The 144179-nt window shown below is 35.6% G+C and overlaps 5 protein-coding genes across 6 annotated transcripts; all 5 read left to right on the top strand.

The window, feature by feature from the left end:
- Positions 1 to 5838: 5838 nt before the first annotated feature.
- LOC123544676 (putative nuclease HARBI1) lies at positions 5839 to 20076 on the top strand. 2 transcript variants are annotated; one of them, XM_053543154.1, is made up of 4 exons: positions 5839 to 14364; positions 17089 to 17378; positions 17966 to 18142; positions 18370 to 20076. In XM_053543154.1, exons 2-4 carry the CDS (start codon positions 17283 to 17285, stop codon positions 18877 to 18879), a joined length of 783 nt encoding a protein of 260 aa, XP_053399129.1. In that variant the 5' UTR covers positions 5839 to 14364; positions 17089 to 17282; the 3' UTR covers positions 18880 to 20076. The 2 variants fall into 2 exon arrangements, with proteins under 2 accessions (XP_053399129.1, XP_053399128.1); XM_053543153.1 differs by having other exon boundaries at positions 5839 to 17378.
- A 42692-nt stretch (positions 20077 to 62768) lies between these two features.
- On the top strand, positions 62769 to 63614 carry LOC128557291 (piggyBac transposable element-derived protein 2-like). Its single transcript, XM_053544525.1, has one exon. It carries the CDS (start codon positions 62769 to 62771, stop codon positions 63612 to 63614), a length of 846 nt encoding a protein of 281 aa, XP_053400500.1.
- LOC128556963 (uncharacterized) lies at positions 63222 to 67374 on the top strand. Its single transcript, XM_053543152.1, has 2 exons — positions 63222 to 63359; positions 64237 to 67374. Exon 2 carries the CDS (start codon positions 64248 to 64250, stop codon positions 67371 to 67373), a length of 3126 nt encoding a protein of 1041 aa, XP_053399127.1. The 5' UTR covers positions 63222 to 63359; positions 64237 to 64247; the 3' UTR covers position 67374.
- A 115-nt stretch (positions 67375 to 67489) lies between these two features.
- Positions 67490 to 68470, top strand: LOC128557290 (uncharacterized). Its single transcript, XM_053544524.1, has one exon. The coding sequence runs from the start codon at positions 67490 to 67492 to the stop codon at positions 68468 to 68470; it is 981 nt and encodes a 326-aa protein (XP_053400499.1).
- Positions 68471 to 78872: 10402 nt separating this feature from the next.
- LOC123556803 (uncharacterized) lies at positions 78873 to 140195 on the top strand. Its single transcript, XM_053543151.1, has 19 exons — positions 78873 to 79008; positions 81943 to 82091; positions 88217 to 89225; positions 91130 to 91223; positions 91813 to 91931; positions 93433 to 93628; positions 94350 to 94483; positions 97515 to 97665; positions 100725 to 100889; positions 101229 to 101354; positions 103481 to 103560; positions 105925 to 106142; positions 110971 to 111102; positions 115012 to 115242; positions 116513 to 116640; positions 119185 to 119322; positions 122115 to 122360; positions 124786 to 125036; positions 133538 to 140195. The coding sequence occupies exons 2-19, from the start codon at positions 81951 to 81953 to the stop codon at positions 133795 to 133797; spliced, it is 3819 nt and encodes a 1272-aa protein (XP_053399126.1). The 5' UTR covers positions 78873 to 79008; positions 81943 to 81950; the 3' UTR covers positions 133798 to 140195.
- Positions 140196 to 144179: the final 3984 nt, after the last annotated feature.

The following is a 144179-nucleotide window of genomic DNA, read 5'->3' as shown; positions in this document are numbered from 1 at the left end:
ACAGGCTTCAGATTTGGACCACATGCATAGTTTTGTATTCTGAAATAAAATTTGACCTTGATTTTGACCTAGTGACCTACTTTTACATTTCTCAAGCTACAGCCTTCAAATTTGGACCACTTGCATAGTTTTGTGTACTGAAATGACCTTTGACCTTTACATTGACCTAGTGACCTACTTTCACATTTTTAAGGTACAGGCTTCAAATTTGGACCACATGCATAGTTTTGTATTCCGAAATAAAATTTGACCTTGATTTTGACCTAGTGACCTACTTTTACATTTCTCAAGCTACAGCCTTCAAATTTGGACCACATGCATAGTTTTTATGTACCGAAACAAACTTTGACCTTTACATTGACCTAGTGACCTACTTTCACATTTTTAAAGGTACAGGCTTCAAATTTGGACCACATGCATAGTTTTGTATTCCGAAGTAAAATTTGACCTGGATTTTGACCTAGTGACCTACTTTTACATTTCTCAAGCTACAGTCTTCAAATTTGGACCACTTGCATAGTTTTATGTACCGAAATGAACTTTGACCTTAAGATTGACCTAGTGACCTACTTTCACTTTTCTGTAGCTACAGGCTTCAAATTTTAACCACATGCATAGTTTTGTGTACTGAAACAAACTTTGACCTTGACATTGACCTAGTGACCTACTTTCACATTTTTGAATGTACAGGCTTCAAATTTGGACCACATGCATAAATTTGTGTTGTGTACGGAAATGAAATTTGACCTTGAGCTAGTCAATAAGTCTTGAAATTTGGAACACTCAAAAATGGCACATTGGTGGGCGCCAAGATCACTCTGTGATCTCTTGTTTTTTTTTACATTTAGTTACTTTAATAATAAAATGAAAATCAAAAAGGTGTCATACATCAAAAGCCAGTACTTCAGGCTATAGTTTACAGTGAACAGCCACAGCCTAAGACATACAGCATACATTCTTTGAAATGTAAGTGTGACTGTATTATTCAGTAACATAATAATACATGAAGCCAGTTTGGTAATATTCGAAGCTTTTTAGCTTATCTAATTTTTTTTTTTTAAAACTGATGAGTTATTGTCATCGCTTGATAGGCATCAACGTCTGCATCAGTGTCCGCATGCTTTAAAACTTGCAACACTTGTTCAACATCAGTAACTGACTATGTACAGCAAGAAACATAACTCCATCCTGCTTTTTACAAGAATCATGGCCCCTTTTGGAATAGGAAAATATCAGTTTTTAGCTCACCTGTCACAAAGTGACAAGGTGAGCTTTTGTGATCGCGCGGTGTCTGTCGTCCGTCCGTCAGTCCGTGCGTCCGTCCGTAAACTTTTGCTTGTGACCACTCTAGAGGTCACATTTTTCATTGGATCTTTATGAAAATTGGCCAGAATGTTCATCTTGATGATATCTAGGTCAAGTTCGAAACTGGGTCACGTGCGGTCAAAAACTAGGTCAGTAGGTCTAAAAATAGAAAAACCTTGTGACCACTCTAGAGGTCACATTTTTCATGGGATCTTCATGAAAGTTAATCAGAATGTTCATCTTGATGATATCTAGGTCAAGTTTGAAACTGGGTCACGTGCGGTCAAAAATTAGGTCAGAGGTCTAAAAATAGAAAAACCTTGTGACCACTCTAGAGGTCACATTTTTCATGGGATCTTTATGAAAGTTGGTCAGAATGTTCATCTTGATGATATCTAGGTCAAGTTCGAAACTGGGTCACGTGCCATCAAAAACTAGGTCAGTAGGTCTTAAAATAGAAAAACCTTGTGACCTCTCTGGAGGCCATATATTTCACAAGATCTTCATGAAAATTGGTCAGAACGTTCACCTTGATGATATCTAGGTCAAGTTCGAAACTCGGTCACATGCCGTCAAAAACTAGGTCAGTAGGTCAAATAATAGAAAAACCTTGTGACCTCTCTAAAGGCCATATTTTTCATGGGATCTGTATGAAAGTTGGTCAGAATGTTCATCTTGATGATATCTAGAACAAGTTCGAAACTGGGTCAGGTGCTATCAAAAACTAGGTCAGTAGGTCTAAAAATAGAAAAACCTTGTGACCTCTCTAGAGGCCATATATTTCATGACATCTTCATGAAAATTGGTCAGAACGTTCACCTTGATGATATCTAGGTCAGGTTCGAAAGTGGGTCACGTGCCTTCAAAAACTAAGTCAGTAGGTCAAATAATAGAAAAACCTTGTGAGCTCTCTAGAGGCCATATTTTTCATGGGATCTGTATGAAAGTTAATCTGAATGTTCATCTTGATGATATCTAGGTCAAGTTCGAAAGTGGGTCACGTGCCATCAAAAACTAGGTCAGTAGGTCAAATAATAGAAAAACCTTGTGACCTCTCTAGAGGCCATACTTGTGAATGGATCTCCATAAAAATTGGTCAGAATGTTCACCTTGATGATATCTGGGTCAAGTTTGAAACTGGGTCACGTGCCATAAAAAACTAGGTCAGTAGGTCAAATAATAAAAAACCTTGTGACATCTCTAGAGGCCATACTTTTCATGGGATCTGTATGAAAGTTGGTCTGAATGTTAATCTTGATGATATCTAGGTTAGGTTTGAAACTGAGTCAACTGTGGTCAAAAACTAGGTCAGTAGGTCTAAAATTATTGAAATCTTTTGACCTCTCTAGAGGCCATATTTTTCAATGGATCTTCATGAAAATTGATCTGAATGTTCACCTTGATGATATCTAGGTCAGTTTCGAAACTGGGTCATGTGCGGTCAAAAACTAGGCCAGTAGGTATAAAAATAGAAAAACCTTGTGACCTCTCTAGAGGCCATATTTTTCATGAGATCTTCATGAAAATTAGTGAGAATGTTCACCTTGATGATATCTAGGTAAAGTTCGAAACAGGGTCACGTACCTTCGAAAACTAGGTCAATAGGTCAAATAATAGAAAAACCTAGAGACCATATTTTTCAATGAATCTTCATGAAAATTGGTCAGAATTTTTATCTTGATAATATCTAGGTCAAGTTCAAAACTGGGTCACATGAGCTCAAAAACTAGGTCAGCATATCAAATAATAGAAAAAACGACGTCATACTCAAAACTGGGTCATGTGGGAAGAGGTGAGCGATTCAGGACCATCATGGTCCTCTTGTTTTAGTTTTTTTTTTAGTTAAATTTTGCATTTAGGTCAACTTTTCTCCTTAAAGGTCAAAGCTATTGCTTTAATTCTTGGTGAAGGTATTCGCTATTAAAGCTGACTCTGCAAAGCAAGTACCGTAATTTTAAATTGTTTTTGCAAGAATTATGGCCCTTTTTGAACTTAGAAAATCATGGGTAGACAATATTTCTATTATACAGAGACAATAAAATCAGATGAGTGTCTGCACCCACAAGGCTGTGCTCTTGTTTTGTATGCAGGTACATACCACATATTTTCTATGCCATTTCAGCAAAGTTCCTGGGCATTTTTATCTTCTTATATTTACTTATAAAACAATTTGTGGTTCTTGCATTGTGCTCAGGTGGAATATGTCAAATGATAGGCATGCTAAATCTGCAACTATACAGATTCTTTTGGTATTAACATTGTTACAGTCACTGTGTGATTTTTGAGCCATCCAAAATTTCCTGAGCAAGGGTTGGATGGAGGCACTTTGAGTTGCCCTTGTATTTTCGTCCAAATTTATGTTGTGCATATCTCAAAAAAAGTATTTTACAAAGTGTCATCAAGCTCCATTAAGTGAAATTGTGCACCTAGCTAGTATTTTAATTTGGATCTCTCACAGCTGACCAACATTTTATTTTAAGTCTGTGTCATATAACAGTAACTCAGAAAGTATTTGACATTAGAGATTATGAAACATTACAGGATTATTATTCAGCAGTTCTGTGCCTGCCCCCTTGGGTTTTGTTTGTGATTTTACTCAGCCAGACCAGAGTTATGGCCCTTCACTTAATAAAAAATATGCATAAAATGAATATAAAAGTTTGTGTCACACTTTATCTTAAAACGTATTTGACCACGGGTCAAAGAGGAAAAATATTATTCAGCATGGAAATTTGTGCACCTAAGGTTTCATTCAGGATTTCTTTTGGTCATACTAGTGTTATGGGCCTTGATTAAGTAAAAAAAATGCATAATTGCAAAAAAGTTTGTGTTGCCTGTATCTCAAGAAGTATTTGAATTAGAGTCAGAAAACATCAGGGGATTGTTATAATATGTGAACTTTTACATTTGGGTGTTCTGTTTGGGATTTCATTCAAAACTCAGGAGTTATGGTCTTTGACTTAGCGAAAAATACACATTAAAGTGATGAAACATTTAATTGTGCTGCATGTATCTAAGATATTTCACCCAGAGTCATGAAACTGTGATGTATAGGTGGACGGATAGCTCAGTGGTTTGCACACTGGCCTTCCAATTCTGAGGTCGGGGGTTTGATCTCCGTCAGCTACTCTGGAATTTTCAGAAACGCTTATCAGTGTTTCCCACCCAACTAGAGGTGTACTGGTCAGGAACCCAGGCAATCCTTGCATGTATCAGTGCTATACACTGGGCACGTCAAAGAACCAGGCTGTCTATTCGCAACGAGCTAAGCTAAGTTAGCCGGACAAGCCTGTATCTGATTTCAAATCTCTCTGTCGTGGGGGCTTTGTCTCACTCTGTCCCTCTGGTCAGATCGCTCTGTGTCTGTACTAGTAGAGGATGAATTATGCGCCCTGTGTGGCTGCATTTGAACTAGGTAAAGCGCCTTTGAACGTGAAATTGATCATGAAAAGGGCGCTATATAAACCTGGTATAATAATAATAATAATGTACAGTGACAGGAGGTGGGGGCACCTGTGTCCTTTATACACACATCTAGTTTTCAGTTTGGAACCACTCTTGTGTCTGCTTCTGGAAAATCCAATACTGGTGTCATATGAGAGGTCATGGTTGTGACCCCAGTGGGGCTCAAACCAGCGACCCCATGAATGAGCGGTTGACACCTTATCCACTAGACTACCGCTCCCCGTTTCAGTTTATTAATTATATAATAGGCAAGGAAAATTGCCATGTTATAACATGCAGCAGAGATGCTGTTACTGTGCTGTGGTAACTGAGGCCATCTCCTGTCATGTCCTGTATTTTGTGGTGTTTTCATTTTGTCAGATATACAATTAATGTCATTTGTCTTTGATAAAGCTTGCAAGACCGAAATTTAAGAAATAGAGTGACTGACAGATTTCATTTGTCCTATTTGATATTTGATAGACTCCCTATATACCGCTTTGCTATTTTAAAGTCTTTTTTTGTTGTTGTTTTCCCTTTATTATAGTGCCAAATAGAAAGATATTCATTCAGGTCTGGAGGAAAAAAAATGAGATGTGTAATATTCAGTTTAATTAAAGAAAATGCAGACATAAATTAGTTTTTTATGATTGTATTCTGTTGTATAGTAATACCATTTTACGTGAAAAAAATATTAAATTCACCAGAAACTTTAATTGAAATTTTACTGCAAAAGAACACTTTTGCCCATTTTGCAAATACATGTACAATCTCTCCGGATTTACATGAAAAAATCTTGCTTTTAAGTCTGATACTTTAAAATAGGCTGTTATATTTTTCAGTTTCAATTATGTTCTTAAATGTTTCATTTAAAATGAGTATAAAAGTGCTAGTATGCTTTAGTTGTATTTACTTTTTTGTACATACTACCTTGTTGCATGACACAATTTTACCAACTTCAACAGAAAATTTCCTGCAATAAAGGCGTAAGTCCACTTACGCCCATCTTGCATATAAAATTACTCCAGATTTACATGAAAAATCATGCAATAAGGGCTTAAGTCAAATGTTTTAAAATATACTGTTATTTTGTCAAATTTCATTCATGTTGTTTAATGTTTCATATAACATGTCTAATATTAAGTGAAAAACTTTGGTAAATTTGTATGTGACTGAACACAGAAGAAAACAAAGTAGTTTTTTTCTTCTCTTGTAAAGTTTTCAAAAATGTAGTTACGCCCTTATTCCGTTGAACCCTCGAGTTGACCCATTTAAACGAGCTATACATATTCAAATGTTTTTTTCTACCGCTTGGGTTGAAATGCTAAACGTCGTTTTCATGTTGAAATTTAATGACAGAATAACAGAAAAGCTTTCCAATAGTACTGGGGATTTTAATTTGTGAACTAGTCGGAATAATTTTAAGATTTTCCAATCAAGTGTTCATTTTGCATTGAATTTGTAACTGGTCTTCGTAATTCCTACGAAACTATAGTTTGTCTATCTAGTTATGCCCCCCTTCGAAGAAGGAGGGGTATATTGTTTTGCAGATGTTGGTTGGTCAGTCGGAATGTAGACCAATCCGTTTCCGGATGATAACTCAAGAACGCTTGGGCCTAGGATCATGAAAGTTGATATGGAGGTTGGTCATCACCAGCAGAATCTGATGACCCCTATTGATTTTGAGGTCAGTATGTCAAAGGTCAAGGTCACAGTTTCCCTGAACAGTAAAATGGTTTCCGGATGATAACTCAAGAACACTTGGGCCTAGGATCATAAAAGTTGATAGGGAGGTTGGTCATCACCAGCAGATGACCCCTATTGATTTTGAGGTCATTATGTCAAAGGTCAAGGTCACAGTGACCCTGAACAGTAAAACGGTTTCCGGATGATAACTCAAGAACGCTTGGGCCTAGGATCATGAAAGTTGATAGGGAGGTTGGTCATCACCAGCAGATGACCCCTATTGATTTTGAGGTCAGTATTTCAAAGGTCAAGGTCACAGTGACCCTGAACAGTAAAATGGTTTCCGGATGATAACTCAAGAACACTTGGGCCTAGGATCATGAAAGTTGATAGGGAGGTTGGTCATCACCAGCAGATGACCCCTATTGATTTTGAGATCATTATGTCAAAGGTCAAGGTCACAGTGACCCTGAACAGTAAAACGGTTTCCAGATGATAACTCAAGAACGCTTAGGCCTAGGGTCTTGAAAGTTGATAGGGAGGTTGGTCATCACCAGCAAATGACCCCTATTGATTTTGAGGTCAGTATATCAAAGGTCAAGGTCACAGTGACCTGGAACAGTAAAATGGTTTCCAGGCAATAACTCGAGAACGCTTCTGCCTAGTTTCAGGAAAATTGATAGGGAGGTTGGTCATCACCAGCAGATGACCCCTATTGATTTTGAGGTCATTAGGTCAAAGGTCAAGGTCATATTGGCCAGGAACAGTTAAACGGTTTCTGATTTCTTATCCAAAACAATAGGGCCTAGGGCTTTGGTATTTGGTATGTAGCAAAATCTAATGGTCCTCTACCAAGATTGTTCAGATTATTTCCCTAGGGTCAAATATGGCCCCACCCCGTTTATATAGACTTATATAGGAAAAAACTTTGAAAAACCTCTTTTCCAAAACCACAGGGCCTAGGGCTTTGATATTTTGTATATGACATCATCTAATGATCCTCTACTAAGATTGTTCAAAGTATTCCCTTAGGGTCAGATATGGCTCCGCCCTGGGGGTCACTTGGTTTACATAGACTTATATCTATAGGTAAAAACTTTGAAAATCTTCTTGTCCAAACCACAAAGACTATGGCTTTGATATTTTGTAATGTAGCACCATTTAGTGGTTCTCTACCAAGTTTGTTCAAATTATCCCTCTAGGGTCAAATATGGCCCCACCCCAGGGGTCATATGGTTCATATAGACTTATATAGGGAAAAACTTAAAATCTTCATGTCCATATCTTACATCATTCAAATTTGGACCACATGTATAGTTTTGAGTGGCAAGATGAACCTTGACATGAGTTGACCTTGATCTTGACCTAGTGACCTACTTTCACATTTTTGTAGCTACAGCCTTCAAATTTGGACCACATGCATAGGTTTATGTACCGAAATAAACTTTGACATTGACATTGTCCTAGTGACCTACTTTCACATTTTTGAAGGTACAGGCTTCAAATTTGGACCACATGCATAGTTTTTTGTTCCAAAACCTTGATTTTGACCTAGTGACCTACTTTCACATTTCTCAAGCTACAGCCTTCAAATTTGAATATTTTGACCTTGAGATAGTTGTTAAATTTAGAACATTCACAAATGGCTCAGTGGATGGCGCCAAGATCACTCTGTACTCTGTTGTTAGGTTAATAGGTTAAAGGTCAAGGTCAGGTTGAACCAGAATGGTAGAACTTTTGTTTACAGTGAGCATATAGTTTCTGTTTCTTGTGCAATTACTGAATGCATCAAGGGGGGCATTTCGTGTTCGACGAGCTCTTGTTTCTTTTTTAATTCTCGGTTTTTGCCTTCAACGTTGGATATTTTCTCCTCAACATTTCTTATTGCTTTCATTGCTGTTTCTAAAGTACATATATTGTGTTATATAATGATTGCTTTAAACCAATTAACTTTTCGTTTTGATCTTGTAAGAAGACATTTGTGCCTTTAAAAGTGGTTTAGCTGTGCAGATGGACTCAGATGTTAAGTGTTTTGTGAATGAAAAAGCTTTTGTTGCTTGATGACGTGGGTTTGATTTTGATGCCTGCAGTTTGATCTGTTTAACAGCTGATGTTTTCCTTCTTAATTTATTGGTCGTCCACTTATCCCAAACAGATTGCAGTTCTTTTTCTGGTAGATTGTTTGTCTTGAGTACACTATCAGGAAACCATTTTTTAGTCTTTTTTACATTGTTGACTGTATTAATTGTTATGACAATGTTTCTGATTTATTTTTCTAAATTTATCTAAAATGAACAAACTTTCAGAAAGGGACTTTGATGTCTCTTCATTATACACCCACAAACAAAGTTTTGGGGGAGGGGCGATGTATTTTGTGAAGAAGCTTTGAACCTTTCACGTTCCATCTAAATAACCATAATTCTGAAATATTTTGGTATTGGTTTCCGCATTAAAACAATGAGATGACTTAGTACTAGTGTTCAACTTGCATTTCAAATGTTTTTATTTCACACTTAACTATACTGCTAATAAAAATAATAATTTTAAAATCTTGGAGGCCTGGACTTTTGTAAAACAAGCTAGAAAAAAAATGTAAACAAGAGGGTCATAATGACCCTATATGGCTTACCTGTTATCATTGCACTTGGACAAGAAGGTCAAAAAATCATAATCAAGGTCAATCAAAAGAATTATGAGAAAATATAGTTGAAATTTTCTTAAAAGTAAAATTATTTTCAAATCAGGCCGGTAGTTTCATACAAGAAGTTTTCTGTATAGCCATATGAGAAAATGATTATAAATGTATACATGCTTTTATAATAAAATATAAAATAACAGCAAACATAATATAACTAATTACAGTTTTTGTACAAAGATATCCCGGTGTCATGACATTATGACGTCATGATGCCTTAACAAACTGGATATAATTTGGTTAAAACCATTAAAAGCACATGAAATAAATAGAAAATTTGTTTGTTTCAGTGTAAGATTGAAATATATTTCACTCCTGAACACTGTAATATACATTTATAATTCGCTCTTACACTGAAACAAAGGAATATCCAAGAATTAATGATATTCATACCTGTCTAAATGGGGCACTCGATTCGGCAGGACACACTCAGTTGCTGACAGGAATATACCAGAAGCAAGTCAAGTCAGGTATTCTTTTCTCTGCTTGAAGAGTGCCAAAACACATCCTTACATTTATATCACCATTGAATGATTCGAAAGGAAAGCATGACTAGCCCCAAAGGGGCCCCTACTTTTTGATGTGTGATGTAACTTGTAATATGAGTATTAGGTTGTGAATGTTCATACTCCTGAAGTTGAGGACATACACGGCTGAAACTTTTTTTTTGTAAATGCCTTAAGTAAACATTCAGCTCTTTGAAGGTCGTCTCAAGCTATACCTTCCCAAAGCAATATGTAAGTTGCTTCCACAAGACAACTGTAATGTATCAAACATACAGTTGAAAGGCAACTTTTCATACAAGGAAGGGAAAAGAATAAGAGCCAGTTACGTAGCTCAGATGCCTTTCAGTGTTGATATGTCTTGTGAACTGATCTTGGTCTTCGATGAATAAAGTAGGGTGGTTGGATCTTTTTCAGTACTCTGTCAACTTCCTTTATTTTGTCCCCAATATACCATGTCTTGTCGGAGTATTTTCCTTCAAACCACAGCTCCAGTAGTTTTTTTGCTACACCTAATAAAATTCCATGCATGTAATCAATAACAACATTTGATGTCATTGAAAAATAGGGGAGATGCATGAACACATTTTGCCCATAAAAACCTTTTTGTCAGATACCCATTTCTCAGGCAGCAGTTGCACTCAGTGCTTGAGCTTGTTCTTCTGTATGAAGAGGTTAAGGTTCATCTTTGAATGGATAGGCTCTGCAGTGTCCAACACCACTTGCTGTTGTTTCACCTTTCTCTAAACAATACAAGCATCCATATTCCCCATTATGTTGGGTCATATTCAAAACATATGCCTGCGCCTGTAAATCCATCATAGCAACAACAAGCATAGCTCTAGAAACAACATCTGTACCTACAATGTTGAATGCAAAACCATTTTCATACAGGTCTATCAGATCTTTAACAAGAGGTTTCAGGAACAATCCCATGTTTGGCTTCCAAACACCTTGCCATGTACCCAAAAGAACCATGTTTTTGTGCTGGAACCTTTCTTTTGGTGGATTGATGGGGAAAATTTCAACAGAAGTAAGGTACGTGTTCTTCTTCAAAAAAAAAACCCTCTGAAATACACACTTATTACCCAAGTTTCTGATTCAAAAATTTCAGCACAGATGTCCGCAGGTTTCTGCACAGTGTCTGCAGGTTTCCCAAAAAATTGTCTGCAGGTTTCACACAATTTTTTTATGTCCATAGGTTTCCGCAAACTAAATATTTCTACTCAATTTTTCCGCACGTTTATATCTGGATTTCCGCAATTATTTTCTTACAGAGGAAACATTTTTCCGCAGTCTCAACTCGATTTTTCCGCTAAAACTCTGTGGAAACGGAGTCAGAATACTCCGCAAAAAAGCTGCAGTGATTATTTCGTTTTCCACAGAAAAACTTGGCATTTTTTCAGCCGGGACGTAAGCTACAACAGAGATCTGAGCTGGCAAGGAATTGGTAAGCACTTTGAAGTTGCAACTTGAACAGTGCACAAGTGGCTGTTTGTATTCATTTGAATCAAATATCTTGAAACAAACAGGTCACAAGACCTTTTTGAGTACTTGAACAGATTGAAGCTGCATCTGAATTACTTGTTCCTGACAAAGGACAAGAACAACAAAGGGAAGAAAAATAACAAAAAAGAAAAAAAAAATTCTTACAATGTACAGATATGTCAAAATACACCTAAAAATTGGAGGTACCATCCATGTTGTACCACAGAAAAGTGGTCTCGGTTTTTTCCTAAGGCCAATAATAAAAAAGACAAGGTCAAATGATGTGTTAGATATAACAAATAGAACTAGAATAAGAATGTTATAAAAGGAAAACTGAAATGCACAACAATAGAAAAGACGGGAACAGGTACATCAGAGTGTGAACTTTGGTGGTAGCACTTTAGAATTGAAACTTGCACATACGCAGTCATTTAATTAATGATATCCTGTAATGTAATAAGTTTTATAAGCTTAGTACCGGATGTAGATGAACAATTAATTTTATCAACTAGTCACAAATATCCAACTCTTTGTTGCAACTATTCTAACTTGTAATAGTCTTTCCCTTGGTTTTACATTGTCACATTCACATCTTATATTTGGTTTTAAGCTCAATAATACATTAGCACTACTATGTCTCAGTGGTGGCCACAGCCCATTTGGTGATTCAAGAAGAGATGGCAAAAACACAACACATAATACTAGACAAGTTCCTTTATTAAATGATGATATTATAGTAAATAAATAATAATCATGAGTCTCTGTCTCTACATATGTATTTAGAAGTTAAATAGCATAAGATTTTAATGATATAACTGTCTGATAAAAAAGCACAAGTTGTAAATTAAACATTAGAAGTTCATCAATATAATTATATGTATGATTTTTTTCTTTATTAAACAAAATGCAGTAGGGAAGGATTTACACATCCTCTCTGCCCACAGACGGTCAAAACCCTGCAACTCGCTGAAACTGGATGACCAGTCTAACGCAACTGAATGGAATTTGAAGATAAGTTATGTGCCATGCCCTCCTTTTTAACTAAGTGAGTCCTCAAGGCACTAACAGAATGGTTGATTGTCTATTTTCAGACCTTTGAGGTGGTATTTTACACTAGCTTTTTTAGCTCGATTAAACGAAGTATATGGAGAGCTATCCTACTCACCTCAGCGTCAGTGTTGGTGCCTTTCCGTGTCCCCACCTTGGTTAAAGTTTTTTTTACACTTCCTCTTTTTTCTCCTTATTTCTGTAATTAATTGATGGATTTGCTTTAAATTTAAAATAGTTATTCCTGATCATCACCCACATCATATGGCATAATAGCCATAACTCTCACACCAACATTTCATGAATTCCCCCCCCCCCCCCCCACCCCCTTTTTACTTAGAATTTCAGAAAGATTTGATGCACTTTCACTCTATCTCAGTTATTCCAAAATGAATTTGATTCAAACTGAAAGTAGTTGTTCCACATCATATGACACAAGGCCCATAACTCTGGTACCAGTATTTAATGAATTATCCCCCCTTTTACTTAGAATTTCAGGTTAAAGTTTTGATGCATTTTCACTATATCTCAGTAATTACTGTATGGATTTGATTCAAACAGTTATTCATCATCATTACTCACATCATATGACACAAGGGCCGTAACTCTTGCACCAATATTTCATGAATTATCCCCCCTTTTTACTTAGAATTTCAGGTTAAAGTTTTCATACACTTTCACTCTATAAATGGATTTTATTCAAACTTAAAATAGTTGTTCCACCTTATCACCAACATCATATGACACAAGGTGCATAACTCTGACACCAATATTTCACGAATTATACCCCCTTTTACTTAGAATTATGTCTCCCACCACACAGTTATTACGAAATGCATTTGATTCAAACTTGAAGTAGTTGTTCCAGATCATCACCTACATCATATGACAAATGAATTTTATAGGTAGATAAAATTATTTATGTCATTGTTGTACATTTTGGGCGAATCGGTCCTATTCTGAATTATGTTAATTTATATACTACGGTAAAAGCCAATCAATGAATTCCTTTTATCACGTGATACCGTTGAACCAATCGAGAAACGGCATCTTCCTTCTTCGTCAGCATTCAAGAGTGAATAGCACGCTTCTTTCTTTAGTTTTATTTTGGCTAATTTCTGGTTTTATCTTAAGTGATTTGGTTGAATATCTATGGTAATCTAATACACAACATATTTGTTAACAGTTACACTCTGGTTTACTGCAGTACGGATGGGATATACTTGTAAATTTCAATGTTTTCCTGTACACGGCGTTGGACTGTAAACTTCGTTAAATAATTCAGAATGGCTGTTTACATCCAGATTTTTGGTCATTCTTTTGTGACATTTCCATTTAAAACTATGGTTGTCGTCATTGGTCAAATATTCTTGTTATCCTGGAGCTAACGTCGAAACACTACGGAATAAGTTGTCGGACATTGATAATTTTTCTACAGACGTTATGGTTCTCATGATTAGAACAAACGATTTCTCTTGAACAGAGGCAGACCTCAACACTGTTTATTTATGAATTGTGGATCTTGCGGACAGGTTGATATTTCTTAAATACGTCAAAAGAGTGCTAATCTGCTATATTTGCCAATGTCAACCTTCTGAAACAGGCCGCTACACCTCTTGGTGTAATCACCGGGTTGATGACTCAAATTATCTGTTATCAGCATGGATTCAAGAACATCCGCATACTCAGGTTACTTTTTGACGTATAAATGGAATTTGGTCGCAGTGGCCCAGTCCACTGACTTCTCAGCAGACGGTGTACACCTGTCAGATGGAGGCCAACGGCAGTTATATTCCAACATCCATGCTGCAATGGTTAACACATTAAACAGAGGACTGCAGATTTAGATGAACAAGATACATAACTTTTTTACTCATAGCATTCTATGCTTTAGATTTGAAAAGAGTATATCAATATTGTTCAGCAGTTAATGGTTGACTTTTGGCGTAAACTCTCCGGTGTCTACGGTAACTTCTTTGCGCATGTCCGGTTAGTACGGCAGCTAAAACGAACAACCCGAGACTATTGTCGGAAGTAAGATGGCGAACTTCAGAAGTTTTCACAGGCTGTATTTAATATTTATGGAGATACTTGATAGCGAATATGAAAACATGGGAACTATGATTAGAATGCAATGTTCTAATGCAGTAATAGCTAAACTTCTGTTGAAGCGAAGGCACATTCCAAGAATTACAGGTATATCAGCATAAGCATTGAATGTATAATTTTTCGGACAGTCATATTTTGGACAGTACATAGTTTTATGTTCGTTAGCAACATGCATGACTAAGACTCATAACTTGATTGTTAGTCATATTTTTTAATAAATAATGTAAAAACTGATTAGGGATATTAGCTGTTCAAGCTAAGCGTCATTTTCAGAAGCATTAGCAAGTAATCTGTGTATGCACTACGCGAGCCTTAATACTAGCCTCACTGTACCATTTCTCGACCCATTTTGCACCATTTACCAAGTAAATAAAGACTATTAAAGTATTTTCACATGTTTCACTGACATTGGCTAGAAGACAGACCCTTTTCAAAGCTGTGTATTCTTATTTTGCATGTTTATTCCACTTCATGAAGTTATACGGCATTTTTAAATACAGACAGTAATGGTAGATATTGACGAACTTCAGAGAACCAATTCTCGACCTTTGACCTTTTAGGCATCATGCCACTAAATCAAAACAAGTTTTGTCAACAGTGTTTTATTGTTTTCACTTGAAAAGTCCGTGGATAAATATTTATTCTCATCAAAACGAAAAGAAATAAACTAAACAATTAGCATAAAAATCTTGTATCCAGGTATGTAAAGCACCTCTACAGATACCGATAATCTAGTGTTATGTCAACGTTGGTCGAGAGATGGTACCGTTCGAGAATTGGTACAGTGAGGCTATAACCTATTCGATTTCAAAAGCTTTGTTTGTTATTGCCGATTTTCTCACTTTTTAGCTCACCTGAGCACGAAGTGCTCAAAGTGAGCTTTAGTGATCACCCTGTGTCCGGCGTCCGTCCGTCCGTCCGTCCGTCCGTCCGTCGTCAACAATTTGACTGTTAACACTCTAGAGGTCACATTTTTGACCCAATCTTAATGAAACTTGGTCAGAATGTTACCCTCAATAAGATCTTGGATGAGTTCGATATTGGGTCATCTGGGATCAAAAACTAGGTCATCAGGTCAAATCAAAGGAAAAGCTTGTTAACACTCTAGAGGTCACATTTTTGGCCCAATCTCAATGAAACTTGGTCAGAATGTTACCCTCAATAAAATCTTGGACGAGTTCGATATTGGGTCATCTGGGATCAAAAACTAGGTCATCAGGTCAAATCAAAGGAAAAGCTTGTTAACACTCTAGAGGTCGCATTTTTGGCCCAATCTTAATGAAACTTGGTCAGAATGTTACCCTCAATAAAATCTTGGACGAGTTCGATATTGGGTCATCTGGGGTCAAAAACTAGGTCATCAGGTCAAATCAAAGGAAAAGCTTGTTAACACTCTAGAGGTCACAATTTTGGCCCAATCTTAATGAAACTTGGTCAGGATGTTACCCTCAATAAAATCTTGGACGAGTTCGATATTGGGTCATCTGGGGTCAAAAACTAGGTCACCAGGTCAAATCAAAGAAAAAGCTTGTTTACACTTTAGAGGTCACATTTTTGGCCCAATCTTAATGAAACTTGGTCAGAATGTTACCCTTAATAAAATCTTGGACGAGTTCGATATTTGGTTATCTGGGTTCATAAACTAGGTCACCAGGTCAAATCAAAGGAAAAGCTTGTTAACACTGTAGAAGCCGCATTTATGACTGTATCTTCATGAAACTTGGTCAGTTTGTTAATATTGATGATCTTAAGGTCCAGTTTGAATTGCGGTCATGTAGGATAAAAAACTAGGTCACCAAGCCAAATCAAATGAAAAGCTAGTTTACACTGTAGAGGCCACATTTATGACCATATCTTAATGAAACTTGGTCAAAATGTTAATCTTGATGATCTATAACTCAAGTTCAAATCTGGGTTAGGTGGGGTCAAAAACTAGGTCACTAGGTCATATCAAAGGAAAAGCTTGTTAGCACTCTAGAGGCCACATTTATGACTATATCTTCATGAAACTTAGTCAGAATGTTAAACTTGATGATTTTTAGGGCAATTTTGAATCTGGGTCGGGTCAAAAACTAGGTCACCAGGTCAAATCAAAGGAAAAGCTAATTAACACTGTAGAGGCCACATTTATGACCATATCTTAATGAAACTTGGTCAGAATGTTAATCTTGATGATCTTTAGGTCAAGTTTAAATCTGGGTTAGATGGAGTCAAAAACTAGGTCACTAGGTCATATCAAAGGAAAAGCTTGTTAACACTCTAGAGGCCACATTTATGACTATATCTTCATGAAACTTAGTCAGAATGTTATACTTGATGGTCTTTAGGTCAAGTTCGAATCTTGGTCATGTCGGGTCAAAAACTAGGTCACGGGGGTCAAATAAAAGGAATAGCTAGTTAACACTTTAGAGGCCACATTTATGACCATATCTTAATGAAACTTGGTCAGAATGTTAATCTTGATGATCTATAGGTCAAGTTTAAATCTGGGTCAGGTGTGTTAAAAAACTAGGTCACTAGGTCAAATCAAAGGAAAAGCTTGTTAACACTCTAGAGGCCACATTTATGACTGTATCTTCATGAAACTTAATCAGAATGTTAATCTTGATAATCTTTAGGTCAAGTTTAAATCTGGGTCATGTGGGGGCAAAAACTAGGTCACCGGGTCAATCAAAGGAAAAGCTAGTTGACACTTTAGAGGCTACATATGACCATATCTTAATGAAACTTGGTCAGAATGTTGATCTTGATGATCTTTAGGTCAATAGGTCAGGTGAGCGATACAGGGCCTTCATGGCCCTCTTGTTTCAGGCTACCGTAATGTTGTACACACAATACCTGCAGACTACTTTCAATCACACATGCGTATCAGCCGGCATGTTTTCAACGTTCTGCTTGAATAGGTATCACCAGAAATTATAAGACGAAACAAAGGTGGACCCCTTCCTGTTACCCCTGATAAACAGCTTATAGTATTTCTTTGGTATCTGTGTAACCAAGCATCAATGAGAGAGGTCGCAGAGTTATTTGGATTGGCCATAAGTACAGTCTGGTTCATATTCAAGACTGTGGTGAATGCTGTTGTATCTTTACAGAAAAGGGTAAATTATTAATAATTCATTTAAGTTGTGTTGTCTTGATCAACACTGATCGGGCTGTAAAACCAAATAACATGACCATTTCTGAACTTCAGTAGATACTCATCCATATATATGTAGTAAATTATGTACCAAAAATGTCACCCCTACAAACCATGATTTTTTTTTAAATACAATATTTAATAAAAATGTAAATTCTCATTTTGAAAAAACATTTCCAATGAAAAAATGAAGTGTCTAGCCCTCTGGTGACCAGACGCCTAGCCTGCCTTCTAACCTTCCTCTGCATCCCTCAGTTTCTTGTAGATATTTTCTACACGTCTGGTAATTGATTTCTTAATGATCTAAGTGTTTTATACACAAAATAAGTTTTACTTACGATAAAAAGAATTACTAATAACTTAAACAAATAATTAGTTAAAATTATATTTGTTAATTCATTAAGAAATTGATTACGGGACAGCGTGAATATACCTCGAGGAGAGGCTAGAATGCAGGCTTACGCGTCCGGTTGCCAGACAGCTGGACACTACCATGAAAAACTACTGGAAGCTATTTAAAGAAGACACTCTGGTTGTTGTACTTTTCAGATCATCCGATGGCCAGATGAAAATAGACGTCGAGATATTGCTGCAGCTGTTCAACAGGCATCTGGATTTCCTGGCGTAGTTGGATTCTTAGACGGAACACACATCAGACTGTCTTCAGCAATAGGAGGGGATGCAGATTATTTCAATCGAAAGGGTTATCCATCTATTCAGTTACAGGTAATTAATGTACAATAGTAGTGTCTAGGCGGATTGTGTGGAACCAAAAATATGACTGAAATCTGAAACCTTTATAAGTAATGCAAACAACTAAGAATATACTGCAACAGTTAATACATGAACTATACATTAAGTATTGTTTGCGTCAATGCTACTTCTCGGTTTGTTTATCTATGTACATTCCTTAAATAAACAACATGACTAATACTATTTTCTCTTTTGTCTAGCTGACAGTAGACCATGATCTTGTAATAACAAGTGCTTATACTGGTTGGCCAGGCTGTACCCATGATGCTAGGGTTTTGAGAAATTCGCAGTTATACCAAAGAGCTGAAAATGGAGAGCAGTTTTCCAACGGGGAACATTTGTTCGCAGATAATGCGTATCCTTTAAGGAACTGGTTGATTTCTCCTTTCAAAAATTTTGGAAATTTAGATGCCCGACAAAGACGTTTCAATATGAAGCTTTCTTCTCAGAGACAGTGTGTTGAGCGTGCAATCGGACATCTTAAAGGTCGATTTAGAAGACTTAGAGAAATCCCACTCCACAACCCTGCACATATTTGCAAAGTTATAATCGCTGCGTGCATCTGCCATAACTTATGTGTATTATGTGATGATGACATCGAAAACTTTATTGAAAATGATGTCCAGGCAGATCCCAATAACTATGGTAATGTGTATCAAAATGGTTACCATGGAGTAGCACGACGGATGCATCTTTTGCAATTTGTATAATAAGAACAATGGTTGTACTACTTATATGCAGAAATTTAGTGTTTCTTAAAATATCAGGATCAATGTGATATGTTAGAGGGAAAAGAAATCAAGTCAAATGATATTCATTGTCTGAATTTCTGTTATGTAGTTCACATACATCTTTAAAGGTGGTTAATCAGATTTTTGTCAAATAGTGAATTTGTTCAAAACTTCGAATATTTACACTTATTAATGGGCTATGAGTGATTAATACATGTAGATTTTCACTGAAAGTATTGCTAAAATTAGATTTTCCTATCATTATCCTGGTTGCCGAACCAAAATAAGAGTATTAATTTGATAAACATACTTAGCTTGGGAATTGTATGAATTAAAGAACTATTGTATTATATCTGTTAAAGATTGACATTAACAATTACATATTTAGCTAAAATTCATTAGAAATGCAAGTTTGTAAAACTACAATAAGCTCCTTTTGTCTATCCTAGTTGCGTAACAGAGATTGATTGAAAATAAATGAATTTGGAAGCTACACAGTTTTAAAACTTACCATCTGGTTTAGGTTGATGTTACTTCTCATTGTCTATCAAATGCAAAGTAGAAATTATATTGAAATCAAAAGAAAAACTCCACTTTTACAATACCTTCATAGTAAAGAGGGGTAATTACAATATTTTATAAAAAACAATAAAATATACATTTCTATCAGGGATCTGACACTATTGAAAGAGTCATTTTATTCCTTCCATTCATCATTCATTTACCATTTATTTATCATTCTGCATTTTTCAATACCGATAATCTCAGTTTTATACAGGATATTTATTTATTGTATACTGCAATATCTACTGTCATAATTAATACCATATCAAATCCAAATGGATTATTGAAAACTTTTCTATATATTCTAAACTCATGTAACATTTATAATATGTTTTGAGTTTTAATAAAGACATGTTCTGTTCTGTTCTTAAATAAATCTCTGTTAGGATATATGAAAAGTGATAAATGTCATAAAATTTTGCTTAAATGTGATAGACCACCTTTAAAACATCCTTAGGAACACAATCTGTAAACTGACTGTTTGTCATACGATGTTGAACAAATTTGGAGTCACATAATTATTCAGAATTATTGCAGTATTATGCAGTAGTAAATGATATCTATGTTCATTGATTTAAACAAAATGATTAATTAAAATGATTTCAAAACCAAGCAAGCTGTTTTTGACATGTTTTTCAAAGATCTTCCTGTCTGTTGACATGGCAACCAGATTTATGCATAGAATAGTATTCTTTGAACAATTTTGAAAAGGGACCACCCAAGGAATATTCCTGTGAAGTTTGGTTGAAATTGGCCAAGTGGTCTAGGAAGAGATGTGATCACAATAGTTCACCCTGAGCAGATTGTGCTCAGGCCCCGTGTTCACAAAACATTTTCAGTCTCAGCTGAGTTTGAGTATGAAACTTAATTTCTCAATTACAGCTCAAACGTATGACTAAGACTACATTTTAAGATAATAAATATTTAAAAGTGATTATCCGGTACTGGTGGTTAGTCTCATTTGGAATTTTACCTTGAGGTTTTGGTAAAACTGATATCAAAATTTCATACTCAAACTCAGTTGAGATCCAAAAATGTTTTGTGAACACAGGGCCACTGGTGAGCTAAAAACAAATATTTACTTCCATGTGCCTTGATCATTGATTTAATTAATTTTCATGTGTGTAATCGATTATGATTACTTCTACAAGTGTATTTGGTTACAATTACCATGTACTCCACATTAACAAAAGTGTGCATTTAACCGACACGAAAACAAGTGGTATCTGGAAAAAGCTAAATGGACAAAACCCCACTAGTCCAGAAATGCAAACTGGTCAAAAGCCTACCTAATATACTAGCTCAATTGTGACAAAGGCATTTTTAGCTCATCTGATTTTTTGAAAAAAAATGATGAGTTATTGTCATCACTTGAGCGGTTGTCGGCGTCGGCGTCGGCGTTGCCTGGGTTAAGTTTTATGTTTAGGTCAGCTTTTCTCCTCAACTATCAAAGCTATTGCTTTGAAACTTGGAATACTTGTTCACCATCATAAGCTGACCCTGTATAGCAAGAAACATAACTCCATCTTGCTTTTTGCAAGATTTATGGCCCCTTTTGTACTTAGAAAATATCAGATTTCTTGGTTAAGTTTTATGTTTAGGTCAACTTTTCTCCTAAACTATCAAAGCTTTTGCTTTGAAACTTGGAATACTTGTTCACCATCATAAGCAGACCCTGTACATCAAGAAACATAACTCCATCTTGCTTTTTGCAAGAATTATTGCCCCTTTTGGACTTAGAAAATCAGTTTTCTTGGTTAAGTTTTATGTTTAGGTCAGCTTTTATCCTAAACTATCAAAGCTATTCCTTTAAAACTTGCAACACTTGTTCACCATCATAAGCTGACCCTGTACAGCAAGAAACATAACTCCATCCTGCTTTTTGCAAGATTTATGGCCCCTTTTGGACTTAGAAAATATCAGATTTCTTGGTTAAGTTTTATGTTTAGGTCAACTTTTTCTCTTAAACTATCAAAGCTATTACTTAAAAACTTGCAACTCTTGTTCACCATCATAAGCTGACCCTGTACAGCAAGCAACATAACTCCATCCTGCTTTTTGCAATAATTATTGCCCCTTTTGGACTTAGAAAAATCATTTTCTTGGTTGAATATTATGTTTAAGTCAACTTTTCTCATAAACTATCAAAGCTATTGCTTTAAAACTTGCAACAGTTTTTCACCATCATAAGTGGACACTGTACATCAAGAAACATAACTCTATCCTGCTTTTTGCAAGAGTGATGGCCCTTTTTAGACTTAGAAAATCATGGGTAGGACAATATTTCTATTATACAAAAAAAATCAGATGAGCGTCAGCACCCGCAAGGCGGTGCTCTTGTTTGATTGAAGAACCACTCTTGAGTTAGCTTCCTGGATCCAACCAGTACTTAGCAGGTTATGCTTACTGACTGCATTATCAAAGAAATAATGTTTTAAAAAATCTAAACTCCATACAGGTTAACAGGTAAACAGAAAATTTGTCAATTTTACCTCAAATTACGGGATTTTCATAGAAAACCACACAAGTTAGGGAGAAATAATACACAACAGTGCAAATGACAAACAATGTAGTATTTATTAAATCCTTGCGGAATAACTTGTACCATCTATAAAACTTAACAATAGAACATTTAAACAAATCTGCTAATTTTGCAGTAAACATTAAAACAATAAAAACACTGCTCAGATGAGTTAAGAAGAGGCATCAATATGACTAGTAATACCCCATGATGTGAAGTATTATTACTCCACAAAAGCAAAGTATTATGATTATATAATATCTAACTTAAAAATAAATTTTCATGTTTCGCTAACTGCAAACACTTAAACAGAATCAACATGTTCAATAACAAAGAAGCCCACCATGGTGGGCCAACATAACAACTTTAAAACAGTAGGGTCTTCTTGGCCCTATATCACCCGCCTTATAAAAAAATGAAAACATAATTATGAAAACCTTCTCAAAACATATTATCAAAACCAGTGTCTTAACAAGACTTTTACAAAACAATCAATCTATATGCTCGATTGTGTGGCTATTGGAATGGAAATTACTTTTTGTGCACACCATGAGTGGTGGGGGCATATAGATTTGCACTTGTCCGTGCGTCCGTCCGAAGTTCGTGACACGCCTAGCTCAAAAAGTATTTGTTATAAATTAATGAAACCTTGCACGAGTCTTTATCATGATATGAACTTGTGCACCTTCTATTTTTCATCTGGGTCCGCCCCCTAATTTTAGAGTTATGGCCCCTGAAATAGTCAAAAATGCACATTTTCACCTTGTGACACGCCTAGCTCAAAAAGTATTTGATATAGATTCATGAAACCTTGCACGAGTCTTATTCATGATATGAACTTGCGCACCTTTTATTTTTCATCTGGGTCCGCCCCCTATTTCTAGAGTCAGGCCCCTGAAATAGTCAAAAATGCACATTTTCACCTTGTGACATGCCTAGCTAAAAAAGTATTTGATATAAATTGATGAAACCTTGCATGAGTCTTTATCATGGTATGAACTTGAGCACCTTCTATTTTTCGTCTGGCTCCTCCCCCTATTTGTAGAGTTATAGCCCCTGAAATAGTCAAAAATGCAGATTTTCACCTTGTGACACGCATAGCTCAAGAAGTATTTGATACAGATGCATGAAACCTTGCATGAGTTTTAATCATGACATGAACTTGCGCACCATCTATTTTTCATCTGGGTCCGTCCCCTATTTCTAGAGGTTTGGCCCCTGAAATAGTCAAAAATGCACATTTTCACCTGGTGACATGCCTAGCTCAGAAAGTATTTGATATCAATTGATGAAACCTTGCATGAATCTTTATTATGATATGAACTTGCGCACCTCCTATTTTTCATCTGGGTCTGCCCCCTATTTCCAGAGTTATGGCCCCTGAAATAGTAAAAAAATGCATATTGTCACCTAATTATGTGTCTCACTCAAAAAGTATTTAATGTAAATTCATGAAACCTTGCTCGAGTCTTTATCATAATGTGACCTTGCACACTTGGCATTCTTCTTGAGAATTTTAGCGTTTATTAGTAATACAGAGTTATGGCCCTTGAAACAGCCAAAATAGTGGATTTTTTGTTTGTGATGCTCATAACTGAAAAAGTGTATGGTATAGAATAATGAATCCATTTCATAATTATTTTTTTTTGAGGCTATACCCAATTAAGACTGCAAACATTTGAATGATTTCCCCTTATTTGTGACAAATGTACCAGTGGGGGGCACACCCTGTGTCCTACAGACACATTCTAGTTAATCAGTATAATGACTACAATTGGCTCTGTTGAATGCATGGGTGTATGTATTCAAATTAAAGGAGGAAATAAAACTTCAGAAATGTAAAACATGAATAATTTTAATGATGTTTCCCTATACATCTAAGACATTTAACAATCTCTCCTTCATTACAAGTGTAGCCTATTAATTGCCTATTTTGGAAAACAATGCTTTATTCAGAAAAGAAAGTGATCAAATAATGATAAACAAGCTGCATCTTAAACACATGCAGCGCACAATTTTAAAACTATAGATCTATGCCCCCACTTAATTTAATTTTTGAATGCATATTTCTTCAATTTAGATTAACGTGAAAATGCAACCAAAGATCCATTATTATCTTTATGTCAGCACATTTCCCATTATTAATCACTCGCTCCTTTATTGAAGAACATTGCAAAGATGGTATTTCCATCGACAAAACTGAAGAAGCGCATTAGGAATACGATCCATCATGTTGTGTGAAAATCTTATTCTGCCACATCTTTCATTAACTACAGCTGCCCATTCCTGCCTACAACCAGTTATATCAATGTCAATAGTATGGACACGATACATATTTGAAATCATATAAAAGGTAAAGGTAAAGGTCTTGTTTATTATAGTGTCACCCCTATTGAAAGGGCCAGCCAGTTTGACTTATGAGACACCTTTTATTATGCGTACCAATTACCTCCCAACTTCTACCACTATGCCAGGCGGATAGAAATCGGTAACCATTCATTTAACTAGCTCGCGGCTCACGAACCGGCCATTTCGGAATGAGTCCCATGACAAACATCCCCCGGACGAACGCTCCCCATGGGGCTCGAACCTTCGACCTCCCGATCCCGAGGCGGACGCCTTAACCACTGGGCCACGGTGACCGGTTGAAATCATTTGGATCAAGTGCCTCACCATACTTAATGATGAAGGGTCTTACATTCTTTAGCCTTTCTGACAACACTATAAGTTCTTCTTTTGTAAAATGTACACCAATAATTTCAAAATGTATTAAATTTTTCAGCACAGGCTGTAAAAATCTGAAAACAGACCTTGCATTTTGACCATGACCTATTAAACATAAACTCTTCAGAAAATAGTGCTTCTCTAAATGGCAATTACTGATATCAATATAACAAACATTCAGTTTTAACGAAACAAGTTTTGTCATCTGTGTTAGCATAACTGAAAAATCTATGCCATTATTAATATTAGAAATATCAGCATATCTGTACAACTTCAAAAACCAACAAGATTTCACAACGTTTTTCCATCGTGTGCACACTTTTGCAATAGTGACCGCAACATCTTGAAGCGCTAGAAACATGAAAATGAACCCAAGAAGTTCATCTGGTAGACTGTCAAAGGAAAATATCACCTGAAAATTGGCATAGAAAAAATATATTGTATAAGCTTGTAATGGTTACAACTTTTTAAACATTAAAAAAAAAAAATCTTTTATTTGTTTCAAATAATCATGTTGATGTGTTATTTGACTTTAAATTATCAAAATTATAAAATTTAATTAACTTGTTTACATGGCTTTAAGTCTCAAAGCTAACTTTCCAACTAGACAACAATATTCATCTGGCATGACAGACTCAGTTTTATTTCTGTTTTTTGTTTTGATCCAACTCCCTCTGATATAAGTCAAGGAACCTATCCATCCTTGACATTTTTTGCTGATGTTGAGTTTCCATTGCAACCTTAAAATCTTTGTATTGATCATTTATCATATTTATGATGTCTAAGTCCGCCTTCCTTTTTACCGTTTTCTTTCCTTTACTTTTCACATCTTTTTCTTCATGGCAGTCTGTTTTCTCGTCTTCAAAGTTTTTTTCCTGGCTGTCCAGTACAGATAATTGCTGTTCTTTGCAAGTGTCCATGACTGCTGCAGGTTTTGTACTCGCTTTAGTGCCATAAATGGTACTAAAATTTTCCAAGTGCCGGAAATATTTTGAGGCACTTCCAGATGGAGCATCCAAAATTTCCTTATACTTTTTCTTCAAGGCTGAGTAGTTATTCAGTGCCTGCTGTGGAGTTACATTGCAACCAATTTTTGCAAGTTCATTTGCTATCTTTGCTATCTTTGTCCATATCTGTGAATGATTTCGACATTTTCCAAAGTCGTCATGAATATCATGCCTTAAGTTAACTAAAGCATCTTCTTCCTTTTCAGTCCAAATATGGAACGGAATTGTAGATGGAGTTGAATTTCCCCGTACGTGTTTTTGTTGGGAATCATCACCAGTTAGGGTTTAATGTCCCCTTCCATGTAATTCTTGGGAATTATCACCAGTTGCTGTTTGCTGGCGAACCTTTTTCTCATTCTCGTTCATTAATGCATCCATGATATCTTGCTTGACAGCAGGATCTGAAACGTCTAATAAGTAAAAATGAATGTTACAATTTTACTTTGCTATGATGACAGGGTTGGAGAAGTGTTTCCTTAGTTAACATATTAAATGAAAACAGTGTCAGATGTGCATGAATTAGTGTAGACAGCCAAAAGCATTAGAAACTATTCTACTAGCAGAGTTCAAGTCCTGGCTAGTCTCATTATTATCAACAGTTTCCTGCATAGTTTATACAACAACTCTGGTTAATTTTTTGGAAGTTTTATTCCGAAAAGTAGTTATTACTTCAATACAATTATTTTTCTGTAGCTAGCAAGGTTGTCAGCAACTTGAACCCAGAAAAATGGTTCAGTTCTGTTGCATTTTTACTTCATATTTCAAAGAGAATTGTTTATTCATAATAAAACTGTGCAAATATGTCTTTAAATGATGTCAATCCAAACACAGAACATCTTGTTACAATAAACCCGAAATTACCTGTGGTTGGTGACTGCAACAGTTGTGCAGTTGAAGGACTGCATGTCAGCAGTCTCTCTGTCCCATCCCGGGACTTCACATTCAAGTACACAACTTTGGAACTGAAAAGCAAGTAAGAGTTTTGACCTGAACATTTCTCTTCAAAAACAAGAGCTGTCAGTAAGACAGCGCGCTTGACTATTCTCAGTACTTGCCAATAAAACAAGTGCTTATCAGTAGAACAAATACTCAGAAGACAAAAAGAGGCAAAATTCCATCTCAGTACATGAAAAAGCTTCTTCTGTGTACAGGTTACAGTCACAATGATAAACAAATGTGCAAAGTTTCAAACCCATAATACCAACAGACTTTGAAAATTTATGAGGTAGTATGCAAACTTTAACATAAATTCTAAGTCGAAAAAGGGGCATAATTCAGTCAAAATGCTTGATAGAGTTACCTCCTCCTGTGTACAAGTTGGGGTCATGATGGTGAACAAGTGTGCTAAGTTTCAAAGCCATAGGGTCAATGGACTTAGAAAATATTTGAAGTGGTCTGCAACTTTTAATGTAAATTCTAAGTCGAAAAAGGGGCATAATTCAGTCAAAATGCTTGATAGAGTTACCTCCTCCTGTGTACAAGTTGGGGTCATGATGGTGAACAAGTGTGCTAAGTTTCAAAGCCATAGGGTCAATGGACTTAGAAAATATTTGGGGTGGTACATAAACTTTAACATAAAGCATTACGCTGACGCCGACACTCGGGCGAGTAGGATTGCTCTCCTTATTCTTCGAATAGTCGAGCTAAAAAACAGCTGCCAAAATATTTACAAGTTAATTGGGAAAATAAAAACATCTGAACCCATGCATCATGCAGTCACACCTACTGTCTGTTAAAAGCACTGCCACAGTGTTTTGACAATGTGTACATTCAGAGCCAAGAGTTATAAAAAATTGTTCAGTTGTAATTTTTATTCAAGTATTTCAAGGAATCATCGATTCAAGCTTTTGTTATATGCATGTCTTCGACACTGAACAATATCCGAAAGCCCTGCTATCCGATAGCTAGGCCAGTAAATGCATGTGCAAATTAAATCATTAATAAGCCTCAATAACGTGACATATTAACTTCGTTGTGCAAAATATGCATCTCTCACTTCATCCGTTTTTCTCATTACATTTAATAACATGTTTTAAAACATGCATCGCTGTATTTCCTTGTGTATATACTGACTTTGCGTTCTTATCCGCCATGACACTTTCAGGAGTGACTTGATCAAACTGCGGGTTCGTCTCGTGTAACCAGATGACGTCACTCGGGTTCGACTAGACTGACTTTTCGTCAAGTTTGGTTGAACTGTTGTGACTAGGGTCATCGCCAAAAGTCGACCAATGTAAAGGGCTTTCTTTATGATTAACGTTTGCCCAAATTTTATTCTATGTATCCTACTGGTTTGATTGCTAACAAGGTGAATAATTAATGGTCTATATAAAACTGTGCAATATGTTGCCATGCTAAAAACGTTACAGAATGATAACAGATCAAGATTTTTCATTGTTTTAGTCTTGTTATGGTGACATCTGCTGCATTAAATCAAACTATGTAAATATTGCCCTTTTCCAGTCAACACTTAGTTCACTTTTTTATTTTCCCATACATAGTCCCCAGGGTCAGTGCTTCGTTGTGAACAGATGCACATAAATGAATTTTATAGGTAGATAAAATTATTTATGTCATTGTTGTACATTTTGGGCGAACCGGTCCTATTCTGAATTATGTTAATTTATATACGCACATAAATGGTGCATAATTCTTGCACCAATATTTTCTGAATTATGCCCCATTTTTGCTTAGAATTCTACTCAAATAGTGTTTTGATTCACTTTATCTTTACCTCTCTTATTACTTGATATTTTTGACACAGACTCAAGCTATTGTGCAATATCCTCATCCACCATTGGAGTCATTAAAAACTCCTGACCAGTGACAGCTCCAGTTTCCTCAGATTTGCCCAGTTTAATTATACAGCATCGAAATAGTTGAGCTCGCTGTCTCCCATGACAGCTTTTGTTTATTTCTCTTCTTCATAACACTTGAAACACTTGTTTCATATAATATACTCAATAGATAAAGCACATTTTAAAATATTATTATGTTCTATTGCGAAATGATATAAACGTATTAAAAAGTTACATTGTGATAATGTATAACTGAAACCATGATTTTTTTAGTGTCTCACTAAATCCTAAATCCTTTTTTATGCCCCCAAAGGGAGGCATATAGTTTTTGAACCGTCTGTTGATCTTTCCGCAATTTTCGTGTCCGGTCCATATCTTTGTCATCGATGGATGGATTTTCAAATAACTTGGCATGAATGTGTACCACAGTAAGACGACATGTCGTGCGCAAGACCCAGGTCTGTAGCTCAAAGGTCAAGGTCACACTCAGACATTAAAGGATAGTGCATTGATGGGTGTGTCCGGTCCATATCTTTGTCATCGATGGATGGATTTTCAAATAACTTGGCATGAATGTGTACCACAGTAAGACTACGTGTCGCGTGCAAGACCCAGGTCCGTAGCTCAAAGGTCAAGGTCACACTCAGACGTTAAAGGATAGTGCATTGATGGGCGTGTCCGGTCCATATCTTTGTCATCCATGGATGAATTTTCAAATAATTTGGCATGAATGTGTACCACAGTAAGACGACGTGTTGCATGCAAGACCCAGGTCCGTAACTCAAAGGTCAAGGTCACACTTAGACGTTAAAGGATAGTGCATTGATGTGCGTGTCCAGTCCATATCTTTGTCATCCATGGATGGATTTTCAAATAACTTGGCATGAATGTGTACCACAGTAAGACTACGTGTCGCGTGCAAGACCCAGGTCCGTAGCTCATAGGTCAAGGTCACACTTAGACGTTAAAGGATAGTGCATTGATGGGCGTGTCCGGTCCATATCTTTGTCATCCATGGATGAATTTTCAAATAATTTGGCATGAATGTGTACCACAGTAAGACAACGTGTTGCACGCAAGACCCAGGTCCGTAACTCAAAGGTCAAGGTCACACTTAGACGTTAAAGGATAGTGCATTGATGTGCGTGTCCAGTCCATATCTTTGTCATCCATGGATGGATTTTCAAATAACTTGGCATGAATGTGTACCACAGTAAGACCACGTGTCGCGTGCAAGACCCAGGTCCGTAGCTCAAAGGTCAAGGTCACACTTAGACGTTAAAGGATAGTGCATTGATGGGCGTGTCCAGTCCATATCTTTGTCATCCATGGATGAATTTTCAAATAACTTGGCATGAATGTGTACCACAGTAAGACGACGTGTCGTGCGCAAGACCCAGGTCCATAGCTCAAAGGTCAAGGTCACACTTAGACGTTAAAGGTCATTTTTCATGATAGTGCATTGCTGAGCGTGTCCGGTCCATATCTTTGTCATTCATGGATGGATTTTAAAATAACTACGCATGAATGTGTGACACAGTAAGACGACGTGTCGCGCGCAAGACCCAGCTCCGTAGGTCAAAGGTCCTAAACTCTAACATCGGCCATAACTATTCATTCAAAGTGCCATTGGGGGCATGTGTCATCCTATGGAGACAGCTCCTGTTTTTCCCTTTTTGATTGTATTTTTAAAGGTGGTCAATCATACTTGTGACATGTTCTCTCCGAAAACAAGCGAAGAATCACAAATTTACCATTTTGAGCCGACCCCTATCATACCTGTCGATAAGCGCTTTCTCCACATCCTCGTGTTTTTTGGCTCCTAATTCCTCCTGCAGTTCTTTCCATCTATCTATTTGCGTGCCAGTGTTGATAGTCTGAGATCTTCTTGACTTTCCATAGGCAGCAAGATACCTTTTACTTGCCGATTCGATTCTACCTCTAGGTGGACCAGGCATTTTGTTTTGAAATATACGGTACCCAAAATGCATCGCAAAAGTTGCCCGGAAGTTGCAGAAAATTTTCCCGCGAAATTTAAAATAGCTATCTTGGTTGTGCAACCAAGTTAGGAAACCCCATAAGTAACAGGATAAAACAACGTTTTCAGAAGGGTTTCTTTCGGGGATTAATGCATCATTTACCTTAAAATTACTTTTTTAGATTTTAGATTTACTTTCCAACAGTTGTGACAATGAAAAAGTATGATTGACCACCTTTAAGACTTTTCCTTTTTTAGAAGAATTTAAAATTATATTTTGTTTTTCAGAGTTAATTAATTTATCAAGGATTTTTTTAAAGTTTCAACACATTCATCCACAGTTAATATTCCGTTGGATGTAATTTTGTCAGTTATTCTTCTGTCTTCTGAATATGATTGTTCCACATACATTTTGATTTTATGATATTTGGTTTGCTCTGATGTGCGTGTCTTTGTTGTTGTTTTAGATGTACTTTGTTTTAAAGTTTGTAATTCCTGTTTTAATTTAACGTTCTCTTCTTGAAGATTTGCGTATTGTTGTTGTAATTCGTATGGAGTCCAGATATACTGCTGGATAAGATCGTAGTACTTTTTGCAGTATAATGTAATCCATAATTGTATATCAGAGTCATCTGAGTATTTCTCTCAAAGTCACCGTGAGAGAATCAATCTCCTTTGAGAATTCTTGAATACTCCTGAAAAGAAATAAAAAAATTAATTTTGAAAATCATCTACCACTTTACAGAAAAATATATTCTGCAACTTATAAATAGATTGTTTACAATGATACTGTTTTATACAAGTGGCAGGTAAAAGTAAGAATTGATCCATTTGTAAAAACACTCTTTTTTCTTCAGTTAGTTAAAAGAAAGAAAAATGAGCACTTGCATTTTTAAGCTTTTTAAAAAAATTAATTCATGGAAAATATTGATTTCTCATTTTTTTTTTTAACCTAAATTTGTCAAGAGGAAAGATCAAAATTGCTGAAAATAGTCTAGCCTGTTCATTATGAATCCCTGATCATCAGTTTTGATATGACTAGTTATAACGCACAATAGTTAAAGTATCTCATTTTGAGCAAGGCAGTTGTGGCTTTGCAAGGATCTACATATATTTTCCTGTGTCCTGCCGTGGTATCTTACTATAATGCAGACTCATTATTGATAGAATAGATTGAAATGTGATATAACTTCAACGTAGTTTATATTGTGCGGTCATGTCTTTTTGCCCTACGTAGAGTAGAAAAATTACTTTTGTCGCTAAGGATCATAGTTACGATGTGTAAATCCATCTATATCAACACAGAATAATGTTTAGTGGAGAGCAGCTGCAGCTGTGAAATTCGTCATATTAAATTATGTTCTAATGAATGCATTGTTTTAGAAATAATTTATAGCAAAAGAGTGTTTGAACACTATGCACAATGGGTGGTTATACGTACCCGAGTGAAATTATTTGTATGACGTATTACCTCCCGAGTGTATAGTGTTAAAACACGGCTTTGCTATTAATTATTTTGATTCTAATATGCCCTTAATCTGAAACAGTAGATAAAATATAGCAGCGCTCTTTCTTGGTCGCAACAAAAACTTTGACGTCACCGCACATTAACGTGACGTTATTCTAGCGGAAGAGTGTTTTAACAGAGACAAGCATATTAGAATATTCTGTTTTTTTGGGGTTTTTTTTTCAAGGAACTCTAGCCCAAATCTTTCATAATGTGACCATGCAGTAAAACATAAAGAATATAAAAGATAATATTGAGAATGTTACCAGAATACACATTAAACACTTGTGTGTCTTTTTAGCTCACCTGAGCCAAAGGTTCATGGTGAGCTATTGTGACCCCTCAATGTCCGTCGTCAGTCGTGTGTTGTCCGTCCGTCAACATTTTCTAAAAAAATCTCCTTGAAAACCACTGGGCAGAATTACACCAAACTTCACAGGAATGATCCTTGGGCGGCCCCCTTACAAATTTTTAACAAAGAATTGAATTCCGTGCAGAACTCTGGTTGCCATGGCAACCGAAAGAAAAAACTTAAAAAATCTTCTTGTCCAAAACCACAGGGCCTAGAGCTTTGATATCTGGTGTGTAGCATCATCTAATGGTCCTCTACCAGAATTATTCAAATTATCCCCCTAGGGTCAAATATGGCCCCGCCCGGGGGTCACATGGTTTATATAGACTTATATAGGGAAAACTTTGAAAATCTTCTTGTACAAAACCACATGGCCTAGGGCTTTGATATTTGGTATGTAGCATCATCTAGTGGTCCTCTACCAAAATTGTTCAAACTATCCCCCTAGGGTCAAATATGGCCCGGCCCCGGGGGTCACATGATTTATATAGACTTATATAGGGAAAACTTTGAAAATCTTCTTGTACAAAACCCAGAGCCTAGGGTTTTGATATTTGGTATGTAACATCATCTAGTGGTCCTCTACCAAAATTGTTCAAATTATTTCCCTAGGGTCAAATATGGCCCCGCCCCGGGGGTCACATGGTTTATATAGACTTATATAGGGAAAACTTTGAAAATCTTCTTGTACAAAACCGCAACACTTAGACCTTTGATATTTAGTTTGTAGCATTGTCTTATGGTCCTCAACCAAATTTGTTCAAATTGTACCCCTGGGGTGAAAAGAGGCCCTGCCCTGGGGGTCCCAAGTTTTATATAGACTTATATAGGAAAAAACTTTAAAGATCTTCTTGTCTGAAACCATACAACCTATGCTTTTGATATTTGGCATGATGCATTGTCTAGTAGTCCTCTACCAAAATTGTTCAAATTATACCCCAGGGGTTAAAAGAGTCCCCGCCCTGGGGTCATTTAGTTACTATGTGAGTTATACAGGAAAAAATACTTAAAAAATCATTTGATCCCATTTCCAAGACTGTTTAATTATAATTACCTGATGACCCCAAGTAATATGATGTCACTTGACTGTGACCTTGACCTACTGACCTACTTTCTTGTTTTTTAAGATACAGCCTTGAAATTTTGATGACATACACAGTTTTGCACACAAATCGTAAAACTGAATTTCATTGACCATGAATATGACCTAATGACTTTCTTAATACTTTATCATCAGTTTGATCTTTGAAACATTTAGCTCATGATAATCAGGTGAGCGATCCAGGGTCATCATGACCCTCTTGTTTATATAATGGCAGATACAACACAAGCCAACAACAATTACAGCTTCTTTATAATAGAGCCCCACCGTGAGAAAACCAACATAGTGGCTTTGCAACCAGCATGGATCCAGACCAGCATGCACGTCCGTGCAGTCTGGTCAGGATCCATGCTGTTCGCTTTCAAAGCCTATTGCAATTAGACAAACCGTTAGCGAAAAGCATGGATCCTGACCAGACTGTGTGGATGCACAGGCTGGTCTGGATCCATGCTGGTCGCAAAGCCACTATGTTGATTTTCTCATGGTGTGGCTCATATTTTACTTTAGAAAGCCATTGAAGGAGAAGCTAATTTACATAAATAATATTATCAACATTTCTTGACTCAGTAAAAGATTGATATATGATAAGTCATAGTAAGCCTTATCAGAATTTGAGTAGCTTATTTTAGGTATAACTTTAAAGAATTTACTTTGTCTCATTATTTTTTATTGTACAATGTTTCTTTGTTGTTTAAAAACATTTCATGTTTTAGACTTTCTGGCTTGAAATATGCATTAATTTCTTCACTTACTATGTTTGGGCAGAAGTATGGTTTAATTTATGCTTTTAAAGTGATGGTATGTACAGACAGAATTACCTTGTTTAATTTGACAATTTGGCAGACAATTTAGTCCACTGTTTCCATTTCCTAAATATTCAATTCATTCTTTTTAAAACTGTCACCTTGGAAACCTACATTTTTCAAATTATTTTGATAGTTTCTTAAAATTTAAGTATACAATGGGGTAATTTTGTCCATCTTTGTCGAATTGAGTAGGTTGGCTTTTGTACAACTTATGTATAATGATAAGCAGAGAAACTGTGTTGCAGCTTTAATAGCTTCAATACAAGAGCCTGAAGAATTCTATCTGTAAATCAATCATTTTACTTTGAACATCCTGATGAATAATTTCATTATGACTGTGTGTTTGTATATTAATTCACACTTATTGCTGCTTGCCCACAGTTTGGGTGAACTTTTTTAGCATGTTCATTTCAACAAAGATTGAAATAGAATGATATTGTATATATGACACTGAAAAATGATGAAATGGATGAACATAAAAGTTTAGATATTTGTAAAAATGCAAGCAAATTGTAAATTTTCTGCATATTTTCAAAAGTGATGCACAATATTTTTAGCTTGACTTACTCTACTCACCCTGGCGTCTGTGTCTGCGTCACACCTTGGTTAAAGTTTTGCATGCAAGTACATACAGTCATTTAAAGGCATATAGCTTTGAAACTTTTTTTTTCTTTTTCTAGGTCAATTACCAACCTCACTGGGTCAAGTTCCATAACTCTGACATGTATTTTGAGCAAGCAAATTTTGCCCCTTTTTGGACTTAGAAAATCCTGGTTAAAGTTTTACATGCAAGTTACTATCTCCAAAACTAATGCAGATATTGAATTGAAACTTCACATGTGTCTTCGGGGTTATAAAACTAGTTGATAGCATCAAGTCCCATAATGCTGACCTGCATTTTGGCCAAATTATGCCCCCTTTTGGAAATCCTGGTTTAAGTTTTGCGTGCAAGTACATACAGCTATTACTTAAAGGCATATAGATTTGAAACTTATTTTTTCGTTTTCTAGATCAATTACCAGCCTCACTGGATCAAGTCCCTTAACTCAGACATGTACTCTGGGCAAATTATGCCCCCTTTTGGACTTAGAAAATTCTGGTTAAAGTTTTGCATGCAAGTTACTATCTGCAGAACAAATTTAATGCAGATATTAAGTTGTAACTTCACATGTGCCTTCTCTGACATGCATTTTGGTCAAATTATGTCCACTTTTGAACTTGAAACTCTATTGATATTTTAACATTTTGGGTAATATTTTCCTGCATCTGGGACAATATTTTGAATAGTCGAGCATTGGCCGTCTTACAGACAGCTCTTGTTGGTAATTTTTATGAATATCTTGCAAAAATCTTATGCCAATAAGTTTGTACCATTAGGCACCATGAGTGGTGGGGGCATATAGATTTGCTCTTGTCCGTCCGTCCAAAGTTTGTGACACGCCTAGCTCAAAAAGTATTTAATATAAATTGATGAAACCTTGCATGAGTCTTTATCATGATATGAACTTGCGCACCGTCTATTTTTTCGTCTGGCTCCGTCCCCTAATTCTAGACTTATGGCCCCTGAAATAGTCAAAAATGCACATTTTCACCTTGTGACATGCCTAGCGCAAAAAGTATTTGATATAGATTCATGAAACCTTGCACGAGTCTTAATCATGATATGAACTTGCGCATCTCCTATTTTTCATCTGGGTCCGCCCCCTATTTTTAGAGTTATGGCCCCTGAAATAGTCAAAAATGCACATTTTCACCTTGTGAAACGCCTAGCTCAAAAAGTATTTGATATAAATTGATGAAACCTTGCATGAGGCTTAATCATGGTATGAACTTGCGCAGCTCCTATTTTTCGTCTGGTTCCGCCCCCTATTTTTAGAGTTATGGCCCCTGAAATAGTCAAAAATGCACGTTTTCACCTTGTGACACGCCTAGCTCAAAAAGTACTTGATATAGATTCATGAAACCTTGCACGAGTCTTAATCATAATATGAACTTGTGCACCTCCTATTTTTCATCTCGGTCCACCCCCTATTTCTAGAGTTATGGCCCCTGAAATAGTCAAAAATGCACGTTTTCACCTTGTGACGCACCTAGCTCAAAAAGTATTTGATATAAATTGATGAAACCTTGCATGAATCTATATCATGATATGAACTTGCGCACCTCCTATTTTTCATCTGGGTCTGCCCCCTATTTCCAGAGTTATGGCCCCTGAAATAGTAAAAAAAATGCACATTTTCACCTAAATATGTGCCTCACTCAAAAAGTATTTAATGTAAATTCATGAAACCTTGCTTGAGTCTTTATCATAATGTGACCGTGCACACTTGCCATTCTTCTTGAGAATTTTAGCGATTATTACAGAGTTATGGCCCTTGAAATAGCCAAAATAGTGGATTTTTTGTTTGTGACGCTCATAGCTCAAAAAGTATATGGTGTAGAATAATGAATCCATTTCATAATTATTTTTTTTGAGGCTATACCCAATTAAGACTGCAAACATTTGATGATTTCCCCTTATTTGTGACAAATATACCAGTAGGGGGCACACCGTGTCCTACAGACACATTCTAGTTTACTTACAAGTTTGTAATATTATAGTTATTCTTATTTCTGTGAAAAAAGTCAGCACTGAGATTATTTTTAATTGTATAGTACCAGAATGTTTATTTCTCAGGCAATAGTTATTCACTGTATTTACTTGTTCATCTTGATTGTTCATGCGTAATTTTAGTTATTGTACAGTAGATGACTTGAGATGAAAATAAATTTTATTCATATAATTAGTTGTTTTAGTTATTTGAACAACAATGCCCAATACTGACATGAGTAAGCCACTCGGACTGAAAGATCCATCAGCTTGTCTGTAATCAGATCTAAGCTATATTAAAGAGCAGCCCCTGATGTTCACAAAACATTTTCAGTCTCAAACCGAGTTTGATTATGAAACTTGATTAGTCACTTAGATTTAAATAGCATGACAAAATGTTTAAAACTGAATTTTAAATTAATATCTATTTTCAATTGATGGTCAATCTCTGTTGGAATTTAACCTAGAAATTTCAGTAAAATTGATATTAAAATTTCAAACTCAAATTCGGCAGAGACCGAAAAATGTTTTGTGAACACGGGGCCAGTCGTCTAGCCTAAGGCAGTCTTATGTTGGCAGAGTCCCACTCAAAGGGTGATAACTATTAGAAAGATATTTTACAAAACTATATCATTATGAGGTATCGACCAGGCTGCCTTATTCTTTGATACGTATACATTGATGCTTTATTACCTAACCCTGAGTCAACATAAGACTGTCAAGATAACTCGCGCTTTAAGGTTCATTCTTTCGGAAAAAGAGTGGGTCTAAATAATTTAGATTTGCGGGTTTGTTACTGAACAAAGTTATAACAAGAGTGCCAGAATGTCACAATATACGCCCGTCACAGCAAATTTCTTTACACTAGCACCTGTATTTGCAAATGGAATTTTAATTTTCTAGTTGTTTACAATGTTTTTTTTTAGAAATTATTGTAATTCTTTTATTTTTTTCTAAGTCCACAAAAAAAATCCTTACCAAGTAGAGATACCTTAAAATACACCCAAAATTTGAAAGTAACATCAATGTTGTACCACAGAAAAGTGGTCTTGGTTTTTCCTAGGGTCAATTATAAAAAAGTTACAATGTAAGTTATTTATAGTAACAACTAAGGGAAGTTAATCTTTAAAGAGAGAGAGAGAGAAGAAAAAAAAAAAGAAAAAAATTACAAGTCCATACAAAAATCCTTACCAGGTAGAGATAGCTCAAAACACACCTCAGGATTGGATGTAACATGCATGTTGTACTACAGAAAAGTGGTCTCGATTTTTCCCTACGACTTGTAATGAAAAAGTTACAATATAAGCTATTTATAGTAACAGCAAAGGGAAGTAATTCAAAAGAAGGGACCAGTGCAAGACACTCCGTCTCATGATGGTGTACAATTGTGCCAAGTTACATCAAAATCCCTCCATGTATGAAGAAGAAATGCTCCGGAAAAAGTTTTCATTCTTGTATCCTTGATCTCTAAGCGTGACCTTGACCTAACCCCTAGGGACCTGGTTCTTGCGCATGACACTCCGTCTCATGATGGTGAACAATTGTGCCAAGCTACATCAAAGTCCTTTCATGCATGAAGAAGATATGCTCCGGACAAAGTTTTCATTCTTGTATCCTTTGACCTTTAAGTGTGACCTTGACCTTAGACCTAGGGACCTGGTTCTTGCGCATGACACTCCCTCTCATTATGGTGAACAACTGTGCCAAGCTACATCAAAATCCTTCCATGCATGAAGAAGATATGCTCCGGACAAAGTCATTATTGAATTTTTCATTCTTGTATCCTTTGACCTCCAAGTGTGACCTTGACCTTAGACCAAGGGATCTGGTTTTTGCGCATGACACTCCGTCTCATGATGATGAACAATTGTGCCAACTTTCATCAAAATCACTCCATGCATGAAGAAGATATGCTCCGGACAAAGTCATTCTTGAATTTGACCTTTAACCTCTAAGTGTGACCTTGACCTTAGACCTAGGGACCTGGTTCTTGCGCAAGACACTCCGTCTCATGATGGTGAACAACTGTGCCAAGTTTCATCAAAATCCCTCCATGCATGTAGAAGATATGCTCCGGACAAGGTCTGTGGACGCGCCCGCCCATCCGCCCGCCGGGGCATTCCCATAATACGTCCCGTTTTTCAAATGGGCGTATAAAAATTATATACCAATGGATTCGCCTTGGAACGAAATATACGACCAGATAGTCAAACTACGACTACGGCTCTCGTAAGTCGTACGATGACGAATTTGATAACAAAACTGGTTATGTTTTTTCAAAATCAAGGGCTGCTTCAAAATATGGCGGAGTCCATTTAAAATGTATTAATAGACAGACGAGACATGTATATAGTTCCTGCCACCCTTTAAATTACCTTAATTGTTTTTAAAAGGCTGGCGATTTACGTTAAAAAATATACTTTAGAATGCTTCAAACGATTGTTTTCATCGTCCTTTGTTGACATGACGGACTACTTTTTAGTTGCTATAAATATGAATATTGCACGGAGAAATTGTGTCCGATTCCCGCTAAATAAAATAAAGGATAATTCTTCACGCCGTTTACCTTAAGGGAGAGTTCTTTATCCCGATAATCATTCTCGACAGATGTTATAGATCCAATAACACTATTCCAATAGTACAGTCAAAAAGTATTTCAAGAATAATTAACAGTTTTTTGGGAGGCAAAATATTCTATAACCTCAGACATGAAGAGGAACTGCTCTGGACAAGGTTTTCATTCTTGTGTCCTTTGACCTCTCAGTGTGACCTTGACCTTAGACCTAGGGACCTGGTTCTCACGCAAGACACTCCCCCTCGTGGTGGTGAACATTTGTGCCAAGTTATATCAAAATCCCTCTATGTATGAAGAAGAAATGCTCCAGTCAAGACAAGGTTTTCATTCTTGTATCCTTTGACCTCTAAGTGTGACCTTGACCTTAGACCAAGAGACCTGGTTCTTGCACATGACACTCTGTCTCATAATGATAAACAATTGTGCTTATTTTCATCAAAATCCCTCCATGCATGAAGAAGATATGCTCCGGACAAAGTCATTCTTGAATTTGACATTTGACCTCTAAGTGTGACCTTGACCTTAGACCTAGGGACCTGGTTCTTGCGCATGACACTCCGTCTAATGATAGTGAACAACTGAGCCAAGTTTCATCAAAATCCCTCCAGATATGCTCCGGACAAAGTCTGTGGATGCTGCCTGCCCGCCCATCGGCCCGCCAGGGGCATTCCCATAATACGTCTTGTTTTTCAAACGGGCGTATAAAAAGACAATCAACAGTTTGACCATGGTCTACTGTTATAATTTGTAAAGTGCAAAACATTATTTCAAATATACTGATTTTAAGATATATCAAAATAGTGTATTTTGATTTTTATTTACAAAGTGATTTTTTCACATAATATACTCAAATTTTCAGTATACTTACAAATTAGTAACTACTACCGAAGAAATGGTCTCTTAGAATTTTGAAATTTTGTCCAATATGATTTTATGGAATAGTCAGTTTCTTTAATCAAAAATTAGCCACCGACAATGTTCCATTATAAATTATAATAACGAACAAGATATATAAACTATCTGAGAGATGCTTCCCTCCATATTGCATACTTCTTTAAAATGTAAAACAAGAGGGCCAAAATGGCCCTATATCGCTCACCTGTTATCATTAGCAATTGCACTTAAGGACAAGAAGGTCAAAAAATCATAATCAAGATCAATCAAAAGAATTATGAGAAAATATAGTTGAAATTTTCTTAAAAGTTACTTCAAATAATTTTTTTTTTCAAATTAGGCCAGTAGTTTCATGCCTGAAGGATTACATCAAGCAAAATTTTGACTGACGAAGCCCAAAGGACAGGAACAACAAAGGGAAGAAATTAACAAGAGGGCCAAAAATGGCCCTATATCACTCACCTGTTATCATTGCACTTAAGGACAAGAAGATCAAAAAATCATAATCAAGATTAATCAAAAGAATTATGAGAAAATATATTTGAATTTTTTTTTATCAAAGTTACTTCAAATAAAATTATTTTCAAATCAGGACAGTAGTTTCATGCCTGAAAGATTACATCAGAGGAGGTTAGGAGCAAAATTTTGACTGATGAAGCCCAAAGGCCAGGAACAACAAAAGAAAGAAATTAAAAATAAATCTAAGTCCTCAGAAAAAAATCTAAGTCCAAAGGACAGGAACAACAAAGGGAAGAATTTAACCAAAATTTAAAAAAAATTCTTACAAGGTACAGATATGTCAAAATACACATAAAATTGGAGGTACAATCCATGTTGTACCACAGAAAAGTGGTCTCGGTTTTTCCCTATGGCCAGAAATAAAAGTTTCTTAAATAAGCTATTTATAGTAACATAAAAGGGAAGTAATTAAAAAAAATTATTGTAAGTGAACAAAAGGATCTGCCAAATAACAACAAGTACTGCAATCGACGCAAATGCAGAGCAAATTACACACAAAACAGAGTCATATGACCTTTGACCCCTATGTGTGACCTTGACCTTAAAGTAAGCCATCCAAAACATGCGCTCTGCACATTGTTTCGATGAGGTGAACATTTGTGTCAGGTTTCTTTGAAATCTTTCAAGGGTTTCAAGAGTTACAGAGCGGAAGGGAAATTGCTAACCAACAGACATACTAACCAACAGACAGAATAAAAAGGAATCGAGGTCTTATGGTGATACAAGTTGTGTGCAAGTTTGGTTAAAATCAGATCATAAATGAAGCTGCTATTGTGCAGACAAGGTCAAAATAGCTAATTTTGGTCCTTTCAGGGGCCATAACTCTGGAACCCATAATGGAATCTGGTTCAAGAAATGAACCAAGACCTTATGGTGACATAAGTTTTGTGCAAGTTTGATTAAATTCAAATCATAAATGAAGCTGCTGTTGTGCAGACAAGGTCAAAATAGCTAGTTCGGGCCTTATCAAGGTCAAAAATGCTCATTTTGGCCCTTTCAGGGGTCATAACTCTGGAACACATAATGGGATCTGGTCGGTTCAAGAAAAGAACTGAGATCTTATGGTGACACAAGTTTTCTGCAAAGTAAATTAAATTCAAATCATAAATGACGCTGCTATTGTGCAGACAAATAGCCAAGTTTGGCCCTTCAGGTGCCAAAACTCTGGAACCCATAATTGGATCTGGCCTGTTCAAGAAAGGAACCAAGATCTTATGGTGATACAAGTTGTGTTCAAGTTTGGTTAAAATAAAGTCATAAATGAAACCACTATCGTGCAGACAACAAATTGTTGAGGCACAAAATTAGCAAATTCTGGCCCTTAAAGGGGCAATAACTCTAGAACCCATGATGAGATCCGGCCAGTTTTTGAAAGGAAATGAGATATCATGCCAGTACAAGTTTTGTACAAGTTTGATCAAAATTGCTTACAAAATGTGGCCTCTATCTTGTTCACAAGAAATTGTGGACGAACGGACGAAGGGTGATCACCAAAGCCCACTCTGTCACTACGTGACAGGTGAGCTAAAAAAATTGCAAGTCGATACATCAATAAATGAAAAAAGAATTAAATTTTAGTAGTCAGATATACACCTGATTTTATTTCTGTCCATTTTTAACCTCATGTGAGGACTGGTTCTCACCATGAGCATTTGAGCTTTTGTGTTTGCTAGTTGTCTGTCAGGTATCTGTCAAGACTGATCCCAGTGTATAATTATGGACTACCATGGTAGTTCATGGTCATGACCATGGTCAACCACGTTTTGACCATGTTTTGTTAAATGGCACTACAGTTTTTTATAGTCAATATTCACAATGTTTGACCATGGTCGTGGACCTTGGTCAACCATGGTTGACTGTGGTCCACAACCATGGCCCCCAACCATGGCTGACCATGTTCAACTTGATTATTGACTATCAAAAACCGTGGTGCCATTTAACACAAGAGCACCGCCTTGCGGGTGCTGACGCGCATCTGATTTTTTTGTATAATAGAAATACTGTCCTACCCATGATTTTCTAAGTCTAAAAAGGGCCATCATTCTTGCAAAAAGCAGGATAGAGTTATGTTTCTTGATGTATAGCGTCCGCCTATGATGGTGATAAACTGTTGCAAGTTTTAAAGCAATAGCTTTGATAGTTTATGAGAAAAGTTGACTTAAACATAATACTCCACCAAGAAAATGATTTTCTAAGTCCAAAAGGGGCAATTATTATTGCAAAATGCAGGATGGAGTTATGTTTCTTGATGTACAGGGTCAGCTTATGATGGTGAACAAGAGTTGCAAGTTTCAAAGCAATAGCTTCGATAGTTTAAGACAATAAGCTGACCTAAACATAAAACTTAACCAAGAAATCTGATATTTTCTAAGTCCAAAAGGGGCCATAAATCTTGCAAAAAGCAGGATGGAGTTACGTTTCATGCTGTACAGGGTCAGCTTATGATGGTGAACAAGTGTTGCAAGTTTTAAGGCAATAGCTTTGATAGTTTAGGAGAAAAGCTGACCTAAACATAAAACTTAACCAAGAAAACTGATTTTCTAAGTCCAAAAGGGGCAATAATTCTTGCAAAAAGCAGGATGGAGTTATGTTTCTTGATGTACAGGGTCAGCTTATGATGGTGAACAAGTGTTCCAAGATTCAAAGCAATAGCTTTAGTAGTTTAGGAGAAAAGCTGACCTAAACATAAAACTTAACCAGGCAACGCCAACGCAGATGCCGACGCCGACAACCGCTCAAGTGATGACAATAACTCATCATTTTTTTTCTTCAAAAATCAGATGAGCTAAAAATGTAGTCGACCACGGTCAACAATGGTCATACAACCATGGTAGTCCATGGTCATATGACCTTCATTTCATCTGTGTGTAACCACACAAGAAACAAAATGGAACACATACACATCAGACACCAACAACAAAATAGCATCATTTTCAACAACAGTTCAAAGACATGAAAACACAATACAAAACCCAAACATGTGTTTAGAATTAAATGACGAAATACCATAATTAGTTCAGATGGATTACTACAGCGTAGTAATTTGCAACTTACACGATACATTCCAACTGGAATACTTCAGCCCTTACGTGTATATCATGGACCAATCAACTGACCAACCCATGAAAGCTGCAAATGGCAGAACAAGAGGGTCATGATGACCCTGGATCGCTCACCTGAGTAATATGAGCTACATTATTTTATTATTATTTTATTATTTATTTTTAGAAGTTTTTTGAAGATTTTCCTATGTAAAATCAAGTGACCCCTGGGGCAGGGTCAATTTTGACCCCGGTGGTCATGATTTGAACAAATTTTGTAGAGGTCCAAGAGGCAATGCTACATGTCAAATATCTAAACTCTAGGCCTTCTGTTGTTTTTTTTAGAAAATTTTGAAGATTTTTCTATGTACAATCAAGTAACCCCATGGGGCGGGGTCAATTTGATCCCAGGGGTCATGATTTGAACAAATTTTGTACAAATCTACTAGGCAATGCTACATGTCAAATAACTAAGATCTAGGCCTTCTGGTTTATTTTTAGAAACTTTTTGATGATTTTCCTAAGTAAAATCAAGTGACCCCTGGGGCGGGGTCAATTTTGATCCCAGGGGTCATGATTTGAACAAATTTTGTAGAGGTCCACTAGGCAATGCTAAATATCAAACATCTAAGCTCTATGCCTTCAGGTTTATTTTTAGAAAATTATTGAAGATTTTCCTATGTAAAATCAAGTGACCCCTTGGGCGGGGGTCAATTTTGACCCCGGGGTCATGATTTGAACAAAATTTGTAGAGGTCCACTTGGCAATCTAACCTCTAGGGCTTCTGGTTTTGGAGAAAAGATTTTTAAATTTTTTCCTTTTGGTTGCCATGGCAACCAGAGTTCTGCATGGAATTCAGTTCTTTGAACAATTTTTAAAGAACACCATCCAAGGAACATCCTTGTGAATTTTCATCAAAATTGGCCTGTTGGTTTAGGAGGAGATGTTGTTTAAAGGAAAGTGTGGACGGACGGAAGGACGACGTACGGACGGTGAGCGATCACAATAGCTCACCCCGAGCAGCACTTTGTGCTCGGGGTGAGCTAAAAACAATAAGGGTCATCTACACTTTAAGTCCCATTCCTATCATCCTATGAAGTTTGAATGTTCTGGGTCAAATGGTTCTCAAGTTATTGACCGGAAATGGATCTCCTTGTTCTGTCCAGTTTGTACAATCTTCATACAGGCCCACTAGATGATGCTACATACCAAATATCAATGTACTTCTGTATCCAAAACCAGTGTTTGTCTTTTCTTTTGGCATGAGATGAGGCTCATGATAAAAATGCATATTTGCCATTTTTATGTGTCCAGGTCTGGTAGCCCTATTAAAGTTTGTTGCTAGTGGACCTATTTGCCTGAAGTTAGTTATTAACTAAATTAACTTATTTGATTTACATGATGAAACACGATTATAGATTTAAAGTCTTGATTTAATTTCAGATGCTAGAGGCGTAAATGTTGCTATTAGCAAAGTGTCTGTTTGCTATTAACAGCTTAAAAGGCACAGAAGAAATGGACATGCTACGCAAAATAACAATTCAGGGTTTTGCCAGGCCCTTTCAAAATACAAAAAGAGGGCCATGATGGCCCTATATCGCTCACCTGAGTAGAGTTGCTTGCTTGAACAAATGTCTTAGCTAAAGCTTTAAGTTCTAGGCCTTCTTGTTTATTTTTAGAATTGTTTTGAAGATTTTCATAATTATGTAAAATCAAGTGACCCCTGGGGCGGGGTCAATTTTGACCGTGGGGGTCATGATTTCAACAAATGTTGTAGAGGTCCACCAGGCCATGCTACATGTGAAATATCTAAGCTCTAGGCCTTCGTGATCAAATCAACAGACGCTTACTGAAGTATAAAAATTGGCGGTACGCCCGGCGCGTAATAAACCGAATCGAGTCCTTTTTTCAAATGAAAACTGTTGATTTCTTAAACTTCAAATCATAAATTCATTCCTTCCCAATGTAGAAAATACTAATAACATTAAACAAGAGCTGTCCGTAAGACAGCCAAGCTCGACTATTCGAAATATTGTCCCAGAAGCAGGAAAATATTACCAAACAAGAGGACCATGATGGTCCTGAATCGCTCACCTGTTCCCGCATGACACATTTTAGAGTACGACGTCGTTTTTTCTATTATTTGACAAAGTGACCTAGTTTTTGAGCTCATGTGACCCAGTTTTGAACTTGACCTAGATATCATCAAGATAAAAATTCTGACCAATTTTCATGAAGATCCATTGAAAAATATGGCCTCTAGAGAGGTCCAAATTTTAGACCTAATGACCTAGTTTTTGACTGCAGTTGACCCAGCTTCAAGCTTCACCTAGATATCATCAAGATGAACATTCAGACCAACTTTCATACAGATCCCATGAAAAGTATGGCCTCTAGAGAGGTCACAAGGTTTTTTTTATTATTTAACCTATTGACCTAGTTTTTGATGGCACGTGACCCAGTTTCAAACCTGACCTAGATATCATCAAGGTGAACATTCTGACCAATTTTCATGAAGATCCATTCAAGGGTATGGCCTCTAGAGAGGTCACAAGGTTTTTCTATTTTAAAACCTACTGACCTAGTTTTTGATCGCAGTTGACTCAGTTTCAAATCTGACCTATAATTCATCAAGATAAACATTCAGACCAACTTTCATACAGATCCCATAAAAATATTACCTCTAAAGAGGTCACAAGGTTTTTTCATTATCTGACCTACTGACCTACTTTTTGATGACATGTGATCCACTTTCGAACTTGACCTAGATATCATCAAGATGAACATTCTGACCAATTTTTGTGAAGATCCATTCACAAGTATGGCCTCTAGAGAGGTCACAAGGTTTTTCTATTTTTAGACCTACTGACCTAGTTTTTGAAGGCACGTGACCCAGTTTCAAACTTGATCTAGATATCATCAAGATGAACATTCTGACCAATTTTCATGAAGATCTTGTGAAATATATGGCCTCTAGAGAGGTCACAAGGTTTTTCTATTTTAAAACCTACTGACCTAGTTTTGACCGCATGTGACCCAGTTTCAAACTTGATCTAGATATCATCAAGGTGAACATTCAGACCAACTTTCATAAAGATCCCATGAAAAATATGGCCTTAAGAGAGGTCACAAGGTTTTTCTATTATTTGACCTACTGACCTAGTTTTTGAAGGCACGTGACCCAGTTTCAAACTTGAGCTAGATATCATCAAGGTGAACATTCTGAGCAATTTTCATGAAGATCTTATGAAATATATGGCCTCTAGAGAGGTGACAATGTTTTTCTATTTTTAGACCTACTGACCTAGTTTTTGACCGCACGTGACCCAGTTTCGAACTTGACCTAGATATCATCAAGATGAACATTCTGACCAAGTTTCATAAAGATCCCATGAAAAATTTGACCTCTAGAGTGGTCACGAGCAAAAGTTTACGCACGCATGCGCGCACGGACGACGGACGCTGCGCGATCACAAAAGCACTTTGTGACAGGTGAGCTAAAAAGGTTAAATATCAAAAGAGTTTGAAGTTCAAAAGGGAGCATAATTTGACAAAATGCATATCAGTTATGGGACTTGCTGCTATCAAAAAAAAAGAAAAAATAAGTTTCAAATCTATATGCCTTTTAGTAATAGCTGTATGTACTTGTACGCAAAACTTTAACCAGAATTTGCTAAGTCCAAAAGGGGGCATAATTTGGCCAAAATGAAGGTCAGAGTTATGGGACTTGCTGCTATCAACTAGTTTTATAACCCCTAAGACACATGTGAAGTTTCAAATCAATATCTGCATTAGTTTTGGAGATAGTAACTTGCATGTAAAACTTTAACCAAAATTTTCTAAGTCTAAAAGGGGGCATAATTTGCTCAAAATACATGTCAGAGTTATGGGACTTGACCCAGTGAGGTTGGTAACTGATCTAGAAAAAGAAAAAATAAGTTTCAAATCTATATGCCTTTTAGTAATAGCTGTATGTACTTGCACGCAAAACTTTAACCAGAATTTGCTAAGTCCAAAAGGGGGCATGATTTGGCCAAAATGAAGGTCAGAGTTATGGGACTTGCTGCTATCAACTAGTTTTATAACCCCTAAGACACATGTGAAGTTTCAAATCAATATCTGCATTAGTTTTGGAGATAGTAACTTGCATGTAAAACTTTAACCAAAATTTTCAGTTAGATAGTTTTTTCACAGGAAATATATTCTACACTGTAAATAGCGTTTCGGATACATGAGGTTAGGTGAAGCAATTCGGGCACAAGACAGCGACCTAAAAAGCCTTATTCATACCAAGGGACAGGTCCGGATCCAGAAATACCTTTATTTGATGTTTCACCAGCGAGACGCATAGCTCCGAGCGGGGATAGGAGTCAGGGTGCCCTCGGCCCATGCAGAAGTTTGAAATATAGGTATGTAATGGTTTTTGGTCTGAATTTTGAAAAAAATACTATTGCCAAAATAGTTGGGTGAAACTTTGATGAGTACAGGACACTCCGCGTCTAAAACATATGCATTATGTAATGCCGAAAATATGTTGGAATGTTGTAGGTATTATGGCACTAAGGCATTACTTATTATGTCCAAATACTAGTTCCAGATTATCTTCTTTATTTTTCTTCAGTGGAAAATCACACAGTTTAAAGTCACAATTAACAGTTTTCACACGGATATCCGTAGAATATAACAATTAGTAAAAAGCTTTAAATATCAAAATATCATATGTTCTAGTGGAAAACCACGATGTTTCTACTTGGAAATCCAAAGTTATTCTCTTTGAAACCTGCTGTCTTGAAAATATATTTGCTCTCAACATATAATATCTGACCAATTAAAATGACCCTTTTTGTGATTGTAATCAACAGTATAAACCAATCAAATTCAAGAAAGCGTATGGTACATGGTAATAAAATTACAAACATTTGAAATATTAAGAAGTTTTGACAGCAATCAACACCTTATCAGTTAGGAAGTCTTAACATTTAAATTATCAAGTCAGTCACAATGACCCTATCACATATAGATCTAGAAGCCTTTTAGCACATTCTGGACTATCAAAGATTAAAGTGCATAAATGTGTCAAAGTTGAGACAACAATAAAGTTTTGACAAGTGTTATGAAAACATAAAAAGAATTTTCGTTATTAAAAATTTTAGCAACATAAACTTATTGAATAATTTATCCTCATTGTAGTTTCTATGTTAAAAGGTATACATTTTTGTGCTATCTAATTTTTTAACGATTTTTCTGATTTTTCACTGCACAACAATTACTTTGGATGACATTTCAAGGTCTTGGGTTTATCTCAGATTTTTTTGAAAAATATGTTGAACCAATATCATTAATTGTTTAAATGTTCCGCTGCATAAGGTACATATTCATCCAGTGCTTTAATAAACAAGTACTGTCAAGAAGTCACGAAATCGCAACATCTATAAAAACACACCTACAACTGAAACTGAAAGTACTTTTTGCCTGACTGCCTAGCTGTGTTCCGCTTTGTGAACTTGTATTCGCATTTCTGTACAAGACTGATGATAGACACACGGATGTAGGTTTTCTTTTCACACAAGGTCTTAGAAACAAACATACCTTTTTTATATTAAATGATTAAGTAGAACATATTCTCAAATAAAGAGTGTTAGTAAACAGCAACTTCTGTGAATGACTGTGCTATTTACGATAAAATAGGATGAAAGAGACAAGTTAAGTAATTCATAATGACTGTCTGACACAAATAAAAGTTTATATTAATATCAATACACAATTATGCGTAGAAAGTTGTGCTACTAAAGGAACAAAACTCCAACACAATGTTACTTCCCCTTATCAGTACAGTTTGACAATATTCCTTCACGGAGGTTGCAAAGGGAACTAGAATGGTGTCGACAGAAATGTTTCATTCGATAATGTATACCGACGGCTCAATAATGTTATTAAGTAAAATAGACATAACTAAAACAACTGAACACAAAACAAATGCACATGTCTACATAATGTTCATGATGCTTAACAAGTTTTATTTGAAATGAAGAGAAATGTAGGAAACTACAATGTATACATATATAGTTGTCATTAGTTGTCAAAGAAGGGCCGCAACTCCAGACAAAATAATCGACCATAAAAGTCAGGGCAACATGTACATATCCACTTCATGTTGTTGATGTAAACCAAGTTTCAATTTAGTTGGATGGAAACTGTATATTCCGAGGTCCAAAAGGGCAAAAACTGCATAAAAATAATTAGGCATAAAAGTCCCGATGCAATTCTCATGTCCCCTTCATGGTGATGATGTTAACAGAGTTTTATATGAATTTGATGGCAACTGTATGGGTTAAGATCTTCGACACCGTAGACTAACAAGGAGTTTATTATATATTTTGGAAAAAACACGCTTTAAAAGTTTTCATAAGGTAGTAAGCTAGTTTCATTTTAACCAGATTTATAGGGATGGATTCATTTCAACCTAGTTTAAAGGGAGCCTTCTATAAGGAAGAAATTCAAACAAGAAATATCTTTAAAAATGATGGTCGGCGAATTGTAATAAGGAAAGAAGTTTATGAATTTTTCATCTAACATCATCATTCATCTAACATTTTTCAAATTGCAAAACTAAACACCGCACTTTAACAATTTAAATGGTTCTCTTTTAATTTTTCGCAAAGGTTTCGTAGGGTTGCAATTTTGTTTCGTTTATCCTTAGACGAATAATTTCAGCAGTAGTTTGATGAAGATTCATGAAGCGGTTCATGAGAAGAGGTCATTAAACGTGTTTATATTTTAGCTAAATTGGTCCCTATCCCCATTTGTAACAAAATAGCAGGAGACCTTACGATATTGTTACACATCGAGTTTGATAAAAATCCATTACATTTTAGTGGTTAATGCGAAGAAAGGCATATCTACTTTTAGCTATAGTGGTCCCTAATAGCGCCCAAGTTCCTATATAAATAAATTTGGAAGAGGACCTTATAATGATGCTCCAGACCAAGTATGACAAAGATCCACCAAACTGTTCATGAGACGCTGTATAAAGGCATTTCTAGTTTTAGCTCTAGCAGCCCCTAAAAGGGGTCAAATGTCCCAGCTGAACAAAGTTGGCTGCGGGCCTAATAAAGATGCTACAAATCAAGTTTGATTAGAATACATGAGAACAAATCAATTAAAGGATTTTTTTATTTACTATTTTTATTTATTTCTAAAATAGGCCAACTGATCCCGCTTTAACAAATGCATATTCGCTATTCATGAATCTTTGGACAATGACGTCACACCTATAAAAAAGTGAAGGTCAAGCAAAACATACAATTGTAATTATTTCAATATTTCTGTGTTATAAGCAAAGTTTGACCGTAGTCATATCACATAGATAAACTGTATGCAGCGTACCTTTATTTCAGTGTAATGAGATTCAGTCATTATATAGCATATATATAATAAAACAGATTTCAACTGAGTTCAATATTTGCATACTATACTAAAGAAAAATATTCATATATAATAAATCAGTTAAATAATTTATAACAAATATATCAAAGCAAACAAGTACTCACTTTAATATGCAATCTGAATAAGTCACAAAGCAAGAAACCTTTTCGTATACAGACGACAACTGTAACAAGGAAAATCTTTTAAAAAGCACTTCTCTACATAAAAGACTCTTATCACACCCTTATTCATGTGACACGCAGACCGTATTCAGCTCTTTCTTTAATTTGATATATGTTGGTATTTGAACAGGTTTTTATCATATTTATTAAACTTACTTATCATTTTGAGATATATCAATATTCTTGCTAAATATACTGAGCCAAAGTTAGCTTTAAAACTGTGAACAGCGTCGTTTAGGATAAACGCTTTGTCTACATTTCACGCAGCGTAGCACAATCAACAGAGTACAAGAAATTGACACTCTCGTCCAATCAGGCAGAGTGTTGCATAAATCTTCCATTTTGATAAATTATCTATAATGCGTTATCAAGTAGTTTGATTTGCAAACTGAAGTCACGTGGCATAGGTAACGAAAACGAATTTAGACGGCGTTCGCCGAAAAAAAAATTCTAGGTCCACAAAACAAATCCTTACCAGGTACAGGTATGCCAAAATGCACATAAAACAGGAGGTACCATGCATGTTGTACCACAGAAAAGTGGTCTCGGTTTTTTCTCTACGGCTAATTAATAATAAAAAATTTCAAAATAAGCTATTTATAGTAAGATAAAATGAAAGTAATTCAACATCTTTTAATCATATGTGAACAAAAAATGATCTGGCAAATAAAAACAAGAGCACTGCAATGCAGAGCAATGTACACAAACAAAGTCATACATGACCTTGACCTTGAAGCGGACATCCGAAACATAAGCTCTGCACGTCGTCTCGGTTTGATGAACATTTGTGCCGGGTTTCTTTGAAATCCTTCAAGGGGTTCATAATTTACAGAGCGGACACGGAATTGCTAACGGGCGGACGGACGGACACCGGGGGTATAACATAATACGTCCCTTCGGGCGTATATCAAGAAAGTATATCAGTAGGTCACATTCATGGTCACTGAAAGTCAGTTTTCAGACCGGAGTGCTAAACTGTAAATGTCATCCAAATTTCAAGGCTATATCCAAGAAAGTAGGTCAGTAGGTCACATTCATTGTCACTAAAGTCAGTTTTAAGATCGGTGTGCAAAACTGTACATGTCATCCAAATTTCAAGGCTGTATCTTAAAACAAAAACAAGAAAGTAGGTCAGTAGGTCACATTCCACATGACCCAGATTCAAACTTGACCTAAACATCATCAAGGCTAACATTCTGACCACGTTTCATGAAGATAAAGTCATAAATGTGGCCTCTAGAGTGTTAACAAGCTTTCCTTTGATTTGACCTGGTGACCTAGTTTTTGACCCCACATGACTTAGATTTAAACTTGACCTAAAGATCATCAAGATTAACATTCTGACCAAGTTTCATGAAGATACAGTCATAGTTGTGATCTCTAGAGTGTTAACGAGCTTTTCCTTTGATTTGACCTGGTTGCATAGTTTTTGACCCCCAGATGACCCAATATCAAAATCGTCCACGATTTTATTAAGGTTAACATTCTGACCAAGTTTCATTAAGATTGTGCCAGAATTGTGACCTCTAGAGTGTTAACAGTCGAATAGTTGATGACGACAGACGACAGACACAGGGCGATCACAAAAGCTCACCTTGAGCTCTTCGTGCTCGGGTGAGCAAAAGAGTTTCAGACAGGAAGTTTAGTTTTTGATTACTTAATTGTGACCTTGGTTAGCATTTGAATCTAGCATGTGTCACATCGAACTATAACATTTAAATACCGTGTCAAATAATTTGAAAATCCATTCAATCATGGAAAAGTTACAGACAATGACAAAATTTTTTTATTTGAATCTCACTTTCCACACCATCAAAAAGAGCAATAACACATCTACATTGAAACATCATGAAATGTTTTCTATAAAATAGGTAGAAAAGACTTATACTTTTTCAACAAGACTAGATTTTTAAGTTACAATTTTTATGTAGACCTATGCTCAGAGAAATGATGAAAAAATGTGCCAGTTAGATGATTAACCAAAATGCACTTGTCTAAACTTCCATATACATAATGTTATTAGCAACTGTGAGGTTTCAAAGTATTTTGTAAATTAATATAAAGCAGGTGAATATTTCTTTTTCCCTAATTTTTGATATTTCTTCTCTGATTCTCCCAATTTTTGTCTGGAAATATGCTTACGCATTTTGTATTATCCATGTAGCAACGTTACAATTTTTATGCAGAACTATGCTCAGAAAATTGAAGAAAAAAAATGCTGTTGCAGTATTGACTGGATACATATTTTCCAGAAGAGTACACCTTTTTTAACTTCCATAATTATGCATTATGCAATTAGCAATTGTGAGATTTCAATGTATTTTGCAAATTAATCTAAGGCAGGTTCTTCATGCATGATGCATAGTTTTCTTTCTCCCTAATACTTGATATTTCTATTTCTCTGATTCTCTAAATTTGTGTCTGGAAATATGATTGTACATTCTGTATGATCAACCAAATAGTTCAGCTTTTGTTGACCAATGCTTCAAACACTTGTGGCCCTTAAGATGAGCATCTGAAATGAGAAATTTTAGTAATTTTCACACTAGTATAAACCTTACTCATAAAAACCACAAATTTTAGAATACAAAATGTAAAATGTTATATCATAGAATTATAACAATATCAGTCTGACAGATATTATTAAGAAAATGTCATGACTTTATTAAGAAGTGGTAAACAATTTATATGATATGTTAACTGTGTTTTCTGTTTAAAAATCAATTGCTGACACTGTATATTAAAACAATTTTGAGATATAGATCCCTACATAGATTTAAATCTAAAATCAATTATTATAGTTTGTTTAGTAAATGCCAAATGTCGCATTTATTTTCAAAACACTGACACCTACCTGTATAAAAATGGTGTGTAAATATGACAGTCTTCTTCTTTGTAATTATAGCATTCATTGTCCCATTATTTTTAAATCATATCCTATATACCCGAGTACAAAAAAATACTTTTTATAGTACACGGGTATATAGGATATGATTATTTCCTCACATAATTTTATTATTTTATGTAACTATGTGGTACAAGCTTGTGCAGTTTTTTCCAGGGTCGTAGCTGTGGGGACTTAGGGGGTGGGGTGGGGTCCAGGCCACACGACGAGTGCCTGTGGTATGACTGAATTTCTGTTGCAAAGAGGTGCTAACCAAAACTAACAAAAGAAAATATGCATTTTAAAAGTAAAAACGTTGATTTAAAACTTTTACCAGGTTGACAAAACTGTTTAGTAATATCAAATTAAGATATAAGAAATATATAAAACTTAAAAGATACGAAATAAAGAAGACTATTGTAGTCATTTTAAAATATTTACAAGAATGACAGAATGTACAAAATATTTTTAATATTTTAAATTGTACAGACAATGACTATATTGTAGTATGTGGTGGAATATTCCTGGATATACCGGAACATAAGAGAAACACTGCTAACAGAAACTATGCATCAATCATAAAAAAGTTTGATTATCAATTAAGTTACGTACCAGAGGTTATGACAAAGGCATGACCTGTCCTTGTAAAAAGTTCAAACTGTAGAGCATGATACAAATTGCTTCAGAATCAAATGTCATTCATAAAAAAATGAAAAAAAATGAAAATTGATTTTTGAGAACCTATGATCTTTCTTTACATTTTTACATGGATGTTTTTTGGGTATGCTTTACATTTTTACATCAATGTTTATGCTTTACAGTTGGCGTTTGCAATATGACTTCTTCTCGGCGATATATGACCATTTTGTGTCGATTCGCCGTAAAACCCAATTCACTCACTCACTCACTCTTTTGTCAGTTGCTTTCTATATTCTAAATAATATGTTATAAAGCAACATATTATTATTTACCAGATTTTTATAGCGCTCTTTTGATCTATAAAATAAACGTTCAAAAGCGCTGTACAAACTACATATCACAGAATGATATGGACATACAATACAACACAAAAAAATTGTCAACAATAAAAGGTATTTAATAGTTTCAATAGATCTTGAAGAAAAAAGTGTGTTTTCAATGATCGTTTGAAAGCATCCAAGCTTTTAGCGTCTCTAATGGTAGCCGGAAGAGCTATTATTCATAATAGCTATCCAACAAGAGAGCAAATATGCTATAGTAGGTAACATTAAAGTGAAAATATTATAAGTCACATCTTAATCAAGACGTGCAAAATGTGATTCTTGTAACACTGCTGCCTCAAATTGTGTGCGGTTTATATTTTCAGACATTTCATTTGATTTTATTTTCAGATTTTAACTAATCCATACAATTTTACTATTACAGAACACTGTTTAAGCTAGTGCTAGGGGTGTGAGTGCAATATCACATTTCACTACATCTAATGGACAGACACAATCAAATCAATTAAGTCAGTTGTTCTTTTGCTTGGTTGTGTTGTTATGCTTCAAAAGGATTCACACTTCATTATCTCTCATAAACAGACTTGATCCAACTGCGTCTGCTATTTATTTGCTTGGTTGCATTCTTTGCTTCTAAAGGATCTTCGTAAAGTCTATTGTAAAATGTTTTCAGCAACTCTGAAGTGTCGTTCAGTAGACACTCAGTATCTTCTTAGAAGTTTTGAGTAGCATTATGTTATTATTTTCTTAATATTGTTCACATTCTTGACAGCTTTTTGCAATGTCCTATGTTTAAATCTAAAGATTACTTAAAGTACCTGAATTTTTCATTTTGTTTTTTAGTTTTTGTTCATTGCTGCTTTTCAATAGTGAATATTTCATTAATAAGCCCATAAATATCTTAGTTCAATGCATGTTTTTCTGAAACTCAAAACAAAATGCTTTATTTCTCACGTAAATAAGTTCATAGATACACTTCACAACAACACAAAACAAGATAAATATTCCATTAAAAACATTTTCCATGAAAGACAGCCCCAAATTGTAACCCCTTTTATCAGTGTATGGATGTTAGCAGGGATTATATACAGAATATATACAAAAACACATAATCAATGTAAAATGTAATTATTGATAACAATATTGAAACCATCAAAGAAAAGAACAACATAATTAAGAAACTAATATTAGTATAATTAATTGATAGATGCATTAGTTCAAAATGAAAAAGGAACATTGGATGTGTAATGAATGTTTCAGATGATTTGTTGGTTGACAAAAGTAAAGAAAGAATATTTGAATTAATACTTTAAAGTTTTAACAAATCAATGATATCATAATATTGATAACAATGATTAAAATTTCTTCCTACATATTTCTAAATACAGCAAAATACAGTGGTAACGTATTTTAAAGCACCGTTATGAAAAAAAAAGTCTTCATTCCTTGAGAAGTATGGAACAATACTATTTTGTAAGAGTATTTAATTACTTGATAACTAGATATCCCTGTACTATTTTCTGAGAAAATAATGATACAATAAAACTATATTACTGGAATGGTAACGTAACATGTGTAAAATATGTTACCAACAGATCCTCCTTCGAATAAGTATTTACACTTTATTTTCATATGATGTAGCTTCAATAACACAAGTTTATTGATCACAGTTTATTACATCATGTTGTTCAGTTTTAGCTGTCTTGATTCCAGAGATGTCTGTTTTAGCAAATATTAATTTCATGCAAATTAGCTAAAATACCTAATGTAGAAAAAATAATTAAACTTCAGAGTAACAAAATACTATTCTAGAAAACACTGAGAGATATTAGGACCAGATCAAAACTGTCTGATCTATATTTTCTAAATGATTGATGTAATAAAACAAGGTTATTGAAATGGTAGCGTAACATGTGTAAAGTATGTTACATACTGATTCCTCCTTCAAAAAAGGTGTTTAAACTACATTTCCAAGCAATATAGCTCACATAATTGTTATTTTACTGATAATTAAATTTGTAGATTTTAGTGGTATCTTGTTTCCTGAGACGGCGGTTGTAGTGGTTAATTTTATGCAAATTAGCTAAAAATACCTATTTTGAAGTAAAAAAATACCAAAGAAAACATTGAGAGACTTTCAGAACTGGTCAAAACTGTTTGGTACATTTAAATTGATTTAAAACTTACAAAGTATTATTTTCTAATAAAATTTTGTTATTTTGTTACATTCTCATTAATATTCAAGAATATGATAGTTAGTTAAGTAATACAAAAATACTACTATTTAAAGGCCAATGCCTTAGCTCCATTTTGACACCATATTATCATCTGTATGGTTGTCCTTTTCAAAGATAAACGGTTGCCATGGAAACAGTGAAATCATATATAGTTCAAAAGAGTTTTTTCATGGGAACATTTTTTATTTTGAAAGAGTTGGTCCTGCCGAACAATTTGGTACCTATGAAAAAAGTCTAGGGATGGGGTGCATGGTAGACCTTATTGGCCCCCATACTATAGATAAAATGTTGTGATCATGACTTTTAGCTTTCAAGTGTGACCTTAACCTTAAACCTAATGACTTTGGCTGAGTACTCTCCATGTCATCTTGATGAGGCTAACAATTTATGGTTTTATTTACAAGAGGGCCATGATGGCCCTATATCGCTCACCTGACTTAAGTGTTGCTTGAACAAGTTTCTTTGCTAAAGCTTAAAAACAAGAAAGTAGGTCAGTAGGTCATATTGAAAGTCACTTAAAGTCAGTTTTCAGATTGATGTGCAAAACTGTACAGGTCAGTAGGTCAAGATCACAGTCGGGTGACCCTTATCCCTATGGGTCATCCAATAAATATAATTAAACAGTTTAGGAAATATGATCTGATAATTTTTAAAGTCTTTTTCCTATAACTCATATATCAAGTGACCCGTGGGACCGGGCCTCTTTTCACCCCAGGGGCATAATTCGAACAATCGCGTTAGAGATCAACTAGGCAATAATACATACAAAATATCAAAGGCATAGGCCTTGAACTTGCAGATAAGAAGATTTTTTAAAAGTCTTTCCTATATAAGTCTATGTAAAACTTAGGACCCCCATGACAGGGCCTCTTTCATCCCAGGGGCATAATTTGAAAAGTTTTGGTAGTAGACCACTGGGCAATGCAACATATCAAATATTAAAAGCATAGGCCTTGCAGTTTTAGGCAAGAAGATTTTTTAAGTTTTTCCTACGTTAGTCTATGTAAAACTTGGGACCCCCATGGGTTGGGCCTCTTTTGAACTCGGGGGCATAATTTGAACAATCTTGGTAGAGGACCACTAGGCAAAGCAACATACCAAATATCAAAAGCCTATGCCTTTCAATTTCAGACAAGAAGATTTTTTAAGTTTTTTCCTATATATGTCTATGTAAAACTAGGGACCCCCGTGGCAGGGCCTCTTTTCATCCCAGGGTAATAATTTGAACAATCTTGGTAGAAAATCACAAGGCAATGCTACAAGCCTAGGTCTTGTGGTTTCAGCCAAGAGGATTTTTAAAAGTTTTTTTTTTTCGAAAAAGTAGGTCAGTAGGTAATGGTTAAGACTATTCACAATGAGTATTGAAATCTGTATCAAACGTTATACATGTGGTCCAAATCATTTTGCTGTAGCTTCAAAAACAAGAAAGTAGGTCAGTAAGTTAGGGTTAAGAACATTAAAGATGGGTATTGAAATCTTTATCGAAAGTTATTGACATGGTCCATTTCTATGCTGTTAAGATCGGTGTACAAAACTGTATATCATCCAAATTTCAAGGCCGTATCTTCAAAAAAGCAAATAAGTAGGTCAGTAGGTCAAAGTCACAGTCAAGTAACCCCTAATTACTTTGGGTCATCAGGTATTTTTCTATTAAACAGTAAAGGCTATAAGATCAGATAATTTGTGAAGTATTTTTTCCTATATAACTCATATACAAGTGACTCCTGGGGCGGAGTGGAGCCTCTTTTCACCCAAGAGGCATAATTTGAACAATCTTGTTAGAAAACCACTAAACCACAATGCTACATACCATATCAAAGGCTTAAGCCTTGAACTTTCAGACAAGAAGATTGTTTTTCCTATATAAGTCTATGTAAAACTTGGGACCCCGGGGTAGGGTCAATTTTCACCCCAGGGGGCATATTATAAAAATTATGGTACAGGACCACTAGGCAATGCAACATATCAAATATCAAAAGCCTAGGCCATGCAGTTTCAGGCAAAAAGATTTTTAAAGTTTTCTTCCAATATAAGTCTATAGATGTAAAACTTGGGACCTCTGTGTGGGGCCTCTTTTCACCTCAGTGTCATAATTTGAATAATCTTGGTAAAGGACCACTAGGCAAAGCTACATACCAAATATCAAAAGCCTAGGCCTTGCAGTTTGAGACAAAAAGATTTTAAAGTTTTTCCTATATAAGTCTATGTAAAACTTGGTACCTCCGTGGCGGGGCCTCTTGTCATCCTAGGGGCATAATAGTAGAGGACCGTAAGGCAATGCTCAATACCAAATATCAAAGGCCTAGGTCTTGTGGTTTCAGACAAGAAGATTTTTAAAGTTGTTTTTCCTATAAAAGTCTATATAAATCATGTGACCCCCGGGCGGGGCCATATTTGTTCCTATCTCAAAGGTCAAGGTCACAGTTGGCGGTCAAAGGTAAATTGATGTTTGTCTAGAGCAGTTTTTCTTCATGCATGGATTTTGATGTAACTTGGCATGAATGTTCACCATAATGAGACGGAGTGTCGTGCGCAAGAACCAGGCCCCTAGGTTTAAGGTCAAGGTCACAATTAGAGGCCAAAGGTGCTGGCGGGCTCGCCATTTTGCCCGTGGCCATGCAGAATGTATTTCTAGTCATTTAAAGGCAAATTGTGTTATACTATTTCATTTTAGTAGGAGCAAGCTTATTATTGAAAATACTTACTGGTTCTCCGCGTTACATCGTATAGCGGAGAACCTTTGTCTAACTGTAATGGATTACATAAACCGGTCTTTACGGTTTGATACGCATTCAAGCATACATGTGCATTCATGTATGGGTATTTATACGAGAGGCGTTGTATAGAAATCAGTTCTAGCGAGTTTCTCTTACGAGAACATCTGCATTCAACTGTTCTACGTTTACACATGGAAGAAAATATGGAGGGAAACCGTCCGAGAGATAGAGAGGAAAATTTAGAGTGGGATAGAATAGTAGAAGATAAAGTCAGGACGTCACTGGAAGGCCACAAAGAGGTGATGCTGAAGGAAATTGGAAGCCTATTTGAAAAGATAAGTGGTCATTCTACAAATAAAATTTCAAATATGATGATAAACAGTGAAAAATTTAAACGCAAAAGCAATGAGGAGCAATATAAGCACAATTCTAAGGTCATACTGAAATTAGACGAGGCTAATCATGATTTACAAGAGAAGAAATTGGAGGAATGTAGAGCGAATATAGCAGAAGGTAATTTATAATTATCCGTTAAATTTAGCAAAATTGTGAAATTTTTATAGAAATGATTAGTACACGTTACATCGATATCCGCCCCTGGAAGGCAGGTATGTAAAATTTAGTATTTCGCACGCACGAGTGCGCTTTAGAGAAAAATGAAAAATTTTATCGATAAAGTTGCCAAGTATTGTCTGTATAACTCGAGGTATATATTAGATATTAATTGTAACGAATAAACTGAACGAAAAATGAATTATTAAATAAATTTATTATTGAAACGAAAGAATAATTTAAAGAATAGAAAAGCAAATGTAAAATAAAGAAGTACGTGTAATCTATGACTCCGACAGTTGTGGCTGAAAAATTTTAAATATAATAAATCTGTTAAAGAGCAAAAAGTAGAATAATTTCAAATTTAACCCTCTAGAACCCAACATACAATTTGAAATAATGACAATTTGATAAAAAAATTACAAATTACAATCCATATTGTGTTTTTCTAAAGAACTATCCTTTTTAAAAATGTTAGAACTATCCTTTACGCTTAGTTGTGGAATTGCGCGGTTACGTCCCTTTGTTATAAATCCGCCATTTGTAGTACTAAAAGGTCTAGAAAGGTCAACTGATTTTCAAGTGTAAATACAGGGTTTAAACAGGTAAATTTTATGTTATTGTCATTTTTGTAAAATTTAAGACTATATCTGTACATTAGTTAATAATTTTCAATATAGGAATTTACAAGAATGGCTGAAATTGCATCAGAATTCCACCGTAGCAGATCTGCTACACTGGGCTCTAATGTTTGCTGTCACTTTTGTACTCAGATTTTGTTTTCATCGGAAGTTTGAATTATCTTAACACAAGTTAAGTTAAACCTTGAAACTTATTCTATGAATTACACTTTGTTATGTTTAACTCTAATTCTGACTTCTTTGCACCATAATTTCCTGATTTTTTTGCATAATTTTTATTTTTTTATTTTATACATTTCAGGGATGTCAGATAATGGCTCAAAGGCCGAAAAGAGACAAACAGATCCGTGATTTCGCGGAATACTTTGATGGCAACAGCAGTGATATAGAAGATCTATCTGACAGTGATGATGATATGACAAAAGTTCTGAAAAATGTAACTAGTGATAGTGATACTGATAGTGACAATGAACCATTAGTAAACTTGAAACGTAAACGACCAAGCGGAAGTCAGACAGCTAATTCTGGTGATGATAAGGCTAGTTCAGAAGATGAAGATGATGATATTCCTTTGGCCCAGTTAGTTGGTAACATCACTGACACACCTGTTTCTGTGTGGACATCATGTGAATATCGGGCTCCTAACAGTTCTTTTACTGGTGATACAGAGGCCATCCCAGAAAACTTACTCACGCCTTATGCCTATCTAAAAAATTTCATAACTGATGAAATGTTTGATGTTGTTTCTACTGAAACAAATATGTACAGCATGCAGAAAGATGGAATAAGTTTGAATACCACTGCAAAAGAGATTCAAATTTTAATTGGCATTTACCTTCGAATGGGAATTACCAAGGTACACAAGCTGAGAGCTTATTGGGAAAGTTCAACTCGTTACGGCCCTGTTGCCGACGTCATGTCTCGGAACAGATTCTTGAATCTTATTCGGTTGTTGCATTTCTCAAACAATCTTGATCATGCTGACACTGGCACTCCAGACAAAATATGGAAATTGCGACCATGGCTAAATTCACTGCGAGAAAGATTCCTAAGCATGGCTCCTGAGGAATGTAATTCAATAGATGAAATTATGGTGCCGTTTAAAGGAAAGTCATCCATTAAACAATACATCAGAGGAAAACCAAACCCTTGGGGCTTTAAAGTGTGGGGTAGAGCTGGAACATCTGGAGTACTTATGATTTCGATGTATACCAAGGGAAAACAGAAGCTAATGATAATGAAAAATCACTCGGAGTTGGTGGAGATGTTGTGATGAAGCTTGTTTCAACTCTGCCAGAAAAGAAAAATTACAAAATATTTACTGATAATTACTTTACGTCAGTATCCCTTGTTAAAGCACTGAAAGAGAAACAGATTCTGTTTGTAGGAACGATAAGGCAAAATAGACTTAAATGTGATCTTAAATCAGAGAAGGAATTGAAGCAAAATGGTAGAGGTTCAGTAGACAGCAAAGTCGAAACAAGCAGTAATATTATTGCTGTTAGGTGGTATGACAATAAATCGGTCAATCTAGTGTCTTCGTACGTGGGTGTAGAACCGGTTGAAGAAGTGCGTAGGTGGGATAAAAAACATAAAACATATGTTCAAGTCAATCGGCCTGCTATTGTTGGTGTGTACAACAGAAATATGGGTGGTGTAGACTTGTTAGACTCTCTCTGTTCACTGTATAAACCGCCTGTCAAATCAAGAAGATGGTACATGTACATTTTCTGGCACACAATAATGATGGCTGTAGTGAATGCATGGCTTTGCCATAAGAAACATGCAACTTTGCTTGGAACCAACTCTATGAAGCTTCCTGACTTTATCAATCATGTGGCTGGCTCACTTATCGAGACTACGGTAAGAGTAGGCAGACCTCCACTTACTGCCGTTCTGAATTTTTCTCCACCGCAAAAGCTCAAAAATTCAAGTAGCAAACTTCCATCGTCTGCTAAATGTCTGGATGGAACAGGTCACTTACCACTTTATGAAGATAAGAGGCAAAGATGTAAACATTCAGGGTGTGATGGGTTTTCGTTCGTTAAATGTGTGAAGTGTGGAGTGCACTTGTGTTTCAACAGAAACAAGAATTGCTACATGCTGTATCATGTTTAAATCATTTACAGTAGAGCATGAAACTTGCAAACTTGTGCTTTAGTTTTAATATGTTGTTTGTGATCTTGTGAAGCATCAATAGAATGAACTGTTATTTAAGCATAGATTATAGCAAATGATCTCATCTCAATTCTAGTCGCATGAATAGAATGAACTGTTATACAAGTATGGATTTTAGAAACTGATCTCATCTCTAGTCGTAGTTTACTTTAATTTATTGTTAGACAGTTTTATTGTTGATTTACAAAGTCAATATTAAAGTTTTGTTCATCAATAATGAAGTTTGATTGAGTTTCATACAGCTACTTTGTTAAAAAAACCTGCCAAAACCTAGTTTCTATTTATGTAGCAGATCTGCTACAATTCCGTAAAAGCCCCGCGTATCAGATCTGCTACATAAATTATTTTTGTTACTATAGTAACGAGATAAAAAATACACATGGTTTTACTTTACCAAGGTCAATTTACTTAAAATAGCAAGTGATCAGAATTTTTCACATTTCACAACTGTGGTTGGGTTCTAGAGGGATAAAGTACCATGATTATTGATTATATTGTAGAATAGACTAGTTTATTATGCGGAGCATACATATACATTAGAAAATTACGCTGTTTTTTTCAGCTAAAGAGTTAATGACTCACAGACAAAAACTGATTAAACTGGCGGACTCAGCCGAGTTGGGATGGAGAGTAGTTCAAGAGTATGAGGCAAATCCATTGGCAAGCGACTCGGACGATGAGAAACGAATCTTTAAAGCGGAAGCAAGGGCTTCCAAGAAGTATAAAGCGGAAAAATCGAAGAAAGCGAAATCTGGGCGAAACTGGCCATACCGTAGACAGCAGCAGGTTATGACAGAGGCGTGTCCGGTAAATACACAACAGTCAGCACGACAGGGGCGTAGACCAGGGTTGTGTTTTGCATGTGGCAAACCAGGGCATTGGAGAGGGGCACCTGAATGCCCGGAAAGAAATACAAATAATAAGATAAGTAATGTTTTATGTACATGTATAAAGAAAGAAAAAAGTTGTAATTGTTCTGTAGAAAAATCTTTCTCAAAAAGTGAAGGTAATGTATTACATTTACCAGAAAATGCAGAAAATGCTGATGAGCACACCGAAATTAAGCAGTCAGAAACCGAAGAAGCACAACAAAGAGTTGTGTCACCAGTAGGTAGGTTACGACATTGTTCGAGTAAATGGAGAGAGGCATCGGATAGTGCCTACATTATGGATGTAGTTGAAAAAGGTTACAAATTACCCTTGAAAGAAACACCACCTAGTATAGTGCTAAAAAACAACAAATCAGCACGTGACAATACGCGTTTTGTTGAAGAAGAATTAAGTTGTCTTTTAGATAAGAAAGTTGTTTCTAAATCTAGTGTTGTACCACACGTAGTGAACCCTTTAACAGTTGCATATAGTAAAACGGGAAAACCTAGACTAGTACTTGACTGTAGACACATAAACAGGTATTTACATAAATTTAGAGTAAAATTTGAAGATATCAAGGTCGCAGAAAAAATGTTTGATGAAAATTCATTTCTGTTTACATTTGATTTGAAAGGAGCATATCATCACATTGATATCTTTCCAGAACACCGCACTTACTTAGGCTTTTCATGGTTAACTGAAGGTGATACACATTTTTATGTTTTTAATTCTTTGCCTTTTGGAATAAATACCGCAGGACATATTTTCACCAAAATGTTAAGGGTTGTAGTGTCATTCTTGAGAAGTAAAAGTCATCGAATAATCATGTTCTTAGATGACGGGATAGGGGGACATGTTGAATATGTTCTAGCAGAAAGATCGAGTGTTTACGTAAGAAAAACGCTCTGCGAATTCGGTTTTCTATTAGCAGACGAAAAATGTAATTGGCAGCCGACATCTAGAGTCGTTTGGTTAGGACACGTGATTGACATGTCAAAAAACCTATTGTTCATAACAGATTCAAGAATCGATAATCTTGAAGTATCGATAGATTCTGTTTTGTATCAGATAAGAATGGACAAATGTAATATTATAAACGTAAAAGCTTTGGCATCTGTTGTGGGAAAAATTATATCTCTTCAAAATGTAATAGGCAATAAAATTAGAATGAGAACAAGAGAAATGTATAGATGCATACTATCTAGAGCAAGTTGGAACGCTCCAGTACTGGTAAGTGAACAGGCAATCGCAGAATTAAAATTCTGGCGAGAAAATGTGAGAAAAATTAACCACAAAGGGAAATATTTCAAAAACATGTCAGTTTGCGCAGTAAGTATCTATGCTGATGCCAGTGCGGAAGGCTATGGCGGTTTTATCAAGAAAAAAGATGATTGCTTAGGTTCTCAGGAATACGACAGTAAGAAAGTAAGTGTAACATGTATGTGTAAGCAGTTCCCAGAGAGAACTGAGAAAACAGAACACGGTTTTGACAAAACGTTAATACCAGTAACGATAACGGAAAGAGTTCGGCTCCCGGAAGTGAGCATAAATTCCGATTGTGTATCGGAAGTATGTAGAAATCAAGGTAGGGTCCCGGAAGTGACCATTTATTCTGACTGTATATCAGAAGTAGGTAGAAAAAGTAGTAGCAAGCTCCCGGAAGCGAGTTTTGATTCTGAATGTCTCCCGGAAGAGGGACATGAATGGTGCACAGAAGGTGGAAATATTGATAAATTGCTCCCGGAAGAGAGCAAGTATTTAAAAGGTTCTCCGGAAGCGAACAAAAATATTGTTACAGTAAGCAAATCAGTGCATAAATGTTTTAAAAATAGTAATCATAATGCACCCAGCAATGAAACAAGCGCGTACTGCGCCAACAGATTTCAAAAGATCGAAGGTAATTCGACATTGAAAGTAAAACCCCCGGATACGGGTTTTGAATCTCGGGTTAACACTCGGGAGAGAAGTGAAAACGATTCTGAAAAGAATTCGTTTAGAACAAATGGTATTATCAGCAAAGGTGGGAAGGGTACGCTACCAAAAGTTTCTAAAATTAAGATAGCATTTCCGGAAACAGAATCTCAGGTAATTGGTAAGTGGGACACTTTAGAAAAGGTTCAAAGTTCCACTTGGAGAGAAACTGAAGCTGTTAGTAGAATAATTAAGAGCAATGCACATGTGTTAAAGAATAAACTAGTGCACATATTTACAGATAATAAAAATGTAAAATCAATCTTATTAAATGGGAGTAAAACTCCAAGTATCCAAAGAACAGCTTTAGACTTAGCCAACTTTTGCGAAAACGAAAATATTTCATTTCGTCCGGAATGGATTCCTAGAGTAGACAATGAGCTTGCAGATTATTTGAGTAGATGTACAGATTGTGATGATTGGGAAATACATGACAGTGTATTTTCACGTATTGATTGTTTATGGGGACCGCATACGATTGATCGTTTTGCGTCACACTTGAATAATAAGTGTTCTAGGTTCAACTCCCGTTGGTGGGTACCAGGAACTAAAGGCATTGACTCTTTGAATGAAGTCTGGAAAAATGAAAATAATTGGCTTGTTCCACCACCAAGACTTATAGTAGATTGTATAAATAAGATTAATAGCGAGCATGTAGAATGTAGTTTGATCATACCAAAATGGAAAAGTGCCCCTTTTTGGCCACTTCTGTTAAACGAAGATGGAAATTTCAAATATTTTATAAAACAGACACTTAATCTGTCAAGGTCAAATGTTGTTGTCGGAAACGGTTATAATGGTACATTTGATAACGAACCACTAAAGTTCGATATGATAGCATTAAAAATTATATCTTGACTAAAACTATATATATATATACATATGTATATGTGTGTTTGGTTAGCTGAAACAAAATGATTATATGTACGTAAATGTTTTCAGGTGTTGGCCTAAAATCTACGCTGAAACGTAAAATGCAGGATGCGGGAGTTTGCAACAATGAAATGGACAATATTGCTAGTAATATGGCAAGTTATTTATTGCAATCACGTGCAGGAAGTACAACAACAAAATATAAAAACTGTTTTACTTTATTTGAAGAATATTGTAAAGTGAATTCACTTACGGCACAACCCGCGAAACCAATTATTGTTGCTATGTATATAGTGAACTTATTAGATCAAGGAAAGTCGTATCACGTTATTTCTTCGGCATTTTATGCAATCAAATGGGTACACAAGCTAAATGAACTGTTAGATCCTACTGAAAGTAGTATTGTTCAAAATTTGTTAGAAACAGCGAAGAGGATTCGTTCTACGCCAACTTCAAAGAAAGATGTGGTTGATACTGAAATGTTAAAAACTTTATGTTCTTTGTATGAAAATTCTGTAGACGTTGTAGAATTGAGAGATCTTTCAATGATTTTACTAGGGTATGCAGGATTTCTCAGGTTTAATGAACTGAGCAATTTATTATGTAAAGATATAGAATTTAAGATTGATCATCTTAATGTCAAAATACAAAAAAGCAAAACCGATATATATAGATCTGGCAAAGAAGTATTAATTGCTAAAGGCTCTTCTGTAGCTTGTCCGTATTTAATGTTGCAAAGGTATATGACCGCAGTTCACTTGTCAGAAACTTCAGATAATTATCTTTTTAAACCTGCTTTTAGATCAAAAGGAAAATCTTCACTCATCAAACAAAATAAAAAATTAAGTTATACAAGAGCAAAAGAATGTATTGTGAAAAAGCTTAAGGTAGTTGCTCCTAATCTTAAGTTGGGAACTCATTCCTTAAGGGCAAGTGGTGCTTCCATGGCTGCAAATGCATCGGGCGTTTCCGACAGGTGTCTTAAACGCCATGGTCGATGGAAATCAGATCAAGCAAAAGATGGTTACATTGAAGACTCGTTAGGAAAGAGATTGTTTATAACCAAAATGTTAAAAATGTAATAAAAATTGAATTTGAATGCAGCATACATTCTAAACTTTGTATGTCTATAAAATCATCTCGCTGATTGCACAACAGTGTTGTTGGTTTATCTAGTAGTTAAAGTAAGACTTACTGGTTCTCCGCGTTACATCGTATAGCGGAGAACCTTTGTCTAACTGTAACTGATTACATAAACCGGTCTTTACGGTTTGATACGCATTCAATGTACATACATGTGCATTCATGTATGGGTATTTATACGAGAGGCGTTGTATAGAAATCAGTTCTAGCGAGTTTCTCTTACGAGAACATCTGCATTCAAATTCAATTTATGATATTTATCATGTTTTTTGAAAGTATAATCATACACACTGAGAGTATTGAAATATATCTGTTTTTTAAGAAAATGTCGGGCAATGTTTAAAAGCACAGAAATAGATTCAGAGTGTATTAGAATATATCATTTTTTGTTAAAATGTAAGACAATACTTAAAGTATCAGGTAAACGAAGTAGCATATTGAAATATGTCATAATGTAAGATATATGAGATATACATAGCATAATGTGATAATATTATGTTAACAAAAGTTCGGAACGAAAATTTGTTTTATGAAAATTTTTTGATAAATATATATGTTTTATGATAACAAATATGTATGTAAGCATGTCTAAGCACGGTCCGTTGTTTGATATTCCGAGGAATAGTCTGAGGAGATTCACTTAAAATGTGATCTCCGTGCATGCCACGGATTCTATGGTTCCTCTTAAATTAAAAAAGAAATAAAAAGGGGTTTTACGCAGGCGGCCAGTATTCCTTTGACGAATATACGATCGAACCTGTTACAAAGTTTGTTAGACTTTTACAGTTGTTTTCTAAAAACATTTATTGGATTTTATATGACAGTTTTGATCGTGATATGCTTCATACATGTTTCATTGAGATGAATATATCTATGCTAAATGAATGCAGATCTCGTAATAAAATCATCTCGCTGATTGCACAACAGTGTTGTTGGTTTATCTAGTAGTTAAAGTAAGACGTAATTTTATATTTTGATTCTAGATTCTGGATTTGAGTCCACTTGCCGTAAGATGGTTTTATCTAGTTCTTAGAAGAAAAATGTCTTCTGGCGAACACTTGAAATATAACACTTCTGGTCATTAAACTTGAAAATTTGCCCACTTTTCAAGTTCTTGTAGGCCTTACTGCAGTGAAAAATGATCATCATCAGCAAGCAAACGTACTGTGGATTTTACGGAATCTGCAAGATGGTTTATGGCACAAAACATAAGAGGGCTTATGACTGTTCCTTGAGGTACTCCGGATTCAACTTCTACACTGACCGAATTATCTCCCTTTCCATTGAGAAGTCATTTTTCTTCTATGAACTAGATAAAACCATCTTATATCAAGTGGACTCGAATCCAGAATCTAAAATCGAAATCTAGAACTTTACGTATTTTCAATTATAAACTTGTGTTCATTGGGTAATCATATGAAGTTTTGATTTTAACATACCTTTTAATAATAAAATTAACAAAAAGTTATAAATGTGCTCAACTTTTGCACCTAAAAGTAAATACATGATGACTCCACTGGTGTAGTTTTTAAAAGATTATACAGATTTGAATGCCCTACACAGAAATTGAGCAGATAGTTGCAAATTCTCTGTATGTGCTGATAATACACATAATTTAAAATACGTGCAAAATAGTAAGAATGATCCCATTGAATATTTGAATTTCTTCTTGGTCCTCCTGCATATGCTATTCTGTCAGACTTTGAATGATCAGGTTTTAAAGCCTTAATTTGTGAATCTGTAAAGAAATAAAACAAATAACCAATTATTTCTGAATTCAAAATCATTATCAAAGACAGTATACTATGTAACAGTTTTATAAATTACTAAGGCCAAAAACTGTTTTTTTTTTGTGTTTTTTTGGGTAACATTCATTCCTATGCCACCTTGAAAGACAATCAGCTTTCCTTGTAATTCTAGCACACGTCCTTAAAGTTTAAATAAGTAGCAATATTGACATCAACTTTAGGGAATATTAAATTATAATTTAATGAAACTGTTTCTCCTAGATATATATTTTTATTTATGAAACTATTCACTGCAAAAAAGTTTATCTTCACAAACGTGTGATCTAGTCAAGGCAATTACAAAATAGACAAATACCCTAGAAAACGTAGAAAGACCGGGACTCGGCAAAACATATTTTGACTGATTAGAATATGTGTAACAAATACCAATAACCAATGAAGTATGCCTTCACTAAGACAGAGTAAAGACTGAAAATGTACTGAATTAAAAAAGTAAGCCCATTAACATTAAGGCAAATATAAAGAAACCAACAACAAATTAGTAAGATTGAATATGATTATTATTTCAAGTTATTCTTTTAAATGAATAATTACAATGAATACATCTAGATACATAATAATAAAATCTTCATACGTTTAATTATAATCTTTGGCAAAAGGGTGCAATCTTGTCAAGTCCATCACAGAAAGCTGGCGAGCCCGGCTGAAGCGACCACGCCAGAAAGCGATGAAGCTTGCACTCATCGAGACAGCTCCCAGAACGAGAACCGATAATGCCTTTGAGAGACGGTCTGTCGGGTCGAAGGAGCCGAGTTCGAAATGAAGAACCAGCCAAAAAGTTGGACCAATGGAAGCTGACAGACTGGCATTGTGTTAACCGTTGGTATGTGTTGATTGGTTCTATTTAGCGATTCTTATAGGTGGCGCATATATAACGAAAGTTATATAGTGGCGCATATATAACGGAAGTTACATAGTGGCACTAAGGTTAAGGTCTAGTGTTTGTCTAGACTTTAAGATCTAGTGTTTGTCTAGACATGGCAAAGGAACAACTGAAGTCTAGTGTTTGTCTAGCCTTCAGGGTCTAGTGTTTGTCTAGACCCGACTATGGGTGACGTCTAGTGTTTGTCTAGACTAGGGCCTAGTGTTTGTCTAGACCTGGCAGTAGCCTGGCAACAAAGGAAATCTAGTGTTTGTCTAGACTTTTATGTTATAACGCTTGTTATAGCATGGCCGCTTGGGGCGTTGCATAACAGCAGTCACATAACATTCAAATGACAGACTGAACAAGATTACTCCAAAAATGCAGAACCCTTGGTACCTGGAGGTGGGGTGGATGACGGTTACAGCAAAATTAACGTCCGTCCGGTTCGAGATCCAGCGCACAAAGAAAGATGCTGGGGTGCGTATTTTAGAACGAGGCAATAAGCAGCCCTTGAAACAAAGAAATATTCCCTGCTTATCGGAACGAGGCTCAATGTAATGCTGATAAGCCCAAATAAGGAGCCGGTTTGGTTATGTTGCTCAAAGAGGCTCTCGAGGGGGAAATTACTCACTCCACTAAAGGTCGAAGTAGAAGGGACCCGCAACGGATATCATCGGCCTCTTTAAAACTCGGCTGAATATATCTATCTACAACCTCCGTTTTAAGCTCGTTAATTAATATTTCAAATTATTGAAATAAACCAATGTTCCCCTTCTACAACAACGTTCATAACTCTTTTTTTTTTTCAGAAAGGATGATAGCCAGTAAAATAAATTTCCATTTTTGTAGTAATTCTTTTGTTTGTTTTGGGTTTAACGCCGTTTTTCAACAGTATTTCAGTCATGTAACGGCCGGCAGTTAACCTTATCAGTGTTCCTGGATTCTGTACCAGTACAAACCTGTTTTGACCTCTCATTAACTCTGTTTGTTTGTTTTGGGTTTAACGCCGTTTTTCAACAGTAGTTCAGTCATGTAACGGCCGGCAGTTAACCAAACCAGTGTTCCTTGATTCTGTACCAGTACAAACCTGTTCTCCGCAAGTAACTGCCAACTTCCCCACATGAATTTTCAGAGGTGGAGGACGAATGATTTCAGACACAATGTCTTCTATCAAATCGTCACGGAGAACATACGCCCCGCCCGGGGATCGAACTCTCAGCCCCGCGATCCGTAGACCAACGCTATCCCTACTGAGCTAAGCAGGCGGGCCATGTAGTAATTTATTATGTAATTCAGCCAATCTCATTAAAATGACACAATCCATAAAAACAAAAGTTTTAATTCAATGTCATGTACAACATTTTTTGTTAGTAACGGGCTCTCTTGGTGAGGAATGGACAATGTGTCATTAGTTAAAATTCGTATTGCAGTTCAGTGGCCATGAAAAGAACACGAGTGCAAATGTTATTTTCCACTGCCGCATTTTCCATATTTTAGCTAGTACAACTTGAAAATTGCTTATGAAGCTCGAAAATTATGGTAAAAACACATTTTGTTTTACGCTGTGAGGTAGAATGGTACAAAAATACAGTAAAAACAGATTATGACATTATCATTTTTTATTGAACTACAGATTTCCAAAAATCGTCTGTTAAAATGCAAATTAAACTTGAAATGCATAATGCAAAGACTTTAAACATAAATATTTATGTTAAGGTGAATATAATTTTGTTTTATAACCTTAAACTTCATTATCATAACTATTAAACATTACTATCAAACATATTTATTTATCATAGACATTATTTTCATTATAGAGGAATACTACTCGGTCTGCCTCGAACACTCAAGTGTAACGTAAATATCAAGCAAAATGTTTAATTTAAATACAGTAAAAACTATTGCCTAAAGTACAATACATCTGCTATAAAGTTTAAAACTATTCTTTTTTTCGGCCAGCAGACATTATACTAGTATTAGTTAGATTACTTATCTGCATATGTATATCTGTTCATGTCCGTTCTGAAAATATTGTCATTTCATATCGCAAATAAATGATTTCATGAATAAAACATCAACCCTATTATTTTAATCATTGAAAAACATACCTGAAAAAAACAATAACAAAATTTAAGAATATCTACTTAACATTTTGTATCAGCCATACAGACAGTCAGTATAAAAAGAAATGCTGTATTTAAGCATAACAAATCTGTAACGTAAATATCAAATATTTAAAAAAAACCACTAAAAACAACTCCCTCAACCAATACCAAAACATATTTTCGTCACGTATGAATAGATTTGTACATGAATATTTTTCAAAGTATCTGTAAACATGTATGTCTTCAATATAAACATCATACTCGATCCTGTGGTAACGTAAATATCACTATTGTTTCAGAACTGAAACTTTAAGAATGCACTACTTATTTTTGCATTATATGATTTTCAATAGTTGTCCACTTTTGTAACGGCGGACAATTAACCTTTACAGGTTTCCTGGATTCTGTACCAGTACAAACCGTATTTTCAATAGAATCAGTTGTCTGTAATATGTCTTTGGGACACAAGGAATTTAACTGGGATCTTGATAGTTGATCAAGTGTACGAAATTACATTCATGAAAATATCCTGCTGTTCCAGAAAAAGTAAAATCTTCTTGATTGTTTTTGCAAATTATCCTTAAAAGTGAGATTTCCAATTGCTTATTTTGCATGACAAAAAACTTAAAAGCAGGTAAACATTAAACAGGCTAGCTTTGCTCTCCTCTCTCACCAACTCCAACATCCTCTTCACCCCGTCCCCGCCCCTCTCCTCTCCCATTTGAAAAAGACTGAAAACAAAACAATCAGCTGCTATAAAAGAGATCTTAGCCTTGTAATGGTTTGAAATGAAAATTAATGTTCTTTTTACATAATTTTATCATACAGTTAGTCTGATATGGCTATTAATCTGAACTCTGTGATAAACATTATTTTAAAAACCTTCATCAACTTTTCACTAAAATTTATTGCTTTAAACAGAAATCACGCAGTCCAGACTTGTAGTAAGTTTGACAAAAATATCGTTGCTTGTGATTTGCATTATTTCAAATTTATAGTCTTTAAAAAGTTGTTTTTATACTTAAGTATCATAACTCATGCATTTCTAAAATTCGTAATATTTATGAATAGAAATCAATAATATCATGGATTTGAGTAAGAAATGCGCACAATTTATTTCAATTTTATAAAAAAAACTTTACAGACTTTACAAAAACATAACATGTCTATTAAAAACGTCAGATTTTCAATTTCATCTTCAGATCTGTACAATAACTCCTTGTAAACTAATAGCGATATTTACGTTACCTATGGTAACGAAAATATCTTACAACATGAACAATACTCAATGGAATTAGCTTAACCACATTGTAAATCAGAAACCATTTTTATTCTTACTGCTTCTTTTACAACATTATGAAATAAAAAATATCCGCAAAATCAGTACTTCCCTACGTCTTCATTCGCCTTCTCTTTAGTACCACTGAAAAGTTCAAATGACCGAGCTTTCTAATTTTTTCCCGCCATAAACTTTCTCAAAAATGGCTGTCTAACTATACAAATGGTGTATATATCTATATGAGGGACAACTCGGTACGCAAGTTTAACTCCAATATCTACCTTTTAAATAAATCATGTATCGTAAATATCGGTAACGTAAATATTCTTTCAACATGTTTCCTGTTAAAAAATTATTCATTGATGAAACATTGCGTTTAATTTATGATATATGATGTATGAATCCATCAAGCTTTCAGCTGATATAAAGTTCATGTACAGTCTGGTTGTGATAGTCTCACTATACTAGGTCACGTTAATATTGCACGAAAATGTCACTTGCAGAAAGAAAAAAAATGTACAAGATTTACTTCAAAGATAATAGTATTTCACTAAATATTTAAATTACATTACAAATTGATGTCTGTAATTTTTCTGTATAAAGCTGAGACAATTTGTTTTTACCGTTTAATTTATTCAAAATTGTCGTGTACCTTTATAATTCATTTCAAATGTTGTCAGACTGAAATTATGAGACATCATTTTGATTCGCTATTATGGAAATATGTTATCTCTCTGATTGTTGGAAATACCAATCTCATAATCTCTGGTATTTTCTTATTAAAGACGTATTACATCAGAAAGCAAACACCTATCTACTTGTCTTTAAGGTCAAGTTCTAATACTTCTCTTGGTTTTGAGACATCACTTAAATATCGTTTTTAAGCATAAATGAAATATTTGATCAATTTTGTTTATTCCCAATAAAATGTATATGAACTTTAGCTATGATAATATGGATTAGTACTATTAAAGGGAATTCCTATAGTTTTTTATGCGCATCTTTCTGCGCAGCCGACACTTTCTGTGGAAAACTGAAATGAAGACAACATTTGTTGAAACATGCGGCAGACAATCTTAAATATGAGGAATCTTGAATGAAATAACATTTTTGATAAGTTTTATCAGTAATCAAACGTTGATACTGATTTATGTTGTATTGACAAGTATCATGCCTGACAGGTATCTTGCCATTTTTTCGGCGACGCCGTCTAAATTCGTTTTCGTTTTCCTATGCCACGTGACTTCAGTTTGCCAATCAAACTACTTGATAACGCATTATAGATAATTTATCAAAACGGAAGATTTATGCAACACTCTGCCTGATTGGACGAGAGTGTCAATTTCTTTCACTCTGTTGACTGTGCTACGCTGAGTGAAATGTAGACAAAGCGTTTATCCTAAACGACGCTGCTCACAGTTTTAAAGGTCCATTACTAAGGGAAAGTGAGTTGGCAATTTTTTTCATAGCCAGTGCATAGACTTCTGCAAGACACTAAATAATGAAAATTGGCAGGTCAAAATTTACAGAAGGTCTTTGGAACTCAAAGAAATGTATGTGTATTATGTTGAAATTTCAATGAATCGACAGAATGACCCCCCAGGTCTTTTTAACTTTCTTCATACTTCATAGAAAAATAATTGTACATATACTGCGATTTATTTCGAATTTCTACATACCAGCTTTCATTTTCCAATAAAATGAAATAGTTTCTGTGCTTTTTAAAAGAAATTAAAATGTTCACTTTCCTTAGTATTGGACCTTTAAAGCCAACTTTGGCTCAGTATATTTAGCAAGAATATTGATATATCTCAAAATAATAAGTAAGTTTAATAAATATGATAAAAACCTGTTCAAATACCAACATATTTCAAATTAAAGAAAGAGCTGAATACGGTCTGCGTATCACATGAATAAGGGTGTGATAAGAGTCTTTTATGTAGAGAAGTGCTTTTTAAAAGATTTTCCTTGTTACAATTGTCGTCTGTATATGAAAAGGTTTCTTGCTTTTGTGACTTATTCAGTTTGCATATTAAAATGAATACTTGTTTGCTTTGATATATTTGTTACAAATTATTTAACTGATTTGTTATATATGAATATTTTTTTTTTAGTATTGTATGCAAGTATTGAACTCAGTTGAAATCTGTTTCATTATATATATGCTATATAATGACTGAATCTCATTTTACACTGAAATGAAGGTACGTTCCATACAGTGATCTATGTGATATAACTACGGTCAAACTTTGCTTATGCGGTCATAATTTGCTTATGAAACAGAAATATTGAAATAATAACAATTGTATGTTTTGCTTGACCTTCACTTTTTTATAGGTGTGACGTCATTGTCCAAAGATTCACGAATAGCGAATATGCATTTGTTAAAGCGTGATCAGTTGGCCTATTTTAGAAATAAATAAAAATAAATAAAAAAATCCTTTAATCGATTTTTTCTCATGTATTCTAATCAAACTTGATTTGTAGCATCTTTATTAGGCCCGCAGCCAACTTTGTTCAGCTGGGACATTTGACCCCTTTTAGGGGCTGCTAGAGCTAAAACTAGAAATGCCTTTATACAGCGTCTCATGAACAGTTTGGTGGATCTTTGTCATACTTGGTCTGGAGCATCATTATAAGGTCCTCTTCCAAATTTATTTATATAGGAACTTGGGCGCTATTAGGGACCACTATAGCTAAAAGTAGATATGCCTTTCTTCGCATTAAACACTAAAATGTAATGGATTTTTATCAAACTCGATGTGTAACAATATCGTAAGGTCTCCTGCTATTTTGTTGCAAATGGGGATAGGGACCAATTTAGCTAAAAATATAAACACGTTTAATGACCTCTTCTCATGAATCACTTTATGAATCTTCATCGAACTACTGCTGTAATTATTCGTCTAAGGATAAACGAAACAAAATTGCAACCCTACGAAACCTTTGCGAAAAATTAAAAGAGAACCATTTAAATTGTTAAAGTGCGGTGTTTAGTTTTGCAATTTGAAAAATGTTAGATGAAAGATGAATGTTAGATGAAAAATTTATAAACTTCTTTCCTTATTACAATTCGCCGACCATCATTTTTAAAGATATTTCTTGTGTAGTTGTGTTTTCACATCGCATTTTAGTACAAAAACAGTGTTGTTCATATAAAGTAAGACAATTGACTTAGTACTGATAAGACAATATCACCTTTCAGATTATTTAATATTCAATTATAGAAAGAAATAAAAAATTTCAAAACATTTTTATAACTTCTAGCAGATATACATATAATCAATTTGGTCAGGTTCGCGCAATTTTTCGTCCGAACAGGTGTTGAATTCAAGCGGTCTTAACATAAAATTTAGCCTGGTGACCCATACATTTTTAGCCATTTTTATGCTCACAATACAATTATTTATACATAAGTAAAACAGGAAAAATATCTATGAAACAGTTTTTTCAAAATTAAAAGAAAACTTTTCTTCACTATGGATGTTTTTCATTGAAAAAAGTTCACAAAAGTGAATATGAAACAAGATTTTTTTAAAACTTGTACCCATTATTGTAAGGATATAGTATAACAAATATGACTATGATATGCAAATAAGTGTATAATAAAATCTGTAAAAAGACTAAACCTTATTGTGCTGTCTTGATGTATATCTTGGTTGGTATTTATAAATAAGCAGAAAATTATGAAAATGTTGAAAAATCGCTGGCAGTTTCAGCCACAGTGGGTGTGTTCAAAACAATTTTTCACAAAAACAAGCCTGGTGACCTATTGTTTTTATTTGTTCATTGTTTTCAGCATTTCAATGAAAAGCTATGATTACGAGACAGGGTATACTCTGCATTGGGGTATTAATTTTATTGAGACTGACTGAATTTATTATGTGGGTCTGTGTCAAATGACTTATAAAAATCTGGTATTGCAATATCAACTTGCCATTTTTATCACAAGATACTAATAAGTCCTTCATATTTACTAATAACTATGTTTCTATGATGTGTGCTACAGCCATTGGGAATATTTCCATTTCATACAGAGTATGTTTCGTTCCGTGTCGTCAAAGCCTTCTAATGGCCATGTTGTCTCTCCTGTATATACCGGACACATTTTTCTTCTCTAGTATGTACTCTTAAAGACTCTTAGTATAATATTTCGCGAAATATTATACTAATAGTCTTTAAGAATAAAGGAGAACATGTATTTAGTGTGTTGTAATCTGCCAGTGAAAACCTATATTTAGTGGTTTATTGCCTAATATTTTCTGTCACAACTTTGAAAAAATACATTCACCGGTAGAATATTTGTACATGAAAAAACACACGGAAATTGTGCAATTTTCACCGTTTCTGCAACATTCTTTGTTGACATCCAAAAGAAGCAAGTTCAGAAGATAGCTTTTATGTTGGTAGATACTAACAGGTAAGTTTTTTTTCAGTGATAGTTCGTCAAGAACTTATTAACCGAGTTCAACTGTCCCAGTCTGTGGTTAGCAACTGAAGTTCTGGCTACCATTATCTTAACCACAGGGGTACATCACATAAAGGTTTTAGGATGGTTTTGGGTATAGTAACCCCTATTTATAGACAAGGGATCCAGCTGTCAAAATGGCAATTTTGGTATATGGTCATTAGCAACTGCTGTAAAAGTCTCATTTGTTACGTTAAAATACCAGCTGATACACCCTCACACTGCTAAAATATAAGTATCCATAAAAAACATTCTCATTTCTTGCTGTCATAAACCGTTTTTGCACAGTGAGATGCAAAACTCGTACTTTTTAATCAAAAACGTGTAGTCTAACACGATCGCATTCACCGTTCGATCATGGAAAATCACCTGTAAAACTCGTGTACGGCAGGCGAACAAAAGGAAATGAATGATGCTCCTTACAAAACGATCAAAATGTATCTCACAAACCTCGGTATTGAACCACAAGCAGGTCTATAAGTCCTGCAATGCTTTGTTATTTTCGTAACCGAAAAACAATTCTCGCCGGCTCCACCATTGGCATTGCGTCACATGTGAGTCACGTGGCACTATGGCGAAGTTGGCGAGAATTATTTTTTAGCTACGAAAATAACAAAGCATTGCAGGATTTTCCATGATCGAACGGTGAACGCGATCGTGTTAGACTACATGTTTTTAATGAAAAAAAAAATGATTTTCACATCTCACCGTGCAAAATCGGTTTATGACCGCAAGAAATGAGAATGTTTTTTATGGATATTTATATTTAAGCAGTATCAGCTGGTATTTTAACGTAACAAATGAGACTTTTACGGCAGTTGATAATGACCATATACCAAAATTGCCATTTTGACAGCTGGATCCCTTGTCTATAAATAGGGGTTACTATATCCCAGACCACCCCAAAAACTTTATGTGATGTACCCCTGTGATCTTAACCACAGGCACGGGTCCAGTGTATATTTTTTGTTTAATATGAAAAAATCCCTTTTTTTCACACAAATATACTTTTTATATGTTAGTCAAATGAAAAAAAAATCGATGACCAAAAATCTGGTCACAGTATCATATACTGGTTGGGAACCATTTTCCGGACAGGACCAGTTTCCGGACACATGTAATATCCGCTTTATTTCTTTGTTATTCATGTAATTGTTTCATCTAGATCATTTAGATGTTTGTTCTTCATGTCTACAATAAACCACTATTTTATAAGGCTGTATAATGTTTGGGTTTTTGATGATAACTCACCTGCGTTTACAAAACAACTTTCTGTCTTAAAGGGGCATGAAGATAGCATTGCGCATGCGCAGTAGTTCACACATGCCGAGGTATCAAGAGGGAAAGAAGTAATCAAACTACATAAAGATTGTCTGCTGATAACATGTTCTACTTTTAATTTCACGCTGAAAGTTACGCAAGATGCAGGGCTGTCGATTTTTGCACTAATTTTATTCTATATCTATTGGAATTATCAAGAATTTGTATAAGACGAGTTTGTATAGGAGATATCATGTTTGTATACAAATCCCGTGTAGTTTCTATTTTTAGAACTGATAAGACAAAGATAGGGTGGGCAGACGCTGAGCGTCCATGTTTTTTTTTGTAAACAGTCATGTTTTTCTAACGGCTTAAACTTTCATCAAACACAAATGATATCAATGTTTTTTTGATCAATGGAAAGAATATAAAACAAGCAATTTATTGATTACTTTTAATTATCATTTCAAAATAAAATGGTTTTATTACGAACGCTTAACTTACAGTGTTTTTTCTAAAAGTTTGGAGCATCGCTACGCCGCTATTAAAATCACATGTCATTGAAAATGGTCATTCATTTTAAAAAGATATTTAAATGAGAAAATATGAAAATCGTAAGCATTTCAAGACTTTTTGAATTTTTAAAATCCATAAATGAGCGAAAAAGTTATTAAAAATTAAAAATTCCGATCCTATACACAAACGGTGTAAAAACATTTGTTTTGCCAACCACCAGATAAACAGGTGTTAATGCGTGACGTCACGGCGATCTCTCCTATAGTCAACCTCGGTTTGCTTTCGTAGCTGCTATTGAACGTCGGGTTATGTTTCATGTGCCATTTTGAAGAGATGGATGATAAAGAAACGTGTGGAAATAGTTTAATTACTTATTTTGATATCAAATTAACAACAAAACACTGTCAAAATATTTGTCCGGATACTGGTTTACCTGACGGGAAAAATAACATATTTTAGCGAACCCATTTGAAGCCCCATGTAACCCATATTTTACGTCACAACGCGATGCTGATAACAACATCGGATGTGGAAGGAGCTGAAGTTTGTGCAGTGTGGGCTTCATTTATGTCAAATATTCTTTTAGGGAATAATGGAGCCGAAATATGAAAATGTGTCCAGAAAATAGTTCCTAACCAGTACATTGAAAAGGTGAACTATGTGAGCGTAACGCTATGGGAAGCTACTCGGCAAACTTGTAGAACATTTCAAAATCGGAGTTTATACACTTGCAGCTGCTACCTGCATGATCGCACCTTCGAAACATTTAAAGCCTTCCATAAATACTAAACTGACCCCATAAATTGCTGTGAAATACACAGTACAAGTCTCTACCAGCTAAATATTTCAGTTATCCTCGGCGATTTCATTCCAGATAGTGGACGTGTTCCTGGTTTTTATCACTTTGATTGGCAGTCTCATAATCACTGTGACAGTTTCTTTCGAATAAACCAGTATGCTGCTTTTAATCTTTTGTTGATTTATTGAGAAAATTCACCAGAGACAAAGAAATTTTGCATGGTTTTCTTTAATAGATGAAATGCATGGGGCTCTTCCCTGAATTAAAAATAATCTTTTTAATAATTACACAGACTACTTTTGCTTTTACAGAAAATACAATGGCAGAAGGAAGTGCCGAGATAAAAAAGCTTATAAAGCTCAGAAAGCAGAGACCGGCATTCTCTCGTATGATTTCATGGGAGATGAGTCAGGCTTCACAAAATCAGCCAGTGAAGAAATTGAAACAAAGAAGGAAAAAGGTATCATAGAAGTTAATTACCATCTGATAATAGGCAGGTCGGGGCCTCTGTGACAGAGTGGTTAAGGTCGCTTACTTCAAATCACTTGCCCCTCATTGATGTGGGTTCTAGCCTCACTCTGGGCGTTGAATTCTTCATGTGAGGAAGCCATCCAGCTGGCTTATTGAAGGTTGTTGGTTCTACCCAGATGCCTGCTCATAATGAAATAATGCATGGAGGGGCACCTGGGATCTACCTCCACCATCAAAGCTGTTTTCTATTTAGCGTTTCATGTCATGAGCGGTTGTCCAGTGGCTAAGGTGTCTGCCACTCACCCAAGAGATCATGGGTTAGAGCGGCAACTGCAGCTTCAAATATGACAGCAGTACTGGCTTTTCCAGGAAGCAGGCTGGATTCAGCATCTGTATAGTGTTATTTCTAGAGCTCAAAAAGGGCAGGGTGCTGTCTAAAAGGGGCAGGGTGCTGCCAGAAAGAGGCAGGGTGCCGTTTTAAACAGGAAAGTTACCGTAGCAGTAGTTACATTTCTAGATTCCCAACCATATCTAGGACATGGTTGGGAATATTTATACAGTGAAACACCGCTCGCTCAAGGTCGCAAGGGGATGAGCAAAATGCTCGAGTTATCCATGGTTTCGAGCGACCCAAACATTGACCAACATACAAAGAAAATTGAAGTTTGTTTTACCAATTGTCATCGAGGCCATTTGCAGAGGAAACGGTGATGCGTAATAATAACACACTCGTGAAAGTTTAAAAAAAAGACGTATTACATACGTTATTTATGATAGATCGTAAATGGCACATGTGAAGAAAAAGCTAAGACATTTTTTATTTGAAATACTGTAATCGAATTCGCAATTTTCTTCTCCAAATTAAGATCTCATAATTATTGTCTTAATTTTATGAAAAGGCTATCTTATTTCCTTTATTTTCATGCAAACAACTGTTGATTAAAATATTAAGATCTCATAATTATCTTCTCGATCGCGCAGAAAAAAGTAATAATTAATAACAATTTTGATCAATAAAATTTTTGTTCCACTTTTCATCAATAATTAATCTCATTATCAGAGTATATTACTTCATACACATCAGGGTTTTTTCTTGCTGTTTTGGGAACAGAGCCTATACACCCAAAATTGGGAATTTTGACGCGTAAATGTTCCAGATTGGGAAATATTTAGTCCCATAGTATATAGTAAGGATGTGTTTAAGCACTTTCTCATACACTTGTTTCACATTGTACAACCTCTTTAACATACTGCCATTACAAAATTGTCCATAATTTGGTCAATGTTTGTGCAATTTTGATGATTTTTTTTTAGAATGTAGATTGGGAATTTTTGCACTCATTTTGGGAAAAAAACATACTTTTTGGCATTGGGAATATAGCCCAGTATCGGCTATAAAAATGGTCGAAAAAAAAACCTGCACATGTTCACCACTATGAGTTTTTGCGGCCCGCCAAGTTTGAGTCAGATTGCCCTAGTAACACCTGAGAGTTATGGCCCTTAAAAGTTTCTAGTGTTGACTATATAGGGTACTATAAATATGGCAATTTCTGCATCATAACTTTTGATATATTTGACCTAGAACTTTGAAATTTAAACAGACTTTAGATCACCATAATGTGGTTGTGTACACACAATTTCGTTCAGATTTATTTTGTAAATTAAGAGTTATTGCCCTTTAATTGTATAAAAGTCCACATATTTGTACATAACAAACTTACCATTTGGTAGAATTTCATTAAATTCCTTTCATTCTTTTCCATGAACATTTATTGGTAACATGTGAAGTTGTGTACCCAAACCTACCCCCCCCCCCCCCCCCCCCCCCCACCAAAAAAACCCCAAAAAAACCAAATTATTCCTTATTTTAGATTTTTTCAAACAAACGTCATATACATGTCCACCACTATGAGGTTATGGGGCCCATCAAGTTTCAGTCGGATTGCCCAAGTAACACCAGAGTTGTGGCCCTTAGAAGTTTCTAGTGTTAGCTATATAGGGTACTATATATATGGGAATTTCTGTATCATAACTTTTGATATATTTGACCTACAACTATGAAACTTAAACAGAATTTAGAGCACTATAATGTGGTTGTGCACACACAGTTCTGTAGGGATTTCTTTTGTAACTTCAGAGTTATTGCCCTTTAATTGTCTAAAAAGCCACATATTTGTACATAACAAACTTCCCGTTTGGCAGAATTTCATTAAATTTCTTTAATTTCTTTTCCCTGAACATTTATTATTAACATGTGAAGTTGTTCACCCACACCTGGTCACCAACTTGCCTTGGTCACACCCCCTCCTCCCCCCCCCCACCCCTCAAAAAAAAAAAAAATTGTTTTCATGCCTTATTTTAGATTTTTTTCAAACCCTCCTTGAAAACTTATCAACATGCAAGTTGTACCATTCCCCCAATTCGCATTTCAATTAACTGCATTTAATTTTAAAAGCTAAGCTTATTACAGTTAGCATATCCCATTCAAAATAAATTCTTTAGTCAGGATCAAAGTATCATACATTTATTATGTACTCTTTAATTAAACATTTGTTTTCTGTTAAATTGATTTTGACTAATGAAATTATTTGCTTCTTATTAACATCAACTTTTTGCCGGATATATTTTTTTGCCATTTCTTACCACAGACCCATTCGGTGGGGGATACCAATTCATCGAATTTGCTTGTTCATCTGAATATGATGTAGTTGAGGGTTTTTATATGTTATATGTTTAAGCTTGAAACTGAGATCATTTTACAACATAATAAAACTGTCAGTTTCAGGTTACGTTGTAAACTAATATTTATCAAAATACATGTCATATTGATAAGGTCTTCCATCAATATTTCATTTACAGAAAAGTGCTATAACAGTCTGAAAAAATATCCAAAATGTACTATCCGGATACTGGTACACTTTTGGAATGTCTTGTGAAAGAGGTTTTTGTTCAGTTAACTTGACTCACTAAGGTAAACCAGAGATAGTTCCTCAAATTATGGTGATACTTATCATAAAAAATAACACTAAATAGTCAGCTTTTTTGAAGGAATTATGGAAAATTTGCATACAACATCGGGTGTAATTTAATCTTGAACGGATATTTTAAACTTATTTTTGCTTACGAAATTCATAAAAATTTGTGGATTTTCTACTTGAAATTAAGGTAGGTTCAGACTTCAAAGATATTATACTTATTACACTAAACAATGGTCTAATTAAAAACTTGCATGAAGAACCCTTAGAAAAAAGGAAGGCAGTAAAACTGCGCAGGTTTTCAGCATTATATTTCATGGCATTCAAAATGCAGTTTTTAGCAGTTATTTGTCTTCAAATGCCTGCATTAACATATTTAATAGAAAAGCAGTGAAAAAGCAGTGTGAAAATGTAGTGAAAAAGCAGTTAAATTGGCCAAAATATGTAAATGAGCTAAGAATTATAATGATGTCACAAAAAACTGCAACAAAACTGTAGGATCATTTTATGCATTTAAATGTCATCAAAAAATACTGCAAAAATATACAATTCTTGCTTCAAACCTTTTAAATGACATCACAAAAAAAATCAGAAGACTTGCATCAACTTGTCAAAGGGAGTTATTCATTCTATACTTTCTTTTGAATTTTAAATACTGTCTGTATGATTTAACCAGCCATAAAATGTACAATGAGCTGACTCTGAATACAAAACCTCAGATTCATTTATACAAGTTATGAACTGGTTTGTCCTTTTATCTTGTAAATCCTTTGAATTTGCACATTTTCACCAGTTTCCACCAAATGACTATAAATCCAATCAGTCTGTGATTGAGTTTCACAGTTTAATCCTGCCTTGTTAGTTAACTCCATTAAAACAGTTGTTATCAATTATTTAACTATTTGTGCATCATTTTGTGTTGACCATTGTTTTTGAGCAGTTATAATCCTTTTTTTAACCTTTCACATGCTTTAGTTTTTCACTGTAAAGCGCCATCTTTCGCACTGCATTATGGACATGAGGAAGCAGTATTTAAAATTTTTTAATATTGCTGTTCATAAAAGATGCTAAAAATACTGTTTTTAGAAAATAACTGCATTAACTGTACGTAAAACTGTTTTTTTGTGAAAACATTTACAAAAACTTCAAAATAACAAACAGAAAACTGGCCACACCAGTTTATAAATCCTCCAGTTATATGCAGTTTCTAAAAAAACTGCTTTTTACTAGTCATTTCATGCTGGAAACACTTTTGTGATTGCGCAGCGTCCGTCGTCCGTCCGTCCGTCCGTCCGTCCATAAACTTTGCTTGTGACCACTCTAGAAGGTCAGATTTTTCATGGGGTCTTTATGAAAATTGGTCAGAATGTTCACCTTGATGATATCGAGGTCAGGTTCGAAACTGGGTCACGTGCGGTCAAAAACTAGGTCAGTAGGTCTGAAAATAGAAAAACCTTGTGACCTCTCTAGAGGCCATATTTTTCACAGAATCTTCATGAAAATTAGTCAGAATGTTCACCTTGATGATATCTAGGTCAAGTTCGAAACTGGATCACGTACCGTCAAAAACTAGGTCAGTAGGTCAAATAATAGGAAAACCTTGTGACCTCTCTAGAGGCCATATTTTTCATGGGATCTGTATGAAAAGTTGGTCTGAATGTTCATCTTGATGATATCTAGGTCAGTTTTAAAATTGGGTCACATGCGGTCAAAAACTAGGTCAGTAGGTCTAAAAATAGAAAAACCTTGTGACCTCCCTAAGCCATACTTTTGAATGGATCTTCATGAAAATTGGTCAGAAGTTCACCTTGATGATATCTAGGTCAAGTTCGAAACTGGGACACAAGCGGTCAATAACTAGGTCAGTAGGTCAAATAATAAAAAAACCTTGTGACCTCTCTAGAGGCTGTATTTTTCATGGGATCTGTATAAAAATTGGTCAGAAAGTTCATCTTGATGATATCTAGGTCATATTCGAAACTGGGTCAACTGTGGTCAAAAACTATGTCAGTAGGTCTAAAAATAGAAAAACCTTGTGACCTCTCTAGAGGCCATACTTTCAAATGGATCTTCATGAAAATTGGTCAGAATGTTCACCTTGATGATATCTAGGTCAATTTCGAAACTGGGTCACATGCCATCAATAACTAGGTCAGTAGGTCAAATAATAAAAAAAACCCTTGTGACCTCTCTAGAGGCCATATTTGTCATGGGATCTGTATGAAAGCTGGTCAGAATGTTCATCTTGATGATATCTAGGTAAAGTTTGAAACTGGATCAACTGCGGTCAAAAACTAGGTCAGTAGGTCTAAAAATAGAAAAACCTTATGACCTCTCTAGAGGCCATACTTTTGAATGGATCTTCATGAAAATTGGTCAGAATGTTCATCTTGATGATATCTAGGTCAAATTTAAAACTGGGTCACGTGCCATCAATAACTAGGTCAGTAGGTCAAATAATAAAAAACCTTGTGACCTCTCTAGAGGCCATAATTTTCAATGGATCTTCATGAAAATTGGTCAGAATTTTTATCTTGATCTAGGTCAGGTTCAAAACTGGGTCACATGAGCTCAAAAACTAGGTCACTATGTCAAATAATAGAAAAAACAACGCCATACTCGTTCAAAACTGGAACAGGTGAGCGATTCAGGACCATCATAGTCCTCTTGTTTAATAACTGGCAAAGAAGGCAGTTTTTCTGAAAAACTGTTGTTTCACTGCAAAAAGACTGCAAAATTGAGCAGTTTTTTTCTCTAAGGGAAATTTTACAGGGCACTTTCCGCGTGCTCGGTAATCAGCTGGCCGCTTACGGATAATTTATTAATTGGCGCTTTTTTGACAGTACACATAATCAATACTCTTATCAGTTAATTTAAAACTTCATTGATTAAAGTTACCTGTATACACTCGCCGTGACTCAGTTTGCTGATAAAAACATCGGAGAGGCATGTCTGCAGGATAAAGGGTGGGATTTAGCAGAAGATCAAAGGCAGGAGGGCACATTATAAGGGCAGCGTGGCGGCAGTTAAAAAGGTCAGGACGGGGCACCCCGCTGAGTCACCCTAGAAATAACACTACTGTAGCTTTTCCTTACAATTAAGCTAAAAGAAATTACTATAAATCAAACAACTATTTCAGGTTTCTGCTTCTAGCCCTGAAGAAGCTGATGAAAATGCAGAGGGAGGAGATAAAAACATGCATAACAGTGGCACAGACTCTAATGAAAGCAGTGAATATGAAACAGCCTGTGAAGATGAAGGTGAAATTGTAGAAAGGACAGAAGGTTTAAGTATTGCTGATGCTGAGAGTCAGTATGAAAGTATTGGTACAGATATTTTAGATTCTGTTTCTGACCTAGATATAGATGAAGATGATGATGATGATGATGATGATGAAGACGAGCTTGATGAAGAAGATGATTTGTTTATGTGTAGTATGGGCAGTGACACAGTGACAACTCAGTCACTAGGAGAAGTCCAGCAAGGACGAAGGAGACGACTGTCAAAGAAACAAAAAAGAAAAAGAAAAAAACACTTCAGAGTGGCATATATAGATGATTTATATAATCTTGGTAACTTATTTGATGCTACTGATGAAATCAATGATGTCTTTACTGAAGTATTAGCATCCGGGCCTGATGTAGAGATAAAAAATAGAGTGCCTACCCTTGTTGAATTGTGCTTGAAAGCAAATAAAAGAAAACAACGGTCTAACTCCGAGAAAAAGAAGAAGAAGACAAATGATGCAGAACTTGACAAAAGTGGTTCACTTGTCTTACCTTATGGAATGAAGAAACTACTCTCGAGTTGGAGCTGGAGCCAGAAACAACTAGAAAACCAACTTTCTTTTTTCTTGAGCAAAGTATTACCTGTGGTTGAGGAAAAAATGAAAAACAAATGTCATATATGTGATGAAATTAGAAGTGAAGCAAATGCCAGATTCACTCTGCCTAAGAGAAGTGTATGGACTGTTCTACCATTTCCACCAGCAAAACGTATAATAGAAAAGGTGCAATATGGATGTGAGAAAACTCCAACATTTTTATTCACTCCTACCATGCATTATCACAGTGAAACACAAAATAGTCACTACAGTTATTTGGATTACTACAACTATGTGAATGTTTGTTTGAGTGATGCTATGTGGGGTGAGTAAATTTTGGTATTTCATATTTAATTTTATCTATCAATTAACAAAACAGCTATATACATTGTATGTGAATTCAAATGTGAGTATTTATTGCTGTTCTTCAGAGGTCAGTGTGCCCAATCATGTGATGGCACTATGTCATTTTGAGCTCGAAAGTGAAAGTGGAAAGGTAAACAAAAATTTTAAATCAGGGCGTATGTTTTTTTATTCAATATATTGTGTTAATATCATGTACATGATTCGAAAATCTATTTGAAAGAGTTACCTCCGGTACTATGATTTCCCTACAAAAACTTTCTTGTTTTAACGCTATTCCTGTTCAACCACATTCGACATTGTGCGCTCTGAGGTGCTGTCACTGCAAGTCAATTGAACAGGAATAGCGTTAAAACAAGAAGGTTTTGGTGAGGAAATCGTAGTACTGGGGGTAGCACTTTTAAATAAGTTTCGAAGTATTGAAAAAAAACTTACACTCCGATACATAATTTTTGTTTACCTTTCTACTTTCACTTTCGAGCTCAAAATGACGTAGCGCGATCACGTGATTGGGCACACTGGAGGTCTCATTGGTGATAAGATAGCAGGGACTAAAGGGAAAACTGTTAACAGTTGTAAGTCATTGATGATAAAATTACAGGAGCCATAGAGAAAACTCTATAAGAAAGAAACAATTTATTCATGTGCAGCTTCTCATGAAGTGTTTTATTGACCTATACCAAGCTTGGCCAGAGAAAAGTCTGAAAGGTCAAGGTCAGGTCAATAATTATCCCCCGCCGATGAAATCGGGACGGGGGTATTGAAATGGCGTTGTCCGTCCGTCAGTCCGTCCGTCCGTCCGTCCGTCCGCAGCCATTTCTCAGTAACTACTTGGTAGAATTTCATGAAACTTGAAATAAACATGAACCAACATACTGCGATGATGCCCGTCAAGTTTTTTTTTGATTTGGGCAATTTTTCCCCCAGAGTTATTGCCCTTGATTTAATAAAAAATGTCCGTCTGGGGAGCTATTTCTCAGTAACTAACAGGTAGAATTTCATCAAATTGAAGTAGACATGAACCAAGATACTGTGCTGATGCCCGTCAATTTTTTTTTTGATAGGTCAATTTTCCCTCAGAGTTATTGCCCTTGATTAATGAAAAATGTCCGTCTGCAGCCATTTCTCATAACTAGCAGGTAGAATTTCATCAAACTTGAAAAAGACAAGAACCAAGATACTGCGACGATGCCCTTTTAAGGTTTTTTTCGATTGGTCAATTTTCCATATAGTTATTGCCCTTTAATTGTTTAAAAATCCACAGATCTGTACATAACAAACCAACCAATTGGAAGAATTTCATTAAACTTCTTTCATTCTTTTCCATGAACATTTTATTATAAACATGTGATGTTGTGTACCTACACCTGGGCACCACCTTACCCTTGGGTCCCCCCCTCCACCCCCCCCCCCCCATTTTTTTTTTTTTTTTTTTTTTTTTTTTTTCATTTTTCATTTTCTACAAAATTTATAATCAACATGTAAACTGTTGTGTCCTCACTCCCCCCCCCCCCCCCCCCCGCCCCACCCAAACAAACCAAACATTTTTTTTAATTTGATTTTGACTAATGAAATTATTTGCTTCTTGGTAACATTCTTAACTTTTTGCTGGATATATTTTTTTGCCGTTCCTCAACTCTGACCCTTTCGGCGGGGGATTCCAATTCATCGAATTTGCTTGTTTAAATTGCCTTCATGGTACATTTGTAACTTTCAGGACTTTCCTCTTTTAGATTTATAGTATCTTGATATTACTTTGGACATGTTGGAGGTCATGAATTCCTTTTTAAATCTGCAAAGAACCTAAACGTTTGTATCCTGGGATCATAATTTCAAGTACTTATATCAGATTTATATTTTTTGTAGCTTTGGCTACAACAGTAGACCTTATGCTGCCAAGTCAGACACATGCTTCTGCAACCACTGCCATTGTCCGTGTTAAGAGAGCTTTAAGTCTCAGGTAAGCATTTCATATCCGTAAATGTGTGAGTTATATTAAGGCTTCTGAGGCAAATTTGTGAAAACTGCTTAACTTCAATCATTTGAGGATATGAACGGAACAGTATAAGTATGGTAGTTCTTTTCAATTCGATGTTTGTACCAGAACTGATATTGGTATGGCCACACCAATAGGAAAGGCTTGAAATTTGCCTTATGTCTCTTATTTGTCAAGGAAAAATGGCATATGGCTTCTATTTGAAATCTAAATCACTCTCTTCACCCCAGTGGACTGGAGCCATACGCTGTTGCCATGTGAAAAAAACCATTTAGCTGAATTAAGGGAGGTTGGTGCCAGTGTTTCACCTAAAGTGTTGGCCTGTTCCCAAAATAATGTCTGAAACGTAGCATTGAAAGCTGGAAAATTGTCCCATGCTCAGAACTGGGTCCATATGTCTTAAAATGAAAAATAAAGAAAATGGTTATATGTAAATTTGACTGCTTTTCTTAGCCTTCATTAATTATAACACATTTCTACTGACTGTCTTAAGTGAACAAATGTTTTGAGTAGCAAATTCTAATAGTTGCTTTCTTTTCTGTCTTATTCACAGGTATAAGCATCTTGTTGATATCTTGTTTGAGAAAGTTCTTCCTTACGTAATGTGGGCTAGAGGAAAAGTTGCCATTGCAACAGATATGTTTCGAAATTTGGTTGAGAAAGAAACAGAGAGTAAGTATACAAAATGTATTTAGTGACAAAATGAACTTTAAGAAGGCATTTGTTGGATTGAACTTGTCTATCTGTAGACTTATGATTCCAGGTACTTGAAAAATGTGTCTGCTTGGTACCTGGCAAAGTGGTACCTGGCAATTTGTTGTGCGAAATACTAGCACAGTTTTAAATTGATTCCAGTGAAACTTAATAGACATTTTCACCACAAATTGTAGATATGCATAACCTATTTCTTTAGAGTCAGTTTTGGCAATTTTGAGGCAGACAAAATTTGTATATTGCATTGCTGATGCATGAGCTGTTACAGGGGTACTTATGGTTGCACTTGGTGTATCTTTGATATTTTCTGCTATATTAAATGAAAATGTAATTGTTGAATGTTCATATTTTCACAGATAGAGTTGCAAGTATTACATTAGTTATAACTTACTTTCAGTGGTAGCTCAGTTGCCAAAACAGCAGTAAAATAACTGGATACTGTTAATATGATTCTTGCCTTAGTTGTTTGTTTTTCTCAGTTTGATAAGTAAGGCTGTCTAGCAACTATTACTCTTTTTTTATGTCCCCAAAGGTGGGCATATTAAAATTGCACTGTCCGTCCCTGCGTGCTTCTGTGGGCCAGTATAAACTCTTGTTCGGGCTGTAACTCTGCCATCCATAAAGGGATTTTGAAATAACTTGACATAAATTTTCACCACAATGAGACAACCTGTCATACGCAAGACCAAGATCCATAGGTCCAAGGTCACACTTAGAGATCAAAGGTTAACAGGGTCTGTTTCTTGTCTGGTCCATAACTGTGCCATTTATCAAGGGATTTTAAAATAACTTTGCATAAATGTTTACCATAATAAGAAGATGTGTCATGCACTAGGTCCAGACCCCTAGCTCCAAGGTCAAGGTCACACTTAAAAGTAAAGGTTAACAGGGTCTGTTTCATGTCCGGTTCATAACCCTGCCATTCATCAAGGGATTTTAAAATTACTTGGCATAAATGTCCCTGGTAATGAGGCAATGTGTCATGCGCAAGATCCAGACTCCTAGCTCTAAGGTCAAGTTTACACTTAGAGGTTAACATGGTCTATTTCTTGTCCGGTCCATAACTCTGCCATCGATGAAGGGATTTTAAAATTACTTGGTGTAAATGTTTCCTATAATGAAATGACTTGTCATGCGCAAAACCCAAACACCTAGGTCCAAGGTCAAGGTCACACTTAGAAGTCAAATATTAACATAGTCTGTTTCTTGTCTGGTCCATAACTGCCATATATCAAGGGTTTTGAAAATAATTTGACACAAATGTTTACTATATTGAGCGTTGCGCTTATGACCCAGGTCTGTCAGGTCAAGGTCAAGGTCACAAAATGGTTCATACCTAAACTGTTCTGGCATATTTTGCACAGACAACTGTAGCATTCTTGGGCATGCTTCGGGGCATTTGTCACTAACAGTGACAGCTCTTGTTTTAGTTAAATTTTGACTTTACCTACCCATTCAGCTGATGCCAAGGCAATGTATCTAAGTGAGATAGCAAGGATGCATGCTATGTTTGGTGACTCTAAGACAGCTGAACAGTTTTATAGACTTGCTACAGAAACAGCCGTGGAAGACGTTCATAGAGAAAGAAGGGACAGATGTATCAATGAAGCAACAGAACAAAAACAGATACTTCTAGCTAGTATCTATGATACAGGGTATGTTGCTGTATGTGTTTGTAACTTTTGGAATATAGAGAAGGCTGTTCATTGTTTACCCTGCTGAATTTCTAAAATGGACTGGTCTATCATTTAATTTGGGCAGTACTGTTTATTACCCAAAAGGAATCACTGAAAATTTACTGAAGAAACTGTGCAGAGCAGGATCAGCCTCCATAAAAGTGCAGACTGATTATGGTGTGCATTGGTTGCAAAGGCAAAATGACTGGCCGACAGCAAGCTTAAAGTTTATGAACAGTATTTTAGAGAGAAAGTCGTTGTATACCTAATGTTCAGTATTTTAACATTATAGAAAATTATTGTATACCTATAATATGTTCAGTATTCTAGAATTTTAGAAAATACGTTATTGTTAACTTGATATCAGTATTTTAGAAAGATAGAAAGTCATTGTATACTTTATGTTCAGTATTTTGGAATTGTAGAGAGAAAGTCATTGTCTACTTAATTGATCAGGATTTCAGTACTTTAGAAAGAAAGTCATTGTATACCTATGTTCAGTATATTCATATACTCAGAATACCTCGACCTTTGACCATTAAACTTAATATTCAAATTGTTCATAGCAGTTGGTGACCCCTCTTGATTTTGAGATCATTTGGGTCAGTGGTTCTGAATTATCAGATATTTAGTGTGCTAGATGAACATGATGAAAAGAAATCCATATTGTTTTATCCTACTTCTTACTTGTATATTTTAGTGTGCTAGATAGAGAGAAAGCCATACAGTCATATTCTTACTGGACGGGAGTGAAAAATATACCAACAGTGAGAAATTCAACAATGATTGCGGGGCTTGATGCTTTACTCTGTTATCACCTATCACACTGTACAGGTATGTTTTTACTGGTCAAGTATATGCTTCTTACTACAGAAAATTTAAAACCATTGCTTAGAGGTAAGAATCTGAAAAATGAAATTTTAGCTCACATTGGCACTTGCAGGGTGTAGTATGAGGGATACTGGTAGGGATAAGGAGGTCTATTGTACTTGCCTAGGTGTCTGTCTCACTGTTGTATTTGCGTTAAAGTTTTATGACAAGGTTCTAAATTTAACTATATTTTCTTAACTGCTGCCCCTATTATCATCAAACTTCAAATAAGGGTTGGTCTTGAAAATGGACAGACATGTGGTAGTTAAGGGGTTGGTATCCTAAAGGTCAAGGTCTCTTTGGTAAAATGTTTTAATAGTGCTGGTTAAAGTTTAATGTCAAGCTTCTCAATTTCAATATACGAGTATATCTCCTTAGGTACTGCCCCTACAGTCATCATACTTCACATAAGGATTGATATTACAAAGTGGCAGACATCTTTGGGTATAAGGTTAAGTACCTCAAAGGTCAAGGTTACTTGGGTCAAATATTGTAAAAGTGCAGGCTTTGGCAATCTTCTCAAGTTCACTATATCTTTGTAACTACTACCACTATAATCATTAAAATAAATCACTTAAGGATTGATCATAGTTAGAGGCAGATATCTTTTGGTTAAGGGCCAGGTAGCTGAAAAGTCAAGGCCACTAGGGTCAGATCTAAAAATAGAAACATTCAGATGTCATTATCTGTTAAACAGCTGGTCTAGTTCTGAAATGTCATTAAATGTTTCTTCAGTGACACTACAGAAGTAATTAGTTTGTTAAACTATTCCAGTTTGTTAAAACCATTTGTATATGTATATACATGTATATAGTTGAATCCTTAAAACATCTTTCTCTCAGAAAGCACATGCATAATTTTGTCTCCCACCACACAGTGGTGTGGGAGACATATTGATTTACTCCAGTCTGTGTGTGTGTGTGTGTGTCTGTCTGTCTGTCTGTCTGTGTGTGTGTGTCTGTCACAAAGCTTGTCCGCACTCTAAGTCAAACATTTCTCATCCGATCTTCGCCAAACTTAAACAAAATGTGTTTGACCATAAGGCCTCGGCTAAGTTTGATAACTAGCCAAATCGGTCCAGGCAAATTGGAGTTATGGCCCTTGAATTACCAAAAATCGGCCTTTTTACTCTTGTCCGCACTCTACGTTGAACATTTCTCATCTGATCTTCACAAACTTGAACAAAATGTGTTTGACCATGAGACCTCGGCCAGGTTTGATAACTAGCCAAATCGGTCCAGGCATTTTGGAGTTATGGCCCTTGAATTACCGAAAAATCAGCCTTTTGACTCTTGTCCGCACTCTAAGTCAAACATGTCTCATCCGATCTTCACCAAACTTAAACAAAATGTGTTTGCCCATGAGATCCACCCAAGTTCAATAACTAGCCAAATCAGTCCAAGCATTTTGGAGTTAAGGCCCTTGAATTACTGAAAAATCAGCCTTTTTACTCTTGTCCGCTCTCTAAGTCGAACATTTCTCATCCGATCTTCACCAAACTTAAACAAAATGTGTTTGACCATGAGACCTCAGCCAAATTCGATAACTAGCCAAATTGGTCCAAGCATTTTGGAGTTACGGCCCCTGAATTACTGAAAAATCAGCCTTTTTACTCTTGTCCGCTCTCTAAGTCAAACATATCTCACCCGATCTTCACCAAACTTGAACAAAATGTGTTGTACCATAAGACCTCGGCCAAGTTCGATAACTAGCCAAATCTGCCCAGGCACTTTTGAATTATGTCCCTTGAATTACTGATCCATTCGTCCAGACCATCTAATTGGATCCACTTGTCTAAACCATTTAGAGAAACTGAGACATTTTTCATAGGGGCAGTTGTGGGAGACATGCACTTTTCTCAAAAGCATCTCTAGTTGGAAACTGACTTCACAGATATTTTCCTTGGTGACCATTACCAAAATTGTTCAACACTGTTAGGGGTCTAGGTCCATGATGACTCTTGTTTACCAAAACTCTTTCCTAAGATATTGCACAAGAATTTGATGGATTCAGTTGACCAGTTTATCTTTCCTTATACAAATTTTGTATTTTTCAGGACTGGTCCTGATTTTAGACTTTTGGTTGCCCGATTTTCCCTATATAATTCTATTGAAAATGGGGATTTCAGGCTTTTGATTTCTAACTGAATCCCAGGCCTGAATGTCAAAACATAGAATATAGCTGCACTAGAGTTGTATGCTTAAGTTTGACTTTAATAAGGCACTTTGTTATTAACTGTTTTAGGTACCAAATCTGCAACAAGTTATTTGTGTTTACAAGTCCAGATGTAACTTTAATATCATTCTAAGGGTCTCCATGGGTGGTAGTAGGATCATTTTGAATTTTTTGAAAATCTTAAATACTAGAAAAAAAATTGAGTTTATAAGGATCAATTTGCAATTTTTTGAAAATCTTAAATACTAGACAAATTATTGAGTTTATAAGGATCATTTTTGAATTTTTTGAAAATCTTAAATACTAGAAAAAAAAATTTGAGTTAATAAGGATCTTTTTGCAATTTTTTTGAAAATCTTGAATACTAGAAAAATTATTGAGCTTATAAGGATCGTTTTGCAATTTTTATGCCCCCGAAGGGAGGCATATTAGTTTGCACTTTACTCGCGAACCACTGCACCCAGGACCTTCAAACTTCACATGCTAATAGTACTTATTGAGTACACGACCCCTATTGGCTTTTGGGTCACCAGGTCAAAGGTCAAGGTCACCAGATCAAAGATCAAGGCGCTGCAGGGGGCATTTGTCACCATTAGTGACAGCTCTTGTTTAAAAATCTTAAATACTAGAAAATTTATTGAGTTTATTAGGATAGTTTTGCAATTATTTGAAAATCTTTAATACTAGAAAAATTATTGAGTTTATATACTAGGTAGGTTCATCTTTTAAGTCTTTCATGACTTGTTTTCCAGCCTTACCTGGTTAAAGCCAGTACATGTACTTGCAATTTAAAGGAAGTTTCGGTGTTTGTCCTTTGCAGATACAGGTTCAAAGCTCTATGATGAAGCAATTTCCAAGTTAGAGAAAATGACAAAGGAATGTAATTATGCATACTACTACCAGTCTTTGTTGCATGCTCTACAGGGTTCTGCTGATATATCAACAAGACTGTATAGGGAATGTAGAACATGGTAAGTTGGTATTGTAGTGCTACTGGATTTTGTTGCTTGCTCTACAGGGTTCTGCTGATATATCAACAAGACTGTATAGGGAATGTAGAACATGGTAAGTTGGTATTGTAGTGCTACTGGATTTTGTTGCTTGCTCTACAGGGTTCTGCTGATATATCAACAAGACTGTATAGGGAATGTAGAACATGGTAAGTTGGTATTTTAGTGCTAGGAGATTTTTTTTGCGTGCTCTACAGGGTTCTGTTGATGTATCAACAAGACTGTATAGGGAATGTAGAACATGGTAAGTTGTTATCCCCCGCCAATGAAATCGGGAGGTGGGTATTGAAATGGCGTTGTCGTTCCGTCACGTCCGTGCGTCCGTCCGCAGCCATTTCTCAGTAACTAGAATTTCATGAAACTTGAAATGAACATGAACCAACATACTGTGATGGTGCCCGTCAAGTTGTTGTTTTGATTGGTCAGTTTTCCTTCGAGTTATAGCCCTTGATTTAATGAAAAATGTCTGTCCGCAGCCGTTTCTCAGTAACTATCAGGTAGAATTTTATCAAACTTGAAATAAACATGCACCAACATACTGCGATGATGCCTGTCAAGTTGGGTTTTTTTTATTTGTCAATTTCCCGTAGAGTTATTGCTCTTAATTTAATGAAAAATCAACGTTTGCAGCCATTTCTCAGTAACAAGCTGGTAGAATTTCATGAAACTTGCAATAAATATGAACCAACATAATTCGATGATGCCTGTCATTTTTTTTTTAATTGGTCAATTTTCCTTAGAGTTATTGCCCTTCATTTGTTTAAAAATCTACAGATTTATACATAACAAACCAACCAATTTGTAGAATTTCATTAAACTTCTTTCATTCTTTTCCATGAACATTTATTATAAACAACATGTGAAGTTGTGTACCCACACCTGATCACCACCTTGCATTGGTCACACACCCTCCCCCTCACCCCCCCACCCCCCCAAAAATTTTTTATTTCATTCCTTTTTATTAATTTTTTCAAACCTTCCATGAATATTTATCAACATGCAAAGTTGTACCGTTCCCCCACCTCACTCCTCCACTCAGTCATGCCCACCAACCCAAGCATGCATCACCCTGCCCCTTCCCAGCCCATTTTTTTTTTTTTTAATTTTCCATCAATATAATCAACATAATATTATGATGTTTTGTACCCTCACCTAGTCACCCCCGCTGCTCTCCCCCCCAACACACACACACCAAAAAATAGCATTCATTTTCTGTTAAATTGATTTTGACTACCTATTTGCCTCTTAGTAACATCCTTAACTTTTTGCCAGATATATTGTTTTGCCATTCCTCACCACAAACCCTTTCGGCGGGGGATACCAATTCATCGAATTTGCTTGTTATTTTAGTGCTAGGTGATTTTGTTGCATGCTCTACAGGGTTCTGCTGATATATCAACAAGACTGTATAGGGAATGTTGATCATGGTAAGTTGGTATTGTAGTGCTACTGGATTTTGTTCATGCTCTGCAGGGTTCTGTTTATGTATCTACAATGTAGGTCATGGTAAATTGTTATTGTAGTGCTAGCTGATTTTGTTGCATGCTCTACAGGGTTCTGTTGATATATCTATGATGTAGATCATGGTAAGTTGGTATTGTAGTGCTAGCAGATTTTGTTGCTTGTTCTACAGGGTTCTGTTGATATATCTACAAGATATAAGAAATGTATACATGATACAAGAAATTTAAACCATGTTAAGATGTTATTGTTATACTACCAGTCTGTGTTCCATACTGAACATGGTTCTTTTGATATCTCTACAAGAGTAGACCATGATAGTAAGTTCAGCATGGAATGCTAGTTTACCAGTGGATGATCCATTGCTTACAATTTGTTTAATTCGCCTAGGTAGTCTGGTTGTATAGCCTTGGCTTCCAGTGAGAGAGATCTTGGGTTCGCTCCCTGGCCATGTCTTAACAGAGACATGAAAAATGGTACAAGTTGCTTTCTCGATATTACTAGGACTGGTCAGTATAATGTGTCTGAATGGGGTATCATGTCACCTATCTAAGGTGCGATATTCCAGTGAGACAGCACTATAAACTTTCTGCTCAGTGCTACAAGTAGACTCTGTTTACATGACTGAAAAGTTTCATAATTTCCTAATGACCTTTAGATCTTGGTCACTTTTGGATATTTATCATACCCCCTAAAATGATATAGGAGTGAGCTTGTCTGTCGGACCGTTGGCTTTCATGGTTTCCGGACAATAACTCATAAAAGGCTTGACAGATTTATATAATTTTTAGTACACAGATGTAACATCATATAATACAGGTCAAGTTTGACTTTGAGGTCAGTAGGTCAAAGGTCAAGGTCACATGACTCAGAACAGTTAAACAGTTTCCGGATGATAACTTGAGAACGCTTGGGCCTAGGATCATAAATTTTGGTACACAGGTGTAACATCATTAAGTACAGATCAAGTTTGACTTTGAGGTCAGTAGATCAAAGGTCAAGGTCACAGTGACCTGGACCAGTTAAACCGTTTCCGGATGATAACTTGAGAATTCTTGGGCCTAGGATCATAAATTTTGGTACACAGGTGTAACATCATAAAATACAGGTCAAGTTTGACTTTGAGGTCAGTAGGTCAAAGGTCAAGTTTACAAGAATCCGGAACAGTTTAATGGTTTACGGATGATAACTTGAGAACGCTTGGGCCTAGGATCATGAAAGTTGATAGGAAGGTTAGTCATGACCAGCAGATGATCCTTATTGATTTTGAGGTCGAAGGTCAAGGACACATTGACCCAGAACAGTAGAACTTTTTTGCAGGGTCGACAGATTTAAATCATTTTTAATACACAGGTGTAACATCATCAAATACAGGCCAAGTTTGACTTTGACATTGGTTTACTTCTATGACAAGGCTGTATTGAGGGTGTATAACTCGTCACTTCTGTGACAGCTCTCGTATATATTAAGGTACTAGAATAACTAATGATTGTCATTGAATAGCTGTTGCTACAAGGATTCCTACCTTCCAAAAATTGTGTATGCTTGTTAAATTTCAGTTGTTTCCATACACCAGGAGAAGCTGTTCTGCCACTATTAGGCCGTAAGGTTAGAAATCCATGGCAACCATTGATTGACCTTGTTAATACACAGACATTAAAGGTCAAGCCTTTAGAGGTTGTGTGGAGAACAAATTTGCAACCACCAAGAATAACAAAGAACAGGTGATTATAACCGTTAATAAAGTATCTGTTGTTTTACTATATAACAAATTCATGTATTCATGTCTCCTTGTAACCCATATCAGATTTATTGGCTTTTGATATAATTTGGTCTGCCTTACTGCTTTTTTGATACGGTCCACTTTTTGATATTTTCAGAATTGTAATCAGAATCTAAACAAACTGTATTTCTACCATTGTATAGTGAGAGCAAAAATGAATACTGCATTTTGGTTAATGACCTTGAACAGTTACTTTACCTTGAAGCCCTGTTCCTGTTACATTGAATATAAAGCTACTGTCTGATGAGTACTTAAAGATATATCCAAAAATACACTTCAGAACTATGGAAGCACAGGTAAACAGTCTGAAGTTGAATCTACGCCAGAATGAAGCTGGTCATGTGACAGGTGATATGCAGATGATGCTGCCCCCTATAAGGGATATTTCCTTGGATCCATATACAGGGTATGCCAGTAGATTAACTTTGATTCATATTATGCTAGGTGTTTCATATAAAGATGCTTTGAGTGTTTGTTCTTTTTACCCCCACCAAATCTGTTTTATATAGTCAGTCAGTACTGGTCACTGTGATGCTAGTATCAAAAAGCTTGACTATTTTAAGTCTATTTAGAATAGTCTAGCTATTCTACTCACACTAGTGTTGGCACACCTTGGTTAAAGTTTTGCATGCACGTATACAATATACATGGCTTCATTTAAAGGCATATAGCTTTGAAACTTAATTATTCTTTTTTCTAGGTCAATTACCAACCTCACTAAGTCAAGTCCCATAACTCTAACATGTTTTTTGACCAAATTATGTCCCCTTTTGGACATGGAAAATCCTGAGTAAAGTTTTACATGTACATGCAAGTTTTTGTCTCAAAAACTAATGCAGATATTGAATTGAAACTTCATATGTGTCTTCGGGGTTATAAAAATAGGTGAAATCATAAAATCCCATAACTCTGACATGCATGTTTGCCAAGTTATGCCCCCTTTTTGACTTAGAAAATCCTGGTTAAAGTTTTGCATGCAAGTACATATCAATAGCTTTTACTTTAAGGCAAGCTTTGAAACTTACTTTTTCTTTTTCTAGGTCAATTACCAACCTCACTGGGTCAAGTCCCATAATTTTTATATTTATTTTGGCCAAATTATGCCCCCTTTTAGACTTAAAAAATCTTGGTTAAAGTTTTGCGTGCAAGTTACTGTCTCAAAACTTAATGCAGATATTGAATTGAAACTTCACATTTGTCTTCGGGTTATAAATTTGGGTGATAGTACAAGTCCCTTGCTCTGACATGCATTTTGACCAAATTATGCTCCCTTTTGGATGGTTAAAGTTTTGCATGCAAGTACATATAGTCATTACTTAAAGGCATATAGCTTTGAAACTTATCTTTTTCTAGGTCAATTACCAACCTCACTGGGGCAAGTCCCATAACTCTGACTTGTATTTTGGCCAAATTATGCCCCTTTTGGGACTTAAGAAATCCTGGTTTAAGTTTTGCATACATGTCATTGTCTCCAAAACAAATGCAGATATTGAATTGAAACTTCATGTGTCTTCGGGGTTACAAAATTAGGTTATAAAACTAGGTGATAGCATCAAATCCCGTAACTTCTTCTTGTCCTTTCAACATTTCTTTTAACAACATGTCCTCTGAAGCATAAATAAAAAGTGATGAAATTTGGCCAGAATGTCTCTTGGATGGTTCTCTTCCAGAGTTGTTCTTACAGTTCTGTATAGTCGCACATAGGGGCCATTAGAGCAAAAAGAAAGAAAACATTCTTCAAGCAGCATCCATAAGCTCCTGGTTGGATTTTGAAATAATTTCTCAGAAATGTTTATTAGGTAACCCTGCTCCAAAATTACTCAAATTATTAGGATTGATCAAAAACATTGCTACCAGACCTTAAAGTTGAAAAACCATTCAAACAATGTCTTAGTAATTCCTTGGGTGGTCTACAGTATTATTCAGTATTTTCCATTTCATCAAAAAACATGGACTTTAGGGGATGGGGTAAATTTCTTATGTGAGTATATGATGAGAAATTTAGATATATTGTCAGATTTGCTGTTCCAGTTTTGAAATGATTTCAAAGAAAAGTTTGTAGGGTACCCTCGGTTGAGTATGCAGTTTATTATGATTTGTCAAAACAAAAAAGCTGCCAGTTTTCCTGTATGCGTGTAGTTACTTGTGGGAACTGTAAAAAACAATGCCTTAAAAAGTGTTGATCCGATTTGCATTTATGATGTGTTCATACTATTCCAGTTTTCAAAAAAGCAAGGCTACCAAAACTGTGAATAGGAAAATCTTCCATCTCCTCCTAAACCAGTGATTTAATTTTGAAATAATTACACAGAACAGAAATGTTCTCTTGGTGACCCACTGCTTAAATCTTAAAATTCATCTTGTTTTATCAAAAAATATGGTTACCAGGGGTGGGTCTATAGAACACTTAAAAAATCTTCTCTGAATCTGTTGGCCAATCATCAAAGCTATTTAACAGCAATATTTTAATGTCTGAGTTATGAAACTCTGGTGAGCAATACAGCATCATCATGGCCATCTTGTATTTTTTAGGTCTCTGATGATTGATAACCTTCCATCTCATACTGGAATGTGGACCTCAGCTTTTTTATCCAGAGATGACTTTCATTCGTGTAAGTTCAGTAACATGCATTGGATAAACAAAATATTTTAGTTAACAGAAGGTGGTATATTTTTGTGTGTATAGTATTTACTGCAAAATCATTTAATTTCGTGGGCATGAAATTTCGTGGTTTTGGTCACAACAGCAATTTCGTGGGGATATGGATTCGTGGATTTCATCTTTTGAACATAAAATTAATGGGAATTTTACTTGTTCTTTTGGATTAAATTTCGTGGCTTGACTCCACCATGAAATCCACGAAAATTAGTTCCCCACGAATATTAGTGATTTCACAGTATTGATGTAAAGTCTACAGACTACAGTTATTATGTAAGGTTAGATAGGTTACTGAATCTGAGTAGGGCCATGATATATTTAAAAAATGAGTGGAGTTTTTAGCTCACCTGTCGCGTAGTGACAGGGTGAGCTTTTGTGATTGCCCTTCATCTGTCAGTCAGTTGTCCATCTGTCCATCCACAATTTCTTGTGAACATGATAGAGACATTTTGAAATCAATTTTAATCAAACTTGCACACAACTTGTATTGGCATAATATCTCTGTTCCTTTTGAAAACTGGCCAGATCCCTTCATGGGTTCCAGAGTTATGGCCCCTTTAATGGCCAAAATTTACTATGTTTGGCTTGTGAACACGATCAAAGAAAATGTTTGTTTACACTTAAGAGGCCACGTTTTTGGTCCAACCTTAATGAAAATTGATCAGAATATTTGTCTCCATGAAATCACTAGGTAAACATGTTTACATTGTTATGGTGTGTTACTCAGGTGAGCGGCCTAGGGCCATCTTGGCCTTCTTGTTTTGTTCCCTAACAAACAAGATTTATGGGACTTTTTTAGAATCATTTTTTCCCATTTAAGTTCCAAAATATGTCAACAATTGACACAACAGAAGGGAATGATACACATGAAGGCAAATATTATGCATTAGAACCACAACTTCAGCTTGGATAATTTTAGAATTGTCTCCCATTTTGTACTTAATTTTTCACTTTTTTTTTGCATTTGGGTCATTAACTTAAAATCCAAAGGATGACAATTAATAAATGAAACTGAATTTTCAACAAGTGCATGGCACATCATGATGACATTTGAAAATTGACATTCCTGCACAGACACAGTGCTTCATTTCAAACTTTGACACTTCATGATCAAAGCTGCTTTCTTTTTCTGCCAGAACAGCCAAATATGTCTAGATAGAAAACAAACATACCAGCCCACTTAACTCAATAGTGACAGCGCAGATCTACAGATCCAGGGTCGTGGGTTCGAACTCAGGGCAGGGCGTATGTTCTCCATGACGATTTGATAAAAGACATTGTGTCTGAAATAATTCGTCCACCATCTCTGATTCATGTGGGGAAGTTGGCAGTTACTTGCGGAGAACAGGTTTGTACTGGTACAGAATCCAGGAACACTGGTTAGGTTAACTGCCCTTCTTAGAGGCTTTTACTGGTACAGAATCCAGGAAAAGTCAGGTTAGGTTAGCTGCCCGCAGTTACATAACTGAAATAGTGTTGAAAAGCAGCGTTAAACCCAAAACAAACAAAGAGAACAAAGTCTAGTCCGAAGGATTATGGCAAATGTTGACTTGGCTGTAAGTGTTGTTTACAAAAGTGTGAATGTGCCTTACCAGTAATTGTGATTATTTTCCATTTTGCTACAGATGCCCATAGGATATATCAAGATATTAACAAATAATGAAATAAAAATGTGTATTACTTAACTCTTTATAAAAAAAGCCAGTCCGTAATTTTGCTATACGATCAGTCTATGTTCAACACAATAATGTTAACTTGGTTAATAATTGAAAAATTTTAAAGTAAAAATGCGTATGTTGATTTCTGATGTCATGTTATAAAACACTTAAATGGCTTTCCAGTCAATAGTTAAAGCTATTGGACTTGGTGCAGTTTTGACTTTAGATCAGCAAGCTATTCAGTACATGTATAATATATATATTATCAGATTTGTGTCACACCTTAATAATAAACAGCTTCAAAGAGGCTTTGCAAACAAGCCACCTACAACAAAATTTACCCTACTCTAGTACAGCGGGACAGAGGCAGAAATGACCCCCAGATCAAAGAGAGAGAGGGAGAAAGAAAGAGAAATTGTTTTGATATAGGCATGTCTGGCAAACATAGCATAGTTCATTGCAGACAGACAGCTAGATTCTTTATATGCTTCATTATATGCAAAGCCCTCTCTCCTGGAAAGAACCAGTACTGTATTGGAGACAGGTTCGGCCATCTCAGAAATTTCCAGTGCTTGGACATGGTATGGACTGACAGTCTTATATATTACCACCAGACCTCTGGGCTATAATTTGTATTTTTTGTTTGTTTTTTATTGCAGTTGATTTACTGGTTCCTACCCCAGGATTAGTTTATTCAGGAGAAGATGGGACCACAGTTCATATGGTGAAACCAAGCAATACACTGAACAGTCTCAGAGATATTCCATATTACTATTCCAAATGGCCATCTTGTTCTTTCACGTTACACTGGACAGGTCCTGATGGCCAAGTGGCTAAACTCAACTTGAATTCTGTGATTAAGAATGAAGCCAGGAAGGTAAAGATGAAAACTTTGTTTTAACTAAGATTCTTTTGACTGTTATGTCCTTTGTTAACTCAAATCTATCAATCCAGCCATCAGTCTTTCCATTGACAGTTTATTTTTTGATCAGTAATCATAATGTTAGTTTGTACAGTAAGTTCTATAACTCTGCCTATTATTTTTGACAAAATCGTTCCTCTTTTTAGCTTGACTATTCGAAGAATACTTCGAGCTATTCTACCTGGGTTAAAGTTTTGTATGCAAGTATATATAGCTATCATTTATAAACCTATAGATTTGAAACTTATTTTTCCTTTATCTAGATCAATAGTCAAGTCCCATAACTCTGGCTTGTAATTTGACAAAAATGATGCTTTCTTTGAACATCTCTGAACAAATGAAAGTATTGCATTGGAACTTAAAACAAGTTTAAAAGATCATTATTTATTATTAAGTCAAGTTCAAATATCAGGTCTCATAACTCTTACTTTAGTTTTGACAGAATTATTTCCCGTTTTCACTTTGAAAATGGCTAATATAAACATTTAATATTTCTAAAACCTATCCATTAATTTGATAGAAATGTCACTTTTAAGAACATATTCCAAGTTTACATATCAACTTCAGTAACTCTGTCTTTTATTTTGACAAATTAAGTCCACTTTCCTGCTTAGAAAACTAGGTAAAATTTGTGCTTTCTTGTAAAATGCTCTGAAAAAGATGAAGGTATTGCATTAAACTTCAAAACAGTTTGTATGGATTGTAAACTTTTAAGGAAGTTCATGTCCAAGGTCCCTTTATTCTTACTTTAATGTTTACAAAGTAACTTCCCTTTTTGAACTTCAAAAATGCCCTTAAATTGCTGTTTTATTTTGTAAAACCTGTGCATCTTCACACAACATAAAATCAGAATGTAATAATACACAACTCGGGTCAGAGTATATGAACTCTGTTTATTTTGACAAAGTTATTGCCCCTTCTGCACATCTAAGGTGGTTGTTGGCAAAATTATTGTTTCCTTTAAATAGCTCTGAAACCAATGTGGGTATTTCATTGGAATTTTACATTTACCTGTTGGCTCATGAGGAAGTTGATTGTCAAAAATACAAGAATGGGATAAAAGTTTGTGTTGCTTGTATCTCAAAAAAATAAAATATCAATAGCATGTGAAGTTGCACACCTGGTTCTGTTTGGAATTTCACTCAACCAGAGCGGAGTTATTGTCCTTGACTTAGTGAAAAATACACATTTATAATGCTTATGTTGCATATATCTTTAAAACTATTTTACATAGAGTCATGAAACCATGAAGGAATATTATCCAGAATATGAATTTGTGCCCCTGAAGTTTTTTATTTCTCTTTGCAAGACCAGAGTTATGGCCCTTGACTTAGTAAAAAAAATAAAAGTTTTTGCTCCATGTATCTCAAAATATACTTGACCCAGTCATAAAACATTAGATAATAGTTTTGCACTGGTCTTCTCTTTGAGATTTCACTCAGCTAGACCAGTGTAATGGTCCTTCTCTTGGTTAAAAATACACATAAAGTTCTTAAAAATTTGTGTTGCAAACAGTTTATAAAATATTTCATGAAAGTCATGAAACCGTATACAGTGACAGGAGTGGGGGTACCTATGTCTTATGGACAAACATCTAGTTTATTTTTATTTGATTTTGCTTGTACATTTTTAGCTCTCCTGTCACAAAGTGACAAGGTGAGCTTTTGTGATTGCGTGGCGTCCGTGTGTGTGTAAACTTTTGCTTGTGACCACTCTAGAGGTCACATTTTCATGGGATCTTTATGAAAGTTGGTCAGAATGTTCATCTTGATGATATCTAGGTCAATTTTGAAACTGGGTTAACTGCGGTCAAAAGAAGGTCAGTAGGTCTAAAAGTAGAGAAACCTTGTGACCTCTCTAGAGGCAATATTTTACAATGGATCTTCATGAAAATTGGTCAGAATGTTCACCTTGATGATATGTAGGTCAGATTTATATCTGGGTCATGTGCGGTTCAAAACTAGGTCAGTAGTTCTAAAAATAAAAAAACTTTGTGACCTCTCTAGAGGCCATATTTTTCATGAGATCTTCATGAAAATTGGTGAGAATGTTCACCTTGATGTTATCTAGGTCAAGTTCAAAACAGGGTCACATGCCTTCAAAACTAGGTCATGAGGTCAAATAATAGAAAAACGTTGTGACCTCTCTAGAGGCCATATTTTTAAATGGATCTTCATGAAAATTGGTCAGAATTTTTATCTTTATGATATCTAGGTCAAGCTCAAAAACTAGGTCACTATGTCAAATAATAGAAAAAACAACGTCATACTCGGTTCAAAACTGGGTCATGTGGGGACAGGTGAGCGATTCAGGACCATCATGGTCCTCTTGTTAATGTATTCTGTAAAACAATTTTGAATGTGTGTGTTAGCATGAAAAGTGAGCTACAGAATAATACTATAAGAATAATAATTTGTGTGTTTTCAAAACTATGATAGTCAAATGTCATCTTGAGACATGTCACTTTATAATGTAAAGGCTATGCAGTTAGTAATATAAACAGTTTGAGCTGTATACAGTATTAAGTTTTACAACTCATAATAAGTATATCCTGTGTCAGGTATGCTGATTCAGGGGCCTATTTGTCTCTCAAATACAGCCTTGGGGGTGGGTGGGGAGCTGAGTAGTTAAGGTTGTTGGGGGTGGGTGGGGAGCTGAGTAGTTAAGGATGTTGGGGGTGGGTCGGGAGCTGAGTAGTTAAGGTCGTAGGGGGTGGGTGGGGAGCTGAGTAGTTAAGGTGGTAGGGGGTGGGTGGGGAGCTGAGTAGTTAAGGTCGTAGGGGGGGGGGGGGGGGAGCTGAGTAGTTAAGGTCGTTGGGGGTGGGTGGGGAGCTGAGTAGTTAAGGTCGTAGGGGGTGGGTGGGGAGCTGAGTAGTTAAGGTCGTAGGGGGTGGGTCGGGAGCTGAGTAGTTAAGGTCGTAGGTGGGGGTGGGGAGCTGAGTAGTTAAGGTCGTTGGGGGTGGGTAGGGAGCTGAGTAGTTAAGGTCGTAGGGGGTGGGTGGGGAGCTGAGTAGTTAAGGTCGTAGGGGGTGGGTGGGGAGCTGAGTAGTTAAGGTCGTAGGGGGTGGGTGGGGAGCTGAGTAGTTAAGGTCGTTGACTTTAAATCACTTGCCCCTCATTGCTGTGCTTTCGAAACCGTATTTAGAGTGCAGAATTTTTCCATGTGAGGAAGTCACATGGCTCCTGTTTAATGTCCCAGTTTATCTTGATGGTTTTAAAATGTACAAAATAATAAGGTTATTATAACAGTAGCTTGATCTGGGATGCTGTATTCGGCTTGAGTGGATTTTTACCAGATCGGATCTCATGAGGCGATCCGTCCTTGCAAAATCCATGAGAGCTGAATACAAAAATCCCAGATCTAACTACTGTTATAATGACCCTTTTATTATATACCTCTACCAGTTTGTTTTTAATCCTCCGCCACAAATGGTGGGGGGTTATAGGAATGGTCTCCATCCGTCCTTCCCTCCTTCTGTCCTTCCGTAACATTTTGTGTCCGCTCTGTATCTCCTAAACCCCTTGAAGGATTTTCATGAAACTTGGGTCAAATGATCACCTCATCAAGACGATGTGCGAACCCATGAGTCAGCCATGTCGGTTCAAGGTCAAGGTCACAACTCAATGTCAAAGGTTTGAGCCTTCCATTTTGTGTCCACTCTGTATCTCCTAAACCCCTTGAAAGATTTTCATGAAACTTGGGTCAAATGATCACCTCATCAAGACGATGCGCAGAATTCATGAGTCAGTCATGTCGACTCAAGGTCAAGGTCACAACTCAAGGTCAAAGGTTTGAGGCTACCATTTTGTTTCCGCTCAGTATCTCTTAAACCTCTTGAAGGATAATTATGAAGCGTGGATTAAATGATCACCTCATCAAGACGATGTGCAGAACTCATGAGTAAACCATGTGGGCTCAAGGTCAAGGTCACAACTCAAGGTCAAAGGTTTGAGCCTTCCATTTTGTGTCCGCTCTGCATCTCCTAAACCCCTTGAAGGATTTTCATCAAACTTGGGTCAAATGATCACCTCATCAAGATGATGTGCAGAATTGATGAGTCAGCCATGCCGGCTCAAGGTCAAGGCCACAACTCGGAGTCAAAGGTTTGAGCCTTCCATTTTGTGTTCATTCTGTATCTCCTAAACCCCTTGAAGGATTTACATTAAACTTGGGTCGAATGATCACCTTATCAAGAACTCATGAGTCAGCCATGTCAACTCAAGGTCAAGATCACAACTCAAGGTCAAAGGTTTGAGCTCTGTATCTCCTAAACCCCTTTAAAGGCTTTTAGGATTTACATGAAATAGGGGTCAAATGATCACCTCATCTAGACGATGTGCAGAATTCATGGGTCAGCCGTCAGTTCAAGGTCAAGGTCACAGCTCAAGGTCAAAGGTTTACCCTTTCACTATCCATACTAGTGGTGGGGGATTTAGCTGTCTTTCAGACTGCCTTGTTTGTTTTGTTATTGAACAAAATATACAATGTTTATTGATATTAAAATGGGACTAAGTGAAGTTTTTTATTTGCGCTATTTATAGAACTGAGTCAGATCATGCATATTAATAAAAGTAGTCCCGCAGCATTAACATGATAAAATACAAAAGATACAATATGAAATTTAAAAGGTACAATACGGATTTTTTTCTGCCTGTTCATATTTAATTATGAAATACAAGTCGATTTTTTTTACAGAATTTATATAGGTATATAATAAAAGATCATGCTGCTTATTGTAGGATGCAAAACATCATATGTTATCACTTTTCCTCTTGTGTTCTAGAAATTGTTGACACAGCTTCATGGGAGGCGTGACTATTATATGAACCAGTGTAAATTCACAGAGGAGGAATACCAGATTTTGCTTAAACTGGTTGATACCGTTTATGAAAAAAACTATGCATTAAATGAACAGGTAAAGTATTAATTCTTAATTTAATGTATAGAGGATATTTGTTTGTTTTGAGTGAATATGGAATGAGCACGTAGTGCGAGTGAAAATGTGAAAATTTTCTCACTTCGAAGTGAGATATATTCCATATTCACGAAAACAAACAAATTTTCTTTTTATTTTATGCTCAATTACGTTGAGATTTGCATTTTACAACTTTTTTTAATCTCAGCGCGGGGAACAGACGCACGTAAACAGACATGACGTCAGATGTGCTGTGACGTTATAAAGACGCATACAACAAAGTTCCATTTTATTTTATTTTTTGCTGCATAATGTTATGAAATTCTCTTTAAGTAAAATAATTTGAATTGAGAAATAAACTATAAAGAACAAAGTGCGACTACAATTTTCATCCTGTTTTAAGCAAATAATTTAAAATTCATACACAATGTAATGAGGGGGTGGAGCTATATCTCTCACAGTGTGAAAATATAGATTTCATATTTTCACAGTGTGAGTGATGAAATATGAAAATATTTAACTGATAGAATACAGTATTTCATTAGTTAGCATAAAATAAAAGGTTTTATTTTATGTTTTCCAGTGAATTATAGAGCTTTCTCAGTGAAATAAAAGTGATAATCCACAGTTTTGAAACAGTAGATTATCATTTTTATTTTAAATTTCATTGTTTTTGCCGAACTAGTTCCGGTCCTCCGTCGCGACTGAAGTCAAATTGTATACCGAGTGTTATGAATACCGGGGACCATAATGACGATGACGTCATTAAAATGACGTCATTTGTGTGATGCTTTCTGTTGATCTTTCCCACATTTTATAAATTGCGTAACAAAAGTAAAAGTATTACACATAAAATAAAAAGAAAATTCGTTTGTGTCAGTGAAATATCAATTTTATTTCACTCGTGAGCACCAAAAAATGTCATTTTCACTCGTGGCTACGCCACTCGTGAAAATATCAGTTTTTTAGCTCACCTGAGCACAAAGTGCTCAGGGAGAGGCATTGTGATCGTTCACCATCCGGCGTCTGTCCGTCCGTCCCTTGTACGTCCGTCCGGCGTCCGTCCACACTTTCCTTTCAAACAACATCTCCTAAACCAACAGGCCAATTTTGATGAAACTTCACAGGGATGTTCCTTGGATGGTCTTCTTTAAAAATTGTTAAAGAATTGAATTCCATACAGAATTCTGAGGAAAAACTTTAAAAATCTTCTTCTCAAAAACCAGAAGCTTAGATATTTGGTGTGAAGCATTGCCTAGTGGACCTCTACCAAGTTTTTTTCAAATCATGAGGGGTCACTTGATTTTACATAGGAAAATCTTCAAAAATCTTCTTCTCAAAAACCAGAAGCCCTAGAGCTTAGATATTTGACCTGTAGCATTGCCTAGAGGACCTCTACTAAAGTTGTTCAAGTCGTGACCCCGGGGTCAAAATTGACCCCGCCCCAGGGGTCACTTGATTTTACAAAATTTTTCTAAAAATAAACCAGAAGGCTTAGAGCTTAGATATTTGACATGTAGCATTGCCTAGTGGACCTCTACAAAATTTATTCAAATCATGACCCTCCAGGGTCAAAATTGACCCCGCCCCAGGGGTCACTTGATTTTACATAGGAAAATCTTCAAAAATTTTCTAAAAATAAAGCAGAAGGCCGAGAGCTTAGATATTTCATGTGTAGCATTGCCTAGTGGACCTCTACAAAATTTGTTCAAATGATGACACCTGGGGTCAAAATTGACCCCGCCCCAGAGGTCACTTGATTTTACATAGGAAAATCTTCAAAAATTTTCTAAAAATAAACCAGAAGGCCTAGATCTTAGATATTTGACATGTAGCATTGCCTTGTAGACTTCTACAAAATTTGTTTAAATCATGACTTACAGGGTCAAATTGACCCCGCCCCATGGGGTTACTTGATTGTACATAGAAATTTTTTCAAAATTTTTTAAAAATAAACCAGAAAGCCTAGAGCTTAGATATTTGACATGTAGCGTTGCCTAGTGGACCACTACAAAATTTATTCAGATCATGACCCCCTGGGTCAAAATTGACCCCGCCCCAGGGGTCACTTGATTTTACATAGGAAAATCTTCAAAAATTTTCTAAAAATAAACCAGAAGGCCTAGATCTTAGATATTTGAGGTGTAGCATTGCCTAGTAGACTTCTACAAAATTTGTTCAAATCATGACCCCCGGGATCTCAAAAACCAGAAGCCCTAGAGCTTAGATATTTGACATGTAGCATTGCCTAGAGGACTTCTACTAAAGTTGTTCAAATCGTGACCCCGGGATCAAAATTGACTCTGCCCCAGGGGTCACTTGATTGTACATAGAAAAATCTTCAAAATTTTCTAAAAATAAACCAGAAGGCCTAGAGCTTAGATATATGACATGTAGCATTGCCTAGTGGACCTCTACAAAAATTATTCCATTCATGACCCCCGGGGTAAACTTGGCCCCGCCCCAGGGGTTACTTGATTGTACATCAGGAAATCTTCCAAAAAATTTCTAAAAATCATCAGTTTGACATTTGAAACATGTAGCTCATATTACTCTGGTGAGCGATCCAGGGTCATCATGACCCTCTTGTTTTTTGTGCCAGCTGTTGCTGATATTCAGACCAGAGTTATAGCCATTGACTTAGTCAAAAATACACATTTAGTGCTTAAAAAAATTGTGTTGCACATGTTTGCAAATGTTTGACCTAGAGACATGAAACCATGTAGGAATATTTTTTAGCTTGTGAATTTGTGCACCTGCATTTTCTTTTGGATTTCACTTTACAGGACAAAAGTTATGGCCCTTGATTTAATCAGAAATATGTACTGAGGGCATAAACGTTTGTGTCCCATGTATTTCATAAAGTATTTGCCCTAGATTCATAAAACATTTATTAATTTAGAGAATTGTTATGCAGCATGTGACTTGTGCACCAAGTGTTCTGTTTGGGATTCCACTCTGCCAGACTATAGTTATGGTCTTTGACTTAGTGAAAAATGCACATAAAGAGCATAAGTAATTGTGTGGCATATATCTTTAAAGGTATTTCACCTAGAGTCATGAAACCATGTACAGTGAAAGGATCTGTGTATGTGTGGGGGGACGGTGGGAGAGGGGGGGGGGAGTGGGTGCGGGCACCAGTGTCCTATAGACACACAATGTCATATAGTTTTCTTTTATTTGAAGCTTTGGGAAACCCTCACTTCAGTCAGATTTCAACCAACTTGAAGGAGGCCAACCTAAGGATGATTCTAACCAAACTTGATGGTGATCTATTAAGTAGTTCATAATAGGGCTGTCATCGATAGAAACGATATCGATGTATCAGCGATATTTTTTGGTCGATCGATTATCGATTCCCATTTTTAAAAATCGATATTTTACACAGAGAAAAAAAACTATCCAGATAAACACTCAGACCCTCTAAAACAACTTTTCTGCCTGCAAAAATGCGCCCTTAGTAACGGAAGTTGTCAATAAAGGTCATGTCTAAACTTGTACCGTAGCATTCTTTTCCAACTAGTCGGCACTACCTGTATGGGGAAATACATAAATACAAATAAAACACATGAAAAGCAGGCAATTAAACTAAAAATAACATTAACAAGAAGGTATATAGCATGTACATGAACAAATAGGTTGTTACTCTAACTTAATAATCGATTTATTGATGTATCGTCGATATCTGTCTTCCGATATATCGGTATCGTCGATATGACAAAGACCCAATCAATGACAGCCCTAGTTCATAAGAGGATGTGTTCATGAGATAAAAGAATTTGATGGTAAATGATTGCATCCACTTAAAATAACAGCTTGCACTGACTGTTTGATTTGGGCAAGTTAACAAAATACATTTGGTTAGAGCATTTTTTGACAGCTGTTATTTTGTGCAGTTTCTACTTACAGGTTTTGTCTGGAGCTGTTAACACTCGAAGATCAGATATTCAGAGAGCAAACAAGAAGAGAAAAAAGAATGAAACCATTCCAGCAAAACAGCCAAAGAAGTCACTGGCGTATTATTTAAAAAACAGTTCTCAGTCAGGCTTTATAAAGTGGGAACTTAAAAGGGAGCCATTTGTGTATGGGAAGACAATTGTACTGCATGTGGAACAAATTGGTGAATCTGATCATTTGGTTGTATGTAACAATATTTGTTTCTATTATACCTTATTTGCATACATTTGTATTTCTCACTTTATTAACTTGTCTGATTTTTGAAAAAAATTGTCACTAGATCATTTATATTGGTTAAGATTTTCTGTTAAGGCAACTTTTTTTTACCAACCATAAGAGGTATAGCTTTGAGAGTTTGCACATCTGTTAATCATCATTAGATTAGTAAATAGGCAAGGAATCATAAGTCTGCAGTTTGTCAAAATTATTGCTCGTTTTGTGAGCCCTTCTTGGTCTGTCCATCTGTCAGTCCACACTTATCTGGTGGACGGGATGAAACTTGGCCAGAATGTTCCTTGGGTTGTCTTTTTCCAAAATTTTATCAAACTGTTCCACTTGAATGCACATAGGGGCCACAAGAGATAAAAATAGAAAAATCTTCAAAAAACCATTTGCCCCTAAACCTCTTGTCCAATTTCTGAAATTATTTCACACAAATGTTCATTATCGAACCCTCTACCGAGGCTGTTTAAATTCTTCTGATTGGCTACCAGGGTGCGTGGTCACTTTTCCCTGTGTGTAAATAGTGGATGCTTTTAAAATCTTCTTTTATGAAGCTGCTTACCCGACTTTGAAATAATTTTACACAGATTGTTCATATTACGATTCGTTGAATTTTTTTAGCTCACCTAGCACAAAGTTCGAGACTGAGTCATGTAGGGTCAGAATGTTTATCTTGATGATTCCTAGGCCAGTTTTAAAACTGGGTCATATGGGGTCAAAAACTAGGTCACAAGGTCAAAAAATCAAAGGAAAAGCTTGTAAACACTTTTGATGCCACATTTATGACCCTATCATCATGAAACTTTGTCAGAATGTTTATCTTGATGATTCCTAGGACAAGTTCGAAACTGGGTCATGTGAGATGAAGAACTATGTAACCCGCTCAAATCAATGGAAAAGCTTGTTAACACTCTAGAGGCTGTACTTATGACCCTTTCTGCATGAAACTTGGTAAGAATGTTTATTTTGATGATTCCTAGGACAAGTTTGAAACTGGGCCATGTGGGGTCAAAAACTTGGTCACCACTCAAAGGAAAAGCTTGTTAACAATGTAGAGGCCACATTTACGGCCCTATCTTCATGAAACTTGGTCAGAATGTTTATCTTGATGATTCAAAGGCCAGGTTTAACAGGTGAGCGATATAGGGTCAACATGACCCTCTTGTCTTTATAATTGATTTTGCGAAAACTGGGCTTTTAAAATGGTATATATATACATTTTGTGTTTCAGTTTGTAAACTCTGAAGACAAGCACTCTTTCCTGTCTTGCAATGTTCTATCTGTCAAGGGCACAGTATGGGTTAGCCAGGGCAGAAATAATTACACTGATGAGGACTATTTCATGGCTGCTAACCATAAGTGAGTTCTACACTTGTACTTGTTCTTAAAAGCTATAAAGAATTTCAAATTTTATGTGTAAACAGAAGCATATATGTGGATAGACGATAGATTATGATCTATAATCTATTTATAATTTTTGTGAAATAATTTTCATATACTTATAGATTGTTTGTTGTACAGATTATGTAAAGCAAACACAAGCATAAAATCATGTAGATTCAAGACAGTTGATAATCTATGGTAGCCATATATCCCTTCTGCTCCTGCCAGCAGCATTTTTTCACAATTTTATTTATAGATATTTTTTTTCATATTTGGTTTGACGAAACTTTCTTAACTTCTCAATGGATCAAATGTACAGTTTAATAGATAAATTTATTTTGGCATCAGCTAAGTAATATGGTTATTAAAACAGATTAACAAAATCGATAAAAAAAAAAATATGAGTAATACATTCTGTCAGTCACATCAAAACTAAGGATAGTACAAAAAGGGAATTGTTCTTTATTTCCACTACGATCCATTGGCATAAGGCTGCCCCAGACTTAAAAAGGAAATAGCAAAACTTAATTTTATGTCAAACAGCATCTTCACTTAGGGTAGTTCTGCAGGTTCAAAGAAAGTCATTTTATCATGTAGAATTTGATTAAACCCTTATTTTTCAGAAGTTAAGAATATACTTAACAAGAAATATCTTTAAAAAAGATGGTCGGCGAAGTGTAATAAGAAAAGAAGTTTAGTAGGTTTTCATATCATTTGACTGTGTTATTCTATCATCTACCTAACATTTTGCAAATAGCAAAACTAAACACGATGCTTTAACAATATTTAAATGGTTCTCTTGTAACTTTTCACAAAGGTTTCCTATCTCAAAGGTCAAGGTCACAGTTTGAGGTCAAAGGTCATGTCAGATCTTATCCAGTGGATAACTTTGACATACATTGAGTAATTTTGTTTATATTTGGCATGAATGTTTAAGTCAATGAGACTGAACACTATCTCAAAGGTCAAGGTCACAGTTATGGGTCAAAGGATGGGCTCGACATGTTGCTCGTCAGCATCTAGTTATATTTATTAAACTCGACATTTTCTTTTAGATATAACATTACTCTTGCTAAATATACTTAGTGAAATGTAGCTTTAAAACTGTAAACAGCGTCATTAAGGATAAACACTTTGTCTGACATTTCACTGAGCATTTCAGAGTGAAAAAATAGTCACTCTTGTCCAATCAGGCAGAGTGTTGCATAAATCTTTCATTTTGATAAATTATCTGTAATATATTATCAAGTAATTTGATTTGCAAACTTAAGTCATGTGGCATGGGTTAGTCCATGTCATGATTACGTTCTTAGATGCCTTTGCCGAAAAAAAATCAGATAATAAAAATTGTAGGGTTGTGTGCTTGACTTTTTGCAGGTCTGATTTAAACAATTTAGACCTCTCTCTTGTGTTCATAATGGGAGTTTATGTGAAACTCACAATTTTGACAACATTTTCCTGAGTAGAAATTTTTAACAATGTGAATTTTTATGGCTTTTTTCACAGTTGTTAATAAACATATTGTCTCCAATATGTTATAATGAATTATGAAGGTTCTTTGCTTGTTTTGGAGATATTTATTATTTACCCATAACTAAAGAGATCTGTACATTTCAAGCTAATCTTTAGACATAGGAAGATATAGAAAAAGATAGGGTTGTGTGCTTGATATTTTGCTTGACAGATTTGAAAAATTAGGACATCACACAAGTTTTCATAATGGGAGTCTATGGGAAAATCACAATTTTCACAGCATTTTCGCAAAATATAATTATTTCTACAATATAGATTTTAATGAAACTTCTCACAGTCGTAAATAAACATGTGACCTATAATGTGACGAAATAAAATGTATAGGCCCATATGCTTGATTTTGAGATATTTGCCCATGATTGAAGTGATCATTTTAAGCTGCTTTTAAGCAATTATTTTTAATTATTTAACGTGTAAGATGTTCTAATATCATATTTTAACTTTAGAAAGATAGTTGCATTGCCATTGTAATAAATTTACTCATGGGGTGCCAGTAATTCATAAAATGATTATCATAGCCGTATGCTGAATCCAGGCTTTATTCTACGTTATCTAGTTTATCAAACATGCAGAACTACCTTAAGTGGGGCCAGAGACCTATTTATGCCCCTTTTGATCCATATCCATAGGGTTTTAGTTTATAGATGATTTTGTGGGCCATGACAGTATGCTGTTAAAAGGAAATCTGTTAGTTTCATTTCAGTTTAGGCTCAATATTTACTTAATTTTCTTCCTTTATATACAGTAAGTTTATATCCGTTAAATCAGATCAGAATCAGACTAAATGGAACAGGTGTTTGAGTTAGCAGTCATTTATCGCAAAGCGAATGACCATCAAGATTATAGCAGTATAGGGTTACAATCATGTTACCCTCTACTTATACGTATAGAGAAAAGATATTTTTTTGAATTCAGTTAGAAGAGTTATTATAGTTTTGGTTAATGTCTATATATGAGATGATAAGCTTTTTTTCCTGTTATTTATAGTGAATTGTGGGTGCATAACAAGAATGGAGAAACTGTTCTGTCTGTGCCAGTTAAAGTCGTTTCAACAGCAGCAGAAGAAGGATTTCCACCAGTCATTATTTATCCAAAGATTTTTGGAGTCAACAAGGAAAGAAATAGGTAAAGATGTTTGTGTTGAGAGCAGTTGATGTCATATTTGCATACACTAAACCGTGTCTCTTCCCTTTTTAGCTCGACTATTCATAGAATAGTGAGCTATTGCACTCGCCCATGCGTCGGCGTCGGCGTCCGCGTCCGCGTCCCAATTTTGGTTAAGGTTTTGTATGTAAGCTGGTATCTCAGTAACCACTTGTGGGAATGGATTGAAACTTCACACACTTATTCACTGTGACAAACTGACTTACATTGCACAGGTTCCATAACTCTATTTTGCTTTTTTACAAAATTATGCCCCTTTTTCGACTTAGAAATTTTTGGTTAAGGTTTTGTATGTAAGTTGGTAACTCAGTAACCACTTGTGGGAATGGATTGAAACTTCACACACTTATTCACTGTGATGAACTGATCTACATTGCACAGGTTCCATAACTCTATTTTGCTTTTTTACAAAATTATGCCCCTTTTTCGACTTAGAAATTTTTGGTTAAGGTTTTGTATGTAAGCTGGTATCTCAGTACTTACTAATGGGAATGGATTGAAACTTCACACACTTGTTCACTATCATGATCTGACATGCACTAAGCAAGTCCCATAACTCTACTCTCTTTTTTTTCAAAATTATGCCCCTTTTTCGACTTAGCAGTTTTTTGTTAAGTTTTTGTATGTAAGCTGGTATCTCAGTATCCACAAATTGGAAAGGATTGAAACTTCACACACTTGTTCACTGTCATGATATGACATGCAGTACAGAGGTTCAATACCTCTACTTTGCATTTTACAAAATTATGCCCCTTTTTCAACTTTTGTATTCATTCAATTGACAAGGCTGTTGAATAGTCGAGCGTTGCTGTCCTCCGACAGCTCTTGTGTCTTTTTGATGGGGCGGGAAAGGAAATAAACCACTTATTATACATTATTGTTGAAGCAAATGGTGGCCCAGCTGTCTGTCATACCTTATTGTTTTACCCCATGTTAGTCCAGCTGTTCTACATTATTGTTTAACAGCATGTTGGCCCCATTTTCTGTTTGCCATTGTCATTTTGATGAATATTGGCCCACCTGTCTGTCATACATTATTGTTTTACCCCATGTTGGTCCAGCTGTTCTATATTATTGTTTAATAGCATGTTGGCCCCATTTTCTGTTTGCCATTGTCATTTTGATGAATATTGGCCCAGCTGTCTGTCATACATTATTGTTTTACCCCATGTTGGTCCAGCTGTTCTACATTATTGTTTAATAGCATGTTGGCCCCATTTCTGTTTGCCATCATCATTTTGATGAATATTGGCCATGCTGTCTGTCATACCTTATTGTTTTACCCCATGTTGGTCCAGCTGTTCTACATTATTGTTTAACAGCATGTTGGCCCCGTTTCTGTTTGCCATTGTCAACTTGATGAATATTGGCCCAGCTGTCTATCATACCTTATTGTTTTACCCCATGTTGGTCCAGCTGTTCTATATTATTGTTTAACAGCATGTTGGCCCAGCTTTCTGCTTGCCATTGTTGTTTTGATGAATATGGGGCAGGTATCTGTGGTACCCTATTGTCAAACACATATTGGCCCAGCTATCTGTTAAATATTTAATTTAGCCCTAGTTCCAAGGTCAAGGTCACACTTAGAAATCCAGGGTTAACAAGGTCTGTTTTGTGTCCAGTCCATAACTCTGCCATTGATGAAGGGGTATTAAAATTACTTGGCATAAATTTTCCCCATAATGAGACAGTGTGTCATGTGCATGATCCAGAGACCTAGCTCTATTCAGGTCAAGGTCACACTTAGATGTTAAAGGTTAACATGGTCTATTTCTTGTCTGGTCCATAACTCTTCCATTTATCAATAATTTGACAAGAATATTAACCATATTGAGAAGGTGTGTCACGATTATGGCTCGGGTCTCTCTGGTCTAGGTCAAGGTCACAAAATGATTTGTGATTTTTTTTTCGCAGACAACTGTGGCATTATTGGGCACACTTTGGGGGCATTTGTCACCAATAGTAACAGCTCTTCTTTTATCCAAACATGCAAAACTACCTTAAATATGTAGAGGCCACATTTCTCGCTTGATCTAAATTAAATTTTAGTAAAAAAGAAGTTAACACTTAAGAGGCTGCATTGTGTACCTGATCTTCGCGCAACATTTGGAATGTTTGTCTTTATAAAAGCTAGGTCAGTTTTGAAACTGGGTCATTTGAGATAAAAAAACCAGGTCACCAGGACAGCCATGTTAATACTCTGTATGCCCCAAGAGGCCAGGTTAAAGCTAGGTCATCTGGAGTGAAAACTAGGTAAAGTAAAATCATTGAATATTCTATTTAACTTTCTTTGTCTAATCTACATGAAACCTGGTCAATATATTTGTCTTGGCAAATTATAGATCAGGTTTGAAAGTCAACCCCCTTTAGTCTAACAGTAAGTCACCAGGCCCCTATTACAGTTTTATACTAAAAAGCTTAAGTGATTACTTAGTTAAGTCTGTTATCTTAAAATCATGTTTAGTAACAGTGTATTTTTAGCTAAATTGTACTATGATTAGTAGTATCAGTCTGCGGTACTTACTTCAGTGGCGCTAATATTATTATGATATTTCTATTTAAGCATGATATAAGGAACTTAAGTATTTGCTTAAGTATATTTCTTATTTTTATACTTCTATTGCAGTAAAATTCAGAATTGTTGTAGTTTGATCTATGAAATAGTGGTATACAATTCTAATTACATGAAATGGGCCAGGACGCCAGGTCAAATCATATAAATAAATAATAGATATTTTTATTCTCTATTTCAGCATCTGGTGTGCAGTTATTGGCATAGAAGATGAGGTTCTTGATATAGAGGACAAACTTTGTTGGACAACTGGCTCAGTGTATGATGAGCTTACACAGGGAACCAACATGGAACCTGCAGTTAAAAAGCTGGCATATGTAGGGAACAGCTGTACAGGCAAACTGTTGATGGCTAACCTTGTTACAGGACTTGCATTTATTGATCCTAACACAATGGAATTTGTTATTGTAACAATAAAGGAAGGGTGGTAAGTCACAACTTTTATGCCCCCACCACTTTGGGGGGGGGCATATAGATTTGCTCTTGTCCATCCGTCCTTCCGTCCTTCCGAAAATGTTGTGTCGCGCGTAGCTCTGAAAGTATTTGACGTAGAGTCACAAAACTTTACAGGAATGTTGGTCAGCATGTGTAGTTGTGCACCTGGGTTTCGCGTCCGGATTCATTCAGTCATAGAATCCATGAAAATTGGATTTATGTTGTGCCGCTAGCTCTAGACTGTGTCACAAAACTTTAAGATGTGGTCCATTAGTTGTACTGTTTGCGTCCGTTATCGCGTAAATGGCCTCTGAATGGTCTTAGTGGTACGCTAGCCTGAAGTAGAGTCACAAAACTTTACAGGAATGTTGGTCAGCATGTGTAGTTGTGCACCTGGGGTTTCGCGTCCGGATTCATTCAGTCATGTAGAAGTTATGGCCCCTGACTTTGTAAAAATTGGTCATTTTAATGTTGTGTCACGCGTAGCTCCTGAAAGTATATGACGTAGAGTCACAAAACTTTACAGGAATGTTGGTCAGCATGTGTAGTTGTGCACCTGGGGTTTCGCGTCCGGATTCATTCAGTCATGTAGAAGTTATGGCCCCTGACTTTATAAAAATTGTCATTTTAATGTTGTGTCGCGCCTAGCTCCAAAAGTATATGACCTAGAGTCACAAAACTTTACAGGAATGTTGGTCAGCATGTGCAGTTGTGCACCTGGGGTTTCGCGTCCGGATTCATTCAGTCATGTAGGAGTTACGGCCCCTGACTTAGTAAAAAATTGGTCATTTTAATGTTGTGTCGCGCATAGCTCCAAAAGTATTTGACCTAGAGTCACCAAAGTTTACAGGAATGTTGGTCAGCATGTGCAGTTGTGTACCTGGGGTTTCGCGTCCGGATTCATCCAGTCATGTAGGAGTTACGGCCCCTGACTTAGTAAAAAATTGTCATTTTATGTTGGTCTGCGTAGTCCAAAAGTATTTGACTAGAGTCACCAAGTATTACAGAATGTGGTCAGCATGTGCAGTTGTGCACTGGGTTCACATCCGATTCATTCAGTATTGTAGGAGTCCTGGACCATGGACCGGGAAAAAATTGTCATTATTTGCCCACTGACCTGGAAAAATTGTCATTTTAATGTCATGTAGTGGGGCACTGTGCCATGAACTTTCTAGTTCTAAGATTGATAATCCGTAACAATGATTCAACCACAGACCAGTAAACCAATTAATGTTAGTCTCACTGCTCACAGCAAAAAAGCTGTAGTTGGTTTGAAGACAAATACGTTTATTTCCAAATGAAGAAATACATAAACACATTGTCTTTATAAAATGTCACAAATCTTAGATAGCTCTGTTCAAAACAATGAAGTATGTACTTTAAATGAGCAAGTATCCAGTTTTACATTGTTTCTAGAAAAACAATGAAATAATGCTTAGTTGCTTCAGCATAATGCAACCTAGTCTACTGCCTTAGGCTTAGCCCAAGAGCCATTGTAAACTTTAGCCCCCGGCTTGTCAGTAGGTAAGAGCATTAGTCTACAGATCTTGGGATCGCGACTTCGATCCTCGGGCAGGGCGTATGTTCTCCGTAACTATTTGATAAACGTCATTCTGTCTGAAATCATGAGTCCTTCACCTCTGATTCATGTGGGGAAGTTGGCAGTTACTTGCGGAGAACAGGTTTGAATACTGGCTAGGTTAACTGCCCGCCGTTACATGACTGAAATACTGTTGAAAAACGGTGTTAAACCCAAAACAAACAAACAATAAACTAGTTGTACCATTATGGCTAGAAGGCACATACCATCTGTTTATTGACCTTGTTATTATATACCTTCACTTCATTTTATCTTTGTGTTTTCATTTTACATATTTTCCTTAAATTGATAAGCATCTTTGTATTGCTTTTTTCATCAACAATGCCATCATTATTTGACAGTCGATCTGAAAATGATTCAGCACCCTTTTTCCCACCATAATGAAGTTGCTTCATGACGTCAGTGTCAGAACATGCTGACATTCTGCTTACCCGGGGCTATTATGATTATGGCACATGAGGCACAATGCGCCATTATTGATCTTTTGATGGCGGCCGTAATGGCTGTTTGTAATGGCTTTTTTGTTACTATTTATAGTAAGGTATATAATAATAAGTAGTAATAAATTCAACTTTTAATATTTTTATGTGTTCATTATTTTCCAGTGTTTCTTTCCAATTTTTCTGATCTGCATTGGTAATGTATCAGTCTTTAAAATGGTACCAAAATATATATTTTTGGCTGACTTTGAGTGGTTTTACATACTTTAAAAAATTCGGCAGATTTCATATTAAATTGTTAGAGGTCCTCTTGCCTGTGTATTCTTTTGTATTCACAAAATAAAATGGAACATAGCTTTCTGAATTATTTTTTGCAGTGCCAGACATTTTGATTTTACCACTGGGAATAACGTTATGAAAGGTGACTTCGAGAACATTGAAATCCTTGCAGAGAAAGGTTTTGCCAGCGACAACAAAGAAGTATATCGTGTAGCATTTGGTGTCAAGAATAAGATGTTTGTCCTTGACCTGTCACATAAACAGGGAGATTCTACAATAGATCTAGAAATGATATGTAGTTTAGAACTGCCTGGCCTCGTCAAAGAAGTCTGCTTTGTGGGAAAGCATGGTAGGATAAGTATAGAAATCAAAAATTTTGTTCCATTGAATTTTGTTTTTAGTTTATGTATAGAAAGTATATGCAGACCCATCCAGCTCACCATGCGTCAGTATCCACAGCTTTATTAAAGTTTTCATGTACTTTCATTTTACCTCTTTTATGGATGGATTTGCTTTAAACTTTGAGTTTTGCATCAATATCACCCAAATATATGAAACAAAGGTCATAACTGTCATGACTGTATTTGATGAATTATGCCTCTTTTTTATTTAGAATTTCATGTTAAAAGTTTTAAACAATATATCTCTATCATCCGCATCATTCAACTGTAAAACCTAAACTCTGGCACTAATATTTTATTATTATCCCCCTTTTTACTTAAAAGTTTAGGTTTAATGCATTTCTCCCTATTTTGATGCACTTTCCCTCTATCTCTGCTTTTACTGAATGGATTTGATTTAAACTTTAATTAGTTGTGTTACGATGTGTATCTATGCTATATTAGTAATTATAGTCTGAGGCCCTAAGGGTCAATGAGTTCTTTTAATGTCCACTTGTGTAACTGGTTAATAATAATACATGACTAAGGTCAAACTCTACGGTATCCAGTTTAATACAATCGTTAAGTATATTAGTACAGCAACACATTCTGAAAATAAAGGTTAGAAGACAGTCAATACATGGTCAATCAAAGTAAAAGCAGTACACAATACGTAATAGATATGTTCTCGTAAGTACCATACATTCACATTTAGAACGTATCAACAAACGCGTCTAGACGCCGAATAACTTATTTGTCCTAAATCGTATAGAATACTTATTAACACATATAGTTACACATAACACATATGGGTGGTTTTCAAAATAATGAAGCAAAAGTGTGACATAGGGGTTGAAAATTCAAACTTATTTCTGATGGTGGTCATCTATTTTTTATTATAGCAAATACTTCAAATTTGAAGGAAATAACTTTGGGGAAGTGTTGAGAAATGCCAATCAGAAAATATTTCAGCCTTTAATTCGAAAGTTCAGTGAATTTCCAGTAAGGTGGGTGATAAATGTTGCATGGTTTTATGACAAGGAAATATGTATAACAGTAATTTTTTCAACATAAATGATAAGTAATGGGTGTATGTGTACGGTTTGAAACTTATTTAATCATATGTTTGTGGACATTGGTTTTTAAAATCACCCTTTCTGCACAAATTTGACATGAAAATAAAACTTTACCTAGAAAAGTTGTTGCTGAATGCAAAATAACTACCATATAATTATAAAACCAACTTTTTTCTGACATGTTGCATGTTTATAAACCTTATGCCAAATTTCAAGAATGTCCAGTAATTCTAATTTCTAGAATTGTCTACTCAAAATTGAGTTATTTTACAGATGCACAGGGGACACATACTGAAGATCAGTGTAATATTCATCCATTATTAGTTTTCTATTCATAAAAAGACTACTGGTAATAAACTTTAGACAAATACTATCAAAAAAAAGTTTATTCCATAAAATAACTACAAAATTGAAAATTTTCACTACAAAACCATGAAAATTCAACAAAATGTAATGCTTTAAATGAAAAATAAGTGACTTTATACATACCTAACAAACTGAAATCATTTAATTTAAATGAACTGCTTATTCATATTAGAAAAATGACAAAATACCATGCATGATAAATGGAATAGTAAAATTCATACATACTTTATAATGTTACTAAAAAGGGTGCACAGGGGACAAATTGTATCAAAATATTTATTCATAGAATATGTTCATGGTAAGTAAAATTCTTTTAACTACATAATATTTACTAGTGAACATTTACATATTTAGGTAAACTTAAGAGCTTAAGAAGCAATAAAATTGATATTTCCACTTTTAAACTTGAAAATTGGCAACTTCGGAAAAAATGCAAACAATGAATTTTTAATTGTCCAGGGTTTCTTATATAATGCTAAATTATCAAGTAATGCCTAAATTTTGCATACACACTGCTAAGAATAAAGAAATGCCACCACAAATTACAGTAATGCTATGATAATTGATATATGTCATAAAAAGGGTGCACAGGGGACATCACTTTTGGCCTTGTGAATGTTTAACAGTCAGTAATATGTGAAGTTGAAGGCTGCTTTTGTATCTGTTGTTACTCCCTTTCAAGGAAAATAAAGTAAAATCCCATTTTATTTAAAGAATAAAAGATATCTGACACTTAACAACTGAAAGGTGCACAGGGGACATTTTTAGGTGTATAGACATTCATCAAGTTTCTGAGAAAGTCGATTTATTAAAGAAAAAAATCATACTGTGTCTTCACAACTGAAAGGATAAAGATCTTAGAAAAACATTAAGACTTTAGAAAAGTAATAGGGTTATGAAATTGTAGTGTTCAACATTTAAATTTAGTATTTTTTTCACTATTTTTCGTGAAAAGGGTTCCATCACAAGATGTGAAATAGTGTTAACAATAAGATGTAGGTAAAGAAAAGAAGTATTTTATTTAAATGTGCAGAGTTTAAGTTACATTAAAAAGCCACAGCTGTAACAATAAAGCATGATTTTAAAAAGTAAACCTCAGTTGAAAACTATACTTCGTGTAAAATGTCACACTTTTTTGGGTGCACAGGGGACAAAATTAGCTATATAATTTAATATAACTTTAAAACTGCTTGAGCCATCAAGATAAAATTCCACACATTTATTGAGTACATTGATTTGGATATATTTTGCTCCAAAACACATTCTAAAACTGAACTGAATTAAAGTAAGGTGAGAGAGAAGAAAAAGCTTCATTATTTTGAAAACCACCCATATAGTTACACATAACACATCTTGTAACTTATCACCTAAGGGACAAATGATCTGTAACTGTACAATTCTCACACAGACTTCATTCACATCAGTGACTGTTACTTGATAACTGCAAAGTTAAATGTTAGCAGTGAATAAAAGAGAGAAATGTGATTGCAGAAATACAAGCGTCATTCTAAAACTCACTTCTTTATAAATCATGAAATTTACAATTTTAAAGTTACTAAACTCAAAGTGAACCTAATACAAAGACTTAATTCCCTGTACATCAATCAATAAGCAACAACAGGACAAATACAAACCATTGGAAATACATTTTCTGACCACAGGTAAAAAGCACATGTTTCCAACAAAGACTAAAATGGCTGACTGACCAGTATTTTCAAAGAGGTCACAGGTCAATTGAAAATCACCAAACAGCGGTAAACAGATAACTCATGACAAGTTAGAGATACAAGGTGGATAAGGTTGACGGAGTTGTCTCCCTTATGGAATCTTAGTTTTAATAGAAAACTGACCCTGTTACAGTTGTCATATATTTTAATCAACATCATACAACACAAATTAAAGTTCATTACACCAATATTTCATGAATAATGCTCTAACTTTGTTTTAACTTTGGAACTTCAGGTTAATTTTTATGTACTTTCATCCTGTATCTGGATTTGGTTTATACTTAAAACAGTTATTTTACATCATTACGCAAATCATATGACACATATGATACATTACTCTTGCAGAAATTATGTCCCCGTTATTCTTAGAAATTCTGACAAATGTTTTGATGTGCTTTCAGTCTATCTCTGTTCTTACTAAATGGATTTGTCTCAAACTGTTGTCCAACATCATCATCCACTAGGTAGTAATAATCCTTCCAGTGATAGCTCTAGTTTTATTAGATATGCCCCATTTCGCTATCAGACATCAAAGTAGTCAGGTGTACTATCGCCTCTGACAGCTCATGTTCTCTTACAAATAGGCCTTATAGATAGATTTTTAAATACTAATATTAAAGTATATTTTAGTAATTTGTTGTTTTGGGGAATTTTAATAAGAAGTGTGGATATGATTGTTAAAAATACCCATGTATCTCCTAGTATCTAAAGTGAAATATTGTAATAGGTTATTAGAGTTGTATAGAGAAATATGTACAAGTTCTGCAGCGGATGTTCCTCATAGCAAAGCGGTTTTGGAAAAATTAGAAATGGAATGGGAAGAATTCCAGATTTTTCAGCAAGGTTTTCAAAATGTTATGCATTTTTAGCTCACCTGTCACATAGTGACAAGGTGAGCTTTTGTGATCACCCTTCGTTCGTTGTCAGTCCGTCCGTCCGTCCGTCCGTGTGTCCGTGCGTCAACAATTTCTTGCCTGCACGAAAGTGGTTTCATTTATGATTTTATTTTAACCAAACTTGTATCACCATAAGATCTCGGTTCCTTTCTTGAACTGGCCAGATCCCATTATGGGTTCCAGAGTTATGGCCCCTGTAAGGGCCAAAATGAGCTATTTTGACCTTGTCTGCACAATAGCAGCTTTATTTATAATTTGATTTTTACCAAACTGGCACACAACTTGTATCACCATAAGATCTTGGTTCCTTTCTTGAACTGGCCAGATTCCATTATGGGTTCCAGAGTTATGGCCCCTGAAAGGGCCAGAATTAGCTATTTTGACCTTGTCTGCACAATAGCAGCTTCATTTATGATTTTATTATGCCCCCCTTCGAAGAAGGAGGGGTATATTGTTTTGCAGATGTCCGTCGGTAGGTCTGTCGGTCGGAATGTAGACCAATCCGTTTCCAGATGATAACTCAAGAACGCTTGGGCCTAGGATCATGAAATTTAATAGGGAGGTTGGTCATCACCAGCAGATGACCCATATTGATTTTGAGGTCTGTATGTTAAAGGTCAAGGTCACAGTGACCCTGAATAGTAAAACGGTTTCCGGATGATAACTCAAGAACACTTGGGCCTAGAATCATGAAAGTTGATATGGAGGTTGATAATGACCAGCAGATGACCCCTATTGATTTTGAGGTCAGTATGTTAAAGGTCAAGGTCACAGTGACCCTGAACAGTAAAACGGTTTCCGGATGATAACTCAAGAACGCTTAGGCATAGGGTCATAAAAGTTGATAGAGAGGTTGGTCATGACCAGCAGATGACCCCTATTGATTTTGAGGTCAGTATGTCAAAGGTCAAGGTCACAGTGACCAGGAACAGTAAAATGGTTTCCAGGCAATAACTCAAGAACGCTTGGGCCTAGTTTCAGGAAAATTGATAGTTAGGTTGGCCATGACCAGCAGATGACCCCTGTTGATCTTGAGGTCATTAGGTAAAAGGTCAAGGTCATTGGCCAGGAACAGTTAAACGGTTTCTGATCTTCTTGTCCAAAACCATAGGGCCTAGAGCTTTGATATTTGGTATGTAGCAAAATCTAGTGGTCCTCTACCAAGATTGTTCAGATTATTTCCCTGGGGTCAAATATGGCCCCACCCCGGGGGTCACTTGGTTTATATAGACTTATATAGAAGAAACTTTGAAAAACCTCTTGTCCAAAACCATAGGGCCTAGGGCTTTGATATTTTGTATATGACCTCATCTAGTGGTCCTCTATGAAGATTTTTTGAATTATTCCCCTAGGGTCAAATCTGGCTCCGCCCTGGAGGTCACATGGTTTACATAGACTTACATAGGGAAAAACTTTGAAAATCTTCTTGTCTAAACCACAAAGACTATGGCTTTGATATTCTGTAATGTAGCATCATTTAGTTGTTCTCTACCAAGTTTGTTTAAATTATCCCTCTAGGGTCAAATATGGCCCCGCCCCAGGGGTCATATGGTTCATATAGACTTATATAGGGAAAAACTTAGAATCTTCATGTCCATAACTTACATCATTCAAATTTGAACCACATGTATAGTTTTGAGTGGCAAGATAAACCTTGACATGAGTTGACCTTGATATTGACCTAGTGACCTACTTTCACATTTCTGTAGTTACAGCCTTCAAATTTGGACCACACGCATAGGTTTTTGTACCGAAAAAAAACTTTGACCTTGTTATTGACCTAGTGATCTACTTTCACATTTTTGAAGGTACAGGCTTCAAATTTGGACCACATGCATAGTTTTTTGTTCAAAAATAAAATTTGACCTTGATTTTGACCTAGTGACCAACCTTCACATTTCTCAAGCTACAGCCTTCAAATTTGAACCACAAGCATAGTTTTGTGTACTAAAATGAACTTTGATCTTGAGATTGACCTAGTGACCTACTTTCACATTTCTGAAGGAACAGGCTTCAAATTTGGACCACTTGCATAGTTTTGTGTTCCGAAAAAAAATTTGACCTTGATTTTGACCTAGTGACCTACTTTCACATTTCTCAAGCTACAGCCTTCAAATTTAAACCACATGCGTAGTTTTGTGTACCGAAATGAACTTTGATCTTGAGATTGACCTAGTGACCTACTTTCACATTTCTGAAGCTACAGGCTTCAAATTTGGACCACATGCATATTTTTGTGTTCTGAATTGAAATTTGACATTGATTTTTACCTATTACCTACTTCCACATTTCTCAAGCTACAGGCTGCAAATTTGAAGCACGTGCATAGTTCTGTCTACCAAAATGAACCTTGACCTTGAAATTGATCTAATGACCTGCTTTCACATTTCTCAAGCCACAGCTTTCAAATTTGGACCACATACACATTGTTTTGTGTTCTGAAATGAAATTTGACCTTGATTTTGACCTTGAGCAAGTCTTGAAATTTGGAACATTTAAAAATGGCTCAGTGGATGGCGCTAAGATCACTCTGCAATTTCTTGTTAGGTTAAAGGTCAAGGTCAGATTAAACCAGCAGGGTAGAACTTTTGATTACAGTGAGCATATAATTTCTGTTCCTTGTGCAATTACTGAATGCATCAAGGGGGGCATTTCGTGTTAGACGAGCTCTTGTTTTAACTAAACTTGTACACAACTTGTATCACCATAAGATCTTGGTTCTTTTCTTCAACTGGCGAGATTCCATTATGGGTTCCAGAGTTATGGCCCCTAAAAGGGCCAGAATTAGCTATTTTGACCTTGTCTGCACAATAGCAGCTTCATTTATGATTTGAATTTAATCAAACTTGCACAAAACTTGTGTCACCATAAGATCTCGGTACCTTTTTTAAACCAGCCAGATCCCTTAATGGGTTTCAGAGTTATGGCCCCTGAAAGGGCCAAAATTAGCTATTTTGACATTGTCTGCACAATAGCAGCTTCACTAATGATTTGATTTTAACCAAACTTGCACACAACTTGTATTAACACAAGATCTTGGTTCCATTCTTGAACTGGCCAGATTCCATCATGGGCTCCAGAGTTATGGCCCCTTAAAGGTCCAAAATTGAGACTTCATTTATGGTTTTATTTGATACAAACTTCCAAAATATCTTCAACAACAAATCTTGGATTCCATGACAAATCAGATCCAATAGTAGGTTCCAGAGTTATTTTATATCTGATTACCTCCCCTGATTGTAATGAAAATGGATTTATATCAGTAAGCACTTATAGGACATATTTGAAATTTCATTATTGTCATTAGTTGGACTGAGCCAATCAGGGTAGGTAACTATGGACTAATTTTATGTCAAATTACCTCCCTTTATTTCAAATTAAAATGGGTATATCTCCGTAACTAATGAAGGTACTGATCTGAAATTTCATTTATGTCAACAGATTCATTTGGCAGATCCTTCTTTTGTTCACTAACAATAATTTTCTTTTTAATTACTTCCCTTTTACGTTAATATAAATAGCTTATTTTTAGTAACTTTTTTATTATTGGCCGTAGGGAAAAACCGAGACCACTTTTCTGTGGTACAACATGGATGGTACCTCCAATTTTTAGGTGTATTTTGACATATCTATACCTTGTAAGATTTGTTTTCTCTTTTTTGGTTAAATTTCTTCCCTTTGTTGTTCCTGTCCTTTGGACTTAGATATTTTTTCTTAGGACCTTCTTGTCCTCAAGTGCAGTGATAACAGGTGAGCGATATAGGGCCATGATTGCCCTCTTGTTTGCCTGTTTGCTGCAGTGAAGATAATAAAAACATAAGAAATGATCTCATGCATTAAATGGTCATCAAATGTCAAGTTGAAATTTTATAAGCTAGAGAAAATGAATGTTTAGAATGTTACCCAGATCTTGGAAAAAATAAGGTCAGTTGAGCGATAAACCTTTAAACAGACCCATTGCCAATCCAAAAGATAACTGTTATCTAAAATTCCGAAAATGCCTCTGGGTAGAAAAAGGTAATATCACCTAACTTTCAGAGTAACGAATCACCAAAATAACTATTAAATTACTTCAAATGAGCACACTCTAAATCAGCTGGATGAGGCAAACTGTAATATATTGGGATAACTTGTAATTCTCTTAAATGCTGTTAAAATGTCTTGACTCATCACACTTTGTCAGACGTGTTCTTTAAACAGGAGATTAAGGCGGTATAAATAAAGTAAATAATAACAATACCAGGATATAACATTTTGGATACCTGAAATATGTCCGATTATTTTTGACCAAAAAAAAATCATGGGACAAAAGCGTGTTGAGATGAGAATCTGACAGTTAATTTTCTTTTGTCTTAATCATAATATATTCAGATGGCATTAACTTATTTGTTTTCTTTTTATACAGTTGGAATGTTGATTTCCATTACCCAGCATGGTGATGAAACTGAGGAATATTACAGGGAACATGTTTTCTTTTTCGACTTTGACAACCTTCTGCATGGTGTACTTCTCTGTTTGGGCAAAGGGCCAAGGTCATTTTTCCCAGTATATCTCCATGGTAACCAAGAGTCTGAAAATCAAGGGGAAAGAACTGCCAAGGCTGGATGGTACGTGTATCTGAGAGATGGACGAGATGGGATCATGTGCTTACAATTACATCACTGACTGGCATGATATAAGACTGTGATAGAAATTGGATATTGATTTAGTGTAATTTATTTATTTGTATTTTACCATTTAATTTTCTAACCAAACAGAGGACATTAGCAAGACTTCCATTCTGCACCAGACACCAGCCTCAGTTAACTGACACCATGTACTGCAGTATGTACCAGTCTGTGTATAAAATGGCTCAGTGTTACTACATACATACTGTATGTCTTTGCATTACCCCTATTATACATGTATTATTGTAGATGTTACAATACCATTTTCATTGAAAGGCAGATTGTGTTCTGCTATTTCATTTTAGTAGTCAACATGGTACTGGTATATGGATAATTTGTCATTTCCTCTGGTTATTGATTCTTTTAAAGAGAATTCCTATAGTTTTTTTTCCTTTCTTAGAATTTTTTCAAATTCACATATATGATAGGAAAATTTGTGCTGAAAACAGTGAACAGATAAAAACAATGGGTCACCAGGCTTGTTTTTGTGAAAAATTGTTTTGAACACACCCACTGTTGCTGAAACTGCCAGCGATTTTTCAACATTTTCATAATTTTCTGCTTTTTATACGCCCGTTTGAAAAACGGGACGTATTATGGGAACGCCCCTGGCGGGCGGGCGGGCGGCGTCCACAGACTTTGTCTGGAGCATATCTTCTACATGCATGGAGGGATTTTGATGAAACTTGGCACAGTTGTTCACCATCATGAGAAGGAGTGTCATGCGCAAGAACCAGGTCCCTAGGTCTAAGGTCAAGGTCACACTTAGAGGTCAAAGATCAAATTCAAGAATGACTGTCCGGAGCATATCTTCTTCATGCATGGAGGGAGTTTGATGAAAGTTGGCACAGTTGTTCATCATCATGAGACGGAGTGTCATGCGCAAGAACCAGGTCCCTAGGTCTAAGGTCAAGGTCACACTTAGAGGTCAAAGGACACAAGAAAGAAAACTTTGTCCGGAGCATATCTTCTTTATGCATAGAGAGACTTTGATATAACTTGGCACAAATGTTCACCACAACGAGGCGGAGTGTCATGCGCAAGAACCAGGTCCCTAGGTTTAAGGTCAAGGTCACACTTAGAGGTCAAAGGATACAAGAATGAAAACCTTGTCCGGAGCATTTCTTCTTCATGCATAGAGGGATTTTGATATAACTTGGCACAAATGTTCACCACCACGAGGCGGAGTGTCATGCGCAAGAACCAGGTCCCTAGGTCTAAGGTCAAGGTCACACTTAGAGGCCAAAGGTCAGGTACAAGAATGACTTTGTCCGAAGCATTTCTTCTTCATGCATAGAGGGATTTTGATGTAACTTGGCACAATGATACACCATCATGAGACGAAGTGTCATGCGCAGTTCCCTTTTTAGAATTACTTCCCTTTGTTGTTACTATAAATAGCTTATATTGTAACTTTTTCATTACTAGTCGTAGGGAAAAATCGAGACCACTTTTCTGTAGTACAACATGCATGCTACATCCAATTATGAGGTGTATTTTGACCAATCTCTACCTGGTAAAGATTTTTGTGTGGACTTACAATTTTTATTTTTATTTTTTTTTTTTTTTTTTTTTTTTTTTAAGATTACCTTCCCTTAGTTGTTACTATAAATAACTTATATTGTAACTTTTTTATAATTGACCGTAGGGAAAAAACAAGACCACTTTTCTGTGGTACAACATAGATGTTACTTTCAAATTTTAGGTGTATTTTAAGGTATCTCTACCTGGTAAGGAGTTTTTTTGTGGACTTAGAAAAAACCAAAGACCTACAATGATTACTAAACAACCACAAAATTAAAATTCCCTTTGCAAATACAGGTGCTAGAGTAAAGAAATTTGCTGTGACGGGCGTATATTGTGACATTCTGGCACTCTTGTTTATAAATACTAACCAAAATATACATCAAGACAGCACAATTAGGTTTATTCTTATTATAGATTTTATTATATACTTATTTGATATTATAGTCATATTTGTAATACTATATCCTTACAATAATGGGTACAAATGAAAAAAAATATTGTTTCATATTCACTTTTGTGACCTTTTTTCAATGAAAAATACCCATAGTGAAGAATATCTTTTTAAATTTTGAAAAAACTGTTTCATAGAATGTTTTCTTGTTTTTCTTGTATATAAATAATTGCATTGTGAGCATAAAAATGGCTAAAAATGTATGGGTCACCAGGCTAAATTTTATGTTAAGACCGCTTGAATACAACACCTGTTCGGGCGAAAAATGGCGTGAAACTGACCAAATAGATTACATGTATATCTGCTAGAAGTTAAAAAAAGTTTTAAAAGTTCTTAATTCTTTCTATAATTGAATACTAAATAATCTGAAAGGTGTTACTGTCTTATCAGTACTAAGTCAATTGCCTTACATTATATGAACAAAACTGTCTTTGCACTAAAATGCGTTGTGAAAACACAGTCACAAAAATGGCAAGATACCTGTCAGGCATGATACTTGTCAATATAACATAAACCAGTATCAACATTTGATTACTGATAAAACTTATCAAAAATGTTATTTCATCCAAGATTCCTCATATTTAAGATTGTCTGTCACATGTTTCAACAAATGTTGACTTCATTTCAGTTTTCTATAGAAAGTGTCGGCTGCGCAGAAAGATGCGCATAAAAAACTATAGGAATTCCCTTTAAGAAGTTTTGCCTGTTTGGTTCAAACAAATTCCAACAGTGTGTTTCAGAATATACAAAAAAGTCCACCAGCTGAGCTCAGTAGGGAGAGCGTTGGCCTATGGATCGTGGGGTCTTGAGTTCGATAGCTGGGAGGGCGTATGTTCTCCATGACAATTTGATAAATTACATTGTGTCTGAAATCATTCATCCTTCACCTATGAATCATGTGAGGAAGTTGGCAGTTGCTTGCTGAGAACAGGTTTGTTCTGGTACAGAATCCAGGAACACTGGTTTGGTTAACTGCCCACCATTACATAACTGAAATACTGTTGAAAAAATGTTGAGTCAAACCCAAAACACACAACAACAACAACAAAAAAAGATAAGGATTTGTGCTTGATTTTTTGTGCCCCCCCCCCCCCCCCCCCCCCTCCTCCATTGAGTGGTGTGGGCATATAGATTTGGTCTTGTCCGTCCGTGCGTCCGAAGTTCGTGATGCGCCTAGCTCGAGAAGTATTTGACATAAATTGATGGAACCTTGCATGAGTCTTTATCATGATATGAACTTGCGCACCTCCTATTTTTTGTCAGGCTCCGCCCCCTATTTTCAGAGTTATGGCCCCTGAAATAGTCAAAAATGCACATTTTCACCTTGTGACATGCCTAGCTCAAAAAGTATTTGATATAGATTCATGAAACCTTGCATGAGTTTTAATCATGATATGAACTTGCGCACCTCCTATTTTTCATCTGGCTCTGCCCCCTATTTTCAGAGTTATGGCCACTAAAATAGTAAAAAATGCACATTTTCACCATGTGACACGCCTAGCTCAAAAGGTATTTGATATAGATTCATGAAACCTTGCATGAGTCTTAATCATGATATGAACTTGCGCACCTCCTATTTTTTTCATCTGGCTTCGCCCCCTATTTTCAGAGTTATGGCCCCTGAAATAGTAAAAAAAATGCACATTTTCACCTTGTGACACGTCTAGCGAAAAAAGTATTTGATATAGATTCATGAAACCTTGCATGAGTCTTAATCATGATATGAACTTGGGTACCTGCTATTTTTAGCTGGACTATTCATAGAATAGTAGAGCTGTTGGACTCACCCATGCGTCCACGTCCGCGTCCCGATTTGGTTAAGGTTTTGTATGTAAGCTGGTATCTCAGTAACCACTTGTGGGAATGGATTGAAACTTCACACACTTATTCACTGTGATAAACTGACCTACATTGCACAGGTTCCATAACTCTATTTTGCTTTTTTACAAAATTATGCCCTTTTTTCAACTTAGAAATTCTTGGTTAAGGTTTTGTATGTAAGCTGGTATCTCAGTAACCACTTGTAGGAACGGATTGAAACTTCACACACTTATTCACTGTGATAAACTGACCTACATTGCACAGGTTCCATAACTCTATTTTGCTTTTTTATGAAATTATGCCCCCTTTCCGACTTAGAAATTCTTGGTTAAGGTTTTGTATGTAAGCTGGTATCGACAGTACACACTAATGGGAATGGATTGAAACTTCAAACACTTGTTCACTGTCATGATCTGACATGCACTGTATAGGTCCCATAACTCTACTTTGCAATTTTTTCAAAATTATGCCCCTTTTTCGACTTAGAAGTTTTTGGTTAAGTTTTTGTATGTAAGCTGGTATTTCATTATCCACTTATGGGAAAGGATTGAAACTTCACACACTTGTTCAATTTATGAGCTGATAAGCACTGTGAAGGTTCCATAACCCTTTTTCCCATTTTTACAAAATTATTCCCCGTTTTCGACTTGTATTCATTCAATTGACAAGGCTGTTGAATAGTCGAGCGTTGCTGTCCTCCGACAGCTCTTGTTCATTTGGGTCCGCCCCCTATTTTTAGAGTTATGGCCCCTGAAATAGTCAAAAATGTACATTTTCACCTTGTGACGCACCTAGCTCAAAAAGTATATAATATAAATGGTTGAAAACTTGCGTAAGTCTTTATCATGATATAAACTTGCACACCTCTAATTGTTTGGCTGGCTTCACCCCCCCCCTTTTTTTTTTTAGACTTATGGCCCCAGAAATAGTAAAAAAATGCACTTTTTCACCTAATTATGTGCCTAGCTCAAAAAGTATTAGATGTCAATTCAGGAAACCTTGCTGGAGTCTTTAGCGTGATGTGACCATGCACACTTGGCATTCTTCTTGAGAATCTTAGCTCTTATTACAGAGTTATGGGCCTTGAAATAGCCAAAATAGTGAATTTTTTGTTTGTGATGCTCATAGCTCAAAAAGTATAGAGCCTAGAATAGTGAATCCTTTGCATAAAATGTTTGTTGAGGCTATACCCCATTAAGACTGCAAACATTTGAATTATTGCCCCTTATTTGTGACAAATGTACCAGTGGGGGGCACACCCTGTGTCATATAGACACATTCTAGTTATTACTTGATATAGATAGAAAACTACATACCTTAGAATTTCATTGAAACTTCCATGTTAAGAAAAAATACTAGTGTAGATTTCAATGAATTATATCACCTAGAGGAGGAATCTGTGTTCTATGGTCACACACTTCTAGTGTTAATTTGAGCAGTTTTGTTCAGCAGAAAAAGAAATGAAATTTACTAAGCAGTTATATATAAATGTGTACTTTTTGTGTAATTTGTTTTCTTTTCTTGTATGTTTCAAATATTTTTATTTCTCATTATTTTTCTAACCAACCACACGAATGTTTATTAAGAAAAGTTAATTTAACTCCTGGTATCAAAGGTACTTGATTTGTCAGAAAACATGGATGACAGAAGGCATGGTCACTTTACACTGCAGAATCTTTAAAAACCTGTCAGGAAACTGCTGGCATTATTTTGAAAATAATTCCGCACAAATGTTCCTTGACTGGCTACTAAGATTGTTCACATTTTTTTGATTCATCAAAAAAACGTTCTACCAGAGCTAAAACAACAACAGAAAAACAACACCGCCTTTAATCTATGGTCCTATTTTGAAATCATTTCACAGAAATTCTTTTTCCTCCAAGATAGTTTTATGTAATAAAAATAACATGGCAGCCAGAGCTAGAAATAGAAGAATTTTCAAATGTATTCATATCTCATATGCCATTGGTTGGACTTAGAAAAACACACATGTTAATGGTCCATGTTTATATATAGTGAAACCTTAAAAAAAATCATTTTTCAAGCACCACTACCAAAATTGCATGAACATGTTTTCCTTATGTGACCCTCTACTAGAGTTGTTCAAACCAGTGGTACAACTCTGGTGAGCAATCTAGGGCCATCATGGTCCTTTCGTCTTGTAGTAAAGATTGATTTTAGTACATAAGCATGACTTTATACGGCAGAGTGCCTTAGAAGATGCATGAACTTGTGGTTTTAAATAGGGTAGGGGACCTGTAATTATGTAAATAGGGTAGGGGACCTGTAATTATGCAGTAGTAAGTGACAATACTCAACTCTCATGTTTAATTGTGTTATAACTTTAATACCTGTGATAAGACATATTTTATATACTGGATTTTTTGTGATGTTTATATTTGAATTGTATTTTTACTTTAATGGAAAACAGAAGTGGTTGTCACATTCTATTTTATTTTAAGTCAATTGACATGTTTTCAGATAGTTTATACTTTGTTTGATACTATATGATTATATTCTATTTATTAGTTTTCTTTACATTGTATCTTTAACTGATTGTATACAAAAATATTCACAATAAAATGTAAGTAAATTTAGTTGATAATATACTGATTTATACATCATAGCTCAACTGAGCACGATGTGCTCATGGTGATCTTTTAGGATCATTGAATGTCCGTCGTCTAACTGTCATTCAACCCGCCCTCGTCCACAATTTCTCTGAGACCATTATTGTCCTAAACCTAGGAGTCCACTTTCAGTGGTTCTGTTCCAAATTCCTGCAAAGTTAGGTCATCCATGCAAAATTCTGGTTGCCATGGCAACAAACGAAAAACACTAACTCAGTTTCCAAATAATTTCACAGCAATGTCTTGAGTGACCCTATGCCAAATTTAGGGGATAGGGATAGTTTGCTCTATATCACTATATAGAAAATCTCAGAAAATTTGGACCGATTGCCAAGTAATTTTGCAGTAATATTTCTTGAGGTGATCTTCAGAACCACCAGAGGTATTGGCTAGTTTTATCTACATTGCTATACAGAGAGGTTTTAAAATCTTCCACCCTGCCTACAGCAATTTGCCTTAGGTGACCCACTACTAAATTCCTTAAAATTATTACACACCCAGATGCAAAGCTTATGGGAGCTATACATGTCCGTTTATTAGTTTGTCCTTATTGTGTCTGCTTCATATCTTCTTAACTGCTGAAACAATTTTTTTTAAATATTGCATCAGTTTGAACCTCGTCAGGATGACATGTAAAGTACACAACCCAGGTCACTTAGTCCAAAGGCAATGTCAAGGTTTTATTTGGAGGTCAAAGGTTACGTAGCTTAACTTCATGTTCAATCCATACCTTCTAAAATTGCTTGGAAGATTTTCATAAAACTAGCATCAAATATTTACCTCACCAAGATGATGTGCAAACTGCACAACCAAGGTCACTAGGTCCAAGGTCAAGGTCACATTTAGAGGTCAAAGGTCATATACCTTAACTTGGTGTCCACACTATATCTTCTAAACTGCTTCGAAGATTTTCATAAAACTACCATCAAATAGTTATCTAGTCTGAATGACATTCAGAGTGCATAACCCAGGTCATTAGGTCAAGATCACATTTTGAAGGTGAAAAAGCTCAGATTTGTGTCAGCTCCATATCGCCGTAACCTCTGCAAGGGTTTTCTTAAAAAAAAACAAAAAAAAACATGTTAACCTAATCAAAACCACATGGAGAGTGCTCAGCCCAAGTCATTAGGTTTAAGGTTAAGGTCACACTTGAAAGCCAAAGGTCAAGATCACAATATTTTACCTACAATGTATCAAAGAAGCGTCTGGTTGTATTAATCACATTTAGTGGTAGCTTTTGTTTTGATTTGTTTAAAAAACATGGCTATATGTAGAGATGGTACCTAAAAAATTCATATTCATCTTTACAGACTTTTTTCAGTGTGAAATGATAGCTAAGTGCACAAAATTACCAAATATATTTATGGTTTTCCTCTTCTCCATGTAAAAATAGAAATATTTGATATTTAAAAAATGACTTTCTCAAAATATCTGAAGCGAAATAGACAACTCTTGTATTGATCGTTTTTCAATGGTTTCAGGATTTCCCCAATTATAGTCTATATCAAAAGTTTCCACAGCTAAATAAATTCAATAGAGTATAGTGTAAGTTTATTCTACTTTCAAAACTTTGAAAGAGCCTATACTGAACTTCCTTTTGTCTTCTAATAAAGTCAAATTCCAAGACTAGCCAAGAGTCTAAAACACTTGTAAAAATTCTGAGTGAAAGAGAATGACATGCTCTTTATCATAAGCTTACCAAAACCATACCAAAAATGTACCTGAAAGAAGTTATTAAAGATTTTAATAATGTAAACAAACCCCTACACCATTTTACTATCAATATTTTCCACTCATGAATGCACGCAATTCAGGTGATAATTGTTGATATAATTGTAAATGAGAGGCCCGAACAAAAACCATTTTTCAAGATGTGTAAACAGTTTAAGTTGTAAACTAATGTTGATATCTGAAGTTACTCGCTTACTTTGTTTACAACCATAAATAAAACACCTTATAGTTTGTTTAAGGTAGTTAACTAGTAACGAAAATTATCAAATAAAGTAATTTCCATATACTTGTTCAGCATTTATTCGTTTTTCAAGGAAAGCAATGCTCGTGATAGTTCCATCCAGAGAATGCTGAATTGCTTAAAATATATTACACATTAGAGTCATTACCTATCAGCTACCTCAAAATGTTGTAATTACAACCACTACCTTAAAACATTGTAATTATATTTGCTGACAATGAATTTTTGTGTTACATTATTTGAAGCAAAGTACTCCTGAACAGTAAGAGAAATTCTTCAAAATGACAAAAGCATACAAATCACTTTCAAAACGATTTATTAAAGTAATAAATATACGCAATCTAGCTACTTTGTTACACAAACGTTATATCAATTTACATGTAACTTTTATGTTAATTCTCATTGTTGCATATATAAATTTTACATTTTAATATATAAATTTTGTGTAAACCAATGTATCACCATTGAGAACAATAAGAAACCTTGGCCTGAAGATCAAAACTTAATAACGTTTTGTAAATTTTTTTCAAAGGAATTTATGCATTATTTTGCATATTCTTCTTGGACTACTAAATTTTCTATCAGGGCCTCACTGGAACTTACAAAATAACTGTCAGTGTAAGCCATGAGAAAAGTGTGCATATTAATACAAAGGAATTTAAACAAATGTAGGTCATATTTTGTCTGCCTGATCAGTTGTTGGAAAAAGGACATATCTGATTTTTCTTTCACTTTTGACCAGTGTTTTATGTTGGCTTCAGTTCATTGGTCAATTCAGAGTTGCTCCCCTTAGATTTTCTTTGGTAGGTACCATCTCTACTATATGGTTATGAGCTAAAGATCAGGCCAGCAGTTTCAAACGAAGAGATTTTTAAAGTTTCCATAATATACAATGTACATACCGGAAGAAGTGACCATACTCCTGGTGGTCATGTTTTTCGAGGAATCAGAATAATCTGAACAATCTTTGTAAAGGGCCTAGACTAGCCACTAGACTGATAATAAAGATATTTCTACATTTTCCCCCTTTTTGTAGAATTCAATGCAATAGAGACAAAAGCATGTCTATTTTAGAGATTTTCACAGAGTAATGATGTTAAAATTATAATGATATTGGACATAGGATAAAGACTGGCTCAGTTCATTACATTCAATCATAGAAATGTAAAAAAGATATATCATAGTGTAGGAACTAGTCTATAAAGGGCCAGACAAGGACCATAATTATGTGTGAGATTATTCTATAATTGGGCCAGCAGTTTCATACAAGCAGATGTTTAAAGAGCCCACTGTATACATATAAGGAAAACTGAACATGCTCCCTGGTGGCCGTGACTGCTCAATGTCCGTCGTGTGTCCATCAACAATTTCTGAAATAATCTTCTTCAAAACCACTGGGCAGAATTACATCAAATCTCACAGGAATGATCCTTGGGTGGTCCCCTTTCAAAATTATTCAAAGAATATAATTCCATACAGAACTTGGGTTGCCCTGGCAACCAAAAGGAAAAACTTTAAAAATCTTCTTGTCCAAAACCACAGTTCATAGGGCTTTTATATTTGTTATATAGCATCATCTAGTGGTCCTCTACCAAGATTGTTCAAATTATCCCCCAAGAGTCATATATATGGCCCTGCCCTTTGGGTCACATAGTTTACATAGACTTATATAGGGAAAAACTTTGAAAATCTTCTTGTCCAAAACCACAGGGCCTAGGGTTTTGATATTTAGTATGTGACATCATATAGAGGTCCTCTACCAAGATTTTTAAATTATGCCCCTGGGGTGAAAATAGGCCCCACCCTGGGGGTCCCAAGTTTTACATAGACTTATAGGAATTTTTTTTAAAAATCTTCTTGTATTAAACCACAAGACCCAGACCTTTGGTGTTTGGTATGTAGTATTGCCCAGTTGTCCTCTACTTAGATTATTCAAATTATTACCCTGGGGTGAAAAGAGGCCCCACCCCGGGGGTTCC

The sequence above is a fragment of the Mercenaria mercenaria genome, chromosome 5 (genome assembly GCF_021730395.1).
Source record: "Mercenaria mercenaria strain notata chromosome 5, MADL_Memer_1, whole genome shotgun sequence".
Classification (NCBI taxonomy): domain Eukaryota; kingdom Metazoa; phylum Mollusca; class Bivalvia; order Venerida; family Veneridae; genus Mercenaria; species Mercenaria mercenaria.
The sequence above is the reverse complement of the archived record's forward strand: the minus strand, read 5'-3'. Positions and strand labels throughout refer to the sequence as shown.

Coding starts and splice junctions, on each gene's coding strand:
- LOC123544676 (XM_053543154.1), top strand. CDS start 17,283: ATGAGAGAGGTCGCAGAGTTATTTGGATTGGCCATAAGTACAGTCTGG. Junction 17,379..17,965: donor TTGTATCTTTACAGAAAAGG/GTAAATTATTAA, acceptor TGTACTTTTCAG/ATCATCCGATGGCCAGATGA. Junction 18,143..18,369: donor ATCCATCTATTCAGTTACAG/GTAATTAATGTA, acceptor TCTTTTGTCTAG/CTGACAGTAGACCATGATCT.
- LOC128557291 (XM_053544525.1), top strand. CDS start 62,769: ATGAAGCTTGTTTCAACTCTGCCAGAAAAGAAAAATTACAAAATATTT.
- LOC128556963 (XM_053543152.1), top strand. CDS start 64,248: ATGACTCACAGACAAAAACTGATTAAACTGGCGGACTCAGCCGAGTTG.
- LOC128557290 (XM_053544524.1), top strand. CDS start 67,490: ATGCAGGATGCGGGAGTTTGCAACAATGAAATGGACAATATTGCTAGT.
- LOC123556803 (XM_053543151.1), top strand. CDS start 81,951: ATGGCAGAAGGAAGTGCCGAGATAAAAAAGCTTATAAAGCTCAGAAAG. Junction 91,932..93,432: donor GGTTGAGAAAGAAACAGAGA/GTAAGTATACAA, acceptor CTACCCATTCAG/CTGATGCCAAGGCAATGTAT. Junction 103,561..105,924: donor CAGAGATGACTTTCATTCGT/GTAAGTTCAGTA, acceptor TTTTTATTGCAG/TTGATTTACTGGTTCCTACC.